The sequence below is a fragment of the Nelumbo nucifera genome, chromosome 2 (genome assembly GCF_055504915.1).
Source record: "Nelumbo nucifera cultivar China Antique chromosome 2, China Antique-T2T, whole genome shotgun sequence".
Lineage (NCBI taxonomy): Eukaryota > Viridiplantae > Streptophyta > Magnoliopsida > Proteales > Nelumbonaceae > Nelumbo > Nelumbo nucifera.
Window position 1 is genome coordinate 99,269,093 of NC_142650.1, and position 116,672 is coordinate 99,385,764.

Here is a 116,672-nt window from a genome sequence, read left to right on the forward strand (position 1 = left end):
GTACGAGGAAGTTAATCATATAAATATATATATAAATAAACATTAATGATTTTCATTACCATTTTTTATTACTGTTTATAAACTGTCATTTTTGAGACATTCATACAATCTACGGGTCCACATAAATTGACCCTTATATGTCAAACCCGTAAAATTATATGGGTCATTAAATTCAACTTGAAACATTTATTACTTTAATTTAACCATTACTATTATTATTAATTTATTTTAGTATTTAATTTAAAATTTGTGTTATTTAGTAATAATATTAACTAAATTTGTAATTATTTAAATATTTACTTAAAATGTTTTTTCCAACCGAGTATAATTATTATATAATAGATTTGTTAATTCATATTTTCCATTTAAGATTAAACATTAATGATTTGGCTTAACAATTTTAATGACTATTAATAAATATTGATTCTTATTTAAGGTTTAATTACTGTATTTGGTAATTATATGGGCCATGCTTTGAATAAACACTAATGATAATTGATGATTGTTATTTTGTTTTTTATTATTTACTTAAATAAGTACTTGATGATTGTTATTATTATTAATTATTTCTATAAATAATTGATTGGTATTATTATTCACTTAATTCAGTAATTTTGAGTAAGTAATTATTTGATTTAATCTGAATTATTTCTTTTTTTTTTAATTATTTATAATAGACATTTAGGGTAGGCTCTTTATTTGATTTAAGAGACTTACCATGTTTTTATCTAGACAATGACCCCATACTAAGGGGCAACTACAGTATCATTTAATTTAAAATTTATTATTTAACAATAAAAAATCAATGTCCTGTTGAGCAATCCACCCCCAAAAATGTATCAATAACTTTGAAATCATTAATCTATTTATAAATTAGTAAACTTAGATGGATGTTTACAACAATATCACCAATACTGCTTAATATTTAGGAACATATGAATGGATAAAAAGCATTTATGATATCCATTCAAAGAGGCAAAGAAGGAAGAAAATCATTCAAAGAGCTACTAATAAAAACAATCCATGCCAAACAACATTTGCAGATGTATCCATCATCTAAAGTAAGAGATGAAAAATATATGACTACAATTAAATCATCATTATGTATGGCTACAATCAACTGATAATATAATTAGGACTCTGAAGCCATCCAACAGAGGAAACATGAAAGAAAGGAGAATAATGGGACCATCCTAAGTATGGAAGTCACCTCCAAGTTAGGTGGCAACACTTCTTTTGGTCGATCATGGTTATAGATTTTAAGTCTAAGCTCCCTACAATGCACGTAGACAGGCTAGAATTTATCTTTAGGAAAAGATAGGGAAACTTGTACATAACCTAATGGTATGTTTGAATTATGGGAATTGGGAGATAGAAATAGAAAATGTATGTTGAAATTATAATTTTGGGCATGTTGATGTGTCAAATTCAAGTCAATTAGAATATTCATAGATTTTTAGTTCATTCGTTTAGTGGTAGTTTGAATATTTTTTATTCCATGTCTTTATTGAGTAATATAGATTAAAAATATATTAATAATTATGAAATCAATAATAATAATAAGTATATTATTATTACTATTATTTACTAATAATATATTCTTATTATGTGTGTATTGATTTTGAAATCAGCAATATTAAATTATTATTATTATTATTATTATTATTACTATTATCATGAAGTAATTAATTTGTTATAATTATGATTTTTAGTTAATTCCTGAAATAATAATTACATTTATAATTTTTTTAGCTTAACAATAATGAATAATTGAAAGTTTATAAAATGGAACTTATTATGTGTGTATTGATTTTGAAATCAGTAATATTAAAGTATTATTATTATTTTATTTTTATTTTTATTAAGTAATTAATTTGTTATAATTACGATTTTTAGTTAATTCATAAAATAATATTTGCTTTTATAATTCTTTAAATTTAACAATATTGAATAATTGAAAGTTTTATAATTTAACTTTCACTAAATTAAATATTTATTGGAGAATAATTATAGTATTAATTATAATTACTTGTAATAATAATAATGTAAATACGTAACACTAACTATATATTTATAAAATAATTAATATGAATTAATATTAATATAAAATGATTATATCCCAATTAATAATTAACATTATTAAAATACTTATTAATTATTATTAATTAATTAACATTCTGAAGTAATAATTATCATCATTAGTATTAGTAATAATTAATTATAATTAATGATAATAATAATATAATTATATTCATTAATATAATATTATGAATTATAATTACTTATAATAATATAATTAATTATTTCATATAAATGTATGAATTATAATTTCTGATAATAATTACAATATAAATAATTACCATTAAATATTTATTTTTAAATTGATTAATATGAGTTAATATAAATATAAAATGATTATTTTCAAATTATTAATTACCATTATGAAAATATTTATTATTAATTATAACTACTTGTAATAATATAGTTAATTATTTCATATAAATGTATGAATTATAATTTCTGATAATAATTATAATATAAATAATTACCATTAAATATTTATTTTCAAAACAATTAATATGAGTTAATATAAATGTAAAATGATTATTTCCGAATTATTAGTTACCATTATGAAAATATTTATTAATTATCGTTATGATAATGAGCAATAGTCATTAATAAATTACCATTAATTAAGTATTAGCAGTAATTATTATAAGAAATTATTTTTCCGAATTAATAATGAGAAATATTATCACTAATTAATTATTATCAGCAATTAAGTAATAGCAGTAATTATTATAAGAAATTGTTTTCAGCAATTAATTGTTATTAGCAAGTAATTATTATTAGTAATTAATAGCTGGAATTAATTAATTAGTTTAGTAGTTAATATTAATTAATAGCACAACTTACTTTTTTTAGGAAATGATTGAAAGTGGGAGCTTCCCACTTGTCTGAATATAAGTGAGCCACATGTCTGACTGGGAGAGACTTTGGCCTGATTTTATTACTTTAATATATAGCTGGTTTGTTGATCTGCATGACTGGTTTGTGGTGATGCATGCTGCAAGTTTTGTAGTTGGACACATCAAACTTACGTCAAGGTTCTACAACTTGTGAAATTCTGATTGCAAACTGGAATTTTACTATGTATACTTGTAGTTAATGATGCCCTGTAGATTGGTCTTGAATCGGCATATTTGTGACTTAACCTTATTCTGAACTGCAACAGGAGATGATGAGGAGTTTTAAAACTGTTTCTTTTAATTGGGGCCAATTAACAGAAAGGAATATGTATTGAAAGGTTTAGAGATGAGAAGCCGAAGATTATTAAGGTAGAATGGATAATCTCAAAGGTATTTTATTGTGAATTGCTGATTGATGTGGAGGAGGTGCAGGGTGGAGTTATGGTTTGGTATTGACTTGATGTTGAATAAATGACTTTTCCCATGTATTTGGTGACTGTTAATTTTTGAATAGAGAAAACCCCATAAGGGAACTATATGGTGTTATTTATAATTAGGATAGGATAATGGTAAATAAGATAAGGGAATTATTTTTTATCTAGTTTTCTTATTGGTTTAATGGACAACTAGCGGAGGGGTCCATGCTTCACAAGGGCTGGAATGGAATTGCAACATTGTTATTTGCTACATTAAAAAAGACAATGGTTTCTTAATAAGAAACTTGCAATTATAAATACTCAAGTATTGAAACTCATATAAAAACATAAAAGAGATCATCATGTGCTCGTTTTTTAAATATTGCTTCAGTAAAGCATTTCATATAAAAAAATACGATCATACAGTGATAGTTTTGACCTCTACTTCATAGCTCTCCTTTGTTTTACATCGAGAACTCCTAGTTGACCCGGACAGTAGGACCATTTGGCTCAAGAATCGTTGAATTAGTCAACGACTCGTTGACCCATTCAACAATTTTTGTCCATTTTTATTTTTTAATTTTTGTTGTCATAATGGGCCATCCATTTGAACTAAAAGGTCAAACCGTTAACCTGGAAACCGGTGGCCAGAACAGTTCCATTTTCAGGTCATTTTTCTAGATGTCAATAATTAGACGAAATAACGTTGTAGTCTTAGTCATGGGAAGGGTGGACATTACAAGGGATTCCTAAACCTTGAAAAAGATAAATCCAAAGTAACCTTAAACACAGAAAAAATTGGTAGTAAATCAACCAAACTGGAAAAGTCAAAGAAAAAAATTAGAAAATCAAGTCCAAAGTTCTACTTTGAGACGGAGCTAAACATACATGCAATTAAAGAAAGAGACAAAGTAGATCATCTTGTAAGAAAAAAAAAATTGCACAAGAAAACCCAAAGAAAAAACAAAAGGGACGAAGTAAAATGGTGGTAAACCTTAGACCGTACACACTCGAATAAAGCCAATAGTAGAAGAAATATTTGAATAGTGAAAATCCAAAAGCATAAAAAACTATGGTTTTTGAACCGCCATTGACTCGGACAGACGGACATTTCAGCCCAGGAACCTTCCAAGCAACCAGTTTTGTTTTACCCCAATCCTGGTCCTTGACAAAAACCGTTGAATCGATCAACAACCCATTGACTCAAGTAGTCAAACTGTTGACCCATTGACCCATTCAATGGTTTTTTATTTTTTTAATTGGGAACTGATGAGGGCGGATTTGGCCCTCCAGTGAAATTGTGACACCTGGCACCTCATGCAAACCAAGTGCAGCCTCTTGACAACTGGGCAGCTCGGGAAGCTCGGGCAGCTCGGCAGAGCTTGCCACAGCTTGCCACTTACAGACAGCTCGGCATGGCTCGGCAGAGCTCGCCACAAGCAGCTCGACATAGCTCGGGGAGCTCGGTATAGCTAGGGGCAGCTCGACATAAGCAGCACGCCACAGGCAGCCTGGCGTCTTATGAAGAGCTCGCCACAGGGGCAGCTCGGCACTTACAGGTAGCTCAGCACTTAGGGGCAGCTCGGTGTATCGCAGGAAGATCTCCTGCCTGATAACCGTACCTGACAGATCCGGAGACTTGTGCCCACGTCTCTCGCTAGGCGGCGTCGTGCCTACCAATCCTAAGAGTTGTCCCTTGACTGGCAGAGCCGTACTCTGCAATAGACGCCTGCACCCGCCACCTCAGCTCTGGCAGTAATGGCTGCGGCAGAGAGACAGAGGCGGTTACGCCTGACTTGACAGAGGTTGTTACGCCCGATTTGACAGGACACCACTATATAAGGACTCCAACCCCCAAAGACAAGGGAGAGAGAATAAAAAAATGGAGGTAATCCCTGCTCTCTAGCTCTCTCATTCCTCTAATATCATCTTCAAGCTCTCGACAATCAGAGTGCTAACTTAGGCATCGGAGAGTCCCCGCCGGGTAAATACCCCCGGGCCCCTTGGTTTAGTTCTCACAGGTTCCTTAGCTCTCGCCGCCTACAAAGAGGAAGAAAAGATGGAGTTCTCGCAGGTCCCTCAGCTCCCGCCGCCTACAAAGGAGAGGAGATCACCTCATGCAGAGGGCAGTTGGGTTGCGCTACACCAGGGAGCTTCACCATCCTCTGAGTTACAGGCCGCCTAGGAGCAGGTCAAATGACGAGTCCACCAAGGTAGTTCACCACCAGGGAGCTCGTCACCAAGTAGCTCTCCACTAGGGAGCTCGTCACCAAGTAGCTCTCCAGGGAGCTCGTCACCAGGTAGCTCTCTACCAGGGAGCTCTCCACCAGGGAGCTCTCCACCAGGGAGCTCGTCACCAGGTAGCTCTCCACCAGGGAGCTCGTCACCAGGTAGCTCTCCACCGGGGAGCTCGTCACCAAGTAGCTCTCCACTAAGGAGCTCGTCACCAAGTAGCTCACCACCAGGGAGTTCGCCACCAAGTAGCTCATCAGTAGGTAGTTCGCCACCAGGGAGCTCCATCATCCTCTGAGTCACAGGCCATCTGGGAGCAAGTCAAATGACGAGGTACTTAGCCAAAAAATTGATACATCACAAAAAATTGGTACGTGACCAGAAATGGTTACATCAATTGGCGCCGTCTGTGGGAACACACTACAAAAAGCTAAGTTCTCATCCTACAAAAGCTAAGTCCTCTTCTCCTAGAAAGCTAAGTCCTCACTTTTTAGAAATTGAAGCTCTTGGTTTATAGTTTACATTTTTTATGAACTCAAAGGCTACGTAGGGAGCTAACAGACTAAGTTTACTTTCAATTCAGCTAAAGCCTCATCAGTCCTTTTCGCAAGGTCCCCCCTACATAGATGAGCTCTTTGTGGCTTCCGCGGGAGTTGGCGGCCAACAGACTACATAGGTGCCCTTACTGGTCGAGCCTTCCAAGGCTCCCGTGTGAGCTGGCGACCTAAAGTTAGTAGTGCTGCCCCCGAAGGTCGAGCTCATAGTAGCTTCTTGTAGGAGTGGGTGATTGGCATTATGAAGCCGATGCAGCGCAATCATAGCTCTAAGGCACCCACCTAATCGGCTCGGCACCTTACATGTAGGTTGGCACCTGGTCAGCTCGGCACCTTGCAGGTAGCTCAGCACCTGGTCAGCTCGGCACCTCGCAGGCAGCTCAGCACCTGGTCAGTTTGGCACCTCATAGGTAGCTCGGCACCTGGTCAGCCCGACACCTCACAGGTAGCTCGACACCTAGTCAGTTCGACACCTCACAGACAAAGCCTACGGGCCACATTACTGCTTAAGACCCGGTCGCCTCTTCGGCACAGGCAAAGTAATAAAAGAGTGGACTACGAGTCACTCCCAAAAGCCTACGGGCCACATTACTACTTAAGACCCAGTCGCCTCTTCGGCACGGGCAAAGTAAAAAAAGAGTGGACTACGAGTCACTCCCAAAAGCCTACGGGCCACATTACTACTTAAGACCCAGTCGCCTCTTCGGCATGGGCAAAGTCAAAGAAGAGTGGACTACGAGTCGCTCCCAAAGCCTACGGGCCACATTACTGCTTAAGACCCAGTCACCTCTTCGGCATGGGCAAAGTCAAGAAGAGTGGACCACGAGTCGCTCCCAAAGCCTACGGGCCACACTATTGCTAAATACCCAATCGCTTCCTCAGCATTAGAAAAATCAGCAAAAGTGAACTATAAGTTGCCCCCAGAGCCTAAGGGCTACACTACTGAACTGACGGAGACCTCCTCACCTTATAGGCAGCTCACCATTGGCAGGCAGCTCGCCACATACAGGCAGCTCCCAAAGCCTAAGGAATTGGATCAGCACTTACTAGCTCGTCGACTTACGGGCCAAAAGAAGAAATCTACTCCCTTCGCTGAGTTACTCTCAGCTCGGGAGTGGGGGGCAAATGATGAGGGCGGATTTGGCCCTCCAGTGAAATTGTGACACCTGGCACCTCATGCAAACCAAGTGTAGCCTCTTGTTAACTAGGTAGCTCGGGAAGCTCGGGCAGCTCGGCAGAGCTTGCCACAGCTTGCCACTTACAGACAGCTCAGCATGGCTCGCCACAGACAGCTCGGCAGAGCTTGCCACAAGAAACTCGGCATAGCTTGGGGAGCTTGGTATAGCTAGGGGCAGCTCGGCATAGGCAGCAAGCCACAGGCAGCTGGCCACTCCGCAGGCAGCCTGGCGTCTTACAAAGAGCTCGTCACTTAGAGGCAGCTCGGCACTTATAGGTAGCTCAGCATAGGCAGCTAGCCCCAAGCAGCTGGCCACTTCGCAGGCAGCCTAGCGTCTTACGAAGAGCTCGCCACTTAGGGGCAACTCGGCACTTACAGGTAGCTCGACACTTAGGGGCAACTCGGCGTATCATAGGAAGATCTCATGCCTGATAATCGTACCTGACAGATCCGGAGACCTGTGCCCACGTCTCTCGCTAGGCGGCGCCGTGCCTGCCAGTCCTGAGAGCTGCCCCTTAACTGGCAGAGCCGTACTCTGTAGTAGCTGCCTGCACCCGCCACTTCAGCTCTGGCAGTAACGGTTGCGGCAGAGAGACAGAGGCGGTTACGCCTGACTTGATAGAGGCTGTTACGCCTGATTTGACAGGACACGACTATATAAGGACTCCGACCCCCAAAGACAAGGGGGAGAGAATGAAAAAATGGAGGTAATCCCTACTCTCTAGCTCTCTCATTCCTCTAATATCATCTTCAAGCTCTCGACAATCAGAGTGGTAACTTAGGCATCGGAGAGTCCCTGCCGGGTAAATACCCCCGGGCCCCCTGGTTCAGTTCTCGCAGGTTCCTCAGCTCTCGCCGTCTACAAAGAGGAGGAAAAGATGGAGTTCTCGCAGGTCCCTCAGCTCCCGCCGCCTACAAAGGAGAGGAGATCACCTCATGCAGAGGGCAGATGGGTTGCGCTACACCAGGGAGCTCCACCATCCTCTGAGTTACAGGCCGCCTAGGAGCAGGTAAATGACGAGTCCACCAAGGTAGTTCACCACCAGGGAGCTCGTCACCAAGTAGCTCTCCACCAGGGAGCTTGTCACCAAGTAGCTCTCCACCAGGGAGCTTGTCACCAAGTAGCTCTCTACCAGGGAGCTCGCCACCAGGTAGCTCTCCACCAGGGAGCTCGTCACCAAGTAGCTCTCCACCAGGGAGCTCGTCATCAGGTAGCTCTCCACCAGGGAGCTCATCACCAGGTAGCTCTCCACTGGGGAGCTCGTCACCAAGTAGCTCTTTACCAGGGAGCTCGTCACCAAGTAGCTCACCACTAGGGAGTTCTTCACCAAGTAGCTCATCAGCAGGCAGTTCGCCACTAGGGAGCTCTATCATCCTCTGAGTCACAGGCCACCTGGGAGCAGGTCAAATGACGAGGTACTTAGCCCAAAAATTGATACATCACAAAAAATTGGTACGTGACCATAAACGGTTACATCAGGAACTGTCTAGGCAACCGGTTTCGTTTTATCCCAATCTCGGTCCTTGGCCAAAAACCACTGAATTGGTCAATGACCCACTCACCTAAGTTGTTGAACTGTTGATCCGTTGACCCATTCAATGGTTTTTTGGCCATTTTGATTTTTTTTTGTTGTTAGAACGAGCTGTCTATTCGAATCGGATGATCAAACCATCAACCTGAAAACCGGTGGCCAAAATGGTTCTATTTTTGGACTGTATGAGTCACACACTCGAATGACATAACACGTTGATACTACTTAATGGACCTCACACACTTAATTTTTTGCTTGTAATTTTTGTTGTCATAATGGGCCATCCATTCAAACCAGACGGTCGAACCACCATTTTTTTTTTTTAATTGGCAATCATCTAGGCAACCAATTATGTTTTACCCCAATCCCAGTCCTTGGCCAAAAATCGTTGAATCGGTCAATGACCCATTGACTCTAGTGGTCGAACCGTCAACCTGTTGACCCATTCAATGGTTTTTGGCTATTTTTTTTTTATTTTTTTAGTTTTTGTTGTCAGAACGGGCTGTCCGTTCAAACTGGTCAGTCGAACCATCGATCCAAAAACCGATAGCCATAACGATTCCGTTTTTGGGTTGTCTGAGTCATGCACTCGAATGACATAATACGTATGATACTGCTTAATAGACTTCACACACTCAACTTTTTCCCTGTAATTTTTGTTGTCAGAACGAGTCGTCCGTTTTAACCAGACGATCGAACCGTCAATCCAAAAATCGATGGCCATAATGATTCCGTAATTTTTTGCTTATAATTTTTTGTTGTGAGAATGGACCATTCATTCAAATCAGATGGTCGAACCATCGACATGAAATTGATAGCATATATATATATATATTAAAGGGCTGCCATTTGGCAAAATGGGAGACCACCCCTATCCCTATCCCTTCAAAATAAAATTTAAAATAAAAAAAACAGAAAATTAAGAAAAGGGTTCGAAGGAAAGAGAGGCCCTCTCATGTGAACCACTTTGCTTTATATATATAATATAATATAATAAATAGAATAGATTAAACCTGACATTGTTCTCAACTGTCCTTTTACACCGTGCTAAATTTGAATTGATCTCAACTGTTTGAGTTACCAAATACACATTTGGCAAAAGGAAGTAGAAAAGTTGGATCAATCCTGATCCCAACCCAAAACCTTCTAATTGAGTTAGGGTTAGGGTTGATTTTAACCCCACCTAACCGGCCCCCATTTGCACCTCTGTATGAGACGGAGGTCGTGGAGCATATATTCCTGTGCACTGTTTATAACCTGTTCGGTCCCACTTGGCCCCAAGGCGGAGCAGACGAGGAGGCTGCTGTTGACCGTGTTCGCTAACAGTTGAAGTTGCCAAACTGAATTGACTGAACAAGTTCTTAACAATGGAGGCTCCGAGTCAGTGATCTTCGTAGTTGAAGCTAGGTTGACCACTATACCCTCGCTTATTTCATTATTTCGATTATTTGATCCACTAAAAGACACGAAGCAATAGTCATTCACTATAGCCACTTTAGCCGTTATCAAACGGCCAACAAAATCTAGTTCATTAGGATCGGTTCCATGTCCGAACGCCGTAGACGAACAAGATCCAGGTACTGATCAGCTCCATCGTTGATTTTCTAGGGTTTTATGTGGTTGACACGTATATCCTTTTTATTTTTCTTTAGTGGATTCTCTTCACAGTCTTAACATCGGTTCTTCATTCAGTTCAGGCTCTGAGGTGTAAATCGGTTGCTGGTGAAATGACGGTTGGTTATGATGCAGAACAGGATTATGTACCCCCAAAGAAGAAACCTCCTAGCGAGGATGAAAAGAGGTGATTATATTTGAATTTTGCAAATTTTATCGGAAATTTGAATGTGGACATGATTGATTCGATTTTTTTTTTATTTGACTTAAGAAACAAAGAAATGGATTCTTTTTTCTGGAATTTTGTTTATTTATTTTTGTTTCTAATAATCAGGAGAAAGAAAATTGTACCCGGAAGTCTTATGAAGGCTGAAATGAGGCCTGGAGGGGGTACTGCGATGCCTGCAGATGGTGATCAGGTCTATTCTTCAATCATTTCCAGTTGAATTATCACTTGTGTCTATCAGGTGTATGTGGATGCTCCCATCAAAGAGAATGGGCAATTAAGATAGCAAAACCAATGGTGTTTTCCTTGATTCAATCAGAGATTTTCCTTAATGACAGTAAATGTAGCATGATTCCAATTCACTGACTTCCTGTAATTGTTAGAACTATAATAGCACTCTAATACAAAACCGTGAATTCTAATTAGTCTTGCATTAACATGGTGAAATTGCTGTAAGAAAACCTGAATGTTACACTCTGAGACGATGGTTGCCCATTCAAAAAGCAAAATGTGATTCTTAGGGATGAACTAAGTGTAGTAACTTATTTGGCAGTTTGAGTACTACCACATTTTTGGCTTAAACTCCTTAGTTAAAAAGCTAATAAAGAGAGCCTTCCTGTTAAAATGTGTTATATTTAAGTGTCCATCCACATCCCATGATTCTTTATATTCCAGAGGGAGGGAGAACACAGATTAGCAATTCTGAAATTGGAAATTGCTTTTTGCAGGTTATATTTCATTGCACAATACGGACACTAGATGGAGTTATTGTTGAATCCACAAAATCAGAATATGGAGGTAAGTTGACTCTTTTCTTTAAAGTTTGCACTGAATACCCTTAAAAAACAAATTCATCAGACTATGGTTTTTCGCGTTATTTTCTTGAAGATCTTGGATTCCAGTTATTGAGAGAATGGAGAGAAAATTGGCTTTTTGGAAAGCTAAACATCTCTCTTTTGGGGGCAGAGTGACACTGATTAAGAGCACTCTTTCTAATCTTCCTACCTATTGCCTCTCCCTATTCCCCATTCCAATCAAAATAGCAAATAGATTGGAGCAAATCCAGAGGAACTTCTTATGGAGGGGATGGGAGAAGGAAAAGAAGATCCACACTGTAAATTGGGAGCAAGTTTGTCTCCCAAAGGAAGTTGGTGGGCTGGGAATAAGGAATTTGAAGAAATTTAATTCTGCCCTTCTTAGTAAATGATTATGGAGGTTTGCTATTGAAAGAAATGCATGGTGGAGAAATCTTATTGTGGAAAAATATGGGGTGGAATGGGGTGATTGGAGATCCAAGTGCCCTCATTCAAGAGGGGTAAGGTCTATTTGGGTAGCCATTTTGAAGATCCTTCCTATTTTTGTGGAAGGGATCAAATTTAAGGTGGGAAATGGGGAAAGAATTAAATTTTGGAAGGACTCTTGGTGCTCAGAGATGTGTTTGAAAGAAGCTTTCCCTCTTCTGTACCAAATCTCTGTAAATCAGGATTCTTCTATAGCTGAGAATTTTAATGTATCAGGTGATTCCATTATTTGGAATCCGCTTTGTAGGAGGAGTCTCTTTGATTGGGAGGTAGAAGAGTATGCGGCTCTGTTGGGTTTGCTTCAAAATCAGATGATTGATTTAAATCTGGAGGATGAATGGAGCTGGAAATGGAAAGCAGATGGCTATTTCTCTGTTAAATCTATGTTTCTTAAGTTGGTCAGTCCCGCCAGGCATATTTGGAAATCAACTAGTCCCTCTAAGGTAAATTTTCTGGTTTGGACAATGGTTCTAGACAAGTGTCTGACCAGAGTTAATCTGGAGAGACGTGGCATTCAGATTCAGGATACTTCGTGTGGCTTGTGTGGTACTCCTGCAGAACCTACTGAGCACTTGTGTATCCATTGCCCAATTTCTTCTTATGTCTGGGGGCATTTCCTTAAGGCCTCGGAAATTAGTTGGGTAATGCCAAATTCAGTAAAGGAGCTGCTGAACTGTTGGAGAATTGAGGGTCTCAGCAAGAAAGGAAAATTGGTTTGGAACACCATTCCGGCAGCTGTACTTTGGGCTATTTGGACTGAGAGAAATAACAGAATTTTCCATGGTAAAACTAAAAGTCCAAATGAAATAGTGCAGAAAGCTGTGGGCAAGTTATTGTCTTGGGTGCCGGTGAAGGAGGAATTTAAACATCAGAATTTGTGTCTGTTGTTTTGTTCTCAGTCTTGGATGAGAGTGTAATCTGAGGTGGTCCTAGGCATCTTTTAATGGCCTGGGCTCTAGTGTAATGTTTCTTTGAATGAATAAATTACCTTACCTTTTACAAAAAAAAAAGATTTGTTTTATTTATTAATTCTTCTGCTGTTGATTTTCTTGAAGAATAAGAAAATGAGTCAAATGACAAATATGAATTAAGCAGTGAACACATGATACTTCATGGGTTTCCTTTACAGATTTTGGAGCTTTCGATGTAACCATCTGCATCATTTAAAATGTCTTTTAACGATATAGGACAAACCAGAGAGTGTATGATCCTTCAATACCGAAAAGCTAAAAGAACTAGAGTTATCTAAATAGGAAGAAACTAAGGTAGAGGGTACATGCAGAAGAAAAGTTAAGGGATCAACTAATTAAAGGAGTAAAGAGGGAATGGACAATTAGAAAAGAAATAGGGTTATCTAAACTTCTTGACCCTAGTTGTCTAGGCAATGACCTTGTAATCTAAATTATGTATTATATTATATTATGTAATAAGTTAATTGTATTTTTTTGGTAGAACTGGAAAGTTTACTACACAGCTTGAGGGATAGATCTCCTCCAATAAGTTAATTGTATTGAATTGTTATAAATACACATTAAGATGTGATCCATATGCATGAGGGTTTGGCAAAAGTTTTAGTGCTGGCTGCCAAGCTGACACAACCCTCCTTTTTATCTGGGTTTGGGACTGGCAGTGTAAGATAAGCCACTGACAGAGTTAAAAAGGAAATGAAGAAATGCAAAGATTAGATGGGCTAATGTGGCTCTCTCCCCAACTATAAAAGCAATAGCCTTCACTCTGATGGTTGCTGCATTGGGAATCCAGGAAAATTAGTGGGATGGATCTTTAGAAATCATGTTGGAGTATTGATGGTTTATTCAGGCCTAATAAGAGATGGAGATTCCATCAAAGCTTAACTGATGTCACTTGTTCAAGAGTTGCAGTTGAGTTCTTGTTAGGCTACTAATTTGGAGGTGGAAGGGGTTTTTCAAGTGATACTTGAGTGGATGTAGGGTGAAAAAGGAAAGGTCTGGGATATTCTGCGGTTTAATTAGGGACTGATACCTCTATTCTCACGATCTAACACCCTGGTTAGATTGGTTACAAGATGACCTACCGATCTAGTAAACTTTCTTGCAAGGGAAGGAGTAAATTGGGTTACCTTGTATTGAGGGCCTGCCCTTGTTCAATAATGCACACTTTATGTGATTTTGGTGGTCGAGATCTTAGTTTTAACTCTTCTTCCTTGAGGAAATGTATTGAGATATTGTACCTTATCTTCTTTCACTTTTATTTTTATTTTTTTTCTGATCTATTATTGACTAATAAAGAAAAGAAAGAAAGAGAACAAATAGGATTTTTAAAGAAGAAAGATGGACTAGAAGGCGAGCTGTGATGGAAAAGCATTCTCAAAGATGATCAAACCATGGTTCAAATAGAACACATGTAATGTATGAAAAAGTTCATAGCTCTTAGGACTAGGTAGTGTGTAGGAGCAAGGAGTTGGGAGGGTTAGGACTAGGTAATGTCGGGAAGAGGAAAACAGCTTTATTGATTAAAAAAAACAGCTTTGTAAGGAAGTGGTTGTGGAGACGGCCAGTATTCATGGATCGATGGCTAATGGTTAGGATGTAGGGCTTTCTCCTTGGACAACTATGGCGTCACCACAGAAAGAAATTCATGGTATCCTTCCTCTTTTTCTCAATTTTGTCAGGTATGATGTTTGTTTAGACTGTTCTATTTTGGGAGGATATTTGGGTGGGAGCTTCTCCTTTCAAGGATCTCTTTCTGGCTTTATACTCACTTTCCATATATAAAAAGAAACTTATCTTAAATTTTCTCACCTCTCCATTGCTTCCTTTGGACTTGAATTGGGATTTTGGTTTTAGAAGAGGGGTAAGGGAAGATGAGTTTGATTTTGTTATTGAGCTTTGGCAAATCCTTGATAATGTTTGTCTCGACCCCTCTAGGCCTGAAAGGCTTTGTGGACTCCTTTCTCCAAAGGTCATTTCTCTTGTGCTTCTTTTTTCAAGTCCCTTTATTCCTCTGGTAGCCCCTTGTCTTTTCCTTATAAAGAAATTTAGTATCAGCCCCTAAAATTAAGGCGTTTTGTTGGGAAGCCGATCATGGAAGGTTAATAGTATGGCTAATTTGCAAAACAGGCCTTTTCTTTGTATTCCCCAAAATTGGTTCATCCTCTATAAGGCTAATGGTGAGAGTTGATACCACCTACTAATCTCTTGTTCATATGTTGCTGGTATTTTGGAATACTTTTTGTCCTTGTTTGGGTGCAGGTGTATTTTGCCTTTGGAGGTGGAGAAATTATTTGATCCATTAACCTTCTCTAGGCCCAAGAAGAGGGGAAGAATTTTGTGCAAGTGCACAAGGGTGGCTTTATTGTGGACCATGTGGGAAGGAAGAAATGCAAGAATTTTTCTTGAGAAGGAAAGAAGTTGGGAGGCAATGAGGGAGTGTGTTATGAATAGAGCAATACATCGGATAAGAACAATGGATGCCTCTGCACATGTTTCTTCTGAGGATATTTGGAGAAATTGGGGTGAGGTAGCAATAAGCTCTTCTGAAAAGAAGGTGGTAAATATTACTTGGTCATCCCCTACTAAGATTTTGATTTGAGGGGTATTCTTAAATGTTTTCAATTGCTTTCGGGCTTGAAAATTAATCTCAGCAAAAGTGTGATGATAGGTGTTGGGGATATTCAGCAATCAGTTTTGGAGTGTGCTGGTGCTTTGGTTTCTCTAATAGGAGATTTCCCTTTCTCCTACCTTGTTCTGCCCAATGGGGCTAGGGCAGTGTCTCCCTCCACTTGGCAACCTGTCTTATACCGAACTGAGCAGAGATAGGCAAGTATTTGTCTTTTGGTGGAGAAATCACCCTGACAAAAAAGTGTTCTCTCAAATCTGCTGACTTATTGTCTCTCCTAAAGGCTCCAGCTTTGGTCTTGGAAGGTATAGAATAATTACAAAGGGATATCTTATGGAATGTAAAAGTAGAAAAAAAAAAGAAAATTTATTTGGTTAAATGGGGTTTGGTATGTAGATCTAAAAAAATATGGCGGTTTGGGAGTGAGAAGAGTGGGGATTTTCAATAAAGCCTTGTTGGGGAAATGGGTTTGGAAGTTTGGGAGGAAGAGGGAAGCACTTTGGAGAAAGGGTGGTAGCTTCTAAGTATGGGGTGGTAAATTTTGGGTTGGATGTGAGGGAGGTAAGATCATCCTATGGGGTAAGTGTGTGGAAGGGGATTATGAGTTTTAACTCTTTGATGCAACCTTTTTTTTCTTGGAGAGTGGGGAATGGTTCTGGTGTACAATTTTGGGAAGATGAATGGCTTGGAGTTGGAAATTATGTGAACTGTGCCCAAGGCTTTACAATTTAAGCAAGAAGGGGGTGACAACATCTCAATGCTACAAAGATAGAAATGGCTCAGTGGTTTGGGATTGGGAGGTGGAGTGTGTGGGGATGCTGCCGAAATTGCAAGAGGTGGTGGTTGATCCCTTGGTGTTAGATTTGAAATGGTGGAAGGAATGCAAGAATGGAAGGGTCACAGTCAAATCTCTTTATATGCTTTGCTTAGGAATTAGGTGGAGCTTGATGCAATAAAGGTGTTTAGGGGAAACCGGTTTCTCCAAGAGTGGGGGCATTTACTTGGATGGTTTCAATGGGCCGCATTCTCACTCAAGATAAGTTGAAAAAATAGGCCTTCATTCAGTTCCCAAACAGGTGTGTTATGTATGGAGGAGAATATTCTACACTTGTTATTCCAATGCAGTGTTCTTCTAATGCCACTTTGTAAGAGGAATTTGGGTTTACTTCAACTTTTCAACATGCCTGGGTGGTCACCCAATGGTTTTGCTGAGATCTTTGGAAGCTAACCAAGAGTGCTTGGGAATACCAAGGCAAAAATTATTTGGAGTTGCATCTCCTTTGCTGTGTGCTGGGAGGTTCTAAAGGAAAGAAATAGACAAAGTTTTGAGGGGAAATTGAAAACCAATGAAGAATTAGGGGCATTAATCAGTTTGAAGATAATTGGACAGGTTCTAATACTTCTAGAATTAAAGGCCTCAGCAAAAACGACTTTGGAGCGGAATTATGAACTTGGAAATGTTTGAGATTTTTTTTTTCCTGAGTAAAGGTAATGTAACTTTCTTAAACTTTAGAAAGAGCAGAAATGCAACTCCCCTCCCCCCCCCAGAGAACCCATTGGGTAGGAATCAGTGGGCTAAGAGGTTAAGGAAAAAGACCATTACAGGGCTGGAATACCTGATGGGCTTAATCTCAAAGAAATAGATAAATTTTTGAGGGGAAATTGAAAACCAATGAAGAATTAGGGGCATTAATCTGTTTGAAGATAATTGGACGGGTTCTAATACTTCTAGAATTAAAGGCCTCAGCAAAAACGACTTTGGAGTGGAATTATGAACTTGGAAATGTTTGGGATTTTTTTTTTCCTGGAGTAAAGGTAATGTAACTTTCTTAAACTTTAGAAAGAGCAGAAATGCAACTCCCCTCCCCCCCAGAGAACCCATTGGGTAGGAATCAATGGGCTAAGAGGTTAAGGCAAAAGACCATTACAGGGCTGGAATACCTGATGGGCTTAATCTCACATGAGTTCATCATCCTTGGGCTTCATAGGGTGGCTAAACCCAAGGATTACTTAAACATAAGTATTGGGCCCAAACTGAGCCCAATGTGCTTGGCTCAGGGGTTCACTACCCTTGTGTAGTGAATTCAACCTATCTCTTAAAAGAGAGGGGATGAACCCATGTATGCTTGTGTGAGACCTTTGTGGGTCCCACGCCATACAATGATCAGGCCAATGTGGTCTTGCAATGCCTAAGTTAGTGAACATTAAAGAAAATGGGCCTCAAGGCTCAATTTAAGGCTTATGCCTGGAAGTACAAGACATATTCCTTACAACATGTGGTGTATTATATGTGTCTATATGCATATCTATGCGTATTTAGTTGTGCATGTATTTATTCAATATATTTGAACATTGTTGTCATTTACATAACTTAACTCAAGGATTGTTCAATGCTTACCAAAAAGAGGATTGTTTGAATGATTAACTTATGTGGCAGGCAAGGGTATTCCAACAAGGCATGTTCTTGGGAAAAGCAAGATGATTCTGGGATTGTTAGAAGGAATTCCCACCATGTTGAAGGGTGAAGTAGCAATGGTACTGTTTCCGAAGTTTCCTGACCGGTTACATATTAGTTGGAAGTTGTACAATCAAAGTATATGTATCCATCTGTATACAATAGGATGAATATCTTTTGCTTGATATCTTGTCACCTTCGTATTCCTTCTTTTTCTTTTAGTATATTTTATCTTACTTACAAAAAATAATATTATATTTATAATTATATAGTTTCATAAAATCTCTTACATTTCGTGGTGAATCAGTACCATACAGACTGAACAGTTTGGGGGGGGGGTGTTTGGTACTTTAGTGTGTTTTCATTTGGTTTCAGAACACACCATGGTAGTTTTGAATGTCTTGTCAGGGTGTTACTAGTAATGGAACCAGCAATTCATTGTTCTAAAACACAAAAGCTCACATAAATTTGAAGAGACTATTTTCTCATGTTCTGGAACACACCAAACCTTTGGGAGCCACGGTACTGAACTTTCTGTTGGTATGCAAAGAAGATTTAGTTAATCTAGTCAAGTTTTACCTAGAAAGTTCAGATGTTTTATGAATTTGTTCTGATTAGTTTGATATATTACTTGGTTATTTCTTATAACCTTTTGTTTATTTTTTGATGCTTGTTTTTAGTTCAAGATGAAACCTGAACTACACTATGGCGAGGTTGATTGTCCAGTTGCAGTTCAAGAGAGCTTTCCCAAGCTTGAGGAACTTCATTTCCAGATTGAGTTGATAGACTTCTTTAAAGTGAAGGCAAGGATTTTTTTTCTTTTTTTTTTTGTTACTCTACTATGATTTTCTCTATCTACATCTTTTTAACCACACAAATTTGATCTGCTAGAATTTTATCCTTTAACAAGTCTTTATTTACTGTGAATATTTCCTATGTTTAACCCTTACAGTTCTATTTGTGGTTCTTTCTCCTAGTTGTAGATCTGTAAGTTCTAGTGCTTGGTTCATGGGTGCTACTTATAGAAGTTATCTGGGTACTCTGTCTCATCATAAAAGATTTCTCTTCTTTATGTTATCTTTCAACCTTGCTGGATTTTATTTTATGATTAAGACTCTAATAAGTCATAAAAAAAGAGGAAGAAGAGTTCTAATGCAAAAAACTAGATATGTTGGAGTTCAGAACAGTGCAAAACATCCTAAAGACAATTGACCCAATATACAAAACTAACTTGTTCTCTGATGTATTCAGCAGGATAAACTTCACAGGAACTGAGAAGAAATTGTGAAAAATTAATGGATTTTTTTCTTTTAATATTCTACGTTATAGCTTTATGTCAATATGCAATGAAATTTCTCATTATTAATTAACCAGAAAAGGGAAAAGAAGCTAGCCACAAGACAAGCTTGTGCAATTGGTGCATATGCTCCATCCCAACCTCAGCTTGGGTGTACTTATGTATAGGCATTTAGATTTTACACTTGAAACAATTAATGCTTTATGAGCTTTAGGTAAGTGTTGTGATTGAGAGATACTTAATAATGGAAATGAATGGTTTAAGGATAAGCCAGACCATCACTTGCAGCATTTTTGACATAACTTTTCTTAAGTTATCTTGAAATTGTTCATGACCAATGGGACCTTACATTTATGTTAAGATTCAGTTATTAGTCCAGCATTTCTATTATTATTATTATTATTATTATTATTATTTATTTTCATTTCTTTATGTGGTACTTTTCCAGGTCATCAGTGAGGATTTGGGAGTTCTTAAGAAGGTATTGCTGATCATGATCATTCATTATGTTCAGATTGTTTCTTTTCCATGAGGAAATGTATAATCTATTTGTTGATACTTTTGGGTTGTTTAGAATGCTTGTAATTTAGATTGGCATTTGCATGTGAAGAACATTCTGAATGGTTAACTTTTTCTTTGCTATTATGATTTCATTGTTTATATTACTTGTATTTGTGAAGAAACTCCCTGATGTACCATTTTATTGTAGTTCTTATTGTATTGTTTCTCTTATTTTATTATTATTTTCTCTTCAACCTTGTAAGGGCCTCTTTGTAAATTCTCTAATTTTTGTTGCCCTACAAGGGCCTCGTAATTTCTTTAATTTCATTTTCTATATAAAGGACCCTTGGGGTAGGGTCGAATCATCCATTCTTCATCCCCAAAATTCTATATTCTGCTCTGGGTTTGTTGACATAGTATCAGATTAGACTGCTCTATAATCTCTGCTTTTTTTTTGCTCATTCGTTGGGCATATTAGGGGTTTTTGTTCTCAGGGTGTTTTGACTGGTGTTAGGGCTGTTCTCTTCAATCCTAACCCTAGTTCCTCTTGGAGGCTTCTATCTGGAAGGATTTCTGATTGGCTGTGTTGCCCAAATCCTTTTTTTTTTTCACTCAGAATATCAGTGGGAACTGACAAGTCTTGGAGGAGTTTTGGTTTTCTCTCCTGGGTGGCAGCAAATGTTTTCCTCTTTCTGTGTACTGATTTCTCCAGGGCGGCAGCAGCTTGGCTCCTTATGGTTCAGTTTTGAACAGCTACAAATTAAGGGATCTCAATAATCTAGCTTCTTCCTCCCTCAATAACAACAGTTTTGAACCTTTTTTTTTGGGTTGCTTCGACAGAGGAACTTCAATAGGCATCAAGTCCTCTCTTCAAGCTGATCTGGAAAACTTCTCATTTCAGGTTGGTGCATTTCACTATTGTCTTAATCGACTATTATCAGTCCTTGGAACCCTAGTTTTGTGCTGCCCTAGGGTATTTTTTTTTCTTGGTTATCAGTCCTTGGAACCTTAGTTTGATCTGCCCTAATTTTGTGTTGTTTATTGGAGGATTTTGATTCCTCTATAAAGTTTCTTGCTAAAGTTATAATGTCTCTTGTTGCTCATTTTTCATGGCCTATATCAGATGGATGTGAAGAATGCCTTCCTAAATGGAGATCTATAGGAGGAGGTATACATGGATTTACCACCAGGGGTAATCTTACCTAACAGTGAGGGGAAGGTTTGTCATTTAAGAAAATCTCTTTATGGGCTTAAACAGTCCCCTAGAGCTTGGTTTGATAGATTCAGGAAGGCTTTTCTTAGAATTGGGTTTACACAATCACAAGCAGACCATACTTTGTTTATAAGAAGGGTTAATGGCCTACTCACCTTGTTGATAGTGTAGGTGGATGATATTGTTGTCATTGGAGATGATCACTCTGGGATAAACCAACTAAAGTCATTTATTGCTTCTAAATTTGAAATCAAAGATCTTGGGAATCTTAGATACTTTCTTGGAATCAAAGTGGCAAGTCAAAGGGAGGGGTATTCATTTCACAGAGGAAGTATGTCTTTGATCTCCTTTACGAGGTTGGGAAACTGGGGTGTAAGCCAGTTCAAACTCCTATTGACCCTAGTCATAAACTGAGTGTTGATGATGGAGATATTCTTCCAGACAAGGGTGTCTACTAGAGGCTTGTTGGTCTGCTTCTTTACCTGTGCTTGACTCGACTTGATATATCCTATGCTGTTAGCATGGTGAGTCAGTATATGCAGTCCTATAACTTCACATATGCACGTTGTCAACTGGATTCTTGCCTACCTAAAGGGGTGTCCAGGTAAAGGAATGTTATACTCTAACCAAGGACATCTCAAGGTCGAGGCTTATGCTGATGCTGATTGGGCAAGTTCTATAGATGATAGAAGATCCACCTCTGGTTACTTCACATTGGGAGGAGGTAATGTTGTGTCTTGGAAAAGCAAAAAACAATTTGTTGTTGCCCGATCTAGTGCTGAAGCTGAATATAGAGCTATGGCTCATGGTGTATCTACGGGTGTCAATGGACCGGTTTCTGGTTGGACTCCGTCCAAATAAAAACCTATTTGGATGGATTGGACGGACCAATAAGACATATTGAATTTGGACAGACTAGACGGACCAATACGCCATATTGGATTGGACCTGGTCTGTCCATAATGAATTTATATTGGATTGAGCCAATATCTGGTCCATTGATAGAAGATAAGAACATAGGTATCAATGGACTAGATTTGAGTTGAAACAAATCTAAATTAACAAGGATTTGAACAGATTGGACAGTTTTTGGACCGGTCCAAAATGGTCCAAAATATTCATTGGATTGGATTGGACCAGGTCCAATTGTAATGGACTTACATTGGATTGGATTGGATTGGACCAAATCTAGTCCAATTGACACCCCTAGGTGTATCAGAGTTGCTATGGTTGAAGTCTTTGTTATCAGAGATTGGGATCCAAGCTGAAACCCCAATGATTCTACACAGTGATAATCAAGTTGCCATAAACATTGCTCATAACCCTGTTTAACATGATCACACAAAGCATATTGAAGTTAATAGATACTTCATTATAGAAAAGATAGCTAATGGAGAAATATGTGTGCCTTTAGTTAAGTTAGAGAACCAACTTGCTGGTTACCTCACTAAGGGTCTGAACAAGCCAAAACTTGATAGAAGCTTAAGCGAGCTGGGCATGATAGATATCTATGCTCAGCTTGAGGAGGAGTGTTGAGAATGCGCATTTGGTTAGGTAAGAGAACCAACTTGCTGATTGCCTCACTAAGGGTCTCAACAAGCCAAAACTTGATAGAAGCTTGAGCAAGTTGGGCATGATAGATATCTATGCTCAGCTTGAGGGGGAGTGTTGAGAATGTGCATTTGGCTTAGGTGTATTGTTGTCTTTTCCTATTATTTGTATTTTGGGTGCCCTTATGGGGACATGATTGTAATTTTTGACTTAGTATATGTAGAGAACACTGATGTGGACTCCACTGATGTGTTCCCCACTATGTTTGTATGGCAGCATTATTTCAGTTAGTTATGACAGTGTTAGTTTGTAGTTATTTCAGTTTTATTATTAGTTTTCTTTTATTTTTTTGCCATGTAGGCAATAAGGGCAATTCAGCTCTTTTACAATTAGTCAACATTTATATAAATCTTAAGAGTGGGTCGGTAGATGTTATGACCCTCCCCCTCTCTTTTTTTTGAAATTCTCTTCGTGTACTTCTTCTCTTCTTCTCCTCTTCAAATTTTGCATCTATTTCTTTTTAAATTCAAGACTGATTGTAGTCTTGATCGACTACTTGGTATCAGAGCCAACCTAGGAGCTCTTATGCTAGTCTAATTAGGCTGACTGCATGAAAACCTCCTAGGTTTGGAAGTTTTTCAATAGAGAAGGTGGATTGGCTGATTCTTGGAGGTTACTGGTAGTGTACGACTACTACTAAGGAGATTATAGAAGCCTGAAAGAGTTCCAATGATTAGGAAGAATCAAAAGAAGCTTCGGATCCTCAAGATTAGGGTTTTGCATCAGCTAGAAGGTGGCAGCCAGAGATTTTTTCATAAAGCAAGCCTTTTTCTTGATATTGACTTTAGAAAAGATCATCTTGGTTTATTCTGAGAGGTGCGGCTGGGAAATCTTTGCTTTTTCCCTGTGTTTTCTTTAGGGTTTTGAGAGAAAACCCTAAAATTCAGAACTGTTGTTGGTTTCAGATCAGAATTTTTTAACTTGTTTCATTCAGAACTGTGTTTTTTGTTCTTTAGAAGACCTAGGCCGACTGCTATCAGTTGTTTGGGTGCTGTTTCTCTTATTACAGTAGTTAAAAAAGGTTTTTTTTTTAATCAAGAATGGAGTTCAAGAATCAAGGGTAAGGTGTTTTGGGGACTAGCAATTCTGGTAACATGTCTGAGAATACCTTTCAGATTACAACTGTTAAGTTTGATGGATCAAACTACTTAGAATGGATTCAATTGGCCATGGTGGTCATTGGGGGTAGAGGAAAACTGAGCTACTTGTTGGGAGATGTGAAAGAACCAACTAAAAAGGACCAAACTTATACCAAATGGGTTCAGGAGAACTATTTGGTTATGACATGGCTGTACAACTCTATGTAGTCACATATCAATCATAACTATTTGTGGGCAAAAACAGGTAAGGAAATCTGGGATGTCATGAAAGAGACCTACTCCCAACCCCATAATGTTGCTAGGGCCTATGAGCTAAAATGTGAGGTTAACAACCTTTAGCAAGGAGAGAAACCAGTCTCGGTTTACTTCTACCTTGAAATCTTTGTGGCATGAAATTGACTACCTAGAAACACTTGAGTGGGAAAGTCAGAAGGATGTACAAACTCATAGAAAGCAGGTTAAAACTAATAAGGTTTTTGAGTTCCTAGTTTGTTTGAGTCCTGAGTATAATATTGTGAGACAACAACTACTGACAAGAGACAGTGTGACCCTATCACAAGCCTACTACTTAGTGCATAGTGAAGGGACTAGGAGAAAGGTTATGATGTAGCATCAACCTTTCCCACCAGCCTCGGTAGTAGTTAAACCTAAGTCTGGGGGTGATACGGAGAGGGATATAGAGAAGGAAGACAAGTGGGATCTAGTATGTGAACATTGCAAGAAACCTAAGCATACTAAAGACACCTGTTGGAAGCTGCACCCTCATCTAGTTCTAGCAAAACTCAGGAACAAAAGGGGTAATGCTCATCGGGCACAAAAGGCACACCTCTAGACACCCTAGCTGCTCTTTGGGCTGCCTTGACTCAGTTGGAAAAGGAAGTTGGTAATTCAGCTCAATCATCTCAGGCGCCATCAGCTCCTCTCACGTCAACTTTTCTTGCTCATTAAGATACTCGGGCCTCAGCTTATCATGCTTCAGCTCCAAGTAACATTGAACATTGTTGGGTAATAGACTTAGGTGCATCTGACCATATGATTGGCTTTGCCATCACTATTCACTATCTATCACTTGTCTTCTGGTAGAGATAAAGTGTCCACTGCTAATGGTCCCTTGTTCCCCATTTCTGGCAAGGGAGACATCAAGTTATCTAATACCATTTCCTTATCTTCAGTTTTGCATCTTCCTAAGCTTAATACTAACTTGCTTTCAGTCAGTAGTATTACAAAATACCAGAATTGTTTAGTAACTTTTTTTCCTGACTGATGTGTTTTTCAGCACTTGGAGACAAGGAAGGTGATTGGGACTGGCCGTGAAACAAATGAGATCTATTTGCTTGGAGAGAGTTCTCATTTGGGAAGATAGTGAAGATAGGAAGTCTTTTGTTTCTTAGTCTGTTAGTCAGGTTATGCTTTGGCATAATCGGTTGGGTCATTTATCTTTTTGGTCTTTGAAGAGTTTGTTTCCTAATTTATTTGAGTCTGTTCAGATGTCTAGTTTGAGATGTGAGAGTTGTGAGCTTGCAAAGCATTGTAGAACATTTTATTCATTGAGTAATAAAAGAAGTAGTAATCCTTTTGATATTGTGCATACCGATGCTTGGGGCCCTTATCACATCACTACTATGGGGGGATACAGATATTTCTTGTTATTTGTTGACGACTATACCTGTTTTTCTTGGGTTTACCTTATGCGTTATCGAGATGAGGTTTCTGCTTTGACCCAGATCTTTCATCAAATGATTTTAACCCAATTTGGGGTCAAAATCAAAATCTTCAGGTCCGATAATACGAAAGAATACTTTGCCAACCCATTAACCTCTTATTTGCTTGATCATGGGATTATCCACTAGAGTACTTGTCCTCATACATCACAGCAGAATGGGGTTGCTAAGAGGAAGAATATGCACATATTGGAGGTGGGCAGAAGCATCATGTTTAACTCTAATGTGCCTTTTCGTTTCTGGGGAGATGCTATTCTTGCAGCAGTGTATGTCATCAACCGAGTTCCTTCACGGGTTCTTGACATGAAGCCACCATTTACCCTTCTATACCCTGATAAGGAATTGTTTACTGTTCCCCTTAAAACCTTTGGTTGTACTTGCTTTGTTCAGATTCTTGGACCTCATTGTTCCAAATTTGATTCTAAGGCCTCCAAATGTATTTTTCTCGGTTACGCACAAACTCAAAAGGGATATTGGTACTATGAACTCACTTCTGGGAGGAGATTTGTCTCTATGGATGTTACTTTCTTTGAGGATGTACCCTATTATCCTAGGGTTTCTCCTCAGGGGGAGAGTAGTGAGTGTGGGGTTAACTCATCAGAAGTTCCTTTACTTGTTCCATTGAGTGATGAGGGATGTAATGGGGAGGGTTGTCAGAGGTGCCGGGATTTAAGAGTCTATCACAGGCAGTGGAGGTAGGTTGATTTCGATCATCAGCTGTCCAGGCCAGCCCTAGTTCCTTTTGCTGATCCAGATCTAGGTTCCATTGAGATACCTTCCACTGTTGAGTCCTTACCTCCTTTGGATGACCTTGACCTCCCCATTGCAGTTCGTAAAGGCAAACGACGTTGCACCACATCCACAACCCACTACATTTTTCAGTTCTTGTCCTATGATCACCTGCCCCCCTCTTACAGGTCCTTTCTCACATCCATTGTTAATATTCCTATCCCTAGAACAGTGTAGGAAGCCTTGTCAGTTCTTGAGTGGAAAGATGCGATGAAGGTTGAAATGGATGCTCTTTTGAGGAATAATATTTGGGAGTTAGTTGACTAGCCTAAAGGGAAGAAACCAGTTGGATGTAGATGGGTGTTTACTGTGAAACATAATGCTGATGTTTCCATTGAAAGGTATAAGGCCCGGTTAGTTGTAAAAGGATTTACTCAGACTTAAGGTATAGGCTACTTGGAGACTTTTGCTCCAGTAGCAAAGATGACCACTATTAGAGTTTTATTATCCCTTGCAGCCAGTTACTCTTGGATCTTGTTCCAGATGGATGTTAAAAATGCCTTCCTCAATGGAGACTTGCAGAAGAAGTCTACATGCAGTTGCCTCATGGATTTTATGATGCAGAAACAGAAAAGAAGGTTTGCCGGTTGAATAAAGCCTTGTATGGATTAAACAGTCCCCTAGAACTTGGTTTGATAGATTCAAACAAGCCCTTGAAAAATTTGGCTATATTACAGGCCTAGTTAGACCATACATTGTTCATTAAGAGAGTGGACTCTTCCTTGACCTTGCTTGCTATATATGTGGATGATATTGTAGTGACAGGGAATGATAACAATGAGATTGCGTCTCTCAAACAATTCCTTCATCAAGAGTTTGAGGTGAAAGATATGGGAGAGCTACGATACTTCTTGGGTATTAAGGTAGCTAGGTCTAAACATGGGATTTTTGTTTCTCAAAGAAAGTATGTTCTAGATCTGTTGGAAGAAACTAGAAAGTTGGGTGTTAAGCCTGTAGACACACCTATTGAACAAAATCACAAGATTAGTGCAGAGGGTGGAGAGCCACTCGAAGATAAAGCTATGTTCCAACAGTTAGTTGGAAAACTCCTCTATCTTTGTTTCATACGACCGGACATCAGTTATGTAGTCAGTCAGTATATGCACTCTCCTAGAACTACTCACCTACTTGCAGTTGAGAGGATATTAACATATTTGAAGAGGTGTCCAGGTAGAGGTATACTATTCAAGAATAATAATCACATGAAGATAGAGGTTTACACAGATGCTGATTGGGTTGTGAGTGTTGATGATAGAAGGTCTATCTGAAGGGATGGGAGATCCATCATATGGATGGATGAACCATGCAGGGAGGCTGGGATAATTACTCTTATTAAGGCCACACTTGCTAATTTACGTATATTTTTCCTGTCGGTGTTTAAAATCCCAGTGAAGGTTGCTAATAGATTGGAGAAGTTAATGAGAGATTTCCTATGGGAACCGAGAGAGGAAAAGAGGGATCATAGAGTTAGCTGGGAGATAGTTTGTAGGAGTAAGGCTTGTGGTGGTTTGGGGCTTGGGAATATTAGGAGAAGGAATATGACTTTGTTGGGAAAGTGGTTGTGGAGATTCCCCTTGGAGAAGGAGAAGCTATTGGCTAGAATAGTGGCAAGTATTCATGGGCTGGAGCATAATGGATGGGACGCTGGAATCAGAGCTAGGACCACAAGCAATTCTCCTTGGAAATCCATTCATGACCTGCTACCAGTTTTCTCCCCTAATATCAAGTATGATTTGAATTCCGGTAACTCCATAAAATTATGGGAACAAACCTAGGTGGGGAGTGCCCCTCTAAAGGATCAGTTTCCTTCTTTGTTTGCTCTTTCTGATCTGAAAAATGAGCCAATCTCGTCTTTTACCACCCCGTCCTCTTCCACTTTTGGGATTGGGTGGAACTTGGGTCTAAGAAGGGATTTGAGGGACTCAGACTTTTGACAATATTTTGAGCCTTATTGCAATTCTTGATAACGTTGTCTTAGACCCCATTAGGGCGAATTCTAGAATTTGGACACCTTCTCCCAATGGCATTTTTTCTTGTGCTTTTTTCTTCAAAGTCTTAAGTCAGTCCACCAGTCCTACCTTCCCTCATTTTCTTGTTCATGAGGTTTGGTGCAGAGCAATACCTCCTAGGGTTGGTAGTTTTTGTTGGGAAGCCTATCTGGAAAGAATCAACACTGGTGATCTACTCCAAAAGAAGAGACCCAATACTTGTTTGTCACCTCAGTGGTGTGTTCTTTGTAAAGCGGATGGGGAGACTGGTTTTCACTTACTGGTGTCTTGCCATTTTGCGAGGTCAATTTGGGAATGGGCTTTGTCCCTATTTGGATGTAGTTGGAATACCCCATCAGACTTGCAAGGCCTTTTTTTCCCCTTCTTTTTTTTAGGTGGCGGATAAAAAGGGGACAGACAATGTGGAGAGGACTAAGGGCTGTAGTATGTTGGACACTTTGGGAAGAAAGAAACTCTAGGATATTCTCAGAAGCTCAGAGAGGAGCAGCAGATTTGAGGGCTATCATTCATATTAGGGTGGTACAGTGGCTGAAATCTTTGGAGCTTCTCACAAATTACACTGTGGATGACATGTTGAGGAAGTGGGGTGAAATTGCAAATTGCACGTAGACTAAGTCAGTAATGAGTGTGGCTTGGACCCCTCCACCTAGTGGATTTGTGAAACTAAACTTTGATGGGTGTAGCAGGGGAAATCCAGGACAATTGGGGATTGGGGGTGTTTTTAGGGATGAAAATGGGGTCATTAATGCTATGTTCTCAGGCCCAATTGAAGTGGGTGACTTCCTTAGAGCTGAGATCTTTGCAGTTATGGAAGGAGTACAGAAAGCTAAGGAGTTGAACATCAGGAAACTCTTAATTGAAGGGGATTCAAAGGTGGTGATAGGGTGGCTGATTAAAGATCACAATGGCTTATTGAAGTACAATAATGAGAGGAGGAAATTCAAGTGGCTGGTGCGGGAGATGGAAGTTAAGATACTTTGGGTTAAAAGATCGGCTATTCCCTAGCTGATGGTTTAGCTAAACAAGGGGCAGAAAGGGATTCACTTTTTTGGGCTAAGCTGTAACTATAGTGTGTTTTCTTTCTTTTCTTTTCTTTTCTTGAGGTTCTTTGTTGCTCTTGGAAGATAAGCGTGTTTGTCTTCCTATTGTAAATCTTCTTTTGCTGAGTTAATGAAAGTGTTATTGATAAAAAAAAAAAAATGCAAGGTGGTTGGGCGAAATTTCAAAAATTTCTTTCTCCCATCCGGGAATCCTATTCCCTGATTTAGAAAAATTGCATTTTTCAAGGATCGTTCTTGAAACAAACCGGACAAATCTGAAACCAAAAGGAAATAAGTAGGGATATACCTGATACGGAATGGCAATAACTCCCAAGGTAGGTGTTTACACTCAAAGAGGTTACCAAATCTGCCTCCACTGAAGATGACACAGCGAATGCTGAGGCAGGATCAACAAGAAGGGTTCTTCAACAAGAACCTGTGATTCTTCACCAAGAATCGTGTAGGGTTGTGTGAGCACGACTTTAGATTGTTTCTTCACCAAGAAACAATATCAAGAACAGTTCTTGATCACTCAAAGAGGTGGAGATCGAACTGGGTAGGGCGGCAAGAGCAGAGGGAGAACAGGATTGCAGAAAAGATTTTTTTTTGTAGAATTCGCCCCCTATTTATAACATTCTTTGGATCAGCTTCCTAATCCAATTAAGAATGAGTTTCTTGATCCAAATCTAATATTTGGATATGGACTCTCAAGTGGATAAGACTTATCTTATCCAACTGTTAATCCTAATCAGATCATAATCCCAATTTCGCCCATTTAATTAAAACACTTAAGCCTAGTTCGAAATGGGCCTTAGGTCCATTAAATCACATTGCTCACTTTACCCTTAAATGCTGGCTAGTTTGGCTCTCTTTGTATGGCGTGGGACCCTAGCATTGATCTACACATCAGCCACATGAGTTCAGCCCAACCTTTGTTACAAGGCCTGGCCGAATTCACTGCAGAACACAGTAAACCCCTGAGTCCATCAGTATGGGCTCTCAAAAGGCCCAACATTTACACTAAATAGTCCTTGGGTCCAGCCATCTTGTGAAGGCCCAAGGACTGTGGGCAGATGCAAGATTAGCCCATCAGGTATAACCCTCAATGGTCACCGAGGGAGAGGTCCTCTCTTGTCGGCAGATGTTATTACCCTCCCCCTCTCTTTTTTCTGAAATTCTCTTCGTCTACTTCTTCTCTTCTTCTCCTCTCTTCTCCTCTTCAAATTTTGCATCTGTTTCTTTTTAAATTCAAGACTAATTGTAGTCTTGATTGGCTACTGTATATAATGAAATATTTTGGGTGTGAACAGTAGCACCCTATTCTCTCCCGTAACCCTTCTTCTTCTTCTTCTTCCTACACTTGACAACTGTTAGCATCAAGGAGAAACTTGCTAATGTGTTTACAAAAGCTATGAATACCCTATGCTATAATGAATTATTTAACATGTTGGGAATGATTGACATTTATGATCCAACTTCAAGGGAAGTGTTGTAATTCTGTTAAGTATTAGCTGCAGGGGTATTTATGTTATTTTACCTATTATTAAGTCATTCTATTATAATAATAAAGTAGGCGATTGCCAGGCCCACTTATGATTCTCTCCAACTCGTCTCTTTTCTCTCATCTCCTTCTTCACCCCTCAAAAGTTTGCACTGATCAACTTTTCATTCAATACAAAATTTATCATCTTCAAATTATATTTACATTCATGAAATGTAAAATTATATTTATCATCTTCAAAGCCTAGTGCTGAATTCATTAAAAAATGTAGGGCTGAAAAGCGTGCCAAGTGAGAATGTAGTCTGCAAGTGGCCACAATGTAAAAATTGCCAATGATTTAGGTGCATATCCATAGGGGGTGTAAACTGAGCAAATTCGAATTGAATATGACTACATTCAAATTCGATTCTGAATAAACACATGGCTATTCAAATTTGATTTGATATTCGGTGGAGCTTTAAAACGATAAACCAAATTCGAGTTTGTCTTAACCATCGAATATTGAATTCAATTCGAATTCGGAAAACTATGATAAAGTCTAGGGTTTGGGATTCAAATCAGACTAAAACTTACCTCTATGTCATCAAGAGATTCTTCACTTCTCTCACTAGACACAAACTTTATGCTTCTCTAGTGAAAGGTTTAGAGCATGCTAACGTTAATGAAGCTCTCAGATACGCAAGCAAGATTTGAAGTGGGTTAGAGGAAGGGAGAGAAAACTTAGTCCTTTGCTATCTCACTTTGTGGCATCACCAAGGATGGAAGACACGTTGGGATCAATAGGGAGATGAAAGCCACAAAAGATGTGACATCTAGCGAGAACAAATGTCATGACTTGGGATCAATGGAAAGGAATAATGCAGTTCCATCAAGCATTTAAAGCTTCAGTCAGCTTTAAGGTGGATGATGGGTCAAGGATAAGATTTTGGGAGGACGAGTGGTGTGAAGCAGGGAAGCTTTGTGAGGTGTGCCCGAAGCTTTACAAGTTGACTGAGCATCAAGTCAATGTTCACTAATGCTTTGAACTGAGGGGAGATCAGGTTGTTTGGTGCCCCAAGTTTAGAAGACCTTTGCTGGACCAGGAGATAGAAGAATGTGTTCTAGTTGTTGGAAAAGCTTCAGAAAATTGAAGTCTCACCCTCTTTGAGGGATGGGATGTGTAAAGAGTGTAGGAATAGGGTGTTTTCTGTGAAGTCTTTCTACTTGGCGCTTGTGAAGGATCAGCTGAGCTCAGATCAAGTGGAGGGGGTTTGGGGAATTTTGTTCCACCTAGAGTGGAAGCTTACACTTAGTTGCTTTGGACAGCATACTAACTGCTGACCATCTAAAAGGTAGAGGAATCTTGCATGGAAAATATGTGTATTATGATGTTCAGATGAAGAAACTGTTTCCCACCTGTTCTACACTTGCAAGATTGCAAATATTATCTGGAGATTCTACTCGTTTTTTGGGGAAAGAGTATTTCAGCCAAGTTCAACAGCAGAAATTTTTTCTTCCTGGCCAAGCTTTAGAGGGAGCAGGAAAGCAGGGTTAGTTTGGAGCTGCATTCCCTTTGCAGTATGCTGGGTTCCTATGGAATGAAAGAAACAGAAGACTTATTGAAGACAAATCATAAAACACTGAAACACTAGTGACTCTGGTTGGGAAACTAGTAGCGGATTGGGTTTGGGTGCTACCAGATTTTGATCAGTAAATCAGAGATGGGGGGGGGGGGATTTTTGGAATGTTCTTGAAATTCAGTTGTGGTAATTTGGATCAGTTTTTGTTCATAATTAGCGTTTGTTTTGATGTTTTTAGTGAGGTGCTAACTTGTCACCTATTGGATTGTAACTCTCTTTTTTGATTAAATGAATTTTCACTTACTCTTAAAAGAAAAAAGACTTGGCTGAAATAGTTGATAGCAAACCGGGTTTAGACAAAGAAAACAGCAAGGAAAAAAAATAAAAGAGAAGAGAAGAATGAGAAAGAACATAGAAGAAAAAGAGAGAAAGGGAAGCAGTGTATATTGGATCTGCCGCCCCACTCGTTACTATTTATATGATCAATTAAAAAAGTAAGACAATGACTGTTATACCCCTGCCGCCTATAAGATAAAAGAAAATAACAAAACAACAATAAAGAACAAATAAGAACCACATGGGACCACACTCAAATAACAGATTTAAGACTGATCTACTGTATCTATTGTATTTATACACTCCCCCCACTAGTTGGGAATAGATATTGTGCATTCCCAACTAGTGTAAATCTGTTTCCAGATTGACTTTAGTAATTGCTTTGGTGAAGAGATCAGCTAGCTACATGTCAGAGGTAGTATATGGTAAACACACTTCCTGAGTGGCAACTCTCTCCCTAATAAAATGTTGAGCCACTTCAATATGTTTTGTTCTATCCTACTGTATTGGGTTGTGGGCAATGTTAATGGCAGCCTGGTTTTGTCACAATACAACATCAAGGGCTTTTTATACTCAACACTTAACTCTTCAAGAAGGGATCACAACCATAACACCTCAGCCACTCCGTGAGCCATAGACCTATACTCTACTTCAGCATTGGAACGAGCAACAACGTTCTATTTCTTACTCCTCCAAGATACAAGGTTCCCACCAACAAAAGCATAATACCTTCAAGTGGATCTTCTATCATCAACACATCTGGCCCAATCAGCATCAGTGTACACTTCTATTTTAATATGACCGTTGCACTTAAACAGTATATCTTGGCTTGGACATCTCTTCAAGTAGGCAATAATTCTCTTTTCTGCAAGAAGGTGGGTGGTTCGGGGAGAATGCATGTATTGACTAACAACATTGACTGTGTAGGAAATATCAAGGCGTGCCAGGCAAAGATATAGAATTTTCTAACAAGGCATTGATACATGGTCTTCTCTTCAAGAAGCTCACCACACTAATTTTTTGATTTAACTCAATTTGTGTATCTGTAGTTTTAACTCCAAGTTTTCTAGTTTCCTCTAGGAGATCAAGGACATACTTTCTTTGGGAAATAAAAATGCCATGCTTGGATTGAGCCACCTCAATTCCTAGAAAATACCACAATTCACCCAAATTTTTCACCTCAAACTCCTTATTGAGGAGCTCCTTAAGGGAATCAGTCTCACCAGTATTGTTGCCTATCACTACAATGCCATCTACGTATACAACAAGGAGAGTCAAAGAATACTCATTCTTAATAGATAGAGTGTGATTTGACAAGGCCTATACATAACCAAATCTGTCCAAGGTAAGTCTAAATCTATCAAACCATGCCTTGAGAGATTGTTTTAGACCATATAAGGTTTTCTTCAACTTGCAGACATTTCCTGTATTTGTATCATAAAATCTAGGTGGCAACTCCATATAAACCTCCTGTAGGTCACCATTAAGAAAAGCATTCTTGATGTCCATTTGAAATAATGGCCATGAGAAATTAGCGGCAAGGGGAAATAACACTATGATAGTATTCATCTTGGCATAGTTTTATTAAGGCATCGCCTAGGTGATCTTGGAGCCTTGCCTCACCTAATCGCCAAGCAGTTTTGTACATTGTGTTATAAAATATTTTTATATCTTAGTTTTTTGAGATTAAAATTATAAAAAAGATTATTAAACTAAAATATTCATTTTGTGCGCTTATATACTAATTTCTTTTTATTATTTTTCTTATTTGTTATGATTTAATCAATTCAAACATTGTTAAATGTTGTGTTTAACCCTCAAAGACTTCAAAAACATTTGAACTTCTTGATTTCATTTTTGGAGCACCAGTCAGCATTCTGGGGGTTATTCAGCCAGCCCACCACTACCTTGTAGTCCCCTTCAATAATCAAATGCTCCACCGCCATCTGGTTTTATAAAAGAATCCCTTGTACAGCGGCTAGTAATTCCCTTAGCTGTTTACCAAAAAGGTAATTACTGCTAATATGAGTGAGGCTGCATGGAATTACACAACCCAGTCATCACTAAGTAATTCTCCTGAACCCATTTGGCATGTGAGGGATCTCCCTTGGCTGGTTTCATACTATCACCAGTCAAATACCCTGATTTTCCCCTTCCTCCAATGGCCATCATGGCTGACTGAGCTCACTCTAAATAGTTTGATCCATCAAACTTGATGATAGTAATCTGAAAAGGATTACCATCTACCACACTAACAGCCCATAAAGCTTTCTCCATGAGACTTAGACTCATTTCCAGTAGCTTCCATGCTGTACACAACTGCGAAACTTCAATAAGGGTCCAATTCTCTTCTTCCTCAGGTGGAACTGTCTTCCCCAGGAGCAGTGCACCAACTAACAGAGATGTAACAGTCCCTAACTTCTTAGATACTCAAAGAAAGGTCTAGCCTAGAAAAGACTGAGCTGTTTAACATTTAGTGACAGCATTGGAGAAAGCAGAGAAAAGTGAAGTGCTCCCTCCAGAGGCTTCCAAACACTTTCTTCTGCTGTCTATCTCTAAGAGAGGATAATAATTAGTCAAAAAGCCTTAAGCGCCACCTCCAACCTAAGTTTCAACCACAAGTCTTTAATCTGGTCTGCTGTCTCTGATTCTTCCTGGTCACTGGGCAATGTCCAAAGCTGAAACTTTGGGCAGCAGCTACAAACTCCAATAACCTCCAAGAAACTAGAACTTCCATCCCTAAGATTGTCCTATATAGGCAGCTGGATCAAGCCCACATGAGAGCACCGTTCAGTCCTAAACAGTGCTCTGATACCAACTTGGCTGAAATAGTTGATAGCAGACCAGGTTTAGACAAAAAATAAAAGAGAAGAGGAGGCAGAAGAGAAGAATGAGAGAGAATAGAAAAGAAAAAGAAAGGGAAGCAGAGTATATTGGACCTGCCTCCCCACTCATTACTATTTATATGTGCAATTAAAAAAGCAGGATACAATGATTTATGCCCCTGCTTCCTATAAGATAAAAGCAAATAACAAAATGGCAATAAAAAACAAATAAGAACCATCTAGGACCATACTCAAATAACAGATTGAAGACTGATTTACTGTATCTATTGTATCTCTACATGATGAAATAGGAAGGAGGGGGGGGATCATTGACCGAGGGAGGAAAAAGGAGAGTACAGGGAGAGAGATCCACCCCTCTTTTGTCCAAAAGGTATAAGGGCCAACCATTGGATCATTATAGGAAAAGTTTCAGTATGAACAGTTATTATGACAAATTAACATAAAAAACAGAGAAGGATGACAGCTTTTATGATGACAATATATTGTATTATGACAAATCAGCCGGTTGGATATCTAACGAGTCAAACCAAGTCATGTTTGAATTCAACTTGATTAGTTAATCAGTATGTTTTTTATATCCAAATTTTTGTGATCAAAATATTTGAATTATCTGAATTCGATTCCATTATGCCAAATCTTGAATTGGAATTCAGATTTTCGGATACCATTTACACCCATACATTGGGTAATGGCCCTTAGCAACATAAGACAATGGTCCTTTCAACATTCATGAAATGTAAAAAAAAAAAGAACATGTAAAATTAGAGTATTAATTTTTGTTTATTTATTTTGGTTCATTTAACTGGGGTGTAACTTGTATTTGTCACTTTTCTTTATTTTCTTTTCCTTATCTTTATTTCTCAGTGATGCATTGTATAAGAACCATTTTTAAATTTATTTTGACAGGTTATAAATGAAGGACAGGGCTGGGAGTCACCAAGGGAACCTTATGAAGTAAAAGCTCGGTACATTGTTTCTCTGCCTTTCCCCTATTCCTTCCTGCTTTAGGTTGCTTAGAAAATACATACTGCAATAAAATTGTTATAGGATTTTTTCTAATATTTTTTTGAGATTCTATGCTTTGAATAATTATTTCCAGGATTTCTGCAAAAACACTTGACGGGAAATTGATTCTTTCATATATGGAAGGAGAACCATTTTCATTCACTTTTGGAAAAGCTGAGGTTGGTAAACCATGAATGCATACCTATGCATCTTTGGTATATTTCATGTAACCATAAGAATGAAGTACTACTGGTGTATAATCTGCATTTTACTCTTTCTGTTCTTGCTGAGTTCATTGACATGGGTGATTTCCCAAAAACAAAGAGATTGTAGTTCCATTATTCTTTTCATTTATTCAAGCTTTCTTTTCTTGATCTACTTTTTTTTTTCTGTTTTCTGCTTTTACTTTCTGTATGGGCTGAAACGCTGACACACTTTGGCCTACCAATTTTTTTACAAGTCCTTAGAATTATCAATTTCAAATGTCTTAAATCTCTAGAATACTAGTTTTCTTTTTTTCCTGGGATGATGTTTGATATTTCCTAAATTTAACTTAGGTACCCAAAGGGCTTGAGATGGGAATAGGAACAATGGCTCGGGCAGAAAAGGCAATTTTATATGTTACAAAGCCATACTTAACTCAATCTTCTTTCATGCTGGAAGTAGATGGCCTTGAAGAAGTCGAATTTGAAGTGGAGTTAGTTTACTTTATTCAGGTACTCTTAGCGTTTTTTGTGAACCAGAATTGTTTTTCATGAATTGCCATTTTGTTCTACTAGTTTAGTTGTATCTACAGTATGTTGCTGCCTGACAAAGTTGTCTGAAAGAGAAAGTTCCACTTGCATTTGTATTCCTTGCAAACCCATAAAAAAGATAATGCAAGTTTTGTACTGAATTGTTATGCAAGCATATCAATAATTGCTTACTGGCCCGTTCTCTCTCTCTGCTGTATAAGGACCATTACCCAATGTTGTGTCCAGCTATCTGGGGTCTTGGGATGGGTGGACTTGATACGGACCTAACTTCTGACATTTTTTTCCCAACAAAGTAGTTGCTATCAGATTCAAATCTGCATTCTCATGCTTGTCAGCCTGAGATTTTACAATTCCACCAAGCAATGGTCCCTTCTCTGGGTTAAAAATGAAGGTTTATTATATTAGATGAGTATAAAACTGTATTACTAAATGTTGGACTTTCTTGGATCTGAGTCCCCAGGACCTGTAGTTTCTGTTTTGGGTCTCCAAGACTTGCCTTGTGTTGGATATTAAGGACATCAGGACCTATTGTTGAAGCATATTACCAAAAATAGCATGATCTTTTGACTCTTAACTGTATGATACTTTCACATGATTTTTACAGCTTTTTATGATTTCTAACTTCTCTTGGACATCTAGATATTTGCAGAAAAAAATCACACATTTAGTATCATATCTTTAGATAATTTTACCCCAACTAATGTTCATGGTTATAACCATTGAATGGTGGGTCTTGAACACTTGATCATCCAAGTGTTGGACACATGGCATAGTAATTGGCCTTTAGAGCCTGTTATGAATCATTGTCTCCAGAGTCCAGGCTCAAGCTTTTTCCTATTTATACATTATTGTTATCAATGTGGTGAGATGATGACTAGTCATTTTGGCCTCTCTATTAGTTTGTACAAACAATGTGCTCTAAATTTAAGACATAGAAGCAATCTTATAAATAAGATAATATAGACTACTATATGCAATAAAAGAATAATATTCAACATTTAGCTTAGAGTATTTTCTCTGCAAACATAGCAAAGGAAGTTAGGCTGGATAGGCTAAGATAGGGAGTTAAAGTGTTTGTTTCTAAAGAAAGAGTGTAATCTTGACTATGTGATGAGCCCCTTGTTTCTAGAAACTGCATCCCTGCATACCACTGATTTGGAAAAAAAACTTAAGAACTTCTCCACTTAGCCGACTATGTTCAATCACAAATACTTAAAGAAGCAGCATGCATATAACAAAATGAAAGCATGTACTATATTATACACAAATAAATGAAGTTTTAATTATAACTTTGTGGTTAATTATGTTGACTGCTCAACCTAGTTGTTGAGTCAATGCTTAGTCAGCACAAGCGTCTGCATCATCAGTATTGATCAACTAGTAAAGTGATAGAGTCAGTTTGGCTCTTAATAGTTGTGAAATCCCCATTCGATTCTAGGTTAAAGTAGAGAAGAAGAAGAAGAGAAAGAAGAAGAGAAGAAGAAGGGTTCAACCAGATTAGGAAAAATCAGTCCACCTCTAGCCGACCCACTTGTATTTATCTCCAATAACATAGTTACAAGAAAGACCATATTGTTCCTCATAAGTGATGAGACACATAAACTTAAATAAAATAGACCTTTCACTCTCAAATAGATAAACCCAAATGGCCAAAATACCCTTGATTTGTGTATTCTAACACTCCCCCTCAAGCTGGAGAGTATATGTCATATAGTCCTAGCTTGTCACAAATATAATCTACTCTGCCCCGAGACAATCCCTTTGTAAAGAGATCTGCCCACTGATTTCCTGAGCTCACATGAGATGTGGTTATCACTCCACTTATCACTTTCTCTCTCTCACAAAGTGACAATCGACCTCAATATGTTTGGTTCTCTCATGGAAGACTGGGTTGGAAGAGATGTGAACAACAACTTGGTTATCACAGTATAGTCTCATGGGTTTGTCAACCGAGAACCCCATCTCTTGTAGTAAGTTCTTCGACCATACTAGTTCACATGTGGTATGAGCCATAGCTCTGTACTCAGCTTCTGCACTACTCCTTGCCACCACTATTTGTTTCTTGCTCTTCCAAGTTACAAGATTGCCACCAAGGAAGGTACAATACCCTGTAGTTGATCTCCTGTCTGATATAGAACCAGTCCAATCAACATCTGTATACCCTACTATTTCAAGAGTCCCTCCACTTTGGTATAGCAAACCACGACCTGGAGCACCCTTCAGGTACCTAACAATTCTTAAAACTGCTTCCCAATGAGGAATCCGAGGATGTTGCATAAACTGACTCACCATACTCACAACAAATGATATATCTGGTCGGGTAATAGTCTGATAATTCAACTTTCCCACCAACCTCCTATATCTTCCAGGATCATCAAACTCTTCACTTGCATCAACACTCAACTTGACATTAAGTTCCATAGGATTCTCTGCTGGTTTAACACCTAACAGTCCTGTTTCTTCAAGTAGGTCAAGAACATGTTTTCTTTGACATAAGTTAATTCCATGCCTTGACCTTGCAACTTCTATTCCCAGGAAGTATTTCTTCTTACCCAAATCTTTCGTATTGAAGTGGTCCTGTAGGAATTTCTTCACCCTATCAATCCCATTACTGTCACTCCTAGTTATGACAATATCATCCACATACACCACTAGCAAGATTTTCCCATCTTTTGAGTCATGGCTGAACACAGAATGGTCTACTTGACACTGTTTCATCCCAAATTCTTTCACTACTTCACTGAACCTCCCAAACCATGCGCGTGGAGATTGTTTCAGTCTATAAATTGCCTTTTTGAGTCTACAAACCTTAACATCCTCCCCCCGAGCAACAAACCCTGGCGGTTGCTCCATATACACTTCCTTAATGAGATCACCATGTAGGAAAGCATTTTTGGTGTCCAGTTGCACAAGAGGCCAATCATACATAGCAGCTAATGAAATCAACACTCGAACTGAACCAGTTTTAGCCACAGGAGAAAATGTCTCCATATAGTCCACACCATACAACTAAGAGTAGCCCTTTGCCACTAACCTGGCCTTCAATCGCTCCACACTGCCATGTGGAAGATACTTTACTGTGTAGACCCACTTACACCCAACAACATGCTTACTAGGAGGAAGAGTAGTAAGTTCCCACATGTGATTGTGTTGTAGAGCAGAGAGTTCCTCTTCCATGGCTTGCCGCCACCTTGGGAAGGTAAGGGCTTCCTGGACAGTCTTGGGAATGGAAACAGATGATAGCAATGATATAAAGTTGCGATGAGAAGTAGAAAGGTGAACAGCTGAAACATAGTGTGAACTAGGATGAGAAGTACAAGTGCGTTTACCTTTCCGCAGGGCAATAGGAAGATCAAGGTCTAAGGGAGAAGAAGCAATGACAAGATCTGTCGACGAGGGCTGAATTGGAGGAGGGGCCGGTGCTCTTCTGTGAGTATACACGTGTTTGATTGGTGGCCTCTCAGTAGTAACTGGCGTGGGAGGTGAATCTGCAACTGGAATGGAAACCACGGGAAGGGGATCCGCAACAGGGACAGGAAGAGGAACTACGGAGGAAGGAGAAGAAACCACAATATCCGAGAAAAAAGGAATTGATTCAAAGAAAGTGACATCGGAGCACACAAATGACTTATGGAAGTTAGGGTTATAGCACTTATACCCAAGGAAGATACACTTAGTAGCTCGTGCATCTAACTTGTCTAAACCAGGCCCCAAGTTTTGGAGAAAACAAACACATCCAAAGAATCTTGGGGTGAGAGGAAACGGAGACAAGGTGGGAAACAACACCGAGAACGGGGATTGACTTCCAAGGATGGACATGGGCATCCAATTGATGAGAAAACAAGATGTGAGGATCGCTCCAAAAATGCTTTGGGACATTCATATTAAGCATCAAAGACCGAGCAGTTTCAAGGAGATGTCGATTTTTCCGTTCAGCTACACCGTTCTGTTGTGGGGTGTAGGCACAAGAAGTTTGATGAATTATCCCATGGGGTGTACTCTTTGGCATTATCGGAGCGAATAATTTTAATATGAACACCAAATTGGGTACGTATTTCAGCATAAAACTTTTGAAAATTAGAAAACAATTCACTGCGATCTTTCATAAGATAAATGCATGTCATCCTTGAAAATTCATCAACAAAAATTACAAAATACTTATAGCCATTGTATGACATCACTTTGATCGGACCCCAGACATCAGAATGAACTAAAGAAAAAGGACTCGAGACACGACTATCAACTCTTGGACTAAAAGAGACTCTATGATGTTTCCCAAGCTAACATGACTCACAATCCAAAGATGAAAGATGACTCAAGGAAGGAACCAACAACTTCAGAGCCTTGAGAGAAGGATGACCAAGTCTGCAGTGCCATTGAAGAGGAGTAAGAGACGACTGAAAAGCTATTGGAGGGCCACCATCATCAAGGTAATACAATCCACCTGCCTTATGCCCTCCACCAATCTTCATCCCCGTCTTGAGATCCTGAAACACACAAGAAGATGGATAAAAGGTTATGGAACAATTAAGTGACTTGGTTAATCTACTAACAGACATAAGGTTAAAGGAGAACTTGGGAACATATAAAACAGATGATAAAGACAAGGAGGAGAGATCAACATCACCAACACCACAGATGGGAGATGTAGAACCATTAGCAAGAATAACTGTTTGAGATGTGGAGGACCGAGAAAGAGAAGAAAATACATTAGGAGTCCCAGACATATGGTCCGAGGCTTCGGAGTCAATGATCCAGGGTGAAGGCTTGGAAGCCAAGCAAGCCATACCTGAATGGGCAAGGGTAGCTGTGTTCTGCTGAGATGTCTGAAGGAACTGCTCATATACTGCACGGGGTACACTCATCATCTCCTTCCTAGAAGCACCAGTAGATGTGGAGGAAATCGGGTTAGTTTGCTGACTTTCAGTAATTGTACCACTACCCTTAGTCACAGCATGGTTAGCCCAAGTGTTGGGTGGACCATGTAAATCATAGCAGAAATTAACCGTGTGCCCCTCTAATCCACAGTGTGTACACTTCCTAGGGGCATTACTTCTTCCTTTACCACGACCTCCCCCTGAGTCCCGACCTCCACTCCGGCCACTAGCACGGTTAAACATGGGACCACCACGGTTACCTGGAAGTCCACGACCACCACCACCACCTCTATTTCCACGGCCTCCCCCTCTAGTCACCACAAAACCAGATCTGTCTGAGAGAGAAGAATGCTCTATAGACTTAATAGATGTCCTCCTGAGACGGGCAAAAACTTCTTCAAGTGAGGGAAGAGCAGACCCCCCCAATATTTGTGCACGGACAGGCTCATATTCAGCCTTCAAACCCACTAGAAACCTTGTCACATCAGATTAAAGTACTCTTGGTACAACTGATACACCCTAGTTGTATTGTCTTGTCCGGAGTATAGTTTCTTAGTATGATCCTATATTTCTTTAGCTGTATCTAGGAACATAAAGTTCATGCTAATTTTTTGTTCCATGCTATTCCACAGCCATGTCATTATTTGTGCATCTTCCTGTTCCTAGTCACTAAACCCCGGGGAATCAGAGGAGGGTTTCTCCTCTCTCATATGTTTTACTTTTTTCTTGGCCTTTAAAAACACCTCCATAGATTTTGCCCACGGCACATAATTCTCACCATTCAACTTAATAGACGTCATTTGAACATTTAGGTAATCTGGAGAAATCATAACGCCTATTTTATTGTCATTCCCATCTCCAATCAATGCCATCTTAACTAATTCACCTTCAAATATTCAGCACAACCTTACGCACTTCCACAAAACTTATCTCACTCTCAGCACCACCAACTTCTTCAAATACACATTGCACATCAAATACAAAAGCTGAAATCACTCAGTCATTAAATCAAACACCTGTACTGCACACTGCAGAACCATTCGCACACCAAATACAAGGGCTGAAGTCACTCAGCCATTAAACCAAACACAGAAATCAGTATAAACACCACCACACGACACAAGGTTTCACTTTCAACCATTCAGAATCATCCACACACCATTCAACACAGTACAACCACCACCACACCACTGCTGTCGTGAACTTCAGCAGTCGAAAAACTCTACTTTCAGCACACATATGAAGTATAAACAGAGAAGAACAAGGCTGATATGCATACTAATCACTTCAAACCTCCACAAAAAAATATTTTGAACCAAAACACAGCATTTATAGTCCACTATTTGGGCAAAAAACAGAACTGCTCATACCTATCCACAAACAGCCCTCTTCGTATCACAGAATAGAGGGCACCTAGTACACAACCTCAACGGCCACCACCATTGTAATTGGAGGCATACTCACCTCCAAAACCACAAAACGACCACTCCTTTTTGGCCTCTTTTCGAGCTTCCACTCAGGCTAGAAGAAAATCGAAGAAAGCTGAAATTGTTGGCGGCGAACCCAGGAAGAAGACAAATAGTGAGGAAAGAAAAAAAAAGGGAAAAGAGAACTAGGTTTTATTGCTCTGATACCATATGAAATCCCTATTCGATTCTAGGTTAAAGTAGAGAGGAAGAAGAAGAGAAAGAAGAAGAAGAGAAGAAGGGTTCGGCCAGATTAGGAAAAACCAGTCCACCTCTAGCCGACCCCCTTGTATTTATCTCCAATAACATAGTTACAAGAAAGACCATATTGTCCCTCATAAGTGATGGGACACACAACTTAAACTTAAATAAAATAGACCTTTCACTCTCAAATAGATAAACCCAAATGACCATAATACCCCTGATTTGTGTATTCTAACAATAGTTGACAAGCAACTCAGTCCACCTCTAGCCGACCCCCTTGTATTTATCTCCAATAACGTAGTTACAAGAAAGACCATTGTCCCTCATAAGTGATGAGACACATAACTTAAACTTAAATAAAATAGACCTTTCACTCTCAAATAGATAAACCCAAATGACCAAAATACCCCTGATTTGTGTATTCTAACAATAGTTGACAAGCAACTGTTTCCATCACTTACTAGTTGACAAGCAACTGATTGCATCACTTACTAGTTGACAACTAGTAAGTTAATTTTGGCTTGAAAAAGACAAAGGTTCATCTACATAGAGGCATAAAGTGATATTCATGTTCTAATTTCTATTTTATGTTTTGATAGGTGCGAGACATGCTTGGTGATGGCCGCCTTATAAAACGTCGGATTCGCGATGGGAGAGGTGCCATGTCTTATTTCAATTTAGTAGATAATTGAACATAATATTCATTATTTAGTACTTCAAACTATGCGAATAATAATTTGGATACTTTGAAAGGAAATGCAACTGTATATTATACTTATGACATCCATTAGGTCATAGATCTTGTACTTTAAATAATCTAAAAGATTAATATGCTGCTGCTGTATTCAATGTAAAAAAAAAAGATGAATAGAGAAGGGAGGAAGAGAAAGAAGGTCTCATAAGAGAAGAGAATCAACAGAGTCTATGGTCAGCCCTCTCTATATCTTATATACTTTAGCTTGAAAACATGTAGATTTACAACTCCTATAAAAGAAGGCAATACCAAGAGTAAAAGTCATTTTAACTTCTACACTCCCACTGTGGAGCATTGGGTGTTGTTGAGATTCTGCAGTTTCTTATGATTTTCTTGTTTATAATCATTAAATAGTGTTATTGGGCCCAAGGCCTATTAGTTTATGTTGTTTTTTTGGAGCTGTTTTTATATTATGAACAGTAGCTGCCCTATTAAGTGCATATTAGTCTTTGTAAGCAATCTTTTTTATGAGTATATAAGATAATGAGTGGGGCAGCTAGATCTTTTTATTGGCTTATCCCCATCTCTTCTCTTTCTCTTCTTCTCTTCTCACTAAGAACTCTCTCTTTTTCTCTTCTTTCTCACTGTTATCAAATCAGATTATTGTTTTTTTCTTTTCTACTTGGTATCAGAGCAACTTTCTGGGATTTTTTGAGTCTTCCATCATGCAGCCCTAGATCAGACAACTGTATGGTGAGTTAGATAGCTGATCGAGGGCTTCGAAAGTGCCCAGTGGATTTTTTGGTGGATCTAGAACCCTTTGTGTCAGATCTTGGGTTGACCATTGAAATCAAGAAGAACTGGAGGAGGAAGAGTCCTGATTGTAGTAGGACTCTTTAGTTTTGACCTAGGAAGGGCTGCTCTGGATTTTTTGGATTTCATGGTGATTTCTGAAGAGGGTGGTTCAAATTCTGGAGTTTTCTGATGTCTCTGGAGGGAGCGACAGCCTTTTGTCTTGTTTTACCTACTTCCACAGTGAAAGGAATCTTTGTGGATGAAGGGTTTTGGGTACCAGAAGGGTAGTTGAGGCCTGCAAAGGGGATAAATCTATTTTTTCTCATCTATAGTTGATTTCCTAATCTATTCTGGGAATTATTAAGGGAACTGGAGTTAAATATAAGTCCATAGGTGAAATGAGACTATGTAGAGGAGGTGCTAGTGACCCTTTTGGGGCAAAAACCATATCTAGAGTTAAGTTGGATGGTACAAACTACTTGGAATGGTCCCAATCAGAAAAAATGGCTATTGGTGCTCGTGGAAAATTGGGGTATGGCACTAGTGAAGAAAAAAAGCCTAAGACTAACTCTTCCCAGTGGGTATAGGAGAATTTCATGGTGATGACTTGGTTGTGCAATTCTATGTTACCCCATATAAGCAAGAACATTTTATGAGCTAACACAACTAAGGAGATCTAAGATGGAGTTGCGGAGACTTACTCACAGAATGAGAATGTTGCTAGGGCCTACTAGTTGAAAGGTGATTGCTACTTGCTAAGGAGATAAATCTATTCCAGTTTATTTTTCAACCTTCAAAACCTTATGGTAGGAGATAGATCATTTGGAGACTGTGGTTTAGGAGAGTAGTAAAGATGAAGCTATTTATCAAAAGCCGGTAGAGAAGAATAGAGTGTTTGAGTATCTAGAAAGATTCGACCCAGAGTATGACATTGCACGATATTCTCTCTCGTGATAGTGTAACTCTCTCTCAGGCATATGCCTTTGTGTCTAGAGAAGAGAATAGGAGGAATGTGATGGTGAGAAACTTAAACCTTGAGCAGTTGGCTATGGTCAATGCAGTGAAACCTAAGCCAGGTGGGGATAAGGGTGGTAGTGATGCTAGGAAGGAAGATAAGAAGGACTTGATCTATGACTACTGTAAGAAACCAAGTATACCAGAGATACCTTACTGGAAGTGACACCCACATGTTATACCAAGTGGGCTCAGAAACAAGAAAGGGAATACTAATATGGTAGTGATTGGTCCTTTATCTGGACCACCTACTACTTTAGAGTCAGTTGTAGCAGTTGCAATTAGGGCCAAGTTGGAGAGGTATGGACAATTTCTATGTCAAAGAGATACAACTTGTTCTAATTCTTCACAGGGTGGACAGCAAGGTGCAAGTGGCCGAGGAGCTAGTCGTTCTACTTCGTTTGCACATATAGGTAATTCATATGCCATTACCGATTATGCCTCCGCTACAGGTAAGGGGGACCTCCCTAGATTATAGACTCAAGAGTCTCTAAACATATGACACATATTTCCACCATCTTCTCATACCACCTTTGCTTTGGTAGAGATAGAGTCTCCACAACTAACAACTCCCATGTTCCTATTGCTAGGAAGAGGTCTGTCCAAATAATTGATACCATTACCTTGCCTTCTGTACTCCATGTTCCTAGATTGAGTACTAACCTTTGTCTATGAGCAGTTTGACAAAAAAATTGAATTGTTCAGTAATTTTTTCTCTTGGTCAATGTGTTTTATAGGATCTGGAGTGAAAGAGGACGATCGGGAGTGGCCATGAGGTGAATGGAGTCTACCTTCTTGATGTTCTTCCTAGTCATTAGAGCCATCATATCAGCAACAGGAGAAATTAGTCAAATCTAGTTGGTCAAATTATGCTTTGCCATAATCGATTAGGGCATTTGTCTTTTGGGTCTTTGTGTTTTTTGTTTCCAAAACTGTTCGAGTCTGTTAAGTTGTCCAGTTTAAAGTGTGAAGGTTGTCAGCGTGGAAAACATTGTTTTCATTTAAGGTAAGTAATAAAAAGATGTTCTTTAGTTTTTGACATTATTCATATTGATGTTTGGAGACCATATCATGTTCCTCCAATGGGTGGCTATTGTTATTTTTCTTCTGTTCGTGGATGACTATTTTTGGTATTCTTTGCTATGCTTGATGAGATTTCGTGATGAGGTTCCTTCCTTGTGTATGAAGGAAACGAAAACAGGTATTGTTATTATGGTCCGTTAGGGAGCCTGTATGTCACCATGGGTGTCACTTTATTTAAGTCCACACTTTTTTCTTTTTAGCGAGTCATTCTCGGGGGGAGTGTTTTGGGGAGTAAATGAGACACCACTTCTTATTCCAGCTCCTTTACCTACTCCAGTGTCTGACCTACTTGTTCCACCTACTTTGTCTACTCCATTACATCTTGCTTCTCAGCTTTTTACATGACAAAACCTACAGTAGCATGGGGAGGTTGATTCCACAATGAAGGAACCCACGACACTTCCCATCACTTCATTTGAGATTCTAGGTTTGGCTGACACAAACCCAGGTGTGCCTTTTGCTCCATTGGTGTTTCAGTTCGTGTTCATACTTCCACCCCTTTTCCTAACACCATTGCAGATGATCTAGACCTTCCTATTGCACTACGGAAGGGAAAGAGAAAGTGCACAACCCATTATATCTCACATCATCTTTCCTACAATGGGTTATCTCCCTCCTAATGGGCCTTCCTTTCTTCTCTAGATTCTATCTATACCCAAGACTGTTAGTACAGGGCTGATGAAAGCATAGAAAGGTACAAGGCAAGGCTAGTTGAAAAAAGGTACACTCAGACTTATGGGATAGACTACTTGGAGACTTTTGCACTGGTAACCAAGATGAGTTAGTTTGAATCCTCATATTTCTTGCAGTTGCTTAATCTTGGCCCTTCTTTCAACTTGATGTGAAGAATGCTTTTCTTAATGGAGATTCCAGGAGGTGTACATGGACCTTCCAACTGGTTTTTACAGTGATATAGCCAAAGGAAAGGTATGCAGATTGAAAAAATTATATGTTTTGAAACAATCACCCAAAGCTTGGTTTGACAGGTTTAGGAGTGCATTGATTATGTTTGATTATACTCAAACCTAGTTTGATCATACTCTGTTTGTGAAGAGAAGGGGATCATTGGTGTCAATGTTGATAATATATGTGGATGCCATTGTAGTCACAAGATATGACCTAAGTGAGATTGATGCATTCAAGAAAAACTTACACTTGGAGTTTGAGATTAAGGATCTTGGGGAGCTAAAGTATTTTCTAGGCATTGAGATGGCATGGTCTAAACATGGGATCTTCATTTTCCAAAGGAAGTATGTGTTGGACCCATTACAGGAGACAAGAAAACTTGGGGTTAAACCAGTTGATACACCCATTGACCAGAATCACAAAATTAATGCTACAAATGGTGAGCTAGTAAAGGATGTTGGTATTAGAGATTTGTGGCCCAGTTGTTATACTTGTGTATGACAAGATGTCAAGACCAGATATCTCCTATCCACCTCCACATGCTTTGTGCGGTCAAGCTGAACAGGGTTGTGAGCAATATTATTATCACAATAGAGCCTCATAGGATCACAATGGACAATGCCAAGTTCCTTCAGTAACAACTTTGGTCACATTAATTCTGATATACAATTACCCATAGACCTGAATTCAGATTCAACACTCTATCTAGCTACTACATTTTGTTTTGTACTCCTCTAAGTTACCAAATTTCCACCTAGAAGAGTACAGTAACCATATGTAGAGCATCAGTCATCAATAGAATCCTGCTCAATCAACATTTGTATATGGTTAAAGCTGTAAATTTCCATGATTAGCAAAGAGTAAGCCCTTACCAGGTAAAGCCTTCAAATACACAAGAATCCATGCAACTGCTTCTAAATGAGGAAAATGAGGAGCATGCATACATTGACTTACTATCCTCAACAGTGTAAGCAATGGCTGGCCTTGTCAGTGGTAAATAAAGTAATTGTCTTACAAGTTTCCAGCATATCCCTTAATCTTCTAGCAATCCTCCATTTCTGAAATTTAGTTAATGATTAGGATCTATTGGGTGTATCTTCAAGTTTACATCCTAGTTTTCCTATTTCTTCAAGCAAATCCTAAGTGTATTTTCTCTGTGAGTTGGAAATACCTTTGTTGGACTAAGCAACTTCTATACCAAGAATGTACTTGAGTTCCCCCAAATCTTTAATCTGAAATTCTAAAGCTAATAAAATCTGCTGCTGAATCTCCTTGTAGTGATTATCTATCATAATATTATATATCATAATGGTTGATGTAAGATACTGTCATACTTGGCAAAAAGAGTATGGTTGGTATGGCTCTGTGTATACCCAAGCCTCTTAATGGCTTTGTTGAATTGATTAGGCCAAGCTCTTGCTGATTGTTTCAGGTTATAAATGGATTTCTTTAACTGGCACGCCTTCCTTGGAATTACTTCAACCCTTGGAGGTGGGAGCATATGAGTCCTTCAAATCTTGGTGTAAGAAGGCATTCCACATCCACTCCGTCCCTCTCAAGATCCCTGATAGCCAGGGCCAACATTGGGTAATAGCCCTTGTCTTGGAGGCCAAAAATGACTTGACTGAGTCATGAGTCACTAGTCATATACTGAGTTTATATTGTAAAAAATTATTTTTTTCTTTTTTTTTTGTTTTTTGTAAGTTAATGTTAAAGAAAACCAAAGAAAATGTAAGCTAAAGTGGTAAGAAATGATCTAAGGATTTACAATTCGACAGAAAGCATAGCTCTTGATATAGCACAATGGTAGGATAGGATTCATGTGGCAACCCCTAATAATTGGGATTAAAGCCAAGTTCAGTTGACTTTAAGCTAGTGACAGAAAAGGTATTCATTCAGAAGGTTTTTTTTTTTTTTCTCCAAATAGTTGCTAAATGACTTTCAGTAAACATAGAACATCTAATATAACTGCTGTCTGGTATAGTGCTAGTTTTAAATAGTTCTGATTATTGCTTGCATAATCTGTGGTGCACTACCTTCCATATGTTGTGCCATGTGCCTCTGGTGTTGTTTTTCTCACATATATATGAATTTAACACTTTATGGTTTTCTTAATTCTTGGTCATAATTAGGTGAGTTTCCTATGGATTGTCCTCTTCATGACAGTCTGCTGCATGTGCACTATAAGGGGATGCTTCTTAATGAGGAAAGGACTGTGTTCTATGATACAAGGATTGATAACAATGGTCAGCCTTTGGAGTTCAGTTCTGGAGAAGGGCTTGTAAGTTCATCATCTTTCACTCCTTGATTTTGTCTTTTCTGTGTTGTTATTTATTGCTACAATTGTTATCATATTCATATTTTAGGAAATGAAAATAGGCAAATGTCTTTAAAGGCATATTGATAATGCACAAGGATCTTCTTCTAGAAGATCTGTTGTTTCAGTTCTCATGCTTGTTTGGGGTTAACATATAGAAGGAAAAGAACATGACTTCTTTTTCGCTTCCAGTAGATCTGGTTAATATCATTTTAGAAAGAACTAGTGTAACAATGGAACTCCATTTACTTTGAGGCTCTTTTGACATGCCACACTAGTTCTAGGTCTTTCAGTCTATTTCTATGTGGAAATTACATTTCTTTAGATTAGCTTCAAAGAAAGAGTTGCATTATCACTTTCTGCACCGTAGAAGTTTTCATACCAGGGACATGCTTGAAAAATGTTAAGGACTGCATACAAGCAATGTATTTAATTTAGTTAAATTTTGAAAAATCCGAATTTGAACTGTTGAGAAATTGTCTTTTATCCAATACTTCAAGCAAAATATGGGAATTATTTTGGATTTTGACTGGGGCCATAATTGAGGCTTAAAACCTTTGGCAGAAAAGGCCTTATTTTCAACTGTATCAACCCTCTTTTCGTGGATCTAGAGTTGTAGAAACATATGTTACCAAGAAGTTCTTGGTTTCTGTCCATAGTTGTCAAGGTGCCCGCGTAGGCGTCGCCTAGGTGACTAGGCACCCTTGGCTGGGCGCCTCGCCCAAACACCTTGACTTTTAGCAACTAGGCACCCTTCTAGGCGACTAGGCACCCTTCTAGGCGACTAAGCACCTGCCTAGGCGACAAAAATGATATGGCAGGCGCCTTTTATAATATCATTTATATTGCTGTATCTTATTAATGTATGTGTTAATACATTTTATTATATGCTATATATATCAATTATACTTTGTTTTAATGTTTTACTATTGAACTTTAAAAGATCAAAGGGTTTTGAGAAGAGAAAAAGAAAGGAAGAAAGAAAAGAAAGAGGAAAGAAAGAATAGAATAATAAAGTTATTTTTTCTATTCTCTCTCTCTCTAATTAAATAAAACAGAAACTTCATCCTTGTTTTTTTTTTTTCTATTTTACTTTCCATCTTGAATATTTATCATATAAAATTAATAACCTTCTTTAGCTGCTAATTAATATGAATTTGCTCTTTTAAATACTTGTTATAGTAGTATTATTTTTGAAAATAATGAAATTAATATATGTAAAAGATTTTTATCTTTTAGATGTGATGATTTGCCACATTTTTAGAGGAAATTTAATGTTCTTAATAAAGAGAATTGCTATTTTTTCAATTAACATACATGCTGAATGGTATAACTAGGAAACTAGCCAAAAGTCAGTTTTTTATATTATAAAATTTTTATCGCCTAGGTGACTAGGCACCCCAATGTTGCCCAGAATCACCTGGACACCTTGAAAACTATGTTTCTATCTCATTAGATCGTTATAGATTGTTCTTAGTTTGTCAGGAAGTTGAGTAATAAAGGTGAAGGTTAAAGTGGCTAATCCTCTGGGGATATTTAGGATTTGTTTTCAGAAAAGCATTGATTTACTGGGGAACAATTCTAATCTGAATAAAATTAGGATAAATTTGGATTTTTGGAATATTGATCCAGCAATTTTTAAATTCCACACCCTATAAGGAAGATGCATCCCATAGAGGGTATTGCTAGAATTAGTTGGTATAGTTTTAAATTTACTGATCAATAGCTGTGTATTATTCTTGTGGGTGGTTATTCTTTTTAAATAGAATTACAGTGAATATAACTTTTTTCATGCATGTAGGTGCCTGAGGGGCTTGAAATGTGTGTTCGTCTAATGCTGCCTGGAGAGATGGCTCTTGTAACATGCCCTCCGGATTATGCATATGACAAGTTTCCAAGGTCTTCTCAGCAAGCTTTTAGTAGATGTGCATGAACTAGTAAAAGTGATAGAATTACTAATGATGTTTGTTCTCCCTTAGACAGGCCCAATAATGTTCCTGAAGGTGCTCATATTCAATGGGAAATCGAGCTTCTTGATTTTGAGAAGCCAAAGGTAATTGTAAATAACTATATGTTCAATAATCTTTCAAGTGTAAATTGGAGAATTGCATGTTGGAAACCCTGAAATGTTGAGAACAGAAGAATACATCAAAATATATGTTTGTGCTACAATATGCTAAAATCTGTTAAGTGAAATGCTGTTGGATGTTATAAATACTTTCACTGGAACATCAAAGTCACAAGAAGCATTAGTGCCTAGGGAATTTGTTAGCCAGTGCTGTCCAAGGGTCCTCTTACCAAACCTGTATCTCCATTAAAGGCAAATTCATAATTCTGTAAACTTGAATTTCTGGTTACCCCTAGTTGGGATAATCATCACAACAACATTATGGGGTTTATCTTGGCTCTTGGGAAAGATCTTTGATAAGTAGCTATGAGGATACTTGTGCATACCTATCGTACTGGTGTCAAAGACGTGTACCAGATACTGCATGGACACTTCTAATGGATATACATATTGCTATAAAAAAATATATATTTATAAAAAATATATTTATATTGGGAGTTTAACTAAATCTGGTAAGATATACTAAATCTGGTAAGATATACATGGACACTTCAAGTGGAATTTTCAAAATTCATCAAATTCAAGCCCAGAAAAGGAGAAAGAGTGCTGTTTTGGAAGGACATGTGGTGTGGTTCCACCCCTTTGTGTCAATCTCACCCCAATATGTTTAACTTGGCAGAGCAGGAAAATGTTGTAGTAAAAAATTGCTTCCAACTGATTTCTGGTCAGGTGGTGTGGACACCAAAACTGAGGAATGTGTTTGATTAGGAGGTGCAAGAATTGCTGTCTTAAATGGAGGTAACAAACAAGTCTCATCTTTCTGTGGTTTAAGAAGATAAGGTTGTTGGGGTGCAGAAAAATAAGGCCTCTTGGTATTCTCTTTCTACAAGCAGCTATTGGAGACTGCTGGAAATATGGTGGCGTGGAGGTGGATATGGAAATCCAAAGCCCCATTATTGGTAATTGTTGAAGATTAATTAGTTTTATGATGTTTTTCTGAGTAGATGTTTTATGTTAGTTGTTAAATAGGAGGTGGGGACCACAGTAGTTATGTGAGTCCAAATTTTATTATGTTTTTGTGTGTTATATATGCTGTTTTATGTTTTGTCGCCCTATCAGATTCAAAAATGCCTTGATTGCTTTTGGATACACTCAGACTCAATTCGATCATACCTTGTTTGTGAAGCGAAGGGGATCTTTGGTGTCAGTCCTAATTGTTTATGTGGATGATATTGTTGTCACGGGGAATGACCTAAGCGAGATTGATTATCTAAAAAGGAATCTACATAAAGAATTTGAAATTAAGGATCTTGGAGAACTGAGATACTTCCTAGGCATTGAAGTTGCAAGATCAAAACATGAAATTTTTATCTCTCAAAGGAAGTATGTCTTAGATCTTTCAAGAGACAGGGAAGCTTGGAACGAAGGCAATCAGTACCCCTATTGATCAGAACCATAGAATCAATGCATCAGAAGGTGAGCCAGTAAAGGACATTGGGAGATATTAGAGACTTGTGGGTCGGCTGCTATACTTGTGTATGACAAGACCAGACATTTCCTATGCAGTAAGTGTGGTAAGTCAATACATGCATGCTCCACGAGTCCAGCATTGGGAGGCAGTTGATAGGATTCTTGCTTATCTGAAGGGACAGCTGAGCAGAGGCATATTGTTTACTGATCATGGATAGTTGAAACTAGAGGCTTATACAGATGCAGATTGGGCAGGATGCCTTGATGACAGGAGATCAACTTCAGGAGTGCACCCTTGTTGGGGGTAACCTTGTGTCATGGAAGAGTAAGAAACAAACAGTGGTAGTAACCTGAGCAGAGTAGGATTCTTGCTTATCTGAAGGGACACCTGAGCAGAGGCATATTGTTTACTGATCATGGATAGTTGAAACTAGAGGCTTATACAGATGCAGATTGGGCAGGATGCCTTGATGACAGGAGATCAACTTCAGGAGTGTGCACCCTTGTTGGGGGTAACCTTGTGTCATGGAAGAGTAAGAAACAAACAGTGGTAGTAACCTTGTCTCTGGATCCGTTCCCTATTAGAAGAAATTGGTGTGCAGGCAGAAGAACCTATGATGTTGTACTGTGATAACCAGGCAGCAATTAACATTGCCCATAACCCAGTCCAACATGACCGAACTAAGCACATTGAAGTGGATAGACATTTTATCAGAGAAAGAGTGACTTCTGGAGAAGTTTGTCTTCCAGACATTGCTTCTGATCTGCAACTCGTTGATGTTCTCACAAAAGGTGTTGCAAAGAACAAGCTAGAGCATGATCTACGCAAGTTGGGAATGTGTGACATTTACTCCTAACTTGAGGGGGTGTGTTGAGTTGGGCCTAGTTATTTTTATTCTTATTTTAAGTTATTTAGTTAGGAAGTTGTTGGGCTTTAGGCCCATTAGTTTATGTTTTTAAGTTGTGACTGTTCAGCTACATTAGTAGCTACCCTACTAAGGGCATCCTTGTAATATCTCATCTTTTAAGTTAAGTATAAATATAATGAGGGGTTGGTGGCTAGGGTTTATCTAAGGATCCTGGTTGACTTCCTACTCTTTTCTCCTCCTCTTTTCTTCTCTACTACTGAAATCTTTATCTTCCTCCTCTTTCCCTTCACAAGAAATTCAACTAAATTTACAATCAGTGATTTCTACTAAGCAAACTGGATTCACTTGGAGATTGTACCAAGTAAAACAGCTATGTGACAATAGGATCTCTTTAAGTTTGTAGGCATCCACAAATTGATTAAATTTCCTCATATTCGTGGTCGACCTCTACCTAGGACTATTTGTTTCTTCCAAGAATCTGATTACATTGAAATCACCTCCTAAACACCAAGGTCCTTCTCACAATCCCCTTGTATCAGCAGCCAGTTCTTCCCATAACTTCCTTCTCTCTCTATAATCATTTGGTCCATAGACATTGGTTAACACCCATTCAAATCCATCCTCCAGTTGTCTAAACTTCAAGGAGACTGAAAATTGGCCTTTCAACTCTTTCCTACCTACAAGTACTTCATTCTTCCACATTGTCACAACACCCCCTGCAGATCCCCAGGAAGGTAGAGCCGCCCAACTAATCCCCCTACCTCTCCATACAAAATTTTAAATTTCAATTTTATGTACATTTTAAGCATATTGAATCAAATTAGTTAGACCATTATATGGAGCAATATATTTATACAAAGCTTGTCTCTCATAATGTAGTTGTCTAAGAAGTGGTATTTGTAGGTGTAGATAACCTTGAAGAGTATTGGAAGAAAGAATAGGTGGACTTCAGTTTAATGATATAAAAAATTAAGGGATACTTTCTTCTTATTACATGAGTGTCTATTTGTAATAAATAACTGGAATCCATATTTGCAGGACTGGACTGGGTTAAGCTTCCAAAGAATAATGGATGAAGCAGAAAAGATAAAAAACACGGTATGATATCAAATTCATATTGTTTACTTCACTTCAACTTTTTGGTTAATTAGAAGCTGTTGGTTAGCAGAATGGTCTATTGCTTGCAGGGTAACAGGCTTTTCAAGGAAGGAAAATTTGAACTTGCCAAGGCGAAGTATGAGAAGGCATGTATTTTGTGTCTTACATGGCATTGTCCACTTTGTTTTTTTGTTGGTTTGTTTGATTCATCGAGCATGGTTTATTACCTATATATATTGAAAAAGAAAAGAATATTCAAAGCCAACTCCTTATGGATTTTTACTGATTGGGATGGAAATGGAAAAGCAGGGCAGATAAGAATATCCAAATCCACTGCTTTTTAGTGAAGCCTTTTTTATGATGCTTTGCAAAGGAATCAATAGTGATGAAAATTAAAGGTGTTTGGGGCAACCCTGTCCTGCTTATGGTGGAAGCCTTTGCATGGCTCGTGCCTTTGGAAAGCATTCTTACACAAGATCACACCAAGAGCAGAGGCTTTCATTTCGCAAGAAGATGCTATTTTTGTTTTGGTTGTTGCTATGCAAAGATCATTTGGTGTTTCTTTTTCTCAGTCTTCAAAATGGATCTGTAGAACCCAAGATCTTCAAGTGAAATTTTTGCTTGATGGCCAGCCTTGAACGGAAAGAAGAAAGCAAAGATCATCTGGAGCTGTGTGCTTTTGCAGTCTGTAGGGAACTCTGGAATGAAAGAAATAGAAGAATTTTTTAAGACAAGCAAAAATCTATTGACCATCTTGCTTCTAGGATCTGCAATAGGATTATGGAATGGGTCCTGATTCTTCCAGAGTTCAAGGGGGATAGTAAAGAGACCTTTGGGTCTGGTTTAAGAAAAGCTCTGCTGAAAAGCGAGCCCTGTGGACTATGGAAAATAGTATTTTTTTTTTCTTTTGCAAATTTTTCCATTGATTTGATGGATCTTAAAATGATTTTTCTTTTTTTTCTTTTTTTCGGTCGGGGGAGGGGGAAGCTAGTTATTCTGGAATGCACTGAACTGTGGATTCCATCCTGTGTTTCAACTGCTCCCCAATCCAAACACAGCTTAATAGAACCCTCATGTTTTCCTGGTCTTAGGCACACAACACTATTATAGAATTTAGGTGACTTCATGTGGATTCCATCGAGCATGTATTTTGATTAGTGTCTGTTCACATGATTATTTTGATTTCCTTGTCATTTCTCTTATGGTGAATTTGGGATGGGCTTCTAATGTTAGCAATTCTAATATATGACTTGGGTATGGGATTTACAATGAAAACTTTGCTATTTTCAGTAGACTTAATATTTGTATACCAAACTGAGTAACTGTTGTAGGATAGGCTGTTCTTATACTAACTGGTGTAGGACTATCTACTTTGCGTCTCTGACACCACTAGTCTAGAACCAATAGCTCTAGATCAGTTTTAGTCCTTTGGTTTTTTTTTTTTTTTTTTTGATAGTAGTCCTTTTTGAAGTTGAATTAACACCTTTAATAAAGAACTTAAAGCTGTTGATGGCTGTAATGGCATAGAACCAAACTTTGCTAAATAATAGGTGTTCTCAACTTCTAGCACACTTAAATAATCGGTCAGTTTGTCCATTGAGAATTTTCCAATTATTTCATCAACTCTAACCTTGGGATTTCAAACTCCAAGTAGGACATTAGGAACTTTTCTTTCAATCTCTGACATAGGAATCATCATCTGAATGTGTTGAACTAGATATGACTCACTAACAAACTTTAGGACCAATTTCATCATTGATGCTGGTGAAATTTCTATCATAGGCTCAACTTGCAACCCTTGAATTGAGTTTCTAGTATAGGCTCAATAACAAATTTCTATCCCTTCAACTTTAGTCTAGTCCATGCTACATAACTTGGACTTCTAATTCCTTTTCTTACACATTAAAATTAGTTATGGTTGGCTGATCTTAAACCCCATATAAAGTAATTCTCAATTCCCTAGCCCATTGGTTAAACTTTCTCATGATGCGTTTATTCTTTCAAGATCAATACTGTTATCTTTGAACCTAGGTGCCTAGATTTGCTAATTTTCCTGCTGATGGTTGAACCAAGTTTGAAAGCCTCAAGTTAGGTTGTGTCCTGTAATAGTATTGGGAGAGGCATATGCACTGGGTGTCCAATAGGTGATTGTCTTTTATGTCTTCATCTTCTTTTCTTTGTTTTCATATTTAAAGAACTTGCTTGTTATTGATAAAGGAAAAGTAATTGCTTACAGGTGCTTCGGGAATTCAATCATGTTAACCCACAAGATGATGATGAAGGAAAAATATTTTTGAATTCAAGAGTAAGTGTGCCTTCAAACCAGAAACAGTGTCTTCCCTGATTTTAGTAGTCATCAGATGAAATGTTATTTGTTCTTGCTCTCTTGGTTTAGAAGACTAATAGAAGGGTTTTTCACCATGAGTTTTTAAGATTTATTTTATTCTGTTGTCTATTCTTGCAGAACTCATTGCACCTAAATGTTGCTGCCTGTTACCTGAAGATGGGAGAATGCAGAAAATCCATTGAGGCATGTGACAAGGTATTCTTCCTGAACTAAGACTGAAGCTTATCCATGAAATTGTAGAGACTGATTTGCAGTCTCGTGTTTTCTTCTTTCCTTTTTGGGGCTTAGGAGCACCTTATATGTTTTATCTTATGCACTATATTTTTCAATAGTCTTTTTATCCTTTCATGTAAGAGAGGGACATAATGGTCCTTTTCCTCATTTTTGTATTGTAAACATTTATAAGACTTTTCTTTTAGGTGTGAGATCAAGCTGACACACCCTGTTCAGTCTTTTGGCTCTCTTAACCAAGTAGAAATCTACAGAAACAAAAAACCTGTAGAAAAGATGAAGAAAGGAAGGTTCTTGAGAGAAGAAGAAGAAGAATAGAGAAAAGAATGAGAGAGCAATCAATTCTGGCTGCCCCCTCTCATTATTATTTATACCAAGTAAAAATAGGTACAATGACAAGTATGCCCTTATATGGTGGCTGAATACAAAAACTCAGTGAAGAACTTAAAAAGGCACTCTAAAAGACTCCAAAGGGTCCCAGCAAGTGTGTTGTGGTCCCCACTACCTATCTAAACAAATAATCAATAAAATTAACTCATAAGTCTACACAAAATCCTCAACAATTCAAATTGTGTTCACATTTGTATCAGAGCAAGTCCCTCAAGCCTGTCTTTGATTGCAATCTGTTGTTTTGGATCTGGTTAGGAGTTATCTGGAGGCTGTTCTAATCAGCACAAGTTCTCCTATGTCTTTCTGGAAAAACACATTCAGCATTAGGTTTTCTCTTTTTTCTCTTGATCGTCTGCACCATTCAGCTCGAAGGTCAGTTTTAAGTATTCTTGCATCCTTTTTCTGGATCAGATTGGGATTGATGGGGTGGCTGCCTTTTTTAGACTATCACCTGTTAACACATTTTGTCTGGCTATTCTGTTGACTGATATTGATCTCTTTAGTTCTCTTTGATTAACCATATCACGGTTATCAAGCTTTGATCAGTGTTGGTGGGGTGGCTGCCTTGTTCTCTCATTTTCTTTGGCTTTTCTTGAAACTATCTTGCTGAAATGGCTTTGGTAAAAAGAGATATTCTGCCAATGAAGTTTGATGGGACTCGTTATGCCTTTTGGAAGTTCCATTTCTAGTTCTTTATTCAGGGAAATTGTCTTTGGGGGTGTGTTGATGGAAATGTTTTAAAACGTGGAGGCGTGACATGAGGCATTTCACTACCTAGAGGTGTGAGGTGTAGTTCAAAATGTAAGAGGCGTAAACCTCCCGAACACAAGGAGGTGTAAGCCTCCTTAAGAGGAGGGGGATAAAGAGGAAGGAGGAGGAGGAAGGGGAAGAAGGGGAAGAGGAAGAAGAGGAAGGAGGATCTCATTTTTCTTTATTTTTAATAAAAATCTATTATATTAAAAAGAATGAAGATGAATAACACTAGTTGAAAGTGTATGAGGCGAATGCCTTAGAGGTGTCAGCACCTCTGGCCTGCGCCTCAGGGTGTTTTGGGGGTGCCTTGCCTGTAGGCGTATGCCTCCCACGCCTGTTAAAACACTGGTTGATGGTACAGCGAAGCAATCTGATGAATTTGACTCTAAGGGGCTAAAGCAATGGAAGATTGACAATGCCAAATTTGTTTCTTGGCTTCTTGGTTCAATTGTAACTGACATAGCCATTCTTATGAGAAGCTTTCAGACCGCTAATGAGATGTTTATTACCTATATGGAAAAGGTGTATCAATAGTTCAATTTGTCTCGTCAATACCAGATTGAGATGAAAATATTTTCCTATAGTCAGGGTGAAAAGGAAATACAAGAATATTTGCTGGTTTTGTTAACTTGTGGACAAAGTATGAGCTGGTCCATAGATGAATCAACTTCTGCTTGTTGCATTAAAGCCATGAAAAACACTTTGTCATGAGAAGGGTAATGCATTTCTTAATACATCTGAGACCAGAGTATGAAGTTATAAGGTCAAATATCCTTAGTAGGGGTACTTCACCCACTCTTGACTTAGTCTTGGGAGAACTTCTTAGAGAGGAAACATGATTGATTACTCAGTTACTCAGTCCACTATTGGTGTGAAATCAGATTCTAGAATAGAGGCAGCCTTTCTAACGAACAAGTCCAAGCTAAAGAAGGACTTGTCCTGAGTATAGTGCTATGGGTGTAAGGAGTATGGGCATGTTGTCTCATACTGTCGAAAGAATAACTTTTGTACTTGTTGCAAGTAACAAGGACATATAAAATAATTGAATGTCCTACTCGGCCAACTAAGGGGAATGGTCTAGGCCTCAAGAAGAATCAACATAAGGCTTACCAGACAACCATAGAAGGATTAGATAAGGGGACCACCACTTCTTTTGTAGGAAGGGATGAAGAGTTTTGGGTTTTTTTTTTTTGATCAATAACAGCACTTTTATTGAAATAGATGTGTAAGTTACAACCAGATTGGAGGGGTAAAATGTCTTAACCCTCCCTTTCAAACCTGAGAACACATATTACAAGACAGCCCAAAAGAAATTAGTTCTTCCCACCCCCTGTTTAGCCAAGGTGTCAGCCATGGAGTTGGTACTCCTCTTAGCCCATTGAACCCTTATAATCATGTTCTGAGTTAGCTGCTTGATTTTCTTCCTTTCATTTGAGAACTTCCACAGGCTGGACTCTTCATTCTGCAACCAACTAACAATCAGTTTAGAATCTCCTTCCACCAGCTGCTTACTAATATTCAACTGCTTAGCTCTTTTAACTCCTAGAACTGCCAGGATTTCATCTCTCAGTGAGTCCCCCCAGCCTATAGGTCCTGAGAACATAGCCATAATTCGACCTTCTTCGTTCCTGAAAATACCACCTATGCCTGAAAGGCCTGGATTTCCTTCACTACTACCATCGAAGTTCAGTTTAATGAAACCCAAGTCTGATGGACTCCAAACAGGTCTAATATCACTAGACATAGGAGCTGACCGAGCCACTTCTTCCCAGCTTCTAAGAGTTTTGGGTTTTTTATAGAAGAGAGAATGTGTCAGCTAGTATCTTTAGCAATTTCCTCTACGTTTTAACCATCGGTCTCTCTGGTGAGTCATCCTATTTTTGTTCCTCTCCCAATCACTTGTGGATCATTGATTTCAGTTCCTCTAACCATATGATAGGGGTATATGCTGGTTAGTGTTTTAAACCTTAGTCCTTGAATATACACTTTATTACTGCTAATGGTGAAAAATTAGACATTGTTGGCTGTAATGATTTATCCTTGTCTAGTTTTACTAATTACCACGTTCACCTTCCTAAAACCTTATTTATTCCATCTTACAACAAACTTCAATTTTGTTGTTGGGACATAGGCTGAGTTGGCTATTTGCCTTGGAATTTGAAAAGACACTAGTGCCTTCATCCATACCTTGTTGCTTACTACTACTCCTAGTTCTGAAGTTGTCTATAGGAATAATATGTGATATTTGTGGAATATTCATCAAATTGGATATTTGTTCTAAAGTTATTTCTTCTACTAATGTTAATAAAGCTTGCATTTCTTGTCGCATGAGTAAAATTCATGTTCTACCTTTTCCTTCTTTTGTTGAGCATGTATCTATTCCTTTTAAATTGGTACATAGTGATGTTTGGTTGTCGCTTGTAATTTCAATGTTGATATAAATACTTCGTTATATTTACTGATGATTATACACAATACACCTGAATATATTTCTTGAGAGATAAGTTAATGTTTTTCCCACCATTAAATCTTTCTTGGCTAAGATAAAAAATTAGTTCAATACTAGTATTGGACAATACTAGTATTGGAGTTCTTCAAAACAAAACAGAGTGGCAAAGTGCAAGAACATATACATTTTGAGTATTGTAAGGACCCTGCTTCATGATTCACATGCTCCTACTTCCTTTGGGTTGGAGGCGGCCAACATTGTTGTGCACCTTATCAATTTGCTTCCTTCTTCTGCCTTGAACAATGTCTCTCCCTTCCAGTGCTTATTTCATCACTCATCAAACTTTCTTTGCTTCATGTTTGGTTGTGTGTGCTTCATTCATCTTCCTCCCCATGAGCGAACAAAACTTATTCCCCAATCAGCCACATGTGTTTTTGTTGGATATAGACATATAGTCATGACCATAAGAGTTTTCTCTATTGTGACTATCAATCCTGTTGGATTCATGTGTTTCGTAATGTTATTTTTCTTGAGAACATCTCATTCTATGTGCATATTGTTAAGCTTGCTATTATTTCCATTTTGGTGCTACATTCTTTTGACTCTTCAAGTTCTTTGGATACCACTCCCTCTATTCCAAAATTGTTGTGTGTCTTCTTCAGGAATAGGCTATCTACTCTGTTAGAGTGCTCGAGTCAGGGGTATTTTGGTCATTCTGGTGTATCTTCTTGAATGTGAAAGGTCTATTGTATCTGAGTTTAAGTTATGTGTCCCATCTTCTATGAGGGACAAAATTGTCTTTCTTGTAACTCTAAGTTTTATGAATAAAATTCAAGTGGGTCGTATCCTCGCTTCTTTCTTGCTGCTGTTCTCTTTCTGGGTTCGCCGCCAACCTTCACAGTCATCTTCTTCTTTTCCGATTGACCTGAGTGGAGGTTCGATAAGGGGCTGAAAAGGAGCTATCGTTTTGTGGGCCTAGAGGTGAGAATGCCTCCGGTCGTTGCTGTGGTGGTCATTGGAGTGGTATATTAAACCCTCTATTTAGTATCGAAGAGGGCTGAATGTGGACAGGTATGAACACTACTGTTGCTGGTCCAAGTAAGGGACTGTGAATGTTTTCTTTTTGCTTCAAAAGATTGGTTGTGGTGATGCTCGGTGTGACTGATATGCATTTCAGTCGTGTTCCTCTGCATCTCTTCATATGCATGCTGAAAGAAGAGTTGTCGACTGCTGAAGTTCACAACAGCAGTAGATTGGTGGTGGTTGTGTCGTGGTGATTGGTGTATCTATGTTTCTAAATATTTAAAAGTTGATCTCCTGGACCTTGTGTGTAATCAGTTCTGCAGTGTGCAGCCTAAGTGTTTGATGTGAAGACTGAGTGATTCCAGTCTTAGTGTGTTGATGGTGAATGGTTCTGCAGTGTGCAGCCCAGGTGTTTGATGTGAAGACTGAGTGATTTCAGCCTTAGTGTGTGGTGTGTAATGTGTATTTAAAGAAGCTAGAGTTAGTAGTGTTATAAGTGAGATAAGCCTTGTGAAAGAGTGTGAGGTTGTGTTGTGTATTTGAAGGTGAAATAATTAAGATGTCTTCATTTGAAAATGGGAATGATAACAAAACAGTTGTCATGCTTTCTCCAGACTATCTAAGTGTTCAAATGACATCCATCAAGTTGAATGGTGAGAATTATGTACCATGGGCAAAATCTGTGGAGGTGTTCTTAAAGGCCAAGAGGAAGGTAAAACATGTAAGAGAGGAGAAACCCTCATCTGATTCCCCTGGGTTTAGTGACTGGGAACAAGAAGATGCTCAGATAATGACATGGCTCTAGAACAGCATGGAACCAAAGATTAGTGTGAACTTCATGTTCCTAGATACAACTAAGGAAATCTGGGATCATGCTAAGAAGTTGTACTCTGGACAAGACAATACAACTAGGGTGTATCAGTTATACCAAGAGTACTTCAATTTGAAGCAAGGGAGTCAAAGCTTGGAAGAGTACTATGCAAGTTTGAGGAACATTCGTAATGAGCTCAATGTGTATCACCCTCTAACATCAGATGTCCAGATCCAACAACAACAATGTGAACAGCTTGATGTGACTAGGTTTCTTGTGGGCTTGAAGGCTGAGTATGAGCCTGTCAGAGCACAAATATTGTGGGGATCAACTCTCCCCTCACTTGAAGAAGTTTTTGCCCGTCTTAAGAGGACATCCATTGAGCCGGTGGAACATTCTTCCTTCTCTGATAGATCTGGTTTGGTAGTGACTAAAGGGAGTGGCCGTGGAAGTAGAAGTGGTGGTGGCAGTAGTGGCCCTCCAAGCAACCGTGGTGGACACATGTTTAATCGGGCTAGTGGCCGGACTGGAGGCCGAGAGTCAGGGGGTGGCCGTGGAAAAGGAAGGAGTAATGCTCAGAGGAAATGTACACATTGTGGCTTAGAGGGGCACATAGTTAATTTCTGTTATGATTTGCGTGGTCCACCCAACACTGCTAACCATGCTACATCTAAGAGTAGTAGCACAATTACTGAAAGCCAACAAACTGCCCCAACCCCCTCCACACCCGCTTGTGCTTCCGGACAGGAAATGGTGAGTGTACCACGAGCAGTATATGAGCAGTTCCTTCAAACATCTCAGCAGAACACAGCTACACTTGCCCATTCAGGTATGACTTGCTTAGCTTCCAAAGCCTCACCCTGGATCATTGATTTCGGAGCCTCAGACCATATGTTTAGGACTCCTGATGTATTTTCTTCCCTTTCTCGCTCCTCCACATCTCAGATAGTTACACTTGCTAATGGTTCTACATCTCCTATTTGTGGTGTTAGTGATGTTGATCTCTCCTCCTTGTCTTTAGCATCTGTTTTATATGTTCCTAAGTTTCCTTTTAACCTTATGTCTGTTAGCAGATTAACCAAGTCCCTTAATTGTTCTGTAACCTTCTATCCTTCTTCTTGTATGTTTCAAGATCTCAAGACGGGGAAGAAGATTGGTGGAGGGCATGAAGCAGGTGGTTTGTATTACCTTGATGGTAGTGGCCCCCCAGTGGCTTTTCAGTCGTCTCTTACTCCTCTCCAATGGCACTGCAGACTTGGTCATCCCTCTCTCAAGGCTTTGAAGCTGCTAGTTCCTTCCTTGAGTCGTCTTTCATCATTAGATTGTGAGTCATGTCAGTTGGGAAAACATCATCGAGTCTCATTTAGTCCAAGAATTGATAGTCGTGCCTCAAGTCCTTTTGCTTTAGTTCATTTTGATGTATGGGGTCCAGTTAAAGTGGTGTCATACAATGGGTTTAAGTATTTTGTAATCTTTGTTGATGACTTTTCAAGGATGACATGGATCTATCTTATGAAAGACCGTAGTGAATTGTTCTCAATCTTTCAGAAATTTCATGCTGAAATACGCACTCAATTTGGTGTTCATATGAAAATACTTCGCTCCGATAATGCCAAAGAATACATCTCACCATTTCAGCAATACCTAGAACATCATGGAATAATTCATCAAACTTCTTGTGCCTATACCCCGCAACAAAATGGTGTAGCTGAATGGAAGAATAGACATCTTCTTGAAACTGCTCAGTCCTTGATGATCAATATGCATGTCCCAAAGCATTTTTGGAGTGATGCTGTTCTTACATCTTGTTTTCTGATAAATCAGATGCCCATGTCAATCCTTAGAAGTCAATCCCCTTTCTCCGTGTTGTTTCCCACTTTGTCTCCATTTCCTCTCACCCCAAGAGTCTTTGGTTGTGTTTGTTTTGTTCAACACTTGGGGCCTGGAGTAGACAAGCTAGATGCTCGAGCTACGAAGTGTATTTTTCTTGGCTACTCGAGGACTCAAAAAGGGTATAAATGTTATAACCCAAAATTTCATAAATCGTTTGTGTGCTCTGATGTCACTTTCTTTGAATCAATTCCATTTTTCTCAGATGTCGGGGTCTCTTCTTCTCCCTCTGTGGTTCCTCTTCCTGTACCGGTTGTGGACCCTCTTCCCATAGCTCTCATTCCTATTGCAGATGCACATCATATGCCTGTTACTACAGAGAGGCCGTCAATTACTCAAGTGTATACCTGCAGAAGTGCTTTGGCTCCTCCTCCACTTCAGCACCTGTCGACAGATCCTGCTACTGCTCTTTCTCCCTCAGATCTTGATCTCCCTATTGCTTTGTGGAAAGGTAAATGTACTTGTACTTCTCATCCCATTTCGGGTTATGTTTCCACTACTCACCTTTCTGCTTCTCATTGCAAGTTTATATCATTACTCTCATCGGTTTCCATTCCCAAGACTGTACAGGAAGCCCTTACCTCCCCAGGGTGGCGGCAAGCCATGGAATACGAACTCTCTGCTCTACAACATAATCACACGTGGGAACTCACCACCCTTCCTCCTGGTAAGCACACTGTTGAGTGTAAATGGGTCTATACAGTGAAGCATCTTCCTGATGGCAGCGTGGAACGATTGAAGGCACGGTTAGTGGCCAAGGGTTATTCTCAGTTATATGGTGTGCACTATATGGAGACATTCTCTCCTGTGGCTAAAATTGGTTCAGTTCGGGTGTTGATCTCATTAGCTGCTATGTATGATTGGCCTCTCGTACAACTTGACATTAAAAATGCCTTCCTACATGGTGATCTTGTTGAGGAGGTGTATATGGAGCAACCACCAGGGTTTGTTGCTCAGGGGGAGGCTGGTAAGGTGTGCAGGCTCAAAAAGGCAATCTATGGACTGAAACAATCTCCACGTGCATGGTTTGGCAGGTTCAGTGAAGTGGTGAAGGCCTTTGGGATGAAATAGTGTTAGGTTGATCATTCTGTGTTCAGCTACAACTCAAAGGGTGGGAAAATCTTACTAGTCGTGTATGTGGATGATATTGTCATAACTGGAAGTGACAGCAATGGAATTGACAGGCTAAAAAAATTCTTACAAGATCACTTCAATACGAAAGATCTGGGGAAGCTAAAGTATTTCCTAGGAATAGAGGTTGCGAGGTCAAAACAGGGGATCAACCTATGTCAGAGAAAATATGTTCTTGATCTACTTGAAGAAACAAGGTTGTTAGGTGCTAAACTAGCAGAGACTCCTATGGAACTCAATGCCAAGTTAAGTGTGGATGTAGGTGAAGAGTTTGATGATCCTGGAAGATATAGAAGGTTGGTGGGAAAGTTGAACTACCTGACCATTACCCGACCAGATATATCATTTGTTGTGAGTGTGGTGAGTCAGTTTATGCAACATCCCCGGTTCCTCACTGGGAAGCTGTTCTGAGAATTGTTAGGTACCTAAAGGGTGCTCCAGGTCGTGGTTTGTTATACCAAAAGGGAGGAACTCTTGAGATAGTAGGGTATACAGATGCTGACTAGGCTGGCTCTATATCAGACGGGAGGTCAACCACAGGGTATTGTACCTTCCTGGGTGGCAATCTTGTAACTTGGAAGAGCAAGAAGCAAACAGTGGTGGCAAGAAGTAGTGTTGAAGCAGAGTACAGGGCTATGGCCCACACCACATGTGAACTAGTATGGCTAGAGAACTTACTATAGGAGATGGGCTTCTCAATTGACAAACCCATGAAACTATACTGTGATAACCAAGCTGCTGTTCACATCTCATCAAATCCCGTCTTCCATTAAAGAACTAAACATATTGAGGTGGATTGTCACTTTGTGAGAGAGAGAGTGATAAGTGGAGTAATAACTACATTTCATGTGAGCTCAGGAAATCAGTGGGCAGATCTCTTCACAAAAGGATTGTCTCGGGGAAGAATAGATTACATTTGTACCAAGCTGGGACTCTATGATATATACTCTCCAGCTTGAGGGGGAGTGTTAGAGTGCTCGAGTCAGGGGTATTTTGGTCATTCTGGTGTATCTTCTTGAATGTGAAAGGTCTATTGTATCTGAGTTTAAGTTATGTGTCCCATCTTCTATGAGGGACAAAATTGTCTTTCTTGTAACTCTAAGTTTTATGAATAAAATTCAAGTGGGTCGGTTAGGAGAGAGATTTTTCACATTCTCTCTAGACTGGTCGAACTCTCTCCTTCTTCTTCTTTCTCTTTTCTTTCTTCTTTCTTCTTCTCTACTTTGACCTAGAATCAACTAGGGTTTATTCACATACTCCAACACCTATAGCTCTGCCCCATTCCTCACTAGACATAGATCCACCATCTATAGACAACGGTTCCTCCTATCATCTAGACTTTGTAAGTATACCTACACCTATTGTTGATCCTCCATCATTTTCTTCTCCTTTACGTCATTCTACTCATATTTCTCACCCTCCTAACCACTATAGTTGTCCTTCAAACCATAGCTCCTTTTCCGTTGTTTTGTCCATAACAAATTTTCCTAGATCGCACTGCCAAGCTATGGTTGTTCCACACTAGAAGGAAGCTATGGATACTAATCTCAAATCCCTTATTGATAATCACACATGGGAAATGGTTCATGTCCCACTAGCTGTCTCGTAGTAGATGGGTGTATTTTGTGAAGCTTAATTATGATGGGAACCTTAATAGATATAAGGCTCATTTGGTGGCACAACTGTACAAACACAACATTGATTATGAGGAGACATTTTCTCGCAAGATGACTACAATTTGTCTACTTTTTGCATCCAACATTGGGACATCCATCAGATGGATCTCAAGAATGCTTTCTTACATGGGGATCTTAAGGAAACAATCTATATGAAGGCCCCTCCAGGATATTATGATGGTTCTTCTTTGGTATGTTGTCTCAAGAAGTCCTTTTATGGTCTCAAACAAGCTCCTAGGGCATGATTTGAGAAATTTCATATAGTGGTCACAGATGTTGGATTCATCCAAAGCTCTGTTGACTATTCCTTATTTATTTTGAGAAGATCTGAATGAATTAATCTATTGCTCTTGTATGTAGATGACATCCTTGTCACCAGAGATGATGGTGATGGTATTTCCTCTTTGAAACAGCTTCTCAATTAGTTCTTCAAGATGAAAGATCTTGTACATGTCCCTATATATTGGGTTTGAAAGTTACCCATTCATCTTGTGGGTATTTTGTCAACCAACACAAATATGCCCTAGACCTTGTGAAATCTACTAATTTGAGTGGTGACAAATATGTAGATACTCCTCTTTAGATAAATTTAAAGCTCTCTAAGAATGATGAGGAAATTCCTTCCAATGCCACACTTTACTAACAACTTGTCGGTAGTCTTGTCTATCTCACCATGACGTGATCAGATATTTCCTATGTTGTTCAAGTGGTCAGTCTGTTTGTTTCTTCTCCTTGGAAACCTCACATGACTGTAGTTCTCCATATTATCCCATATTTTTGTGGTACTTTGTCACATGGCTTATTCTTTCCCTCCATCCTCATCTATTTAATCTATGAGATTATCCAGATGCTGATTGGGCAGGATGCCCAGACACTACACACTCTACGACTGGTTGGTGTGTCTTCCTTGGAGAATCTCTCATATCTTAGAAATGTAAGAAGCAATAGATTGTCTCGAAATCTTCTACTGAGGCTAAATATAGAGCTACATCTTCTGTCTGTATTGAAATTATATGGCTTATGGCACTTCTTGATGATCTTGGATTTCCAGTGTCCTCTCCAATTCTGAATTGTACAGACAGTGTTGTGCCATCAAGATTGCCTCTAATCCTGTTTTTTATGAGAACCAAACATATAGAGGTCGACTACCACTTTATTAGAGATTAGTTTACTACTAGACATATCTCACTATCCCATGTATCTATTACATTACAACTTGCTGATCTCTTCACAAAAGCTATGACATGTGTTTCCACCAATTTCTAGTTGACAAACTGATGCTTGTTCCTCTGCATCAGTTTGAAAGTGAGGGGGGGGGGGGGGGTGTAGAGACTGATTTGCATTCTTGTGTTTTCTTTCCTTTTTGGGACTTGGGAGCACCTTTATATGTTGTATCTTATGTACCATACTTTTCTGTATAGTCTTTATTCTTTCTTGTTAGAGAGGGACGCAATGGTCCTTTCCTCAGTTTTGTAGAGAAAACATATATAAGCTTTTCTCTTGGGTGTGTGATCAAGCTAACACACCCTATCCAGTTTTTTGGCTCTCTTATTCAAACTGTGTTGACAGAAATTTTGTACTAATCCAAATATACTTGTTACTCAGTAATCTTTTTCGCATACAAGTCTTGGCTATTAAAAAATATTCAAAACTTGAATCCCAATTTTTTTTGTACCCTACTGGGATGCAGCTGATTGTACTAATGCCCCCCTTTTTTGATCTTTCACAGTATTTTTTTATTGATGAAAAATGGTGTTTATTGTCTTTTCAAATCTTAGGAAAAGAGTGATGCATTCCTTTATTTGTCAAAAACAAAAAAATTAATAAATTATGGTAGTTAAGTATCCAAAGATTAGAGAAACCAAAATACAGATCACTGTCATTAGGGGTAAGCACCTCACCTTCCTAGGCTGCAACGTGAAACAAGAAGAAACTATAGCTCGTCAACCCCTCTTGCTTCAGACAAAGTACATAAAGTGGTTACCTCATACACCTAAAAGAATGCCTCATGTAGGTTGTGAGGTGGTTGGGCCCTTTGCCTCGTATATATTACACTAACAGTTTTGTGATAAATTAATTATTTGCATCTTTGTTACTATGTTTTGGTGTATGTGGATTGCATACATAAGAAGCTAGGTGGAAAACCATTCATCACCCTAGCCCAAAATAAAGTGAAGAATGTAAATCAATAGATTATTCATGTTAGTTCTTTGTTAATTTTATCTATTGTGTGTATTTTATAATGAAGGTATGTAGTGCTTTGCTTGGTACAATAGTTAAATCTCATGCCTCAAAGTTTTTTTGGTTTTGTAACCTCCCATAAGAAAAGTCATCCTTGACAACCCTGACATGTATAATAGTAGAAGAAACATGGAAGGAAAGCCCACCAAGTGCTTGAGGTATTCCTCAGTGTACTTGGTCCTGTAATTACTAATGAGTTGCATACTTGCATCTCTCTAGAGCTGCACTCAAAGAAGCTTAATACATCATAAGTCCAATCTGTTGTGTATCTAGTTCCAGTTTCAGAGCTTGCTGAGCCACCAAATGGGCAGCCTTGGAAGTGCATTTACGTAATAGAATTGTTGTAAAGTCACCATGGGAAATATGAAATACCTTTTCATTGTTGTTAAGCCACCATGGAAATCTGCTTTTTTTTTAGTACTGCACTATATTTTGCATATCAGACTAAAAATATTGGTGGATAATCCCTGCATAATGCAGTAGGAAAAAGTAAGAAGTTGGACTTACATATGTTTCTTCTTTAATGCATATTTTTATGTAATATGGCAAAGGCATGATGCATGCATCTTGTTATGTCATCTTTAATGTCTTTTTTTTCATATAGTAACCTTTTAAGGTAGGATAATGAATCAGAGTCGTTCATTAGCATAACAATTGTGCAGGTATTAGATACAAACCCTGTACATGTTAAAGCTCTCTATCGTCGTGGTATGGCCTACATGTCAGCTGGAGATTTCAAGGAAGCAAGGGAAGATTTTGAGAAGGTATTTTTACACTATCATTTCCATTATCTAACAGTAGCATCACTCGTGCCTGTCATCCTGGTCTGAGAATTATATATATTTTTCTTGTTGCTCTTAGATGATAAGCATTGACAAGTCTTCAGAACCTGATGCAAAAGCTGCTCTTCTTAAGTTGAAGCAAACGGAGCAGGTATACTGGGAAGTATAAATTCTTCCAATCAAGGTTTTAATCAACACAAAGTGCAATTATCTATTGACTATATTACCTCTACAACAGGAAGTTGAGAGGAAGGCCCGGAAGCAATTTAAAGGGCTGTTTGACAAAAAACCAGGGGAGATTGCAGAAGCTGGAAGTGATTCAACAGCCCAAGAGCACCCAGAAGATGAGAACCAAAGAAGTGATGAAGGAACGAACTCAACTAAGGAAGAAGCAGAAGTAACCCATGAAACTGCACGTGCACTACCTTCAATGGGATTATTCTCCCAGCTTTGGCCTTTTGGTAGAAGACTCTTCACAGCATTGGGTGTAAATAAATGTTCCATTTTGTGATCTTATGCTAAATCATCATATCCTCATACTTTTTCTCTCTGGACTGAACATCTTGGGCCAAGGTCTTTGAACTAAAGATATAGCCTATAGGTGATCAAATAAAATAACAAAAACTAGTCATTATAGTCGGCCCAGGAGTCTAATCTTGCTCTCTGTTGCAGAAATTGTAAATTATAGAATTTTTCACTTGGATTTGGTAACAGGTATAACCTTGCCTTGTGACTCAGAATCTAAGGCTGAAACATAATTGTTGTCCTTTAATCAAGTTTTCTGCGTCCACCCACGATAAATGGGGTGAATCTCAAACAGGACATCTCAAATGGAAATTTATCCTACAAAACAAGTATTGTTGCCAGTAGTTAATAGTTTCTGCGGCTTTGGGTGGGATGAATCTCAAATGGAAATGCATGCCATGGCCTGTTCTTGTAATTAACGTTGTACTTGGTCTTTACCACCTGATTAACCTACGGGCTTTTTTCAAAAAAAAAAAAAGGCTGAAATAGACATTTTCAAATATGGAAAAAAGTTAAATAGGGGATGATCTGTTGAAATTTGATACTGCTTCTTTATATATATATATATATACCATGGTGTACAAAAGCGTAATGTGGTTAGATCTGCACCACCGCTGCGTGGATAAATCCATGCCATTTTAGTGTGGACGGTAATGATTCTTTATGGATTTAATAATAGGGTTAAATGGTTAATTATTTATATATATATCTTGTGGTTCAAACTTCAAAATACTTAGATATATCCTGTGGTTTGTAAAACTATTTTTGGATTTGTCTTCTAGGGTAAATTTTTAAAACCCCCCTGAAGTTTCTGGCTGTTGCTGAAATCTCATCTGAAGTTCGGTAATTGCAATCACCTCCCCTGAATTTTCTGACATATTTGCAAGTATCTCTAAAAAAGCATGAAAATGTCCAAAATACCCATTCAGTTATTTTTATTAAAATATTTATTTTCCAAATTTTCTTTTCATATGAATGGCTAGCCCGAACACTTCCAATCCCTTTTATGAAATTGATTTGTTTCCCAAATTTTCCCTACATATCAATCACTCAAGGTCTTGCAACTTCGAATTCTTAATTTTTTTTTTTTTGTTATAAAGATGTATTGTTTTGTATTTAGAAACTAGCCTCAATGATAATTTCATTGGTATATTGGATATTTTCACACCACTTAGAGGATTCTAACAGATGGGGTCTGTGTCAAAAAATTCAGGGAAGGTGATTGCAATTACCAAATTTCAAGGGAGGTTTTAATAATTTATCCAAATTTTTTAAAAAGGAGAATGATGGTTCAACTCAGGGTCAGAATTTTTAGGCCCAAAGTACAGTTGGGGTAGGTGCCAGCTCGGAATTGATGCCAATTCATTGGTGTATAGAGTGGGGGTTTTTCATTTTGAATGTTTATAGGTCTGTAGTGGAATTCAGAAATCTGCATTGGACCTGTCCTTACTTTTCTATTTTTAAAATGGCTCCACATAATATGATTAGGCCATCTTTGTCATTAAGTTTTTTCTTATTTTCAATACTACCCCATTATATTCTTTATCTATTTTGGCTGAAAACCAATGCCCAATGGTTCCAATAGTATCTCACTTTGCAATGCGCATACTGCATACAAACTCAAAACATAATAAATATCAAATTGAAAATTTGGAGAAAATGAAAAAATGAGATGATTGATGACACGTAGAACCATTTCCGTGGTGTCTTTGGGTTGTATGAGAGATTTGAGGAAGAAGGCAAGACAGTAGCTGATAACAAGTATTGGTTAACCAATATAAAAAAACCAGTAGTTAACCAAACTAATCGGTATACATATATTTATATATACTAGTAACATGTACATGCATTTGCACGTGACAGTATCTCCAAGACAAAACTATTTACAATTCATTGACAGTTTTTGAACAATTATAAGTGAACAGTTTCTTAACTGTTATAAGTGGACAGTTTTTGAACAATTATCAGTGGGTAGTTTTTAACTGTTATGAGTGGGCAGTTTTTGGAGTGAAAGTAAAGGACATATACCCTTTTTTATGCCCGTTGTATGTTTGCTTAGATAAGGGGTAAAAATGTCTAATGAAAAGTCCAGAAAATGGGGTCACTTGCTCTTTTATTAGTATAGATTACATGTATATTATATATATTGTATATATTTTTCATTTATTTTTTATATTATCTATATATTATAAATGAATGTATATGCATTGTATTTATACATATAATATATTATTTTATATGTATTTTTAGTATTTTTATTATATATTTATATAGGGCTTTTTGCACATAAATGATTAAATTTGATCATTTGGCAAGATCAGTTATCTTTCGAAAAAAAATTGCAAAAAGAGTGAGTGGACAAGGTTTTTTTTTTTTTTTGACGAAAATGCCATTTAATTAAATGACTTACACATAATACCCAACAATTAGTCTCTTTTTCTTCTCATCATGTGAGAGTGTTCCTTTTCTAAGAAAATGAAAAACAGTAGAGACCTTCAAAGAAAAAGAAGAGAGTGAAGAGCTGCTGCAGGGTTGCTCTCTTGGCTACGACTCTACATTCCCAAAATTTACATCGTCAAATCTATTAAAAGCATCTATATTTAAATGAAACTCCAATCTAGTTCTTGATTTGTTTTCTTTTTCCTAATTTTATTTTTATTATCCTCTCATGTTTGATTGGTCTAGGTTCTGAATATTTTATTTTTCTTAAAATCTGATTTTTTTCCTTTGATTTAGACACAATAATATGTTGTTGTCTTTAGGGATTTTTATGAACCAACTTTGTGTGTTTAAAACAGAATGACGGTGTTTGACATAAATAAGAAGGCAATGACAAAGATGGCTATGACAGGTTGGAAAGAGAGGAGGAAAATATGTGACCGTTGCATCCTCCAAGTTGGTTGCAATTGAAGTGCAGAATGGAGGTAGCATCAAGAAATTGTTTAATGGTGTCCATTCTGTCTAAATGTAGTGGTGTCCCCTGTGGACAGATATCCATGGTGTTCCAGCTTCTAATCCTTATGGTATGTTGTAATGATTGGACTTTTTTTTTCATGTCTTGTCCATTTTTTCTATTGGATTTTGATAGTAACTAGTATGTATATTAGATTGCCATCGTCAATGGTTACCTTCTTTTGGGTCTTACAATTGATGTTCACAAATCCTTTTTCATAAACCTTTATTTCATTATTAATCATTTTGTGTAGGGTGGTAACTTAGGCTAACATATTTAGACTAAATATGTGGCTTTTAAAAAGATTGTCAAAATTGTGGTTAGATTGCTATCCTGATGTTATCAAATTCTACCACTCCAATTGTTTTTCTTTTATAGAAAGTCCTAATTTGGTTAAATTGGATGATATTTTCATTATAAAAATATCATAAATTATAATTGAGATGTCAACATATGACTTATTCTATTTTGGTTTTGTCCATAATAATTGATATTGGACTTAATAATTGATGAAAGAGCTTTTTTTTGGGCTTTTTCATTTCCTCTTTGTATTTGGGCACCCAAGTAAGGGCAAACTTGTACTTTCAACAACCTTCGTAACATTTCTTCTTCTCCCTTCTTTTCCTCCTTTCTCTTCTTCCTTTGTTTTTAAGCTTCACCTTAAACAACTACGCAGAGATTATATTTTAGGAACAGATTTTTCATGCAAACCTATAGACAATCATTCACTTTGTTTTTTTTTTTCCTAGAGTCAACAATCACTACTGTTGGATTCCACTATTTTGAAAATTTAAAAACTTAGTAAGGGCAAAAATGGCTTTTTGATGATCTTGTTAAACATAACAATAATAAGGGGAGGCCTTTGTCCTAGTATTTTAAAAACTAAGCTGGAGGCCGAACCATTTTTGCCTCTGAGTCACAGGTCACTGGTTCGACCGCCTAGGTCGGACAGTTTAGGTTGTGCCACATCAGCCATATATATATATATATATATATATGTGTGTGTGTGTGTGTAAGTATGTATAAATATGTATTTTATCAATAAATAATGTATAATTGTGTTTTACATGTAATATATGAAATATTTTATATTTAATTTATTTTTTAGTTCAGTTTTAATTTTTATTTGTAAAAAATATTAAAAATTGCAATTTGAGGCCAGAAAGGGTTTTTTTGGAAAAGAAATAACGGGACAAGGCACTTATGGCCCCAAGGGACGCATAAATCTCAAAAAATTACCCAAAATAAAAAAAGAAAAAAGAAAATACCTTAATTGGACATCAGAATGCAAAGTTATGCCCTCCTAACGTTTGCATACACGGTTAGTATGCAACCTGCACAGGTCAACAGTCCAACCATCCAGGTCAGATGGTCTTTTACCAAATCAATAGTTTTTTGACCTTTTCGGGTTTTACTCAAACCAGACGCAGAATTTTGACGATAGTTTCAGTGGTTCAACCGGCCGGTCAACAATGGGTTGAAAACATTTCTTAGTCCAATTTAAAAAGTGGAGAAGTTTTAGTATTTAGCATAAATCTCAAGGGTGGTTTAAGTCTTTTACCCTTAATTAATTTAGTGAAAACAAGTAATTAACCCTTAATAATATGGAAACAATGGATGTTAAGTGTTTTTTTTCATAATTTCATAATTAAATAGTTTAAATTACCAGTATTGCCCTCCTGGTACATACTGGATCGGTCAATCATGATATGCCACATCAGCTGGATGGATATACGGGCCCAGCATGTATGAAGCTGATGTGGTATACCGTGTACCTGCATCTTAATTGACCCAGTATTACAAGTAGAATTTTAGACAATTTGATCTCTATTACACCGAGATCGGCTTCAGTCAGTGCAAGGTCCGTTTGAACAGCCTTTACAGCCTTGCATCGGGGACATCTCCGTACCTCTGTGTTTTTTTCATGGGGGAGATATTCCCAATCCAAGGCTATGATGATTGTTTGAACGGGCTTTGCATTGACTGAATCCGGTTTCTATTACACCTAATCTCTCACCTGCAGAAAAGTCATATCCATCTACGGGTGCATTTTATAAAGGAACAATACCTTTCATTTGAATAAAGATCCAAGATGTAGAAGATTGCTTTATTTGGCATTGGAGCACTTCGTCCTACTGAGGTTATGTAAGATATTTCCTTAGAATCGAGTTTCTCATGTAGCTTCAGGTGCAGTTCCATTCCAAAGAAATCTTAAGGATAAATGCCAAGATAATAATCAAGTCATTAATTCAACGAAAGGTTTGAATTCCTCTATCACTCCCTTGTTCTGAGGAATAAGGACACCACATCTGAGCCTAAAAAACTAAACTCTACAAAGCAAAGAGAGAAAAATGAAAAGAAAATAAAGGTCATAGAAAACCATGAGAAAGTCCCACACATAGACATAGGAATAAATAAACCAAAAATCGAAGTGCCCAAACAGGATCTAAGGCTCAGTTTGGAAGGAATACAAATAAAATTATGTAGAGTGCAAAACCTTGTATTTTGTATGTATTTGCACTGTACATATTTGTTTTTGTACTCTTTCCAAACTAAATTCCAAAACCAAATTTCCTTGTGACTACAATCAGCCTCTACTCCCAAGTACTTCGTCCTTAGACAACTCCAATGCTCACTAGATGAAAACCTGAGACATTTGCATCCAGAACCCGACATGTAGATGGCTAAAATAAATTAAAAAGCGCATGAGATAGAATCAGATTACATGGAATTGTAATTTGGTTGCTAGCTACTTAGAATTGAGCTCTGTTTTGGGGATCCTTATTTTTCCTGCACCCAACCCCATATTCTCATCGTGATCCAAAATTGCCCACAATAGCAGAAAATGAACCAAAACAGTGTTTCTGATTCTTTGCTTTCAAAACCAAATATTGCCTATGGGAAAACATTTTGCTACCAATATTTTGAACCAGAGGATACCACCAAACCAGCATAAAAGTCAAATTTCCCCAGAAATGAAGATGAATGGGAACCCTGTAAAGAATTACAACAACAAATTATAACCTCTTAGTTATGAAAATAGAATTTTGTTACTAAGCTAGCCCTAGAGGTTCAGCAACGAACCTGTATATATCTTTGGCCAAAAGTTATTTGAGGAACAGGTAATGTGGTAGGATGCCTATACAATTAATGGTGAAGCATAGAGAGGATTTGGTAACTTCCGAATATTCCACTGCTCATACAAGTAACCACTGAATATTCTATGTTTCTTCAACTTGTCTTGGGTGATGGTTCACCAAAGCCCAACCTGGATGAAAGCCATGAAAATGGATTATCAAAGCTAAACAGTTCTCCAATCGAGTTCAGTGTTCACTTTGCTAACATGACCTTCACCTTCTTATGTCAGTTTAAAATTCATCTATGATTAAATTCTACAGGCGTATGTATCCAAAACCTGAAAAAGATGAGGATGTTTTGAATATTGAGAATGTACTAGATAAACGAAATAGATACCTAATGAAGGTCTACTAGAGGTCCTTACCAGAAAAAAATGAGGTCTACTAGAGAAAGAGAACATTAAGAGGGTAAAGGCATACATTTGAGATTTCTTCTTTAGGCCCCAATTTTGTAGGTAAATTAATAAGGGATGAAAGCCTAAATCGTGCAAGAGTTCTTAGTGAAATTATAAGGTGGTAACACTAAATTGAAAACCCTGAGTATAAATCTAATATCACAAAATGAAGCATCTAAATCTGTAGAATTATAGAACTACCTATGTTTATAGAAATTGACAAGTTGACATTTTCCAAGTGTGAAATGCTGGCAACATATTTGCATAAGTCCTACAATATGAGACTTGAGACAACCAAAACTGCAAGAAGAATGAATCAGTTGATTCCTTTATACAGAAAACCAAGGATGGTAACCAAAGTTTGACATGCCTATGACCTTGTCAAACAGGACAATTCATAGGATTGATAATAGTTTGTGCATCCTATTCTCCATCCATGTACATAGAAAACACCATTAGTAACAATATCATGCAAATATATTCAACCAGATGGTAATCAGTAGTAAGCAGATAAAAGTAAATGACACACAATTACCTGATGAAGGACAATATAAGCTTTTTTGTTTGTAAAGAGTAGTTGTACAAGACTACAAATATCTCTTAGGTTTTGAACAAAAAATAAAGAAAGGAAGAGAGATGAGAAGTAAAAAAAAAAGAGATATGAAGAGGGAGAACTCGTGGAGAGGTATTAGAAAGAAGAGAGTGGTTGGGTGTTTTTTTATTTAAAACAGCTGCCCCACTCCTTAATTTATATACATAGTTTCCTAATTATAAAAGAACTTTAATGCTTACATGGCAATAAAAGATAAGATTAAAATAAAACTAATCCTAGATAAGATAGAATAAAACTAATCCTACTAGGAAAGCTGATCCTAATCAATTTAAATCTAAGTACATCTCTAGGTGTCACACGAATACACTTAATGTGGGGTCCACAGTTTCCTACACTCCACCTCAAGTTGGGTAGTAGATATTTGTCATTCCCAACTTACATAGATCTTCTTCTAACTTCTTTCTTGAAACAACCTTGGTGAGTAAGTCTACAAGCTGCATGTCGGAGGTGATGTAGGGAAGGCATACTTCTTGAGATGTAACCCTTTCTCTGATAAAATGCCAGTCCACTTCAATATTCTTAGTTCTGTCGTGCTATATTGGATTATGGGCTATATTGATGGCAGCCTGATTTTCATAGTACAACATTAGGGGTTTCTCATAAACAATACCCAATTCATACTACAACAGTATGGGCTATAATGATCTCAACCATAGGATCTCAGCCACACCATTTGCCATGGACCTATATTCAGCTTCAACACTTGAACAAAAAACAACACTTTGTTTCTTATTCTTCCAGGAGACCAGATTACCTCCTACAAAGGCACAATATCCAGAGGTAGATCTTGGGTCATCAACACACCTAGCCCAATCAGCATCTGTGTAGACTTCTATCTTCATGTGGTTATTTTTCTTAAACAAAATGCCTCTGCCTAGGGACCTCTTCAAATATGCTAATATCCTTTCAACCACAAGGAGGTGAGTAGTTCTGGGAGAGTGCATATACTAACTAACTACACTGACTACATAACTGATGTCAGGTCATGTGAAGCAAAGATAGAGAAGCTTTCCAACTAACCGTTGAAACATAGCTTTATCTTCAATAGGCTCTCCACCCTCTGCACTAATCCTGTGGTTCTGTTCAATAGGTGTGTCCGCAGGCTTAACTCCCAACTTTCCCGTTTCTTCTAGTAGATCAAGAACATACTTTTGTTGAGAGACAAAAATCCCATTCTTGGATCTAGCTACCTCAATGCCCAAGAAGTATCGTAGTTCCCCCAGATCTTTTACCTCAAACTCTTGATGAAAGAGTTGCTTAAGAGACTCAATCTCACTAGTATCACTCCCGGTTACTACAATATTGTCCACATACACGGCAAGCAAGGTTATGGAAGAACCCACTCTCTTAATAAACAAGGTGTGGTCTGACTAAGCTGCTTATATCTGAACCTATCAAGGGCTCGTCTGAATCTGTCAAACCATGCTTTGGGGGACTGTTTTAGTCCATATAGAGCTTTGTTCAACCGACAAACCTTTCCTGTCTCCGTAGCATAAAATCTTGGAGGCGATTGCATATAAACCTCTTCCTGCAAGTCTCCATTGAGAAAGGTGTTTTTAACATCCATTTGATATAATGGCCAAGAGTAACTAGCTGCAAGAGATAATAGTACTCTGATAGTGGTCATCTTTGCTACTGGTGCAAAAGTTTCTAAGTAATCAATACCATATGTCTGAGTAAATCCTTTTGCAACTAATCGGGCCTTATACCTTTCAACAGAACCATCAGCATTATGTTTCACAGTGAATACCCATCTACATCCAACCGGTTTCTTTCCTTTAGGTTGATCAACTATCTCCCAGGCATTGTTTCTAATGAGGGCATCCATTTCTACTTTTATCGCATTTTTCCATTCTGGTACTTCCAATGCTTCTTGTATTGTTCTGGGAATGGCAATATCAGCAATGGATGCAAGAAAAGACTTGTAGGAGGGAGACAAATGATCATAGGATAGGAACTGAGAAATGCAGTGAGTTGTGGTGCAACGGTGTTTGCCTTTACGAAATGCTATGGGGAGATCCAGGTCATTGAATGAAGGTGAAGGCTCCATGGTTGGATGTCTCTCATCTATAGTATCTGTGGTACCTGGATCTAGATCTGTATCTGTAGAAGGAATTGGAGCTACTGTGGTACTTAGATCTGAATCTGCAGAGGGGACTGGGACTGGCCTGCACTACTGATGTCCAAAATCGACCTGTCTCCGTCGCCTATGATAGACTCTCACATCCTTGCACCTTTGACATCCTTTCCCATTACATCCTTCTTCACTTAATGGGATTGGAAAAGGAACTTCCGATGAGCTACTCCCACTTCACTATTCTCCCCCTGAGGAGAAAAGCAGAGCCTTCAAGTTTCTAGCTGTCCTAGACCCAGTATATGAGGGTATAAGGTCACAAATTCTAGGGAGAGATGAATTATTGGAGCTTCACCATGTCTATTACCTGATGAGGAATGAAGAAGTCAAGAGAAGGGAGATGCAAGTTGACTCCCAGACACAGTCAACTGGACTATCTGGAGAACATTCAGCCCTAGTCTTCACTAAGGGAAATAGATAAAAAGACAAGAAGTCCCTCAAGTGTACCCATTGTGGTGGTGAGAAACACATAAAGGAGAAATGTTGGGTCTTGTATCTAAAGGGATGAGAGATCCATCCCATGGACGCCCAAAGATTGCTGAATAAGGGGTGAATTTCAAAAATTTTTCTCTCCCTTCAACTGGGAATCGCATTCCTATTTAGAAAATCATATTTTCAAAGAACATTCTTGAACCTTAAACTGAACCAGATCTGAACCAAAAGGAGTAGGGGAGGATTATACCTGATACGGAGAAATAATATCCCCCAACGAAGGTGTTCACGCCCAAGGAAGGATCCAAAGACTGCTCCCACTGAAGATGGCGCAGTGCAGGATGGAGCAGAATCAGCAGTGTTCTTCTCCAAGAACTTTGTCATTCGCAAGAAACAGCAAGATGGTACGTGAGCACAGCTTCCTTTCAATCCTTTCTCAAAGAACTGATGTGAAGATCGAATCTTGACTTCTCCTACAACTGGAGATCGAACTGGCAAACAGGGCGGCAAGAACAGGGAGGCAGCAAGAGAGTATTCGCAGGGTGCAGAATTCTCTCTTCTCGTGATTTCAGCACTGAAGAAAATCTGATGTGTGTCTTCTAAAGGTTGCCACCCCCTTCTTCTTTTGTTAACCTAAAAGATCAGCTCCTAATCTCATTAGGAGCTGCTTATCCAAATCATATTTGGATCAGCCTTCTCTTCAGGTGATAAGGATAAACCCTTATCTTATCTGCAGATCAGATTAGCTTTCTCCTAATCTCATTAGGAGGTTTCTAGATCTGAATCACATTCAGATCTGGACTCTCTGAGTTGATAGGGTCAAGACCCTATCCTATCTACTAATCCATCTCAGAATTCGCCCCATAATTAGCTAAATAAATAGCCCAGTTCGAAATGGGCTTTAGGCCCATTAAGCTTATATACTCACTTAACCTTCCTAACTGCTGCCTAGTTAGGCTTCCTTGTATGGCGTGGGACCCAAGCATTGATCTACACATCAGCCACATGGGTTCGGTCCAGCCTTTGTTACAAGGCCTGGCCGAATACACTGTTAAGGACAGTGCACCCCCTGAAACCCATCAGATGGGCTCTATGGGCCCAACACTTACCCTAAGTGGTCCCTGGGCCAAGCCACCTTGTAACACCTAGAGACTGTGGGCAGATGCAAGATTAGCCCATCAGGTATTATCCTCAATGGTCTTACACTTAACCTCTGAGCCCGTAATGATCATACACTGCCCGACAAGAGAGGACCTCTCCCTCGGCTGCAAGGAACAGTGTTGCACTCTCTACTTATATGGATCCCGGGAATTAAAACCTTCTTGCAAACATTTGAGAAACCATAATATATATACTTTTATATCTCATATAAAATATACTTTGCAAAACAAATCTCAACGGTTGAAATCGGCTGCCGACAGTCTTGGTTTCCATCAGTGAGAGTGCATCCCCGATCATTACCTTTGTCCGACAAAGGGGCTGATCCTATCACTATGATCACCCACTCAGATGAATTCTCGGACTATCCCAACATACCCAGGTTTTGACCCCCTCTAAGGATCTCACTGATTGGTACATCAAAGACAGCCAAATCTGACACCTAGTGCAGTATCATAATCGAGTCTAGGGGTCGGGTGTAACTTTCCAGTTTTGCCCATCAATCTCTAAGGTCCAGGGCAATACTAGAAATCTGGTCCAGTTCATAGATTCAATTAATCTTACACTGTATGTGCCTAGGGTCTCACCCTAGCAGCTGAGACAGGCCACCCCAACCGACTCGGTGGCACCACAGTGTCAGCCTTGTCAGGATAGATCTCCCCAGACCGATCCACTAGTTGTGAACATTCTAAACTAACACGAGTCTCATTAAGTGTCCAGTTTAAGGGTATTACACAGAAACATACCAAGGGAACATGAATCAAATATGCACTTTTATTCATTCACAATAAACTCATAAAGTACATCATTCTGATTGAAGCTAAGAGCATACAAAACTGTCTAACAGTATCCTCATTTGAAGCCAGCTGCTTTGAGAAAGGACAAAAGGCAACATAAGGGTCACACAGCAAGTGGGAATCTTGCCACCAACAACAGTAGTGACAACTCACAGAGTACTCCGACAGTGTCCTCTTCCTCCACAGGGCAGGCTGCCGACTCCTCTGGACCAAGTACTTTGGGCTTCACAGCTAGTGAGGTAGAGGTTCTCAGCCGGGCATTCACCCGTTTGAAGAACAATTCTTTAGCTTCCACCTCTCTTTCCAAATCAGGTACAGTCTCTGCATTTAGTGCAACTAGTTCCATTAATTCTACCTCTTGGGTGATTGATTCCGGAGCCACTGACCATAAGACATATATGTCCTCCTTATTCTCTTCATATCATTTGTTGTCTGGCCAGGATAAGATGAGAGTGGCTGATGGGTCTCTCTCCACCATCTCTGGAAAGGGGGTGGTTGACCTAAGCAAGGATCTCTCTCTTAAATCAGCCCTACATGTTCCTAGTCTTACCTCAAATCTTTTGTCTGTTTCAAAGCTTACAAAAAATTTGAACTGCAGTATAACTTTTTTCCTTCTCATTGTGTCTTCCAGGACAGATTGACGAGGAGAACGATTGGGAGTGGTCGTGAGTATGGGGGCCTCTACTATTTTGATGCAGACATTGGCTCAGCCCATCAAGCTTCTGCTACTACTAGTCCGAAAAGTGTGGAGTCAATAGCTAGGTTGCACCTGTGGCATGCTAGGTTAGGTCATGTGTCTTTCTCTTCTTTAGCAATGTTGTTTCTCGAATTGTTTAAGGGAATTCCAAGTCAAAGTTTAATTTGTGATATGTGTCAAATGTCAAAACAATGTAAAATAGTGTATCCAATTTCTAGTAATGAAATTCGAGCTCCTTTTGATTTGGTTCATTCTAATGTTTGGGGACCTTCACTCATTGTTTTCATTGATGGCTTCCGTTACTTTACCAGTTTTATTGACCATTATTCTCGGTGCACTTGGATTTATCTGTTAAAAGGACGTGATGAAGTACCATGGATAACTATGGTTTTTTGCAAGATGATTGAAACACAATTTGATAAGAAGAATAAGCAATTCCGGTCAAACAATGCGGCTGAATACTTTGAAAGATCTCTAAACTCATTCATGGAAGATGCAAGCATGTTACACCAATCATCCTGTGCTAACACCCCTCAGCAAAATGGGGTTGCTGAGCGCAAAAACAGGCACCTATTGGAGACAGCTAGAGCCCTACTATTCCAGCATAAAGTGCCCAAGCAATATTGGTCTCAAGCTATACTCACTGCATCATACCTGATAAATCGGATGCCATCTAAGGTATTGGGTATGAAGACTCCTTTCTCTATTTTGTGTCCCACTCTTCCAGAATTTCCTCTTCCCCCACGGGTTTTTGGCTGTACATGCTTCATACATGTGAAGGATCCAAAGAAAACCAAGCTGGATCCCAAGGCTACGAAGGGAGTATTTTTGGGGTACTCTCCTACACAAAAGGGGTACAAGTGTTATGATCCTGTCTCCAAGAAAAAGTATGTCACCAGAGATGTAGTCTTTTTTGAGATGAAAGCCCTAATGAAAGCAAGAACGTGGGAATTGGTGGACCTGCCAGAGGGGAAAGGCATTGTTGGGTGCAAGTGGGTATTCACAATAAAGCACTGGGAAGATGGGTCAATCGAGAGGTACAAGGCCAGACTTGTGGCAAAGGGATTTACACAAAAGGAAGGAATTGACTACACAGATACCTTTTCCCCAGTAGCAAAGCTCAACACAATCAGGGTTCTACTGTCACTAGCAGCAAATTTCTCTTGGGAACTCCATCAGCTGGATGTGAAGAATGCCTTCCTAAATGGTGATCTTCATGAAGAGGTATTCATGAAACCTCCACCAGGCTATGATGTTGGAAAGAAGGTGTGTAAACTAAGGAAAGCATTATATGGTTTGAAACAGTCTCCCCGAGCATGGTCGAGAGACTTTGTATGGCCATGAAGAAAGTGGGGTACACTTATAGCAGTGCAGATCATACATTGTTTACAAGGAGACAGAATGACAAACTTACGGCACTCATTGTTTATGTGGATGATATGGTGATTACCAAAAATGACGTGAAAGAGATGAAGAGGCTGAAGGAGTTCTAAGCTTCAGAATTTGAGATCAAAGACCTGGGAAATCTGAGATATTTTCTTGGGATTGAAATTGCTAGATCAAGAGAAGGAATCTACATATGTCAGCGGAAATATGTGCTAGATCTCCTAGAGGAAACAGGCATGATGGGGTGCAGGCCAGTAGACACTCCAATAGAACCGAACCATGGACTACAAGAATCAATGGGTGAGGAATACTGTGATAAAGAGAGGTACCAAAAATTGGTAGGAAAGCTGATATACTTATCCCTTACTCGGCCAAACATTGCCTATGCAGTGCATGTTGTCAGTCAATTCATGCACTCACCAAAGATCCCTCATATGAGAGCAGTGGAAAGAATTCTCAGGTACTTGAAGACTTGCCCAGGGAAAGGAATTCTATTCAGGAAAAACAGCAGACTTGAAATTGAAGCCTACACTGATGCAAATTGGGCTGGGTCTGTTGGAGACAGAAAATCAACCTCAGGTTACTATACATTCTTGGGAGGAAACCTGGTCACATGGCATAGTAAGAAGTAGAATGTTGTGGCTAGATCAAGTGCAGAAGCAGAATACCGAGCTATGGCACACGGGGTTGCTGAACTCTTATGGCTCAGAACTCTTCTTATTGAGCTTGGTATTAAGGCTGAGGGTCCTCTCAGGCTGTATTGTGATAATAAAGCTGCTATCAACATTGCCAACAATCCCGTGCAGCATGATAGGACAAAACATATTGAAATTGATCGACACTTTTTCAGAGAGAGAATTGTTTCAGGAGAACTCTGTGTGCCTTATACTCCCTCAGAGATGCAAATTGCAGATGTATTGACTAAAGGGCTGGCAGCAACAAAGTTCAGGGACATACTTGGCAAGCTAAACATGATTGATATCCATGCTTAGCTTGAGGGGGAGTGTCAGAATGTTAGAATGAAGTCTATTTGTATGAGTGTTCGGCTGATAAGAGTTCTTATTAGCCCATACTTAAGTTTAAGTTATCCTGTAACTGGAACTGTGTTAATGGGCCTAAGCCTATTTAATGTTTTAAGTTATCTGGGTGTTCCATCACTAGTCAGAGGCATTCCAGTAATTTCTTGTATCATTGTACTCATTCAAATATAAATAATAGCATGGTCAACTGGCTAGTACAGTTCGACATTCACAGCATATCAGTGGTGTTCTTCTCCTCTCCTCTACTTCGAATACAGCTCTCAAGCTCACATATGAAAATAAATTAATTCAAGATAATCAAATTATCAAGAAACTAAAATTAGAGGGTTGCACTGTGATTTTCTTGGATATCCTGCAAACCTGCAAAGAACAGTTAGATTGCAAAATCGCAGATCATAGAACTTGTTTCTACGAAAATTTCTTCTCTGTTGCGCGCTCCAGCAATCTCCAGATGGAATTAAAATAGGACAACCTAATTTTTTCTATTATTATATCACATCAAAAGCCTATACAATTTGTCTAAAAAAATTATTTACAGACCAGAATTGAATAGAATAGAAATTACAGGGTGTGCCAATCTTGGCACCATAAAGATTCGATCTCCATCACATGTGCAACCCAAAAATTCAAGAAAATTTTACAGAACAAATCTATAAATTTCAAAGAATAATAAAGATTTATTTTCCAGATCATCTGCCCATAATTTGGTTCAAGACTTGAACCTGGCTCTGATACCATTGAAGGGATGGGAGATCCATCATATGGATGGTCAAACCCTATAGGAAGGTTGGGCGAGATTTCAAAATTTTCTTTACTCCCACCTGGGAATCCTATTCCCAATTTAGAAAATCGCATTTTCAATGTTCGTTCTTGTAACCAAACCAGACCAAATCTGAAACCAAAATAAGGGAGGGATATACCTGATACAGAATCCACGCAAGAATGCTCCTCCCAACGTAGGTGTTCATGCCCAAAGAGGGTACAAAATTCTCCCTCCACTGAAGATGACACAACTTAGGGTGAGGCAGGATCAATGGGTAGTTCTTCACCAAGAACTAGTGATTCTTCAGCAAGAATCGAATAGGACAGTGAGCATTGCTTCTAGACTGTTCCTTCTGGGTGGGTACAGATATTTCTTGTTATTTGTTGATGACCACACCCGCTTTTCTTGGGTTTATCTCATGCGTTCACGAGATGAGGTACCTTCCCTGACCCAAAATTTTCACCAAATGATCCTAACCCAGTTTGATGCCAAGATCAAAGTTCTCCGATCTAATAATGTAAAGGAATACTTTGCTAAATCATTGACATCTTATCTTCATCATGGGGTTATCCACCAGAGTTCTTGCCCTCATACACCTCAGGAGAATGGAGTTGCCGAGAGGAAGAATAGGCACATTTTGGAAGTGGCTAGAAGCCTCATGTTTACTTCCAATGTCCCTATTCGCTTCTGGGGGGATGCTATCCTCACGGCGGTATACCTTATTAATCGGGTCCCTTCGAGGGTCCTTGATATGCGATCTCCTTTTTCGCTTCTACACCCACGTGAGGACTTGTTTTCTATTCCCCTTAAGACATTCGGTTGCACTTGCTTTGTTCAGCTTCTCGGACCCCATCCCTTCAAGTTCAAACCCAAAGCCTCCAAATGCATCTTCCTTGGTTATGCACAAACTCAAAAGGGTTATTGCTTTTATGATCCTGTCTCCAGGAGGAAGTTTGTCTCCATGGATGTCACTTTCTTTGAGGGGACACCCTATTATCCTCGAGTTGCCCCTCAGGGGGAGAGTAGTGAGAGTGGGGGTTTGAGTTCTTGTCTTCAGGGGGAGAGCAGTGAGAGTGGGGCAGTTCCTTTACCTATTCCATTGGGTGATGAGAACTGCAATGGTGAGGGTGGTCAGAGGGATCAGGAATTGAGGGAAAGCTGCAATGGTGAGGGTGGTCAGAGGGATCAGGAGTTGAGGGTTTATATCACAGGCGGTGCAGGCAGGTTGATTCTGATCATTAGCAGTCCAGACTAGCTCCAATCTCATCTGCAGCTCCAGGTCCAGATACTTCAGTCTCAGAGCCCACAAAGACTTCCCCTACAGATGAGATGGATGCTCTGTTGAAGAACAACACCTGGGAGGTAGTTGATTTGCCAAAAGGAAAGAAACCAGTTAGATGCAGATGGGTATTTACAGTGAAGCATAATGCAGATGGATCTATTGAGAGGTATAAAGCCCGGTTAGTTGCAAGAGGGTTTACACAGACTTATGGCATAGATTACTTGGAGACATTTGCACCGGTAACCAAGATGACTACTATTCGAGTTCTCTTGTCCCTTGCAGCAAGTCACACCTGGCCTTTATACCAAATGGACGTGAAAAATGCCTTTCTGAATGGAGATCTGCAGGAAGAAGTTTACATGCGTTTGCCTCCTGGATTCTATGATGCAGAAGGAGGCAAGAAGGTCTGCCGGCTCAACAAGGCTTTGTATGGTTTGAAACAGTCACCTAGGGCTTGGTTCGATAGATTCAGACTAGTACTTGTGAAGTTTGGATATGTACAGGCCTAGTCAGATCATACCCTGTTCATCAAGAGGGTGGAGTCCTCTTTGACACTATTGGCAGTATATGTTGATGATATTGTGGTCACAGGGAATGATAGCCATGAGATTGAGTCTCTTAAACAGCTTCTTCACCAAGAATTTGAGGTGAAAGACCTTGGTGTACTCCGGTATTTTTTGGGTATTGAGGTTGCTAGATCCAAATAGGGGATCTTTATATCTCAGAGGAAATATGTCCTAGACCTGTTGGCAGAAACTGGAAAGTTAGGTGTCAAGCCTGCAGATACACCAATTGAACAGAATCACAGGATTAGTGCCAAGAGTGGGGAGCTTCTTGAAGACAAAGTTATGTTCCAGCAACTGGTAGGAAAGCTCCTATATCTCTACCTCACTCGGCCAGATATTACTTATGTTGTTAGTGTTGTCAGCCAGTACATGCATTCTCCTAGAACCACACATCTTCTTGCGGCAGAAAGAATCTTAGCTTACTTGAAGAGATGCCCAGGTAGGGGTATACTTTTCAAGAACAACAATCACATGAAGGTGGAGGTTTATACTGATGCAGATTGGGCTGGGAGTGTTGATGACAGAAGGTCTACCTCGGGATATTGTGCCATTGTGGGAGGAAACCTTGTCTCCTGGAGAAGTAAGAAACAAAGTGTTGTCTCCCGGTCAAGTGCTGAAGCAGAATACAAGTCCATGGCCAATGGAATGGCTAAAATCCTATGGCTAAGATCTCTACTTGAGGAGTTGGGTATTGAGTATGAGAAGCCCCTGATGCTGTACTGTGATAATCAAGCCGCCATTAATATAGCGCATAATCCAGTACAGCATGACAGAACCAAACACATTGAAGTTGACCGCCATTTTGTGCGAGAGAGGGTCTCATCTCAAGAAGTATGCCTCCCTTACATCACATCCAGTATGCAACTAGCAGACATTCTTGCTAAAGCCGTATCAAGAAAGAAGCTAGAGGCAGATCTATCCAAGTTGGGAATGATGAACATATACTCCCAACTTGAGGGGGAGTGTAGAGAACAGTGATGTGGGCCCCACAGCTGTGGTCCCACTCTGTCCGTAGGGTAGAATGTATCTAGTCACAGTTGTGGTTATTTTGCTGTTCTGTTATTTCTAGTTTCAGTTTTATATTGTTTGTTATTTGTTAGCAGTTATGATGTAAACACCAAGGGCAGATATGTCCTTTCATGTAACTAGCATAACCTATATATATTAATTTAAAGTGGCGGCGGCAGAATATTGACATTCTGTTCTTCTCCTCAAAATCTGTGTTCTATTGCTCTTTCATCACTCTTTCTTCTACATCTTCTTCACTTTCCCTTCTCATCGAACCTAAAATCTCTTAGTGATCAAGACTGAAGCAGTCTTGAAAACCTACACCCATTAGGAGTTTCCTAGTTCAAATCTTTTATTTGGATCTAGACTCTTTAAGTGATAAGGATAATCCCTTATCTTATCTGCAGATAAAGATCAACCTTCCTAATCAAATTAGGAGTTCCTTTGATCCAAATCTTTATTTGGATCTGGACTCTTTAAGTGGATAAGGATAATCCCTTATCTTATCTGCTAATCCAAATCCCAGATCCGCCCCTATTTAATTAATCTAATTAACCTAGTTTGAAATGGGCTTTTAGGCCCATTAAGCTTTCATGCCCACTTCCTCTTCGATGTTGGCTAGCTTGGCTCTCTTTGTATAGCGCGGGACCCTATCATTGATCTACACAGCAGCCACATGGGTTCAGCCTAGCCTCTGTTACAAGGCCTGGCCGAATTCACTGCTGAATGCAGTGAACCCTTGAGTCCATCACTATGGGCTCTTAATGGGCCCAACATTAACACTAAATGGTCCTTGGGTCCAGCCATCTTATGAAGGCCCAAGGACTGTGGGTAGATGTAAGATTAGCCCTTTAGGTATAATCCTCAATGGTCTTACACTTAACCTCTCAGCCCATAATGATCAAACACTGCCCGACAAGAGATGACCTCTCCCTCGGCTGCAAGGTACAGTGTTGCACTCTCTACTCACATGGATCTTGGGGATTAAAACTTTTTGCAAACATTTTGAAACCATAATATATATATGCATATCTCTATATAAACATATTTTGCAAAACAAGTTTCAACGGTTAAAATCAACTGCCGGCAGTTTAGGTTTCCATCAGAGAGAGTGCATCTCCGATCATTCACTTTGTCCAACAAAGGGGCTGATCCTGTCACTATGCTCACCCACTCAGATGAATTCTCGGACTGTCCCAACATACCCAGGTTTTGACCCCCTCTAAGGATCTCACTGATTGGCATATCAAAGACAACCCAATCCAACACCTAGTACAGTATCATAATCGAGTCTAGGGGTCAGGTGTAACATTCCAGTTTTGTTCATCTATCTCCAAGGTCCAGGGCAATACTGGAATTTTGGTCCGGTTCAGGGTTTCAAGAAAACCCACACTGTATGTACCTCAGGTCTCACCCTGGCAGATGAGACAAGCCACCCCAACCAACTTGGCAATACACCAGTGTTAGCCTTGGCAGGATAAATCTCCCTAGATCTATCCAACGGCTGTGAAGATTCTAAACTAACACGAGTCTCATGTGTCCAGTTTAAGGGTATTACACAGAAACACACCATAATAACATGAATCAAATATGTATTTTATTCATTTACAATAAATGTCATAATGTACTTCATGCTAATTGGAGCTAAGGGCATACACTGTCTAACATGAGTCACAGTATGAATGGGGGGCTGATTCTCCTGAGTAGCCATGTTTGCCATAGTGTGTTTTCTTGTACCTTGCTGTCCTAACTTTTTATTCATATCTGAACCTTGCTTCTTATTCAGATCTTGAGCCCATTTTGGCTTCCCGTGAAGATCCCAGCATGTGTCTCAGGTGTGTCGGGGTTTCTGGCAATGAGTACACCACAATTTGTCCTTGTCATCCATCTTTTTCTGAAGATCCCCCTTCTTAGAAGTATTTCCCCCACCGGTAGTAACACTCCCTTTCGCTGCCAACACAACTGCATCTCCTCCAGAACTGTTCATCAAATTCCTTGTGCTTTCTTCTGATTGTACAAGAACATAAACTTCCTGAACTGATGGAAGATCCTTGCTACCTAGGATCCGGACTCTGATAGATTCATATCTAGGGTTCAAACCATGTAAGAAAGTAAACACTCTCTGTTGGGAGACGAGTTTTTTGTACAGTTTTGCATCTTCATCACACTTCCAGTTCACACTCTGATAATGATCTAACTCCTTCCAGACAGAGGTCAAGTCTGAGTAGTACACAGATAGACACCTCTCCCCCTGTTAACAAGTAGACGATTCTGCCTGTAACTGGTAGATTTTTGCATAGTGTTACAGTTCCGAATATGTTGATTTTGCTTGTTCCCAGATCTCATTTGTCGTTTCAGCCCACATGAAATTCCTTCTTATTTGAGGTTGCATAGAAACCAAAAGCCAAGACATGACCATGCTGTTTTCCTGGATCCATCTGTCATATTCAACACTCCCAGAATGTGGTTCTTTGATTCTCCTATTAATATAACCTATCTTTCCCCTTGCGGTGATGCACAGCTTAATCCCTCTTGACCACTCTAAATAATTTAAACCATCAAGAGGAATAACAACCATGGGAAAGGATAGGTCCACGCCCCCACTCATTCCATTCAGCATTGAGGAAACACCGGATGTAGCAGAATCTTCACCACTCATGATTTCAGATTCAAAAACAACTCTTAAATGGGGTACACAGCCTTAAAGAAATTCAACACTGAGGGAGAATGAAAAAAAAATTCTTCAGAAACACACCTCCTTTTGTAAAAATACAGGTGTTGTTACAGCACTAACAGGTCATCCCTTGACTTACAAGCTCAACACAAGTGTTACCACAGTGCATACAGGTCATCTCTTGACCTACTCATCAACAGGACTGTTGTTACAACAAGTACTGGTCACTTTCTGACCTTCAGTTCACCATAAAAGCTGTTGTTGCAGCACACAAGAGGTATCGGTCACTTTCTGACCCTCAGTTCACCATAAAAGCTGTTGTTGCAGCACACAAAAAGGTCCTCACGACCTACAGTTTCACAGGGATCAGTCAACCCCACAAAAAAGGAAAGAAAGAGGTGCTGATCACCTCACATCCAATCGGCAGAATCGACAGACCTAGTACAGGTTCTGCCCTGGCACACGACTAGAAAAAAAGGTAAGAGAGAGAGAGAAAAGTTACTTCAGTGTGTGAGATCTTCAATCAGCCGAACAGCAGATGAGGGTGGCAGATCTGGAAATCTGGTGCGAAGAAGAAAAAAACTGTTCACTCGACTTCTCCTTTCAGATCTGATAGTCCCGCTCTGATACCATGTTATGCAGGAGAGAAGAATGGAAGAAGAGAGAAAAGAGAGAGAGAAGAAGAGAGAAGAGAGAACTGAGAGCAAAAGATACTGCTGGCGGCGCAGCTTTTTTAATATATATACTAGGGCGACAGCAACTAAAATAAAAAAGAGTAAAAGTACAATAGTACCCCTGCGGTACTATACATAGGAAAAATAACAGCTGTTAACAGTGACCTCCATGCGGGTCACATCTCTCTCCTACATGTTTCGTCGGGTCTACAGCTTGCGGATCTCTTCACCAAAGCCATGACCAAAGCCCGACACAATTTCCTTGTTAACAAACAGATGCTTCTACCCCAGCATCATTTTGAGAGGGAGTGTAGAAGAACTACTGAAGGGTAGTTTTGTAATTCTACTTTATATTTTCTTTCTTGTACTATAATAGGTGTGTACTTTAGTGTACTGAAAATGAAATTTCCAAAGAGCATAGTTGCTCCTATCAAACTTGACAGGAAATAAGTAAAGACAGATCTAGTCGAACAGCAAAGAAGTAATAAAGCTATAAGAATGAAAGAAACTGATAAATAGAAGCCTCTTATAGTCACCAGAAATCATCCAAGTTTCAGTAGAAGACAAAAACTTGAAACACAGTCCAGAAAAGGAAAGTCTGGGTGCAGCCACCCAGAAGAGATGTATAGATCTCTCTCAAATCTTCTCAGATCTCGATGAGATTTTCAGAATATGATGAGATGGCCTAGGCGACACTTCCTTTCAAATCTCACTGCAAACTGAAGTCATATGAGAGAGATCTAATAAAATCTCTCTCCTTGGATGCGCAAAACAGAGAAAACTGATTTCTGGATAGATTAAAACAATCCACATTGAATCGACAGTAACAACAGATGTCACACTGATCAAAGAGAGGAGAAAAGGATCAAATAGTAGCCTACTCTGGTACCATGTCAGCTCGAGAAAGAGAGAGAGAGCAGAGAGAAAGACAAAAGTCCAGATCTGTTAGGGTTGATCAATCTGATTGAACCAACCCAGAAAAGATGTTTATATATTGAATTTATGTGAATGGACAAGATTGTCCTTACAAAGAAAAAAAAAGAATCTATACACTAAAGTACACACCTATTATAGTACAAGAAAGAAAAAATAAAGTAGAATTACAAAACTACCCTTCAGTAGTTCTTCTACAAAACTACCCTTCAGTAGTTCTTCTACAGTTGTAACCCCCTCCACAATTGCACTAAAACTCCTTTCTTTATTCTGAAATATCCTTTGATTCCTTTCCTCCCAAACTGTCCAGCATATAGCAGCTCTAGTGCATCTCAATAGAATTCTGCCCCTTCTCTTCATCCCACTAATACCAAGGAACTAAACAAACTTAGTAAGTCTAGAGGAGAAGTCCACCTGCAACCAAACAAAGAGGCAAACCAGATCCAAATAGAGATAGCACAAAAGGACAAGAGATTAACAAGTGATAGCAGTTATCACCATTGGCTTTACAAAGAATACACTAGTTAGGGGACAGGCACCAAGAAAGTCCTTTTCTTTGAAGTATGTCACAGGTATTGATCTTCCCCAAAGTGGCTTCCCAACAGAAAACCCCTACTCTCGGAGGGATTGGCCTTCCCCACACTTCTTTGGCCGAAAAATTTGATCCCAGTTTTGCCGAAGGTTGAGACAAGGCTCTCCTAAAAGAGGCACAGGAAAAAGAGCCAGAAGGGGCAGGGGTCCATATTCTACTATTTGACTTAGAAGAGTCCAAAAAGATTCCTTGTAACATTTTGATCAATTCCAACAAAGAGATCAATTCAGAATCTCTTATCCCTTGTCTAAAACCCAAATCCCAATCAAACCCAGAGGTTGCATCAGAAGGGATCAAGAGAGAAGAGATTGTGTCATTCTTACGATTGGAAATAGAGAACAACATGGGAAACTGGACTCTTAGTGGTGTCTCCCCCACCCAAATATGTTCCCAGAATTTAACAACGTCTCCAGAACAAAGGTTATACCTAAAAAAGGGACAAAATAGAGGAATTAAGGCGTGAATAGTCTTCCAGGGAGAAGCATTTGTAGCCCGATTCAGCACTCCAGCATCCCTACCATCAGTTGAGAACCCATGAATACTGATAATTACTTTAGCCCACAACTTATCCTTCTCTATAGGTAGCCTCCACAACCACTTCCCTAAAAGATCTTGATTTCTCGTTTGGACATTCCCTAACCCTAAACCCCCATCCTTTCTGTTTCTGCAAACTATCTCCCAATTAACTCTATGGTCCTCCTCCCCTGCTCCCACAAAAAATCTCTCATCAATTTTTCTAATCTTCTACCCACTCCCACTGGAATCTTAAACACAGAGAGATAATACACCGGTAAGTTTGCCAGTGTAGACCTAATCAATGTGATTCTCCCTCCTAAGGAAAGATAGCTTTTCTTCCAGGTGGCCAACCTTTTGGTAAATCTGTCCATCACAGGATTCCAAAAATTGATGTTTCTAGAATTATCACCCAAGGGGAGTCCCAAATACTTCATTGGCCACTGGGAAACCTCACAGCCCAACATAGAAGCACATTCTTGTATCTCTCTCTCATCCATGTTGACCCCCACCACACAACTCTTGCTGAAGTTTATTTTGAGATTTGACACCCTCTCAAATAGATTTACTACCAACTTCAGATTCCTAATCCTGCTTATGTCATCCCCTTCACAAAACAAAATGGTATTATCAGCAAACTGGTGGTGTGTCACTGAGACTCTATCCTTCCCAACTCTTAAACCCCTCACCAATCCTCTAACATCAGCTCTGTCAATTAGCTTCCCAAGTACCTCCGCAATCATAGTAAACAGGAAAGGGGAGAGAGGGTCACCTTGTCTAATACCTCTGATGGCAGGGAAATGATTCATTACTATTCCATTCACCAGGACTGAATAATGACACGACTCAAGGCAACCCTTAATCCATTTACAGTGATTTGTGGATCTGAGCCTATCATGATTCAGATTGGGCTGGATGCCTGTTTACGCACCGGTCAACCACAGGCTACTTTACTACACTTGGAAGCTCTCCATTATCATGGAAAACCAAAAAATAATCAACGGTTTCCCATTCTTCAGCAAAAGCTGAATACCAGGCCATGGCAACTGCTACAACTCATCATATGGCTCCGAGGACTCTTCAGTGACTTAGACCTTGTTCACTTGCAACCTATGGAGCTCTACTGTGACAACAAAGCGGCACTCCACATAGCTGCTAATCCCATATTTCATGAGCGCATTAAACATATCAAGATTTATTGTCACTTCATCCAAGACCATCTTCAGTCGGGACTTATCATTGCCTCTCATCTCCCGACCAGACTTCAGCCTACAGACATCAGAAATCTTCACCAAAGCACTTGAGCATGATCAATTCACATCCCTATTCTCCAAGTTGGGCATTATTCAAAACAATGCTCCAACTTGAGGGGGCATATTACAGCACGTGGAGATTAGCTTAGTTGTAGTTAGTTACCCAGGTTCTTGATCTTGATTCTTGAATCCATTACACCCAAATGCACCGACCTCAGAAGCTTTGAGAGTATTCCCTTGTATCTATAAATACTGCAGTGAAATAAATGATTTAGTGTGTGATTCACACATTTTTAGATAAACAACTAGATGACCTCTTGTGCCATCCAACAGAACTCTGTACAGCAAGAGCTTCCTTTAGCCTTTCCAAAACCTTTGGTTCCGACTCTTGCATAGTTGTCAAGGCGACGCCTAGACTAGGCGGTTTTCCATGGTCGCCTCGCCCATACACCCCAGATTTTGTATACTAGGCACCCGCCCAGAGACTTAAATGGGCGCCTACATACATCTAAGAATCTTTTTTTAATTTATTATTTTGATATTTTATTAGATGTTTTATTCTTTTAAAATAAAACCGGTTACATGCTATCATTTTATTATTAAGACAACAATACAAAGCCTTTTTCTTTTATTTGTGCATAACATAAGGGTTTTTTCAGTTCGATTGGAGAGGGAGGAGAACCAAAGACTTCATGCCCCAGCCCAACTCCATTGCACCTCAACTTCAGCAGGTAAGTTCTTCTGCTTCATCCAGCCCAGCTTCAGTCATTTTTTGCTTTTTTTTCGAAAAAACAGGGGCTCTGCCCCTATACTCCTCCCTTCCTCCACAGCTTCACTCATTCTTCTTTCGCCCCTGATTGTTCTCAGTCGCTAGTCCTAGTCTCAGTCCCTTTTTTGTTTATTGAAAAAACAGGGGCTCTGCCCCTATACTCCTCTCCGCCTCTGACAGTTCTCAGTCGATAGTCTCTGTCCCTTTTTTTTTGAAAAAACAGGGGCCTATACTCCTCCCTGCCCCCTAATCCCCTATACTTCTTATCCCTCTTCTTCTTCCACCCCTATACTCCTCTCCTCCCTTCATATTTCCTGCACTTATTTTTTTTCTTCAGTTAATAGTTAGTGTACATGCTTGCTAGTTAGTGTATAGTTAGTGTACATGCTTGATAGTTATATGAAATTTATACTCATTTGAACGATTTATAGAGTTAATAGTTAGTGTACATGCTTGCTAGTTAGCACACAAAACCAATAAAATAGCTTAGAAAATCATAGATAAAGTAAAAACTCAAGAAAATTTAACATTTTAAAATTCCACGCCTAGGCGCCTGGGTGCCCTGTTGTGACGGTTCAGCCACCATCAGCGCCATCAGCACGCCATCAGCACGCCATCTAAGCGTCTTGGGTTGGGTCCTTGTACTCTTTTTGTAAGGGGGGGTATGCCAATGGCAATTATGTAAATAGTAGTATGAATGTACAGTATTTTGATGTATCCTTTTATCACTCCCCCAAAAGCTTAACGTACTCTTTGAGGGGAGGTAGGTAGTCGAGTGAGCTCATAAGCGTGTAAAGGCTAAGCACGAGATCCCCTCGACACTGTACTGTGTGCTTGTGCTTACCACTGATTAATGCAATACAAGTTGCCTTTTGTCTAATTTGTGTGCACTCTTGTTTCCTTTTGTGTGTTGTTGCTTGCATTTGTAGGCTTTCTCGACCCCAATCGAGCGCCGCACGGGGCCCCGTCGATCAGCCCCGTGACAGTTGGTATCAGAGCCAGGTTGACACTAGTGGTTGTCAAGTGCAACGAGTCCCTTTCGTGCCCCGCAACAACATCAGCCAGATGAAGAATCGTGACACGCGAGAGGAGATCCAGGTAGGGATCTCACGGGTGTATGATGAGGACGAGCCTAGAGGTAGCTCTCCCAAGGACAAAGGCGTCAGCTCAAAGCATTGCAAGCGTGACAAGTCAGTTGACAAGCTTGCGACCATGGACAAACGCATCATGCGTTGTGAAGCAGTGGTTGGCGAAACTCGTGACCGTGTGGACGAGCTTCAAATCAACCTTGAGACCGTAGCATCGGTCGTGGAAAGATTGGAGGACCAGTCCGGTGGCAGCTCCAACAGGCCAGATAACCCACTAGAAGACCTGGTGAAGTGCCTGCAGATCCAGCTTGAAGACTTGAAGGGCGAAGTAACCCTTCTGAAGAGGCTGATGGCCAGTACAGCCAGTGCACCTGCTGCTCCAGCCCCTCCAAAGATCAAAGTCCGCGAGCCTACCTCATATGTAGGGACCCGCGATGCCCGGGAGCTTGACAATTTCCTGTGGCAAATGGAACAATATTTCACCGCCGCCAAACTCGTCGAGGAGGCGGCCAAGGTGCGTACTGTTGTTATGTATCTTACTGATGTTGCTATGTTATGGTGGCGCAGGAGATGTGCCGATGCGGAGCGAGGATTATGCTCCATTAATACTTGGTCCGTGTTCAAGAGCGAGATAAAGCGCCAGTTCTATCTAGAGAACGTGGAGTACCAAGCCCGTCGGAAGCTCAAGAACCTAAAACACACGGGCTCATTGCATGAGTACGTGAAGGAGTTCTCCGCACTATCACTCGAGATCACGGACATGTCAGACAAAGACCTTCTCTTCAACTTTATGGACGGCCTACAACAATGGGCCGAGCTCAAACTCCAGAGACGAGGTGTGAAGGACCTCGCCACAGCCATGGCCGTTGCTGAACAACTGGTAGACAACAGGCGACCAAGCAAAGACGGCCCCAAACCCAACTCATATCAGGGCGTAGGCAAGATAGGAGGCGACAGGAGACCTTACTACGCGCCCAAGGGAGACTCTGGGCCAAGTAAACCCAACACTTTTAAGTTCTACAGGAGACCCGAAGGAGACACTGGATACAGAGGTGGCTAGTTTGTGAAGAGGACACCTCCGGCACCATGCTTCATCTGTGAGGGAAAGCATTGAACTAAGGATTGTCCTAGTCGGGGGAAGCTCAATGCCTTGCTTGCAAAGCTTAGTGATGATGAGCATAGCGAGGAGGAGAAGGAACCAGGGGAGACAAGAATGGGGGCTCTACGAAGACTCAATGCAATGAAGAAGAAGGCGAACCCGCAAGGAGCATCGAAGTTCAAGCCGAAGGGACTGATGTATGTAGACATCCGCTTGAATGGTAAACCCACAAGAGCCATGGTGGATACTGGCGCTACTCACAACTTTATCTCTATGGAAGAGGCATCCCGAGTAGAACTTGCACCTACCAAGGAAGTCGGATGGTTGAAGGCTGTGAACTCTAATGCCAAACCCATACAAGGTGTAGCTCATGGGGTGGTCTTGCAACTTGGTGACTGGGAAGGGATGATAGACCTCTCAGTCGTGCCCATGGATGATTTTCAGGTTGTTCTTGGCATGGACTTCTTAACTCAAGTAAAGGCGGTGCCCATGCCCTTCCTCAACAAAGTGTGCATTTTTGAAGATCAGGCTCCTTGCATGGTTCCAGTTGTGCCAGATACCACGTCCACCCCCAAGATGCTCTCAGCATTGCAACTCAAGGATGGAGTGCGGAAAGGAGAGACCACTTACCTAGCCACATTGGTGGACTCCGACCTGCCTGATCCACTAACCGAGCATATCCCACCAATGATTACAATGGCACTAGAAGAATTCCAGGACGTCATGCCTCCCACATTGCCGAAGAAGCTTCCCCCAAGGAGAGAAGTTGACCACAAGATTGAGTTGGAGCCTGGAACCAAACCACCAGCACGCCCGCCATACAGAATGTCTCCTCCTGAGCTGGCCGAGCTACGCAGACAGTTGAATGAGTTGTTGGATGCTGGATTGATTCAGCCTTCTAAGGCCCCTTTTGGAGCACCAGTCCTATTTCAGAAGAAGCATGATGGATCTCTTCGGCTCTGTATTGACTACCGAGCTCTCAACAAGCTCACCATCAAGAACAAATATCCCATACCATTGGTGGCCGACCTCTTTGACCAGCTCAGCAGGGCCAAGTACTTCACCAAGCTAGACCTGAGGTCGGGGTACTATCAAGTGCGTATAGCCGAAGGAGATGAACACAAAACAGCTTGTGTTACCCGCTATGGGTCCTTTGAATTTCGTGTCATGCCCTTTGGGCTTACCAATGCTCCAGCCACCTTTTGTACATTGATGAACAGAATATTTCATCCCTACCTAGACCAATTTGTTGTTGTGTATATTGATGATATTGTAATCTATAGTAGAACCTTGGAGGAACATGTTGACCACCTCCACACTGTTTTACAGGTCTTGCGGGACAACAATCTATTTGTTAAGAAGGAGAAATGTTCTTTCGCCACAGAAGAGGTGGCCTTCCTCGGTCATATAATCCGAGCAGGCACAATCAGTATGGATCCAGCTAAAGTCAAGGCCATTCAAGATTGGGCACCGCCCACCAGGGTCACCGAACTTCGCTCCTTCCTTGGCCTCGTGAACTACTATCGAAGATTCATCTCTGGATTCTCAGCACGAGCCACTGCCCTCACCAACTTACTGAAGAAGACTAGTATGTGGACCTGGAGTGAATGTTGCCAAACAGCTTTTGATGATTTGAAGAGAGCTGTCTCAGCAGAACCTGTCCTCGACTTGCCTGATCCAAGCAAGCCGTATGAGCTACACACAGATGCTTCTGATTTTGCTATTGGCGGGGTCTTGATGCAAGAAGGACACCCCATCGCCTTTGAAAGCCGTAAATTGAATGATACAGAGAGGAGGTACACTGTACAAGAGAAGGAGATGACAGCCATCGTCCACTGCCTCCGCACATGGCGACACTACCTGCTTGGCTCCAAGTTCGTGGTCAAGACTGACAACATAGCTACTAGTTACTTTTAGTCTCAGGAGAAGCTGAGCCCTAAGCAAGCTCGATGGCAAGATTTCTTAGCGGAGTTTGACATGACTCTAGAGTACAAGCCAGGGCCGATGAACAGGGTTGCTGATGCACTTAGCAGGAAGGTCGAGCTTGCAGCACCATCCACAGGTGAAGGTCCCTCTCAAAGCCAGATCAGACTAGACCTCATCAAGCTCATCAAGGAAGGACTCCAGAAGGACCCCGTTGCTCAGAGCCTATTGACAGCGGCTCGTGAAGGGAAGACTAGGCGGTTTTGGGTTGAAGAAGACCTTCTTTTGACAAAGGGAAGGCGGATATTTGTGCCGAGAGTTGAAGATTTGAGGAAGACTCTCCTACGTGAATGTCATGACAGCTTATGGGCAGGACATCCTGGGTGGCAGCATACCTTGGCACTTCTACAACATGCCTACTATTGGCCTCATATGGAGCAAGATGTTCGAGAATACACAAGGACATGCCTGATTTGCCAGCAAGACAAGCCCGAACGTGCCAAGCCTCTTGGACTCCTACAACCTCTTCCAACTCCCTCACAACCTTGGGAGAGTGTTTCTATGGACTTCATCAGCGGTCTTCCTAAAGTGGGAGACTATACATCCATCATTGTTGTTGTTGATAGATTTTCCAAGTATGCCACTTTCACCCCAGCACCAAAGCACCTTTCAGCTGAAGACACGGCATACCTTTTCTTCAAGCACGTAGTGAAGTATTGGGGAGTCCCACAGAACATTGTTAGTGATCGGGATCCCCGATTCACTAGTGCTTTCTGGACAGAGCTATTCAAGCTTCTTGGCTCGAACTTGAACTTCTCCAGCAGCAGCCATCCAGAGTCAGATGGGCAGACAAAGAGAATGAACTCCCTCCTTGAAGAGTACCTCCGCCATTTTGTATCAGCTACACAGAAGAATTGGGTTCGATTGCTGGACATTGCGCAGTTCTCCGTCAACACACAGAAGAGCTCCTCCACCAATCAAAGTCCTTTTGAAGTCATCACCGGCCAACTACCAAGATGTCCACACAGCATCGTCAACGACCATCAAGGAAGAAGCCCTCGCGCCTTCACTTTCACCAGGGAATGGAAAGAATGCCTTGACATCACTCGAGCCTCCCTAGAAAAAGCCTCTAGAAGAATGAAGAAATGGGCCGATTTGGGTAGACGACCCGAGAACTTCCAAGTAGGTGACCTGGCCTTAGTAAAACTCCATACCCATTGCCTTAGGTTCTTTCGAAGAGTTCATCCCGGGCTTGTGAGAAAATATGAGGGACCCTGTGAAATCCTAGCCAAAGTAGGAGCTTCAGCCTACAGACTCAAACTACCTCCATGGCTAAAAGTACACCCTGTCTTTCACGTAAGCCAACTTAAACCCTACCATGCCGACAACCAAGACACCTCTCGAAACCAAAGTCAACGTCTACACCCATCCTACCAACCACCCAAGAACCGATCCCTTGACTCCATCCTCAACCATAGGTTGTCCCAATCCTCCCAAACATCAGAATGGGAGTACCTGGTGAAGTGGAAGAGACCTACAGGAGAAGATACTTGGGAGATTGCAGAAGACCTCCTTCCGTTCGCAGTGAAGCTAGACGAGTACCTGAGGAAGAATCTTCGAGGACGAAGATTGAATTGAGTGGGGGAGACTGTGACGGTTCAGCCACCATCAGCGCCATCAGCACGCCATCTAAGCGTCTTGGGTTGGGTCCTTGTACTCTTTTTGTAAGGGGGGGTATGCCAATGGCAATTATGTAAATAGTAGTATGAATGTACAGTATTTTGATGTATCCTTTTATCACTCCCCCAAAAGCTTAACGTACTCTTTGAGGGGAAGTAGGTAGTCGAGTGAGCTCATAAGCGTGTAAAGGTTAAGCACGAGATCCCCTCGACACTGTACTGTGTGCTTGTGCTTACCACTGATTAATGCAATACAAGTTGCCTTTTGTCTAATTTGTGTGCACTCTTGTTTCCTTTTGTGTGTTGTTGCTTGCATTTGTAGGCTTTCTCGACCCCAATCGAGCGCCGCACGGGGCCCCGTGACACTGTGGTCGCCTAGCCTCGCCTTAGCGCCTTGAAAACTATGGTCTCTTGACATTTTGCAGTTTGTTTCTTTTTCGTCTAAGATTCAATCAGTGGAGGTAGAGCCAAAGAAAGAGAACCAGGTGGAAAATCTTGAGGATGAAAGCATTGAAGACAAATCCGCAATATGAAGAAAATTTTGCAAATAATAATATCACTGCAGGTTTTGAAGTTTCTGGTAATGGTGTCGGTTCAAAAGCAATTGATAATGCAATAAAGGACTCTAGAACTTCAAAATGGAAATATTGGATCAGTGGTGGTAGTCGAGAAGGAAAGGGATATGAATGTGGTGAATGCTCCCCATGTGTTCGACATTGTGAATGGCACCACAAATTTGCTTTGCCTAAAGCATCAACTCTTATTGTATAAAATCAAATTTGTAACAAAGGAATCGAATATACTAGAAAAAAACTCAGAATCAGAGATTTCAACCAAAGTAAAAGGACGAGTAGAGTGTAGGCTGGATAACAGTGGAAAACAAGAATGTTGATCAAAAAAACAAATGTGAAAAAGAAAAAGACATGCAAGTCCAATGTGGAACCAGCATCTTTGCCTCCTACAATGCAAGTTCTGAGGTCATCAAAACCAATCAAAGGTTTCAACCCTCAGTATAATTAGTATATTTTGACCATTTTTTAAGCTTTTTTGCTCTAGTGTATAATACAAGGGGTCAGGTCATATCCCACCCTCCCAGTGATTATTAATAAGATTTTTTTCTTTAAAACAAAAACACACACAAAAGCCAAGTTTCCCAAGAAATGAAAATGAAAGGGGAAGTCCCTGTAACAAAAAGAATTACAAGAACAGACTGTAAGCTCCTAGTTATGAAAATAAAACACTGTTCCTGAGCTAGCTCCGGAGGTTCACCAACGGAACCTGAATACCTTTGGCCAAAAGTTATTTGAGAAACAGGCAATGTGATAGGGTGCCTACACAAATTTGAGAAAGTAATAAGATTAAGTTTTGGGTGATTTTCTGGTGCAGATATTTGATTCTTTGCACTAATTTCAAGACGTGTGATAGTCAAGTGTAGAGAGGATTTGATAACATCTTGAGTATTCAACTGCTCATACAAGTAACGTACCAGAGGAAATTTTTAGTAGTGTTTTTGTGTTGCTTCAACTTGTCTTTGGTGACAGTTCACCGAAGCCCAACCTGGACAAAAGCCATGAAAATGGACTGTCAAAACTTCAAAGCTATGCAGTTCTCCAATCTGCTCAGCCTTCACTTTGCTAACATGACCTTCACCTTTTTACTTCTTCAGTTTAAAATTCTTTTATGATGATTTAATTCTACAGGTATCCAAAACCAGAAAAAGATAAGGATATGGTTAATATTGAGAATGTGTTAGATAAATGAAACAGATCACTAATGGTACATATATGGACATGATGCAGAGGTCTACTAGAGAAAGAAAATGTAAGAAGGAAAAGACATGCTTTCGGATTGCTTTCTTAAGCATCAACTTTGCAGGGAACCCCTGCCATGATGTTATGACCTTGTCAAGCAGGAAATTTCCTTGTGCAAGAGAGGTATCCATGTTGATAATAGCTCAAGCATCCTATCCTCCATCTATGTACATAGAAAACATCATTAGTAAGTAGTAACACCGTCATGCAAAATAAACCAGGTGGTAGTGAGTAATAACAAGATAAAAAGTAAATGATATAGAATATGTACCTGAAGAAAGGGCTGATAAGCTATTTTTGTTTGTAAATATCTCTCGTCTGATCTTTCTTCAGAATACCATATTATCAATCTTTATGTAAGGAATATGTGCCATTTTGGACCAAGTTTTCCTTTTATTCTTAAGGTGCAGTTTCTTCAACAACAAAGAGCCCTGTATTTCTAGATGAGAAAGCTGGTTGAGCAGACGCACCCCTGACAAGGATGTGAGTTTGTAACAATTTATGATTACCAATTTTTCAAGCAATGTAAGGTTTGGCAGCCAATTGCGAAGGGATATTAATTTGTTACACTGTTCCAGGCAAAGAGACGTAAGGGTAGTGGGCAGTTGCAACGATTCCCAAGAAGAAAATGGATCATCACATCCTGCAATTGTTAGGTTCCTAAGACATGTGAGCTTGCATAGTCCCAAGTTGGCCAAGAGGCCAATCATAATGCAGTCCTTGATTTCCAGTTCTTGAAGACATGTCAACTTGTGCAAATGATCGGGAAGGGATGCAAGATTTTTGCAGTCCTTGATGGAAAGGGATTGTAGATTGTTGGGTAACCCCTCCTCAGGAAACGAACTGAGTTTAGGACATTTCCAAATTCGCAGCTCTTGAATTGACGTAAGATTGTGCATGTAATTTGGGAAGCACTCAAGATTCTTACACTCAGAGATCCAAACTGAGCGCAGGGTGATTGTGGTGGGTAGAGCTCCTTCTGGAAAAGATCTGCATGGACAGCCTTCGATTTCTAAATGCTCAAGTGAAGCAAGATTCTGTAAATCCTCAGGTAGGGATATCAGCTCCTGACAAGATTTGATCTGAATGGCTTTTAACGAAGTTTCCAAACCAAATCTTGGGATGAAATTAAGATGATCACACCCCTCAATAATCAAATATTTAAGAGATGGGTGGTTGTACAGCATCCCTGCTGGTAGGAAACTAATAGCCTTGCAACATTTGACCTCAAGGCGTTCAAGCCTAATGGGTAATCCTGTCTCGGGAAAGTTCATAAATTTACTACAAGATTCAATCTTCAAATCATGAAGAGATACGAGGTTGCACAAATCCTCAGGCAACAAACAGATCTCATTGCAGTTGACGATAGAGAGACTTCGTAAGCCAGTTAGCAAACCCAAGTAGTGCAAGTATTCCAGTTTATAACAATTTGAGAGACGCAAAAATTGAAGTCCAGATGGTAGCTCATCCATTGGCAAGGATACGAGTTCAGGGCATTTCTCAACTTCTAACCGGCAAAGAGAAGAAAGACATGGGAATCCCAGATTGTCCCTCAGATCACTAAGCATGCCACAATCAGAAATCTCCAAATCTTGAAGCAGCAATAAACCCTGCAGAAGTCCCTTTGGTAAACGTTCCAGCCTTGAAAAATGGGAGATACGCAATGAATGAAGTGAGTTGATGCCAGCAATGCTTGTTAGTATATTGCTCTCATCGTCACATGGCCCTGCCAAATCCAGTTCTCTGAGTGATGGAAGCATTGGAAGTGTAATCAATCTCTGGCATCCCAGCATTTTAAGATTTGTTAAGGCAAGCAGGGAATATGGTAGCTCTATCAACTTGGGACAATTACAAATGACAAGTTCTTGCAGGCCATGTTGTTCACCAAATGCTTTGGGTGATGCTTGAGCACTTTTCTTGCCCCTTTGGCTAACTTGAAGCAAATGAGCATCAGATGGAATAATTTCTGGAAGAGAAGTCAACTGCTCACAGTCTCTTATTTCTAATCTAACCAAGTTGGGGAAACAATGAAGCAATTTATCAGCCACGGTTAGGTTAGAGCAACTATGTAAGGTAAGTTTTCTGAGATGAGAAAATGTCCCTGTCCACTGTGGAAAATAGCAATTGATTGTGAGCTCCTCTAGGTTTGTATGAGGCTCTAACAAGTTGAATAAAGAGCAGACATTCTCATGAAACAATGATGTGAGATCATAAGAAGAAATCCAATGTAATTCTAGCCCACGAAGGTGTTCCTTATCCTTCAGAATGAACTGTTCCTTATCTTTGGAGTGATAAATACTTACAAACATTATGGAAATGCAAATGTTTCCTCGGAGTGATGACAAATTCCTTAACTCATTGAAAGAGTCATGCAGAACAAAATTAGACAAAGTTCTCAGATTCGTTAATCTGCCTATTCCTTGTGCTGCTAATCCCATTAAATGGAGGCATTCGTTTGTTTTCAGATGTCGGAGGTTAATCAAGCACCCTATATTTCGAGGCAACATAGTGAGTTCTTGGCAGCCAACAAGTAACAGAGTCTGTAAATTGTGGAGTGAACATATTGATTCAGGTAAACATCTAATTGGAGTTTGAGAGAGATCAAGAAGCCTCAGATGGATCAAATTGCTTATGGAATCTGGCAACTCAGTAATGTAATAATAACTCAAACATAACACACGCAAGCATCTTAGTTTGGTAAACAGATGATGGATGACCTGTTTAGGTAGGTATGAGTGCTCATGCTCATATTGAAAATATTGTTGTTTTAAGGGTAAGAAGGTGCGCAGATTCTCAACTTCATCAAAGATCTTAAACCTTGTTAACCCTTCATATTGTCTACGATAATATGAGCAGAACCGAGCCTTTCTAAAATCATACCTCGAAATGTTACCAGCATTGGTTCCACCCTCCAACCTTAGGCATGCTTCCCCTGAGATAAATCGTGCTAAGTCATTCATAAGGTTATGCATCACATACCTGGATTTATTGAGTCTTGATTGTTGAAAGAATGTTGCCTGAAGTAGATGGTTAAAATATTCATCACCAATGTCTTCCATTTCTTTCCCATGTTCTGGTTGCAGCAGACCTTCTGCCATCCAGAGAAAGACTAACTTCTCCCTGTCAAATTCAAAACCTTTTGGAAATATGGAGCTATAAGCAAAACACCGCTTCAAATGTCCAGGGAGATGATAGTAGCTTAATCTCAGGGCAGGAATAATTGGATCATTCGGTAAATTCCATATTTCACTGTTCAAGATTTTATTCCACTTATCTTCCTCTGTTTCTCCAAACAAAAGACTTCCAAGTGCTTTTGCTGCTAAAGGCAAACCTTCACATTTCTTGACAATTTCCTTGCCAATCAATTCCAAGTTTGTAGAAGCCAAGGTTTCATCTTTAAATGCATGGCGTTTAAACAGTGACCAGCAATGGTCATCTGATAGGAGTTTAAGCCTATAAGCATGAGCAGAGCGAGTAGCTTTTGAAGAAACAACTTCATTTCGTGTGGTCACTAGAATTTTACTTCCTCCTGTCCCAACTGGAATTTTTAGGGAATCCCAGGCAATATAGTTCTCAACCCAAACATCATCTAAAACAAGCAAAAACTTCTTCCCACTTAATATCTCCTGGAGTTTAGCTTGAAGTGGAGCTAGCTCATTAAGATTACAATTCTCTCCAGTGGCAGACTCGATAATTGCTTTTGTTAACTTCACCACGTTGAACTCTTCTGAGACATAAACCCACACTCTTAGATCAAAATCATTCTCTACACGCATATCATTGTATACCAATTGAGCAAGGGTGGTCTTGCCAACTCCACCCATTCCAATTATGGAAATTACAGGTAGCTCATTTTGGTTTGGTTCAAGTGACATCAGCAAATTAATTATCTCCTCCCTATCTTTCTCTCTACCGTAGACCAAAGATTCATTAATCAAGAAACCTGTCGGTCGATCCTGTCTTATTACAACTCCTCCAGTTCCCTCCTGCAAATGGAGAAGATCCCTTTCTCGTGCAATTTGCTCTAGCTTTTTATTGATTTTATCTATCTTAGAACCTAGCTTGAATTTAAAAGAAACAGCATGTGGGCTTAAATGATGAGGGACGTGTTTCTTCCATACCTTTCTTGCTTCGACTTCTGTTTCTACTCTCTGACGCAGAGCTTCAGTTGCGACCTCGTCCAGTACGTCCTCAATGTTGTAAGCTAAATGTTTGAGATCATCTAGCCACTTCTCCACCTTCTTGTCTTTCAATTGCTTACTCTCTGCGTCATTGAGCACGACCTGAATTTTTGATATTATACTCTCCAGTTTCTGCAGTTTCTTGTTGATTCTCCAGCGAAGTGCGACCTTTCTCACCTCACTAGAGCCCAACTGCCTGACTATGAATGTGAAGAACGCGCCAAGAAAAACTTCCCCAATGGCCATTTTGATCTCTGCTCCCTACTCTGGTACTCTGTGGAGAAAGGAAATGGAACCAGAAAAGACGCTCGGTCGATCCGGATGGGCTAGAGACAACTTGTTACAATGCAAGCTAGGCAACCAACTGCGTTGTAACACGTCGCACATTTTGTATTTATGTGAAACAGTGAAGGGTATTATACTATTATCCTCTGTTCTAGTTTACAGGTTTTACCTTTTGCAAAAAGAAGATACGACTGACGAGAGGAACTCGGTGGAAGAAGAGAAGGGAATGTCTCAGCTCAGAATCGGTCGTTTCAGATTTGTGTTTAAAGAGAAATCGTCGGAGCTTAACATGAAGCGAGAATCAATTTCCATGGTGGTCAATGGTGATCTGGAAGCCAAACCAAGTAGCGTTATTAAATGGTTAGAACTAGAATTTGCAGGAGGAAAGAGTTCGTTTTATCCCTTTTGCCAACTTCTTCTGCAAAAAACTAATGAAGTAATGCGTTGTTCTATGTTTCTTTTTTGAGAGGTTTTTAAGAAGGAGAAAAAGCATTCAGAGTCTAGGGTTCTAACCCTTTTATTTTGCAGCCTTTTATTCCAGTTGATGGTCTCAAACTGACCCAGGTGATGCTTTCGAAATGCAGAATTTAAATAAGAACCTCAAAGACGCTTTTGAAATGCTTTCGGGTTAAGGTTGCTTTTGAGTTTTGATATTTAATCTGCTGAAGGTGTGAAACTTTTTTTCTCGCCCACTGGTCGGGTGATCTTTGCTGCGTGTGGAAGCTATGTAAAACTTAATGACGTAAAAATTTACGGATGGAGTTGTTTACATTTTGTCAGCATTTCGATGCAGTGGAATTTTATTTCGTAAATTGATGTAAAATATTATTTATCAGTATTTGAATGGAGTGGAATTTTATGTTGTAAATTGATGTAAAATATTATTAAAAGTAAAGTATCCATAAAATTATCGATAAAATCAATGTAAAAGTTCAACACTTTTCGAAACTCAATGACAACATTTTTATCCTTCAGTTGTTAAAAGAAATCCATCCATGTACCTTACATTCATGACATTTTATATCACTTCCCGATGCAATTCAGTATGAACGTCTCCTGGTGTTTGCTTTGTTTGTGGTTGGGTGGGTCATGGTAGTATTCATAACGTTGAGGACCTTGAGCATTACTATATAGTTACTAGACTTGTTTATGGGTCGGGCTTTTATTTTTCATGAATAGAAATTTGTTAGGCCCGAGCTCAAGCCCGGTCTGACTAATAGGCCTACAATTTGGGCCTAAGCCCAGTCCTGATAAAAAGCCCAAATCCCGAAGCCCGACGATGACTATGTTCGCCAGTGATTGTGTTTGTCGGAGCTAAGTTTGCGGTGACTGTGAGTTGTGATTTTAACAATGAAAAGTGTGTCAGTTCGCGTCTGAGAAAGAGAGAGAGAGAGAGAGAGAATTCATTGCCGCCACCGGTGCCTATATTTTTCGTCTTGCCGATGTCTAAGATTTGAAAGAGAAGTGAGAAGAAAAACGAGAGAGAGAAAGAAAGAGAGAGAGAGAGAGAGAAAGAGAGAAGGAGAGGACTCATCGTCGGAGTTATTGTGCCAATGAATGTTCGCTGCCTCACCGGTTGTGTGGCTGCCTAAGAGTGTGAGGACTACGGAGGATGTGAAAACTAAAGAGAATAGAGGTTTGGCTAAGGGAAAAGAGGTGAAAGAGAAGAGAGGTTCAGCTTAGGGAGTTTGGGTTTTTTAAGTTTAGTCTATAGGTCGGGCCGGGCTATTTTAGCAAATCCCGAGTCCAGCTCGAATTTATTGTGGGTCAGGCTTTTTGGCCCAGGATTAAGCCCATGGGCTCATTTGCATGTTCAAGCCCGTCCGGGGGCTAGGCTGGGCCAGGCCGGCCCGTCGGGCCACCCGGCCCATGAGCAGGTCTAGTAGTTACATCCTTAGTGCCGTCAATTGGCATTTTGGCGTGTATTTGGAATTATGGGTGCTTATTGAATAAGTGTTGTCATATATAGACACCACTTCATCATTTCCCCTATTATGTGAATCCCTATGTATATGGACTTGCAAAAATAGACTTTGGTTTATGTGTACGTCTATTGTTGGGAGAAACTTTGTTTAAACGCTTCTCCCAATGGATAGGTATTTATTCACGGTTTTGCTGATGTGATGACTAATGGTGCTTAATAGCACCTAAGTGTCAATAAATGAATTTATCACTATTTTTCTTGGTTTTTCAAACAAATCAAATACAAAACATATAATCAATAAACAACATATCATACTTAGTCAGTTTGTGGGACCTGCAATAAGTAGGGATGATCCAGAAACTTTTCACTCTTTCCCGAATTCTATATTGGTGTGTGGATTGAGTGGTTGTGATACAAATCTAGAGGTTTTTTAGAGAGAGCTTCCATTGCAGCAAGAGGTGGCAAGGTGACAGGACTACTGATGATATAATGAAAGTGGATAGTCCCTTTTGTATCCCTTGTTTCTTAGTTGTTACTATTCTTTTCATTTATTAAAAAAAAAAAAGAATAATCTGGATTTGCAGTTGGATCGTTTGAAAAAAGAGTCTATCAGAATGGATTTTCATACGTGAGACGTCTGGATGTTTCCGCTTTAGGTATATTCGGATTATGGAAATAGGTTCGGGTTTAGGTCCTTATGAGGATTCGGATTCGGATACAGGTGTGTTTGGGTTTTTTTTATGATGAAGATCTTGGCTTTGTTGGTTACATGTTATTAGTTCTTTTTTTAGATTTTTTTGTTATTATTTTACCTTTGCTTATATTGGCTTTGCAAAGTAATTTTTTTTTCTGTTTCTATGTTTTTTCTCTCTTTTAGCTAATGTAGGGGGAGTTTCAGAGATGCAATATATGGAATCTTCTATGCATGATCTTTTACTTGAGGCCAGGTGATTTTTTTCTCTATTTGTCTGAATGGGGTGGTGGTGGCTGGCCCTCAACAGCCACATATTGGCTCATGAGAGTTTGTAGTTAGAACTATCGACGGTGTGGTCGTCCCTTGGCAATTTGAGGTTTAAGGAATTTCATTTTGTAAGCTCATCTGACTTTCTCTCTATGTGAAATGAAAGTTCCTTATGATAAGGCCGTTCATTTGGCAAATTCCTTACCTTCCCTAAGATCATGTTATTGTTCCCCAAAGGTTTTTATCTTTCTATTTTTAGATTTGATGATGTGCAATTTAGCAACACCTCGTTTACTGGTAACTCAGATGCTGATTGATGGTGTGCAATTTGATTGTTCTCTAGTCATTTGGCTACTTCTTGATGGCTGATGATTCTGAAGCCGAGTTGTATGATTTCTACTAGATGAAGGCTCGGGTGTCGAGCTGACTTGGCAGAGTTAGGGGGTTGATCGAGTACTAAGCTAGATTGATTATCGAGCTATGTAGCCTTTGCAGAGAGACCTGCAAGGAATTAACGTTAGAGGACCCAGGGTGGCTAACCCAGCAAGGTCACTCCGATGCTTAAGTTAGTACTCTTATAGTGATTGCAAGATAGAAATTAAAAAAGTATGAGAGCGAGAATGTACTTAAATGCTCGTACCTTCCCCCTTGTGTCACTGGAGTTGGTGCCTTTATATAGTCATTACTTGGCATGGGCTTCACGCACCACATTCCTGATTTATGGGAGGCCATTCCTAACTTGTCTGAAATCCTCGGAGGTAACCGCCACGCACGTTGACCATCCTCCGGAACACTAGGTATGTGGGCCAACTTCTGAGAAGCTTGGGAGTGTCAAGATATACATATCGAATTTGCCAAAGAGCACAACTCATAGGTCACCTCCTAGACCTCAGTCAGGCTAGCAAGCCCTCGAGGGAGGTCGCTCCTTGCGTCGAGGTCACTTCGGCCAGTGGCAATGTGCTACAGGTCGACCCTGGACGAGGTGTTGCAAGCTGACCTAAGTTGTGGTTGAGGTCGCCAGGTTGGCGGTAAAGGCAGGTCTCTATGTCGAGGCGAAGATGAACTACGATCTGGGACTCCAAATCATCGCTTAAGTGGCGTCTGGGTGTCGTCCAACTGTTTCGAGATGCCCTGTGTCATGAGGTTATTGGAGGACCAAATCCGCCTTCATCAATTGCCCCCAACTTCTGAGCTGATAGCAACTCGGCGAAGGGAATACACTATTTACCTCAATGGGATTAAGTGGTCCACGGGCAAATAAATGTAATCTCTGAGGTTTCGTTTTCAGAAAAACCTCCCAAGTGGTCTAACAAACCTGCGGTTACATATCTTTTGTTATAGAGTTTTTGTTTTAACAACCCCTGATTAACTTTGTAAAAAGGCTAATTTTGACTTTAAATAATAAAAGATGTCATTTTCAACGCCAACTTTGACGAAAAAGGTCATTTGTAGCAAAAGCAAAAGCTGTTTAAACGATATCAATGGATCCGTTAGACAATGTTATGTTGCACCGTTAAAGTTTAAGAAAGGCCACTTTCAACCCTAAAGTTTGAAAATGGGCCCATTTTACCCATCTTGGGTGGCATTGGCCAAATGCAAAGTATCCATTTTACCCTTATATTTATGAATTCAGGTGGAAATTTATTAAAATACCCTAAAAGAATTTTTCACTTTTAATTAAAAATTAGATTGAAAAGAATAAAGTAGTTTTACTCTATAAAAGTGATAGGTCTAGTTAAGTCTAGAAGAGCAAATCTGACATTTTGGGTTACTAGTAAATGTGTAAATGTGGGCGTGCATTGCATGTTGAAATTTTAAATTACAATGACAATTATTATCATCACCATTATTACTATTATTATTGTTATTGTTGTTGTTGTTAATATTATTATTTAATTTTGTATTCCATTTCCATCATGAATAAAAATAATGTTTATTTAAACAATGCTTTTATTTAACATGAAGATTATATAACATTAGAAATGTCCCCAAATGTTTTTGAAAAAATTATATACTTTTTATTTTTTGTGTTCTATCTTTTTTAAATATTTATTATTCATCGTTAATAAAAATATTTCTTACATTTCATACGTAATTTTATTTAGTATAATGAATCATCAATTCTTTTTTTTTTGTATTTACTTTTTAAAATATTTATTTTTATATTATTAAAATCAATATTTTGGATTTAATTAATAGAATTTAATGATAAGAAAAATATATCTTAAATGTAGGATTTAATGAGAGAATATAACTTAGATATGAGACTTAATGAGAGAGAATAGGAAAATAATTTTATTTCCAATTGGTTTTAAATTTTATATTTTATTTCTGTCATTAATTAAAGTATTTCTTATTTATCATACTTATTCTTGTGTGATATGATAAATATATGATCATATTAAAGATGTTCCCAATTTTTTTTAATTTCTATATTTTTTGCATTTTATCAAGTTTTAATTTTTTTATTTAATTGTGGCAACAGTGCAATATGGATTGGCCTATTAGACCCAAAATTGTTTAATTTCTTACCACCACAGAAAAATAAAATATTTCCAAGTCAATTTCAAAAGTACAAGTTTATATGTTATTAGAATTATTTATGTATGGATTTAGTAATTAAAAGAAACAAAAATGCTTTAAATATATGATTAAATGAGGGTGAATGAGAGTTAATACCTTAATGGAATTTAATAAAAGAGAATTGAATGCAATGAATAATAGTATTCAAATTACATTATCTGCCCTTATAATAGATAGTGACCATGTTTCAAAACGGGGTATTTTAGTAAAAAAAAATCCAAAAATCTTAGACCCTATTCATATTTTTTATAGTAGTATAGATATAGATATTGAAAGATGTCCTAATAAGTTGTAAGGGTGATTTCGTAGTCTCCATTACCGGGACAAAGATGGAAGGAGGTAACTGCAGGTTTTTATGTACATGCATCATAATTGACCCAGTATTATAAGTAGAACTTTAAACGATTTGATCTCTTTTACACCTCATCTCTCGATGCCTATGTTTATTAACCTACAGAGAAGTCATATCCATTTACTAGGTAGACTTCACTGAAGGAACAATCCCCACCTGATATTTTTCCACAACGTCCCACAGCACATCTCTGTCGTGTATTAGGAACATCTCTGATGAGTATCATTGGGAGATGTTCCCAATGCGGAGGGGATGTGCTATGGGAGGTTGTGGGAAACTATCTTGTGGGGGGCTGATTTCAACACTGAACAAAGACCCAAGAAGTAGAAGATCGCATCCATTTGCTATTGGAGTGCTTCACCCCATTGAGGTCCGCTAATATGTTTCCCTGATTAGGGTTGTCAATTGGACTGGACTTGGTCCAATTCGATTCAGTCCAATGTGAGTCCAATATAAATGGATCAAGTCCAATCCAATCCAATGAATGTTTTGGACCGATCCAATTCAATGTTTGGATCGTCCAATCTGTTCAAATTCATTTTGATTTAGAT

The 116,672-nt window shown here is 39.4% G+C and overlaps 2 protein-coding genes and 1 long non-coding RNA gene across 17 annotated transcripts; 2 read left to right on the forward strand and 1 right to left on the reverse strand.

Annotated features, from left to right (window-relative positions):
• The first annotated feature begins 10,082 nt into the window (after positions 1 to 10,082).
• On the forward strand, positions 10,083 to 72,792 carry PAS1 (FKBP-type peptidyl-prolyl cis-trans isomerase family protein). Of its 3 annotated transcripts, none has more exons than XM_010271395.3 (21): positions 10,083 to 10,457; positions 10,573 to 10,681; positions 10,829 to 10,913; positions 11,449 to 11,518; positions 18,056 to 18,153; positions 18,754 to 18,876; positions 19,819 to 19,851; positions 36,503 to 36,561; positions 36,696 to 36,780; positions 37,159 to 37,317; positions 44,503 to 44,560; positions 50,528 to 50,676; positions 52,514 to 52,611; positions 52,696 to 52,765; positions 56,158 to 56,217; positions 56,307 to 56,363; positions 58,454 to 58,522; positions 58,682 to 58,759; positions 71,822 to 71,923; positions 72,021 to 72,092; positions 72,180 to 72,792. In XM_010271395.3, exons 2-21 carry the CDS (start codon positions 10,608 to 10,610, stop codon positions 72,450 to 72,452), a joined length of 1,872 nt encoding a protein of 623 aa, XP_010269697.1. In that variant the 5' UTR covers positions 10,083 to 10,457; positions 10,573 to 10,607; the 3' UTR covers positions 72,453 to 72,792. The 3 variants fall into 3 exon arrangements, with proteins under 3 accessions (XP_010269697.1, XP_088753357.1, XP_088753358.1); XM_088897231.1 differs by having other exon boundaries at positions 10,578 to 10,681; XM_088897232.1 differs by lacking the exons at positions 56,158 to 56,217; positions 56,307 to 56,363.
• Positions 72,793 to 77,641: 4,849 nt separating this feature from the next.
• Positions 77,642 to 110,262, reverse strand: LOC104606287 (putative disease resistance protein RGA3). Of its 13 annotated transcripts, XM_088898647.1 has the most exons (7): positions 106,107 to 110,262; positions 105,925 to 105,998; positions 105,511 to 105,581; positions 79,153 to 79,251; positions 78,774 to 78,834; positions 78,504 to 78,687; positions 77,642 to 78,413 (listed from the first exon to the last, which is right to left on the reverse strand). In XM_088898647.1, the coding sequence occupies exon 1, from the start codon at positions 110,260 to 110,262 to the stop codon at positions 106,165 to 106,167; it is 4,098 nt and encodes a 1,365-aa protein (XP_088754773.1). In that variant the 3' UTR covers positions 77,642 to 78,413; positions 78,504 to 78,687; positions 78,774 to 78,834; positions 79,153 to 79,251; positions 105,511 to 105,581; positions 105,925 to 105,998; positions 106,107 to 106,164. The 13 variants fall into 13 exon arrangements, with proteins under 13 accessions (XP_088754773.1, XP_088754778.1, XP_088754777.1 ...); XM_088898652.1 differs by lacking the exon at positions 79,153 to 79,251; XM_088898651.1 differs by lacking the exon at positions 78,774 to 78,834.
• On the forward strand, positions 109,897 to 111,070 carry LOC104606286 (uncharacterized). Its single transcript, XR_016082719.1, has 2 exons — positions 109,897 to 110,034; positions 110,146 to 111,070. It is a non-coding gene; the product is annotated as an uncharacterized LOC104606286 (long non-coding RNA).
• The last annotated feature ends 5,602 nt before the right edge of the window (positions 111,071 to 116,672 follow it).

Coding starts and splice junctions, on each gene's coding strand:
- PAS1 (XM_010271395.3), top strand. CDS start 10,608: ATGACGGTTGGTTATGATGCAGAACAGGATTATGTACCCCCAAAGAAG. Junction 36,781..37,158: donor TCACTTTTGGAAAAGCTGAG/GTTGGTAAACCA, acceptor AATTTAACTTAG/GTACCCAAAGGGCTTGAGAT. Junction 72,093..72,179: donor AGTTGAAGCAAACGGAGCAG/GTATACTGGGAA, acceptor CCTCTACAACAG/GAAGTTGAGAGGAAGGCCCG.
- LOC104606287 (XM_088898653.1), bottom strand. CDS start 110,262: ATGGCCATTGGGGAAGTTTTTCTTGGCGCGTTCTTCACATTCATAGTC.